The following is a 110,178-nucleotide window of genomic DNA, read 5'->3' on the forward strand; positions in this document are numbered from 1 at the left end:
TATGTCATAATTACGTAAAATTCTGGCAAATTAGTTCGCAACGAGCCAGGCGGCCCAAACTGTTGCATATACCCTGACTCTGCTTGCAATAAACGCAAGAGAAGTGACACAATTTCACCTGGTTAATATTGCCTGCTAACCTGGATTTCTTTTAGCTAAATATGCAGGTTTAAAAATATATACTTCTGTGTATTGATTTTAAGAAAGGCATTGATGTTTATGGTTAGGTACAGTCGTGCAACGATTGTGCTTTTTTCGCAAATGCGCTTTTGTTAAATCATCCCCCGTTTGGTGAAGTTGGCTGTCTTTGTTAGGAAGAAATAGTCTTCACACAGTTCGCAACGAGCCAGGCGGCCCAAACTGCTGCATATACCCTGACTCTGTTGCACAGAACGCTAGAGAAGTGACACAATTTCCCTAATTAAAAGAAATTCATGTTAGCAGGCAATATTAACTAAATATGCAGGTTTAAAAATATATACTTGTGTATTGATTTTAAGAAAGGCATTGATGTTTATGGTTAGGTACACGTTGGAGCAACGACAGTCCATTTTCGCGAATGCACACCGCATCGATTATATGCAACGCAGGACACACTAGATAAACTAGTAATATCATCAACCATGTGTAGTTAAGTAGTGATTATGATTGATTGATTGATTGTTTTTTATAAGATAAGCTTAATGCTAACTAGCAACTTACCTTGGCTTCTTACTGCATTCGCGTAACAGGCAGGCTCCTCGTGGAGTGCAATGTAAGGCAGGTGGTTAGAGCGTTGGTTTAGTTAACCGTAAGGTTGCAAGATTGAATCCCCAAGCTGACAAGGTAAAAATCTGTCGTTCTGCCCCTGAACAAGGCAGTTAACCCACCGTTCCTAGGCCGTCATTGAAAATAACAATGTGTTCTTAACTGACTTGCCTAGTTAAATAAAGGTGTAACATTTTGTTTTTTAATTGAACAAAAAACGGCCATATCGGTGTCCAAAAATACCGATTTCCAATTGTTATGAAAACTTGAAATCAGCCCTAATTAATCGGCCATTCCGATTAATCGGTCAACCTCTACTTGGGAAGTCCCTACCCCCCACATTGAAGTTGAAATGTAAGGTTAGGGTTTAGAGGTAGGGACATCCCAAGGGCCCCAGATAGTGTAAATCAAATTAAATCAAAGTTTATTTGTCACGTGCGCTAAATACAACAGGTGTAGTAGACCTTACAGTGAAATGCTTACTTACAGGCTCTAACCAATAGTGCATAAAAGGTATTAGGTGAACAATAGGTAGGTAAAGAAATAAAACAACAGTAAAAAGACAGGCTATATACAGTAGCGAGGCTATAAAAGTAGGGAGGCTACATACAGACACCGGTTAGGCTGATTGAGGTAGTATGTACATGTAGATATGGTTAAAGTGACTATGCATATATGATGAACAGAGAGTAGCAGTAGCGTAAAAGAGGGGTTGGCGGGTGGTGGGTGGGACACAATGCAGATAGCCAATGTGCAGGAGCACTGGTTGGTTGGTCCAATTGAGGTAGTATGTATATGAATGTATAGTTAAAGTGACTATGCATATATGATAAACAGAGAGTAGCAGCAGTGTAAAAAGAGGGGTTGGGGGGGCACACAATGCAAATGACACCGCCTGGTGTAGAGGTCCTGGATGGTAGACAGTTTAGCCCCAGTGATGTACTGGGCCGTACGCACTACCCTCTGTAGTGCCTTGCGGCCAGAGGCCGAGCAATTGCCGTACCAGGCAGTGATGCAACCAGTCAGGATGCTCTCGATGTTGCAGCTGTAGAACCTTTTGAGGATCTCAGGACCCATGCCAAATCTTTTTAGTTTCCTGAGGGGGAATAGGCTTTGTCGTGCCCTCTTCACGACTGTCTTAGTGTGTTTGGACCATTCTAGTTTGTTGTTGATGTGGACACCAAGGAACTTGAAACTCTCAACCTGCTCCACTACAGCCCTGTCGATGAGAATGGGGGCGTGCTCGGTCCACCTTTTCCTGTAGTCCACAATAATCTCCTTAGTCTTGGTTACGTTGAGGGATAGGTTGTTATTCTGGCACTACCCGGCCAGGTCTCTGACTTCCTCCCTATAGGCTGTCTCGTCGTTGTCGGTGATCAGACACTGTTGTGTCGTCTGCAAACTTAATGATGGTGTTGGAGTCATGCCTGGCCATGCAGTCATGGGTGAACAGGGAGTACAGGAGGGGACTGAGTACGCACCCCTGGGGAGCTCCAGTGTTGAGGATCAGCGTGGCAGATGTGTTGCTACCTACCCTCACCACCTGGGGGCGGCCCGTCAGGAAGTCCAGGATCCAGTTGCAGAGGGAGGTGTTCAGTCCCAGGATCCAAAAATACAGGGAAATACATTGACATTACACTGACACATATAGTTTACATAAAAGTAGACTGTGTATTTTTTTCTGAGGTAAGATACAGTACAGTACACAAGATGCATAGCAAGTCGTTTGATGAGGATGTAAATAGACCATTCATTCATCATAGAGCGCTCATTGAGTGTATATCAGGGGAGGTCTTGTGTAACTGACCTCCCTTCCCCCACACATTCTGTCTTTACTACTAAGCAGGGGCGGAAATCCCGGGGGGGGGGATATATCACATATCATATATCACTGAAACATAACTATGTAATTTAAATAATATCAATAATACGCAATGAAAGCAATTGTGCTGATTATAGACACTTAATAGCACGTTTTTAAGTTTCAAAAGATTGCGACCCCCCCACCCTTTGCCTCACAATGGTTTGATCCACTGCCAGTTCCTTATTTGGCAAGGTAACAGAGGGGTGGTATCCACTGTCTGAAAGGCACTCAATGAACGTAACTGACGTGAGGTTAATCCAGTCAATCGCGCACACACACTAGCTGAATATGCAGAGCTAGCGGGCAAATATTAACTATTAAGCTAGCTAGTACCTATTCCATTTATGTGGCCTCGTCAAAGATGGAATCTTTGCTATCGTCAATTTATTCCAAGATCAGCACGCAGATGATGTAAGTTAGTGCTTCAAAGTCCCTTTGATAAGGTTAGCGATAAACTGAAGTCCAAACTGAACAGAACTACACTCTCTTCTACCATTGTCTTAAATATATTTAATGGTCTCGTTGCAAAAACTAAATTGTCGCAAGGGAACTTTTATTTATTTATTTTATTTCACCTTTATTTAACCCGGGTAGCAAAGATTATAGCAAACACCACTGAAACGGAATTGGTGCTCGCTAGCTTTGCAAATTCAGCTATTGTTGGAAGCCAGCCAATAAGAAACAAACTATTAAAATTACAAAAGGTTGCAGCATATGTTGTGTAAATGGTGAACTCATACAGCTGTGTGTAGCCAGCCAGCCAGGTAGAAAAATGGCAGAAAAATAAAAGACGGACAGAGTATTTTTCAGTACACCAAAACGCAAAGTAAGAACCCTAGTAGCCTAATATCTCAAAGACTAGTTGATAAAATGTTCATAAGAAAGAAATGAAATTCTAATGGAAATGTTTCACAATGATGTCATTAGGCAGAGCAGGCAACAGATGGCACACAGACAGCAGTGGGGACAGATATGCAGGGACAGACTGGCAGAGACAGGGAGTCTCAGGTAAGTTTGTTGAGTCTTTGGCAACATTATGAAAGGTTCTCAATTTTTTTTACTTGTAAAATAGGAACATAATTGAAAAATGCCATGGATACCCCCACTCTCAACTTAAACTGGTGACTGAACTAAGATTTGTTAAAGGCAATGGTATTGCTGTTGTGATTAGTTGTGTAGTTTTGGGTACCGGTAGTTAGGAGTATGGCAAACACCTTATTTCTTTGGTTCCTCAATATACATTTACCATATTACAATGTAATTTCATGTAATTGTCCCCTCCAAAGTTGATATCAGATTTTCGCCCATGCTACTAAGTCTCACTCCCACCGAGTTCTATAGAGTTCTATACTGAACAAAAATATAAATGCAACATGCAACAATTTCAAAGATTTTACTGCTACAGTTCATATAAGGAAATCAGTCCATTTAAATTCATTAGGCCCTAATCTATGGCTTTCACATGACTGGGAATACAGATCTGCATCTGTTAGTCACAGATACCTTTAAAAAAAAAAAGTAGGGCTGTCCGTGTATCAGAAAACCACTCAGTATCTGGTGTGACCACCATTTGCCTCATGCAGTGCGACACATTTCCTTCGCATAGAGTTGATCAGGCTATTGATTGTGGCCTCTTTTTCAATGGCTGTGCGAAGTTCCTGGATGTTGGCAGGAACTGGAACAGACTGTCTTACTCGTCGATCCAGAGCATCCCAAACATGCTCAATGGGTGACATGCCTGGTGAGTATGCAGGCCATGGAAGAACTGGGAAATGATCAGCTTCTAGGAATTGTGTACAGATCCTTGTGACATGGGGTAGTGCGTTATCATACTGAAACATGAGTTGATGGTGGCGGATGAATGGCATGACAATGGGCCTCAGGATCTCGTCACGGGATGTGCATTCAAATTTCCATTGATAAAATGCAATTGTTTTCATTGTCCGTAGCTTATAACTGCCCATACCATAACCCCACCACCACCATGGGGCACTCTGTTCACAAAATTGACATTAGCAAACCACTCGCCCACACGATGCCATCTGCCCGGTACAGTTGAAACCGGGATTCATCTATGAAGAGCACACATCTCCAGCTTGCCAGTGGCCATCGATGGTGAGCATTTGCCCACTGAAGTCGGTTACGCGGCGGACTGCAGTACACGTGGTGTGCGGTTGTGAGGCCGGTTGGACATACTGTCAAATTCTCTAAAACAACGTTGGAGGCAGCTTATGATAGAGAAATGAACATTCAATTCTCTGGCAACAGCTCTGGTGGACATTCCTGCAGTCATTCAATTGCACGCTCCCTCAAAACCTGAGACAACTGTGGCATTGTGTTGTGTGACACCTGTGCAATGATCATGCTGTTTAATCAGCTTCTTGATATGCCACACTTGTCAGGTGGATGGATTCTCTTGGCAAAGGAGAAATGCTCACTAACAGGGATTTTGTACGTCAAATTTTAGCGAAATCTGCTTTTTGTTCGTATGGAACATTTCTGGGATCTTTGGTTTCAGCTCATGAAACATGGGACCAACACTTTACATGTTGCGTTTTTGTTCAGTATATATGTAATTCTATGCTCACCCTCCTTCTCTCCCTATAACAATATTTCATGAGGACAAGAAACCGATTGGGAGTGCTTCTTGATTTTACAATCTAAAGTCTGAATCCTCCACAGGCTTTGCTGGCTGAGAGCGATAGCAAATAAATGAACTGTGGTCTATCTACAGTAAGTGATGATTAATTATGCTATTTGGTAGTCAAATAAAATGTGCCATTGGGTATTACAAATCACAGGGCATTTACAGGGATAGGGCCTGTTTCATAGAACATGATTAATCTGGATTGTACACAATAAAAATATATGTATATTTAATTTTAAAATAATTGTCTCTCATATCATATAAAAATAAAATGAAGTAGTGAGCTAATAACGGCTTTATATTGCTGTCTAATTTGTCAGGGCAAGCCCTGTCCATGACCACTGCACTGTGTGAGGTTACCAGCACTTTTCCATTGAAAAACGACAGCTGATCCCTCTATGGACATTTTATCCCCCCCAACGGACAATTACCCTGCCCACACCCAATGAACATTTATATTTATCATTGTCATGTTGTAAACATGTATACATAATAATAATAATTGTTATTGTATTTTTTTATTGTTTCATTCACACCTGCACTGCTGGAGCTCGGAGCTTAAGAATTTCACTGTACACTGCAACTACATCTGTGCATGTGACAAAAAAAGAGAAAAAAAATGTCATATTAAACATCCACCTCATGCAGCAACAAGTGTCTACTGACCGACCTTCAAGCCCTTTCAACTGGGGTGAACATTCCTGCTTCTCCTATGACAGTCCGTCTCTGTCTGTCCCTTCAGGGCATTTCTCACAGAATTACAATAAGTTCGAATTAGTTCAAAACTGGTGTTTCTTTCCATTCCGTCCCGCTGCCCCGGCCAAGCAGTAGGGCACTATGCCCACAGTGGCCAGGGGCACAGTGGCACTCTTACAGAAGGACAGCAGGTAGAACAGAGCCCTGGTGTGGGCTGGTGGCCTGAATGAGTCCAGTAGGTGGAGCAGCAGCAGTGTGGCGCCCACGCATGCCAGCCTATATGTGGCGCCACCGCCTACTCTTCGGGCCTCGGTGTAGAGGGGCGAGTGCAAGCCCAAGCCCAGGCCTAACAGAGTGCCGGTGTTGCGCAAGAGGCTGGCGAAGGGTGTAGTGTCTATGTGGACCCATTGGGGCCGCTGGCACCAGCGCTGGGCCTTGTCCAGGGTCCAGAGCAGGTCCACCCCCAGGCCCCTGAGGACCAGGTAAAGGCCCACAGCGAAGGAGAGCAGGGAGAGGGTGGTGTAGATGTAGCGCCTCAGGCTAGCCCTGTAGATCCACTGGAACCGGTCAAAGGTCTCCGCCACTAGGATGCCTAGGAAAACGGACAGGCTTGTCAAAGAGAAGTTATTTCCCAGCTTTCACTTGCATGTTCTCAATTGGGAAAACACCTAACAAAGGCGCCAGGCACCTACTACCATAACTTGTTCAATGACACCTAAATCTTTTGTCTTGCCCATTCACCCTCTGAATGGCACACATACACAATCCATGTCTCAATTGTATCAAGGCTTAAAAATCCTTATTTAACCTGTCTCCTCCCCTTCATCTACACTGATTGAAGTGGATTTAACAAGTGACATCAATAAGGGATCATAGCTTTCACCTGGATTCACCTGGTCAGTCTAAGTCATGGAAAGAGCAGGTGTTCTTAATGTTTTGTACACTCAGTGTATATCTGAAAAGTTTGCATTTGTAGATGCTCTTCCTGGGGTCCAGTAAAATTAAGGCAGTTATACAATTTGTAAAACATCACAATACATTTCACAACACATTGAGTGTGTGCCCTCAGGCCACTACTCTACTAGCACATATCTACAACACTAAATCTATGTGTACGTGTGTGTACAGTGTGTATGTTATCATGTGTGTGTACAGTGCGTATGTTATCATGTGTGTGTACAGTGCGTATGTTATCATGTGTGTGTATAGTGCGTATGTTATCATGTGTGAGTATAATGCGTATGTTATCATGTGTGTATACGGTGCGTATGTTATCATGTGTGTATACAGTGCGTATGTTATCATGTGTGTATACAGTGCGTATGTTATCATGTGTGTGTACAGTGCGTATGTTATCATGTGTGTGTATAGTGCGTATGTTATGTGTGTGTACAGTGCGTATGTTATCATGTGTGTGTACAGTGCGTATGTTATCATGTGTGTGTATAGTGCGTATGTTATCATGTGTGTATGCATAAACAACATCTATGGCATAAACTACATTTATGGCAGAAGTTACACCAAGTCAATCAGTGTGCAAAGCAGGGCTATTACCATATTGCTTATCCAGAACTGAAAGAAGGGCCTACAGGGTAGGGTGTAGGGTTTGATTTAGAATTCAGTATAAGACTTGGGGCTCTCCACTGACCTGTGACGACCCCAGCGACAACCTGGTGAGGGAAGTGGGCAGCGATGAAAACCCTGGAGAGGCAGACACACACCTGCACACACCAGAAGACAGCCCACAGGGTCCCTCGGACACACCTGACACACACACACACACACACACACCCACACACACACACACACACACACACACACACACACACACACACACACACACACACACACACACACACACACACACACACACAAAAGGACACAGTCACCTACTTAGCAGAGTTTGATCATTCAATCTAGATAACTATCTAGCGGATAAACTCTGATAAACAACATAGAATTTGTCCTCTTACCAGTTCTTGATGTGACCCCCATGTTCCTTGAGGAGGATGGCGAGGAGTGATGAGATCATAGCGTAGTAAACCCCTGCAGCACTCATGGCATGACCCGACGGACTTCCTGTGGGAGGAGAACTGCCGTCAAGTACAGTTTTGCTTGAAAGAAAATGTGCGAACTGAATGGAATCGAACTGCATCCTATACTCTTCTGTAAACTGGACATCTCTGTATACCTGTCGCAAGACCCACTGGTTGATGCTTATTTATTAAACCCTCTTAGGCCTCACTCCCCCCTACCTGAGATATCTACTGCAGCCCTCATCCTCCACATACAACACCCGTTCTGTCAGTCACATTCTGTTAAATTTCCCTAAAGCACAGACATCCCTGGATCGCTCCTCTTTTCAGTTCGCTGCAGCTAGCGACTGGAACGAGCTGCAACAAACACTCAAACTGGACAGTTTTATCGCAATCTCTTAACTCAAAGACTCAATCATGGACGCTCTTACTGACAGTTGTCATGTGTTGCTTCCATGTTATGTTGTTGTCTTAGGTCTCTCTTTATGTAGTGTTGTGTTGTCTCTCTTGTCGTGATGTGTGTTTTGTCCTATATTTTTATTTGTAATCCCAGCCCCCGTCCCAGCAGGTGGTCTTTTGCCTTTTGGTAGGCCATCATTGTAAATAAGAATTTGTTCTTAACTGACTTGCATAGTTAAATAAAGGTTAAATAAATAAAAAATAAAATAAAATAATGGAATTGAATTCATTTGAGTTGATAATACTGCATGGATTCTCCAGAAAGGAAAGTGGTTTTGCCACCAGCAGCAGACAAACAGGCACTCACCTGGACTAGTCTCACAGGTCATAGGGAACTGCTCAATTTGTGGCGCTGATGAGTTGCCATAGTAAGGAGTCTCTTGAACCCACCAATAGGGACGCTCGCCAAACAGGATCCTGTGTAGACATGAGAGAGTAATATATCATGTATCACATATTGAATCCTCCTCTGTCTGGAAACATACGCACTGGAGGGATCATCTGTTGGATCGTTCTCATAGCATAGTTAAAACATTCGGAACCTACAGTATTTTCATCCTGTAAATATACATATTATATTGTTATTCTTTATCTTAGCATCTGAGCACTGTGATTAGTATTAGTAGTCACCTACCATTTGAAGATAAGGTTGAGCCAGTCTCCCACCACAGCCACCCAGACCAGCTTGACCCCTACTGATTCCCGCAGGTGGAAACACACAGGAAAGAAGACAAAGAAGGTGTTCCGCAGGTCGGCTGCCATGGAAACAAACAGGAACCAGCTCTGAGTGTCCCTGTAGTGAGTCTGGAGGTATCGTGTGGTGCTAACCCCATAGGCGTGGACAGTGTCCATGGCTGCTCTCTAGTTCACTGTATCTGACAGTCACACTAACGTTAAGAACAGTCTTCGACAACTAGTCTATAGCTGCTGCTGCTGTGTCTGATATCCTATGTCAGAAGAGCAGAGGTGTCTCCTGAGATGCCCGCTGGCAGTACCATAGTTCTGTGTGTATTGTCTGATAAAGTCAAGAGGTAGTGGTGTGAGATCTCTGTGCAGCCCTTGTAGTGTGTGCTGCTTGTCTGTCCAGTGCACTCCTGTCACCGCTGCTATCCCTTTTATACCCTGTGTGAACACCTGGTCACTCCACCACGCCTGATCTTTGAACTGGAGAGAGTGAGGAGGGAAAAGAACTGGACAAACATTACATCATGACCGACTGCACTGCAGCCAGCTGGTCAGTGCATCACCATGGGGACTACCTGTGGTGTGGTATTGCTGGAAGCCCCCCACCCCCACACACATGCACGCATGTACACACACACCAGTGGCAGCTGGTGGGAGGAGCTATAGGAGGACGGGTTCATTGTAATGGCTGGAACGGAATCAATGGAACTGTTAGGGGTGTGTACGGGAGGCGAAGTCAGGTGCAGCAGAGCAAAGTTTAGTTAACAGGCGCACTTTAATTCTGGTCCAAAAATGACAGCACATAAGAACAATAACGTGCCAAAAACACGGAAAATAGCAAAAGTATAGCGCCTGACAATATCCACATAACAACAAACAATTACAAACAAAGACATGGAGGGGAAGAGAGGACTAAATACATACAGTGATTATGGAATGAAAACCAGGTGTGTAATGGAACAAGACAAAACAAATGGATATATGAGAAATGGAGCGGCGATGGCTAGAAAGCCGGTAACATTGATTGCCGAACGCCGCCCGAACAAGGAGAGGAGCCGACTTCGGTGGAAGTCATGACAGTGCCCCCCCTTTAACGCGCGGCTCCAGCGGCGCGCCGACACTGGCCTCGGGGATGACCCGGAGGGCGAGGCGCAGGGCGATCCGGCCAGCGATGGTGAAACTCCCGCAGCAGTTCGGGGTCCAAAACATCCGCAAACGGAACCCAGCACCTCTCCTCCAGACCATACCACTCCCACTCCACGAGGTACTGAAGGCCCCCTGCCCGACGCCTCGAATTCAGGATGGAACAAACGGAGTACGCCGGGTCCCCTCGATGTCCAGAGGGGGCAGAGGGACCTCCCGCTCCTCAGATTCCTGGAGCAGACCAGCCACCACCGGCCTGAGGAGAGACACATGGAACGAGGGGTTAATATGGTAATCAGAGGGAAGCTGTAATCTGTAACACACCTCGTTCACCCTCCTCAGAACTTTGAATGGCCCCACAAACCGCGGACCCAGCTTCCGGCAGGGCAGGCGGAGGGGCAGGTTTCAAGTCGAGAGCCAGACCGGTCCCCCGGTGTTGGGGTGACGGTCCGCGCTGTTCTTTTGGCGAAGCGCGGCTCGCTGGAGGTGAACATGGGCAGCCTCCCATGTCTCCTCCGCGTGCCTGAACCAGTCGTCCACCGCAGGAGCCTCTGTCTGACCCTGATGTCACGGCGCCAGAACCGGCTGCTACCCCTATACGCACTGAAAGGGGGAGAAATTTGTCATATTCGTGTATGTAGGTGGCAGGGAAGTCAGGCGCAGGAGAAACAAATTGGTTCATCTGGAGTATTTAATTTAAAAAACTAACTCCAAAACCAAAATACAAAATAACATGGGTAACATATACCCGTCGCACACCGATACAAAACACACGTAACATAACATCACAAAAACAATCACTGACAAGGACATGAGGGGAAACAGAGGGTTAAATACACCACATGTAATTAATGGAATTGGAAACAGGTGTGTAGGAAGACAAGACCAATGGAAAATGAAAAACTGATCAATGATGGCTAGAAGACCGGTGACGTCGACCGCCGAACACCACCCGAGCAAGGAGGGGCATCGACTTCGGCAGAAGTCGTGACAAGGTTAGTGGAAGAGTGGCGAAGCGAGTTCTGTGCCATCTCGGCCCAGGGCACGAACGCCGCCCACTCCCCCGGCCGGTCCTGGCAATAGGACTGCAGAAACCTGCCCACATCCTGGTTTACTCTCTCGAGGTAAGGCTGATCGAGACCCCCAGACGTTCCATGAACGCCTTCCAGACTCTCGACGTGAATTGGGGACCCCGATCAGACACTATATCCTCAGGCACCCCGTAGTGCCGGAAGACGTGCGTTAAGAGGGCTTCCGCAGTCTGTAGGGCCGTAGGAAGACCCGGGCAGAGGGAGGAGATGACAGGACATAGAGAAACGATCCACAACGACCAGGATACTAGTGTTTCCCTGTGAAAGAGGTAGATCGGTTAAAAAATCCACAGACAGGTGTGACCATGGTTGTTGTGGAACGGGTAAGTGGTGTAGCTTACCTCTGGGCAGGTGTCTCGGAGCCTTACACTGGGCACACACCGAGCAGGAGGAAACATAAACCCTCACGTCCTTAGCCAAGGTGGGCCACCAGTACTTCCCAGTCAGACAGCGCACCGTCTGACCGATCCCCGGATGACCAGAGGAGGGTGACGTGTGGGCCCAATAGATCATGACAGCAGACGGAACGTACATACGCCTGACAAGACACTGGAGGGGAGCAGGCTCTGTACGCAACGCCTGCTCAATGTCCGCGTCCAGCTCCCACACGACCGGCGCTACCAGGCAAGAGGCCGTGAGTATGGGAGTCTAGCCCCCTCAATCAATGTCTCCATGCCTTCAATGCTTTAACCACAGCCAACAGCTCCCAGTCCCCCACATCATAGTTACGCTCCACTGGGCTGAGCTTCTTCGAGAAGGAAGCACAGGGGCAGAGTTTTGGTGGCGTACCAGAGCGCTGTGAGAGCACGGCTCCTATCCCAGCCTCGGGACGTGTCCACCACCACTATGAACACCAAAGAGGAATCCGGATGGGCCAGCACGGGAGCCAAAGTAAACAGAGCTCTTAGCTGCCCAAAAGCCCTGTCCGCCTCAGCCGACCACTGCAACCGTACAGGACCCCCCTTCAGCAGTGAGGTAATGGGGGCAGCCACCTGGCCAAAACCCCGGATAAATCTTCGGTAGTAATTGGCAAACCCTAAAAATCGCTGCACCTCCTTTACCGTGGTGGGAGTCAGCCAATTACGCACGGCTGCAATGCGGTCACTCTCCATCTCCACCCCGATGTGGAAATGCGATACCCTAGGAAGGAGACAACCTGCTGAAAGAACAGCCATTTCTCGGCCTTGACGTACAGGTCATGCTCCAACAGTTGTCCAAGCACCCTGCGTACCAAGGACACATGCTCGGCGCGTGTAGCGGAGTATATCACAATGTCATCGATATACACCACTACACCCTGCCCATGCAGGTCCCTGAAAATCTTGTCTACAAAGGATTGGAAAACAGCATTCATCAACCCGTACGGCATGACTAAGTACTCATAATGCCCTGAGGTGGTACTAAACGCTGTCTTCCACTCGTCTCCCTCCCGGATATGCACCAGGTTATACACACTCCTAAGATCCAGTTTCGTGAAGAAGCGCGCCCCATGCATTGACTCAAATGCCGTGGCGATAAGAGGTAGCGGGTAACTGTCCCTCACTGTGATTTGATTGAGACCTCTATAGTCAATGCACGGGTGTAGACCTCCATCCTTCTTCTTCACAAAAAAAAAGAAACTCGAGGAGGCGGGTGAAGTGGAGGACAAAATGTACCCCTGACGCAGGGATTCAGAGACATATGTCTCCATAGCCACCGTCTCTGCTTGCGACAGGGGATACACGTGACTCCTGGGAAGCACAGCGTCTACCAGGAGATTTATCGCACAGTCCCCCCGTCGATGAGGTGGTAATTGAGTCGCCTTCTTTTTACAGAAGGCGAGAGCCAAATCTGCATATTCTGGGGGGATGTGCACGGTGGAGACCTGGTCTGGACTTTCCACCGTGGTAGCACCAACGGAAACCCCTACACACCTCCCCGAGCACTTTCGCGACCACCCCGTGAGAGCCCTCTGTTGCCAGGAGATAGTGGGGTTATGCTGAGCTAACCAGAAAAGGCCTAGTACCACGGAAAACACTGGAGAGTCAATGAGGAAGAGACTGATTCTCTCCTCGTGACCCCCCTGCGTCACCATGCCCAAGGAGATGGTGGCTTCCCTGATTAGCCCGGACCCTAATGGTTGACTATCCAGATCGTGAACCGGGAAAGGTGTAACTACAGGAATAATGGGGATCCCTAAACTAAGGGCTAACGCTCTGTCAATAAAATTCCCAGCTGCGCCTGAATCGACGAGCGCTTTATGCTGGGAATGCGGGGGAAAATCAGGGAAACAAACAGGTACAAACAGGTGGTCAACAGAGGACTCTGGATGAGTGTGGTGCAGACTCACCTGGGGTGACGCCAGAGTGCCCTGCCTGTTGCCTCTACTCCCAAAGAAACTGACACGGCACCGACCAGCAGTGTGCCCTCTGCGGCCACAGATGGTGCACGTGATGGCTCCTCCTCCAGTCTCCCTACGCACAGCCCCTCCCAACTCCATGGGCACCGGAGCAGGAGTGCTGGAAGATGGCACCGACAGAGCCCCCTCTGACGTCCGCGGGTGACCAGCAGGTTATCCAACCAGATGGACAAATCCACCAGTTGGTCGAAGGAGATGGTGGCATCCCTGCAGGCAAGCTCACGTCGGACGCCCTCGCGCAGGCTGCACCTATAGTGGTCGATGAGGGCCCTGTCTTTCCAGCCTGCTCTGGCGGACCAAGGTCCGGAATTCCAGGGCGAATTCCATGGCGCTCCTCGTCCCCTGCCTCAAATGAAAGAGCCGTTCCCCCGCCGCTCTACCTTCTGGCAGATGGTCAAAGACGGCCCGGAAGCGACGGGTGAACTCCCCGAAGTGGTTCAACGCCGCGTCTCCTTCTCCCCACACAGCGTTTGCCCACTCCAGAGCTCTCCCTGAGAGGCATGAGACGAGGGCAGACAATCTCTCCCTCTCCGAGGGAGCTGGGTGCACAGTGGCCAGGTAGAGGTCCAGTTGTAACAGGAATCCCTGGCACTGTGCTGCCGTCCCATCATACTCCCTGGGAAGGGAGAGACGCATCCCACTGGGACTGGTTCCGGATGGCACGGGTAGAGGTAACCCTGGTTGCGCTGGTCGAGGCACTGGGGAGACTTCCTGTCTCTCCCAGCGGTCCATAGTCTGGACAACGTGATCCATCATGGCACCAAGATGATGTAACATAGCAGAATGTTCCTGGATGCGCTCCTCGACTCCTCTAACCAGGGTCCCTGCTCCTGCTGACTCCATGGTTCGGTGTGTAATTCTGTTAGGGGTGTGTACGAGAGGCGAAGTCAGGTGCAGGAGAGCAGAGTGTAGTAAACAGGCGCACTTTAATTCCGGTCCAAAAATGACAGCACATAAGAACAATAACGTGCCAAAAATACGGAACATAGCAAAAGTATAGCGCCTGACAATATCCACTTAACAAACAAGTACACACGAAGACATGGAGGGGAATAGAGGACTAAATACATGCAGTGATTATGGAATGAAAACCAGGTGTGTAATGGAACAAGACAAAACAAATGGATATATGAGAAACTTCGGTGGAAGTCGTGACAGGAACGGTGTCAAACGCATCAAACATACGGAAACCACATGCTTGACTCCATTCCATTAATTCCATTCCAGTCATTACAATGAGCCTGTCCTGCTCTTGCTCCTCCCACCAGCCTCCACTGAAAGACATATGCATGCACACATACTCATCACCATCATCACGTCATGCATGTGCAGGGGCTGCTCCTCCAGTTATCGCTCTCTGCCCTGTTGAGAGCTCAGAGTGAGTAGATACCAGATGAAGAAAATGTGAAGTGTTCTTTTTCCCCCGCCGCCTGATTGCCCTCTCATGGGGCTAGTGGAGTTGAACAATAACAAGAGTATGGGTTCAATATAAGCGCCAATGAATCGCTGACAAATTTATCCTTTCAAGAGTTCAAAATGCCCTCAATGTCTCATTGATCCATTTACATTTACATTTAAGTCATTTAGCAGACGCTCTTATCCAGAGCGACTTACAAATTGGTGCATTCACCTTATAATATCCAGTGGAACAACCACTTTACAATAGTGCATCTAAATCTTTTAAGGGGGGGGTTAGAAGGATTACTTTATCCTATCCCAGGTATTCCTTGAAGAGGTGGGGTTTCAGGTGTCTCCGGAAGGTGGTGATTGGTGATCCGTCATTCTTATTTCATTCAAAGACTGCTTTAAACTACATGTACTCTCTAAAGGTTCCAAAAGGGTTCTTTGGCTGTCCCCATAGGAGAACCCGTTTTGGTTCCATGTAGAACACTTTTGGGTTCCATGTAGAACCCTCTGTGGAAAGGGTCCTACTTGGAACCCAAAAGGGTTGTACCTGGAACCAAAACGGTTCTACCTGGAACCAAAAGGGTTCTCCTATGGGGACAGCCAAAGTACCCTTTTAGGTTCTAGATAGCTCTTTTTTTTCTAAGAGCGTATGGTTAACCATGTTAAGAAAGATGACTTTTTCCGGACATACTACTAAGCATGTGTTGCTGAAGGCCAAAGGAGGAGAGAAAAAAAGAGGACAATATGGAAAAACCCACGCTGGACAGGCACGTCGAGCTAGTGATGGAAAAGAGTGTAGCCTCGTTTAGTGAGGGTAGGCATGGAGGGGAGTGAAGGAGGGAAGAGGAGGGAAGGAGGAGAGGGTCTGTGTTTACTTCTAGCTGAGTGTTCCCAACCAGCACAAGTTTCCAAGGTGATATGTTATCTGGCCGTGGCCGGCTGACAGACATTAGGCCTGCTCCTTGCCTGCTGCTGCTATTGTTTGCTCCACAAACCATAATCTTCCCCAGGGAGCTAAAAATAACACTAGCATGGTCCCACTGTGCAGCCCACCACACGTACACACACATCCTACAATTCACATTTCATGTCCGTCCCCCACCCCTCCAACTGCACTAATGGAGCGGATGGCTTTCCCTTGAGAAACACGTTCAGGGAGGGGGGAGACAAGTGAACGTGTGTGGGGGGTGGGGAGGGAAACCAGGTGAGAGATGCATGATCTAAGTGTGTTTTGTTGAAATCTTCCCTGATGGTATAATAGGATAGGATATATAAATCCATTACAAACCTATTGATATTTTCTAGCCAGCTAAGGGACTTGCTACTGGTGTGAGAGGGGAGAAAGTTGTTATTTCCAACTCAAGAAGGCCATTAACTGTGGTTGATCTCTGCTATGCAACATATCACTGTGAAGATGTTTACTCAGTCAAGAGCCTCTTGTTTATGTCTACACATATACGTCTGTGAATAACAAGGCAATTGTCTTAATTGCGCCATGTTGATTACCAGAGTGCTATAACCAGGTTTAATAAACAGAGTTAAAACAGAGGTTAAACCGGGCACTCCATCACCAATAATACCCTTGCCATAGACCACATCACCAACATCACTGCCCTGCACACCAAGGTAGCATCTGTCCCAGTGGACTGTGCTGAAAAACACACAGTTGTCCAAATATTGAATGTTCAGCTGATGGTTGTCTGCTTTGTATGGAGATCAGGCTTCTGAGCTGTGGCTGTTTGGGACTGTGAGTTATGACCAAACTAGGTCTATTAGTTAATGATTACAGACATCCCCAACACATTCATCACAAGTGTGAGGATGCATGATGCATTAGAGAGGAAACCTGTGCAGGGCACCATGCGTTCATTACATTGTCTAGTGTTGCTGTTGTTCACCACGTTATAAAAGGAGGATAATGGTCTACTGGAGACTTTTAGCACCAGGGAATCACAAGGCTCAGACTTTTGCGGAAATAATGCATTCATGTCAATGGGAGATTTTTGTGAAAGTTATCCTTGCAGATCACATGGTAGGATTCCACCCTGAGTTTCTGGACTCTGTCAGTATCCTCTTTCGTCAGCTGGAGAGGCTTACCTTTGAGGAAGTTCCAAAGGGTAGTCAAATACTGGGGTCTCACACCATACATAGGCCTAGATTTAATTTATGGTTTATTTTAATAGGGATGGGTACAAGCACAATATTGAATAAACAATCATCGGATGTGTTGCATTAGCTAGATTAGCATATTAAAATAGCATCACTGTGTTTACACAGTACAATTTAGCCATAAAGTTGAGGTCTTGTTTATAAGGTCATCTGGTCTGTTCAGCATTTATACATCTGTTATAGAAGTTGTTGTTGAAAGAGAAACTAGACTAATTAAGAACTACAGGCTCAAAGGAAGTGTTGTACTATACTATCATGAACCTCAACTTATTGGCGACTTTCCATCTATTGCCCTTGAGAATAGACAGATGTGACACCCATGTTGCTATCGATGTCTCGCCAGGCAGTCTGCCAAGAGAATCCAAATTATAAACAGTCTTGTTATGACAGTAAGGTTCTTTATAGAAACTTCCAACAAACTTTCCCAAGTCAGTTCAGACTCCTCACAGTATGCACTGAACCAAGAGACCCTGACCTTAAGTATTTTATGCTAGATTTTCTTGTTGCCATAAAGAAAAACATTTCCCATGGTTGAAGTTACCTAATAGTTGTGCATGGGTCTTTTATTATGAAATGAAAATCAAACTCAAGTGAACTCAGGTAAATAGCTAAAGATGTGTGATTTTATCTGGCCAGCATTTGATCTAATATGTTATTTTTCTATGTAGGCTATAGGCTATCCTGTGTATATTCCTCTATTCAAATCTTCTTACTGCTTAGTCTAAGTCTAGTAATCTTGGTGTAGACTTTTCAACTCCAAGGGAGTGACTCTCAGAATGAAGGTGCCTCTGGAGAGACTGACAACCAGTCTTTGGTCTACCTCTGAGATCAGTGTGTGGGGGTTCTTACCAGTAACTGGAGCAGTCTACTGGTCATGACTCATGACCGTTATATGGTTAGTGGAGCAGGAAGGTCACAGGGCGAGGACGTTGGGGGGACCAGCACTAGGCAGCTGAGAGTTTGAATCCAGTGGAAAATGTCCCTGACATTAACACAGATGAAGTTATCTCCTCTTTATTTAGGGGGGGATGTGGTTGCTGTGTCAGGAGTCAAGATAGGAATTTGACAAATGAAGTTCCTTTGCTTTCTCCTGAGTGTTTTTTTTGTGCTAATCTTTCTTGTTTTAACCAAGCTAGCCTGCAGGCATTAATTAGAATGGAGGACAAACCAACATTTCCTTAGTGTCTGACTGAAATCATGCGAACCCAGATGTGGTCATCTCTATAGGAACGTTTTCTCTGACACCACTAACTCCAGTGTTGATTCAATGTATCCATTCCCCTCACAGTTCTAACACTTTAACATCTGGTCTGTAACTGAATGTCTACACAGTCTGAGTGGAATTTATTGAAAGTGGAAGGCCAAATTTAAACAGACGTTTTGCAACACAAGTGGGAGTAGACATATGTATGTATGTATGTGTGCGTGTGTGTGTGTGATGATTCGCCTACACAGGTCTAAGAGGCACTTAGCAGCGGAGCAGAAATCCATCTTTCCAAAATGTGGACAAAGTTTTGCGTAAGAGGCCTCTTAGCTGCATGGACCTTCCTTCAAATATTAACGATGGCCAGGGAGAGGAGGTCATTTTCAGGTCACCTTTAGTAGGGATTGGAGGCTGCGCCAAGATATGTTACAAAATCTGTGGGTTGTCCAAGGGGGAAATTACAGACTCGCAACGGCCTTAAAAATGCCAAAATCTTGTGCAACAAACCTGTACTGTGAAAATAAATTCTAAGTTATTTCTTATCCAGGCTGTATCACAGCCGGCCGTGATTGTCCCATAGGGCGGCGCACAGTTGGCCCAGCGTCGTCCGGGTTTGGCCGGTGTAGGCCGTAATTGTAAATAAGAATTTGTTCTTAACTGACCTGCCTAGTTAAATAAAGGTTTTAAAAAAATGTTTTAAACATATTAAAAGATATTACAACAAGAACTTCCGTTCCCATGAAGTGAGGAGGGGTGGGGAGTTCATTCACCCACTGATCTGGTCTCTACAGACACCATGGGGAGTAGAAAGACTGTAAAAAACAGGAAACAGCTGAGGTCCAGCCTATTTTAAACAAATATTTTTATTGGGAGAGACAACTAGACAGATTCTTTCTTATGTGTAAGGTAAAAACATAAACAAAACAATCAACGGAGAGTTCCAGCTTCCTCCTCATACAGAGAGTGGTCAGACGAAAGTGAATTGAAAAGCCTCAGTGCAGTGATAAAGTATGCAAATTAGCAGATATAAACCTATACTGTATTGAGATAAATATATACAGTGTGTACCATTTAGAGGGTGAATGGGCAAGACAACATATTGAAGTGCCTTTGAACAGGGTAAGGTAGTAGGTGCCAGGCACACAGGCTTTGAGTGTGTCAAGAACGGCAACGCCGCTGGGTTTTTCCACTCTCAACAGTTTCCCGTGTGTATCAAGAATGGTCCACCACCCAAAAGACATCACGCCAACTTGACACAACTGTGGGAAGCATTGGAGTCAATTTGGGCCAGCATCCCTGTGGAATGCTTTTGACAAACTTGTAGAGTCCATGCCAAGTTAGTAATCCAATATTGTTTCTTAATTATTTCAAATGTTGTCTTGGGCAAGATTCACATTTTCATAAGTGTTTTAGTGTTTAGCGCAGAGCACACTCAGGATTGGGACTGGAGACTTTTTTTTCACTCTTCAAACTTCATGGTCCCTTCAAACCCATTGTAGGTGAAGGGTTCAACGACTGGGCTGCATGCGTCTTCCGTAAAGCAGGCCATCTTGTTATTTTCACAGTTTCCCTCTGACCCTGGGCTGATGTACACCCCGTCTGGAGAGTGAATAGACGGGTCCTCATCAAAGTAGTTATGTGGTCTCAGGATCACTCCGCCTCCATTTCCAACGGTAACTGTGTTGGGGATGTCCTCAGCATGAGGAATGTGGAGGAAGCCGGTGGTTACCCATGCAACCAGGTCCTAGACAAAAAAAACACTAATTTGGTGACTTCCAAACCTTATTTATCAATGACCTGAAAATGTGCAAATCTCAAGAGAGAGTGGTAAAATATATGTAAGGACAACGGAACATAAGATCAAAAACACACCTGGTTCTCAATGCTCTCGTCATCCTCAATGTACTTGCTGAAGTCCACGGCTGGTGTCCACATGTTGTTCTGACTGTACAGGCTACTGCTGGTCTGTTCTGAGTCTTTGTGCTTAGTGATGGCCACTTTATACCTGTCAAATAAAATAACAAAAGTTGGTCAAACTGCTTTGCCTTTGGTCTACCTGTAACCTGTGTTTTAGGAATTAGGACCTTCCTTAGGCGGAGAGAGGAGGGAGCCTCACCTAGCCCAAGACATGGACTTCTCCTCTGGCTCCGTCTCTGGAAGGCTGTCACCGGTGAAGCTGACCACCTGGAGGCGGTAGGAGCGTTGGTGGCCCCAGCGGTTGGTGCGGTTGCTGGCGATGTGAAGGTAGCGTGGCGTTTTAGTGTCGTAGCGGAGAGCAGCCTCCTTCTCAGTCTTTAGCTGGGCCTCCACCAGCTGAGGAACCATGGCATAGCGCTCCGGCATCCAGGGTAAAGAAACATTAATAAACTTCATGTCCTTGGTCTGGAATACATTCTCAACCCCTGGAATAAAACCACAATTCAAAATTCTAATTATTGGATCATGTTATAATCCTATCATTGAAATGAAAGAAAACTCACAGAGACACGTCCAGCACCAATGTAACCAACTGGGGTTAAAACCAGGTCTTCAGTGGCTACTATGCTTGACCTTTCATCGGTTCATACTAGGCCAAATGCATTGTTCACACTTACCCAACACGTCCAGGTCAACTTTGAAGTTGATGAAATGAGTGTGGATGTTCCCAATAGTATTTTCTGCCACCTGGTGTCCGTATTTGAGATTGCCATCAACATTGAAAGATGACGATATGTATCCAGTGGCATGCACTTTGGTCTCAACAGAGCCGCTCTGGTAAAAAATGAAGTCCCACAAGTAGTCATAGTTACCTATGGCCGTAATTGTCCTAAAAACTAAGGCACTGTTAACCATGCCTCCATAACTATTGCTGAAAAAGTCCGAGAAGTGTCTTCTGAGAGGACGGCCTGTATTGTGCTCAAAAAGGCAAATTGAATTCCTGAATCTATGAGGTGCACTGACGTCAATGTATCGGAATGTGTCGATGTAGGTTGCCGCGTACGGACAATCCACGCCTCGAACAAGCTCGTGCGCAAAGCGACCTATTCCGATACTAGAGTCCAAAAACTTAGTCAGAATCATGCCCGGTGTGATGGAACCATAAACTGACATTGCCTCTTGAACACTAAGCTCATAAGCTATCCTCTCCCCCTTAAAACGAATGTCAAAAACTCTCATACCGGTGAGGGAACTCAGACCAAACGCAAAACTCCATTCGAGATACATGACATGATTATTCTTGACACTGAAGCGTTTACCTTGCGCGTAAAACTGCTGAGGGCTTAAACCGGTGGGTTTACTTTTAGGTTTGAGTGATGCATAGTTCTGGACAGGTTTATACACAATTTTAGTCACTGTCCCGGCATCATATTGTTTTATAAGAGCCTCAACACTGTCGAAGTACTGTCCGTTATAAAGTAATCTCTTCACACTCCAAAGAGACGCGTTGGTGCTTTCGTGGTTGATTAAAACTTCCAAACCTACAGGGTGGATATACATCCCACTCAAATCACGAAAGAAAGATATCCATGTCTGTCTCTCTCCCGATTTGACACCCCGAGGCATGCCTTCGAAACCATTCAGGGTTTTTTCTTTACTGACACCAAAACTTTCTTTCACAATTTTACCAAGTTTTGTAAATACCTCTTCATTAATAAACTTGAAAATAAGTGCATATTCACCAATGGTGACCGTACGCGCATTGATGGGCAACTCTTCTTTATACCTCTCAACGGTGACATCGCGGTGGTAAGTCGGGTTGGGGAGAGGTCCCACCACATATTCCTTAATGTGCCCCAGGGTGCCATAGAAAACCACCGCAGTAGCCTCTCTCACCGGCTTGGGTTTATTGTTATCTAGGTAGCCAAGTGCATCCGCTTTCCTTGGCAGCAAAAGATCAATTAAGAAGAGAAAATTCCCTGAAGGCTTTGTAAGCGCATTGACAGAAATATCCAAGTCTTTCTGATTACTCATATAGTCGCGGACTTGGAGATATTCCTCGGCGGACAGGTCAGCAAACACCGCGCTGCGTTCATTGTGTTTGCCCTTGAAAACATGATGCGGCTTCGAGGAGCATTTGGGCAGCCTACCTGAGTAAAGACAGACGATGACAATATTCACTATTACTGAGATCAGGCCAAAGAGTATCAATATCCATTTAACTAATGAAGTCATTCTCCAAACCACAATCTAAACACCATGGGGTGTTCTGGATAGTGGAGGCGATTGCGAGGAGCATAAAAATAAGATTAGGCGCGCAACTGAATTTGGGATGAGCCACACCCGTCCGTCCCTCGTCCCACCCCGGTGCAGCACCCTCAAGACATTCAAAGTTCTCGTATACTTTGAGTAAAGTTATGCAATTGCCGGGATTTAATCCAATAGTCTTCGGATAAAGGCCAACATTCCTCCTGCGTAACGTGTATTTTACGCACATATTATATGCTCCCTGTGGAAAGGGTTGTGCGTTCCTGTCAATAAATACCTGTTCAATGGACTTGGTTATGTTGATATATTTTTTACAGATATTTAATTTGTACATGTAGGCCTAGATTGAAAATTAAATGTGTAACTATTTTTACACAAAATGTGGTGTGCAAGAGCATCGTCTTCTTGAAGTTGCAATACACTATAATGGTTCTTTTGTTGAAATACACTATAATGTTTATTTTAGTTGAAATACACTATAATGGTTCTTTTAGTTGAAATACACTATAATGGTTCTTTTAGTTGAAATACACTATAATGGTTCTTTTAGTTGAAATACACTATAATGGTTCTTTTAGTTGAAATACACTATAATGGTTATTTTAGTTGGGAAGCCTCTATAAACCAGGCATCATGCGCAGACAAAACAACTGATGGTGTTGCTTTTGTTGTTTTTCACTAGCCTGGGTCTCACTGCACTGTCGAAGTGAAAAAACACCTGAATCTTGATTTGTCTGTTGTCGCCCGCCGTGTTTCCTGGACCCTGGTGGGAATAGTTTTCCGTTTCGGAACGCAGCCAACATTTGATGTAAGTGGAAAGCCACAAGTCTTGGCAGCCTTTCTGAAAGTCCTCAGTCTGAAGTAGGTTTATAGTGTATAGCGCTCCTCAATTTTTCTTTCTGAGGCAAGCCTTCTAACCAACAAACACAGCTATAACTCTTAGTTGCTACATCCAATTTTGGATATAGTCATTAAAAGAATGATATAGCCTATACCCATTGATTCTTGAGTAATAGGTTAAGTTATAAATGCCTCATGAGCTAGTTCAACTGTCGTAGACCTACCTCATCAGAACCCAAAATATAAGCTTGTTTTACACCAATGTTTGTAAACAATGTAGGCCTAAATGTAAACGAACAATGTATACTCTCAAAACATGGCTAGCAGAGACATCTTTGTATTAGCAACTGATAATTATGAGCTTATATGGTATTAAAGTTAAGGGACATCATCCTGGGCGGGGTGAACCATAGTAGGGGATAAAAAGGGAAAACACCATCTTTTGTGCTGAGTGTGTTACTTGCAAATGACTGTAAGTGTATACTCCGGGTTGCAATCCTTATTAAACAAACTAACCTCTGATCATAGTAGTTTCCTGTGGTCTCTTGTATGAACATAGGGTAGAAATCCCTTACAACTGTTTGCATCTGAGTGATTGAAGCAGGGAGAACAGGGCATGGCTGGGGTCCCTGATGATCATCTTGGCCTTCCTGCGACACCTGGTGTGGTAGGTTCCTGTAGGGCAGGCAGTATGCACCCAATGGTGAATTCGACTGCACGTATCACCCTCTGAAGCGCCTTACAGTCCGTAGCGGTGGAGTTGCCGTAACAGGCTGTGATGCAGCCCGACAGTATGCTCTTGATGATGTACCTGTAGAACATTGTGAGGGCCCTTTGGGACAGGCCGAATTTCTTCAGCATCCTGAGGTTGAAAGGTCACTGTCGTGCCTTCTTCATCTGTCCGTGTGGTTAGACCATTTCAGCTTCTCCGAGATGTGTACACCAAGGAATTAAGTTATTGACTGTCTCCACGGCGGCCCCGTTGATGAGAATAGGGGCATGTCCAGCCTTGTTCGTCCTGAAGTCCACAATCAGCTCCTTTGTTTTGCTAACGTTGAGGGAGAGGTTGTTTACCTTGCACCACGCCGCCAGAGTGCCTTCCTCCTAGCTGTAAACTCTCGTGTTGTTGTTGGTAATCAGGCCTACTACTGTCGTGTTGTCAGCAAACTTGATGGAGTTGGAACTGTGTGAGGACACGCAGTCGTGTGTATACAGGGAATACAGAAGGGGACTGAGGACACACCCTGTGTTGAGAATCAGTGTCGACGAGGTAATGTTGCCTACCTTCACCACCTGGGGGTGTCCCGTCAGGAGGCCAAGGACCCAGTTGCAAAGGGAGGAGTTCAGACCCAGGGCCGTGAGCTTTGTAATGAGCTTATAGGGCACTATGGTATTGAAGGCCGAGCTGTAGTCAATGAACAGTATCCTCACATATGCATTCCTTTTGTCCAGGTGGCTAAGGGCATTGGGCAGTGCAATGGCGATTGCGTCGTCCGTGGATCTGTCAGGGCGGTAGGCGAATTGGAGAGAGTCGAGTGTGTCAGGGAGGGAGGTGATATGGTCTTTGACTAGCCTCTTTAAGTACTTCATGATAACGGAAGTGAGTGCTACTGGTTGGTAGTCATTCAGTTCAGTTACTTTCCCTTTCTTGGGCACGGGGATGATAGTGGACATCTTGAAGCAGGTGGGTATAGCGGCCTGACCTAGGGAGAGAAAATGTCAGAGAAGACAACAGCCAGCTGGTCTGCACATGCTCTGAGGGCAGGGCTAGCAATGCCATTACATTTACATTTACGTCATTTAGCAGACGCTCTTATCCAGAGCGACTTACAAATTACTGCCATCTGAGCCGGCAGCCTTGTGAGGGTTAACACATTTGAATGAGTTACATATGTCCTCAGTGGAGACTGAGTGTGTAGCCCACGTTGTCATCGGGGCTCTCCTTGGCAGCTTAGGGTCATTGTGCTCGAATCATGAGAAAAAGGTGTTTAGCTCGTCCGGTAGTGGGGCGTTGGTGACCACGATATGGATGGCTTTTTTTATGCTTCAATTAAGGAATCTATCTTTAATTTCAGGATTAACTGGTATATTTGGATACATTTTATCCCCCATATTCTATTGATCCAATACAACAACACAATTCATAATTATTTTAAAAAATGTTTTGCTTCGGGCCCCCAAAACGCTAGGCTGTATGTGTGGGTATTGAGACCTGCATCGCGGCCCCTCTGCGGCCCCTCGTGATGATTTCAGATTTTATTTCTGGCTCCCACCCCCATCAAAGTTGCCCATCCCTGACCTATACATTTTCCAGCCTTTGACCTTCCTGCCATTCGACTTAGATACGTTTCTATAATTCACAAATGTATTCCTGGCCAGTGCACGAGCTGCGTCGCCCACTCATTTTCCTTCTCCTATGAGTCCTCTCTCCCTTGTGACAACTTTCAGATGTTGAATTCCAGGGAAACACAACAATTTGCATCTCAGGAGGAACTCCAATAAGTTGTAGCAAATTCAATGTCTGTTTATACAAGAAAACCAAGAATTGTAGATCACTTTGAGTATACCGGCCTATCTGCAGAACTATGAGAATATTTGATTTGTTAAATACACATTTATATATATATCTAGCTATATTATCTATATTATAATATGCTAAGCATTCTAAGCTGCAGGAGGATCCCCTTCTACAATTTCGTGCCAATTTTCTTAATTTCAAGCTCAAAAGAAGCACGTCCTCCTGTTGGTCTGGCTGGCCACTTCATATTCCTCTGTATTTTTTACCCATAATGCTCATTGACTTGACATTCCATATTACTATTAAGTAAAGCCAAGTGTTTATTTCTACCAGGGTTCATTGGGTTGGCCAAAGAAACAGAACACTATTTTAATTAGCAAAATAAAAAATATTGTCATCCTGCCAATACTATGATGACACTGAAGACAGTAGTTTTCAATGGATGTGTTCGTAAATTCACTCTAGAGTGCCAGAGTGTGCTCATTCTGTGCTCTGGGCATTTGTAAATTCATAGCTTTGTCAGATTGTCAGTTCATAAATTCAGAGTGCTCTCTAGCCAAGGACCAGGGTTGATCTGAACATTCTGACCTCACAACGGCACTCAAGCACCCAAGCTAACTGGCTAATGTTGGCTAGTTTGCTAGCTACTTCCAGACACAAATGAGAGAACATCTCTCTGACCATTTTACTCACCCTAGCAGAGCTGGTTAGACTGTTTTCATGTTATCTAGAGCGTTGGCGACTGTAACTGTGCTGCTGGCAACAAATATATATATATAAACGTTGGCAATTTTTATATATATATATATATATATATATATATATATATATATATATATATATAAAATTGCCAACGTTTACTGACAAAGGTCATATTCAACGGGCATTGCGTGTTCGTAAATTCATCAGTTGTTTTGCGCTCTGGCACACAGATGAGAGGGCATTGAAATCGGAGTAGATGGCCAGAGTGAATTTACGAATGCACCCAAAATTTGAACTATCATAAAAATGTATCCCTCCAGCCCTATAAAATGGACTCAGAGACTATACACTGGCTCTTGCCAGCCCTGTGCAGTGTTTTCCTCTTCTGAGTCAGATGATGTTGAGTTTGAGCTTGTTCCCGGCTGAAAACTTTTATCCAATAGGTCTACATGCTCTGTAGTACTAAAGCTGGTGTCAACGTCATCAACAACAGGAGCAGGATTAGTCTGCTGAACATACACTAGTCAGTGTTAGCCAACATTTTACTACTTTGTCCCAATCAAACATGTTACTCCAGCAGCATGTGCTTGCTTGTAGTTTGCAGTCGTTGTCGACATAAAAATAAAATTCAATCGTTATTCACAAGCTAATGTTTTATGAATGAGTGGCTGGTCCAGTGAATAATGTTAGCTACATGCCTATTGACACCCATTCTCAACTGGATCCACCTTCGACAGGTGCGGTACTATATGCAAGACCAGCTGCCATTGCCCAAGACAAGACAAGGTTCACCAGCTGAAGAACATTAAGGACCATGCCTGGAACACTCCACCAACACAACATCCATATTCAGTTAGAGTGATGTAGTAGTATAATATACCACAACTGCATTGTGGTATAAATATGGCTAGTTCTTGTACATAAACTCAGCAAAAAAAGAAACGTTCCCTTTTCAGGGCCGTCTTTCAAAGTTATTTGGATTTTTATGAATTAACTTCATAGATTTTCATTGTAAAGGGTTTAAACACTGTTTCCCATGCTTGTTCAATGAACCATAAACAACATGCACCTGTAGAACACTAACAGCTTACAGACGGTTGGCAATTAAGGTCACAGTTATGAAAACTTAGGACAGTAAAGAGGCCTTTCTACTGACTCTGAAAAACACCAAAAGAAAGATGCCCAGGGTCCCTGCTCATCTGCGTGAATGTGCCTTAGGCATGCTGCAAGGAGGCATTAGGACTGCAGATGTGGCCAGGGCAATAAATGGCAATGTCGGTACTGTGAGACGCCTAAGACAGCGCTACAGGGAGACAGGACGGACAGCTGATCATCCTCGCAGTGGCAGACCAGGTGTAACAACACCTGCACAGGATCGGTACATCCGAACATCACACCTGCGGGACAGGTACAGGATGGCAACAACAACTGCCCGAGTTACACTAGGATGCTCGATCCCTCCATCAGTGCTCAGACTGTTCGCAATAGGCTGAGAGAAGCTGGACTGATGGCTTGTAGGCCTGTTGTAAGGCAGGTCCTCACAAGACATCACCAGTAACAACGTTGCCTATGGGCACAAACCCACCATCGCTGGACCAGACAGGACTGGCAAAAAGTGCTCTTCACTGATGAGTCGCGGTTTTGTCTCACCAGGGGGGATGGTCGACTTCGTGTTCATCGTAGAAGGAATGAGCGTTAGGCCTGTACTCTGGAGCGGGATCGATTTGGAGGTGGAGGGTCAATCATGGTCTGGGGCGGTGTGTCACAGCATCATCGGACTGAGCTTGTTGTCATTGCAGGCAATCTCAACGCTGTGCGTTACAGGGAAGGCATCCTCCTCCCTCATGTGGTACCCTTCCTGCAGGCTCATCCTGACATGACCCTCCAGCATGACAATGCCACCAGCCATACTGCTCGTTCTGTGCGTCAGTGTTCTGCCATGGCCAGCGAAGAGCTTGGCTCTCAATCCCATTGAGCACGTCTGGGACCTGTTGGATCGGAGGGTGAGGGCTAGGGCCATTCCCCTCAGAAATGTCCGGAAATTTGCAGGTGCCTTGGTGGAAGAGTGGGGTAACATCTCACAGTAAGAACTGGCAAATCTGGAGCAGTCAATGAGGAGGAGATGCAGTGCAGTGCATAATGCAGCTGGTGGCCACACCAGACACTGACTGACACACCACACATTATTCAATTTCTGCTGGTCACATGTCTGTGGAACTTGTTCAGTTTATGTCTCAGTTGTTGAATCTTGTTATGTTCATACAAATATTTACACATGTTAAGTTTGCTGAAAATAAACACAGTTGACAGTGAGAGGACATTTCTTTTTTTGCTGAGGTTATGTATATATGTGAGTTTCATTAAATAAATTCATATAATATTTTTTACAAATGTACTGACAAGTGTCTAAATGATTCCAGCTGCATCAGAAACCAATAAAGTGTTGACTTAAACATCTGGATCAATTAATTGTGATATTCATGGAATGTATTTGGAAGTAACTAGCTACAATCTTACTGCTAAAACAAATGATGCAGGGAGTTGGTGCATCATTTCATTTGTTGGCAAGTTAAACATGTTTCAGGTAGCATAGTGGTTAAGAGTATTGGACCAGTAACCAAAATGTTGCTGGTTCGAATCCCTGTGTCGACTAGGTGAAAAATCTGTCGATGTGCTCCTGAGCAAGGCACTAAAACCCTAATTGCTCTGGATAAGAGTCTCTGCTAAATGCCTAAAATGTAAAAAACACTAGATCATCTACTTATTCACTACATGAACAGACTAAACTGTATTTGCTCTAGAGACCAAGGTGAGTTTACACAGCAGTATGCTGGAACAGTTATGGGAATGTATGACACAGTGCCTTCAAAAAGTATTCTGACCCTTTGACTTTTTCCACATTTTGTTACATTACAGACTTATTCTAAAATGTATTAAAATAGTTTTTTACCCCTCATCAATACACACACACACACACACACACACACACACACACACACACCACACACACACACAATACCCCAGAATGACAAAGAAAAAACAGGTTTAAAAAGAAACCCTGAAATATCACATTTACGTAAGTATTCAGACCCTTTACTCAGTACTTTGTTGAAGCACCTTTGGTAGCGATTACAGCATTGAGTCTTCTTGGGTATGACGCTACAAGCTTGGCACACCTGTATTTGGGGAGCTTCTCCCATTCTTCTCTGCAGATCCTCTCAAGCTCTGTCAGGTTGGATGGGGAGCGTTGCTGCACAGTTATTTTCAGGTCTCTCCAGAGATGTTCAATCAGGTTCAAGTCTGGGCTCTGGTTGGGCCACTCAAGGACATTCAGAGACTTGTCCCGAAGCTACTCCTGCATCGTCTTGGCTGTGTGTTTAGGGTCGTTGTCCTGTTGGAAGGTGATCCTTCGCCCCAGTCTGAGGTCCTGAGTGCTCTGGAGCAGGTTTTCATCAATCTCTCTGTACTTTGCTCCATTCATCTTTGCTTCGATCCCGACTAGTCTCCTAGTCCCTGCCGCTGAAAAACGTCCCCACAGCATGATGTTGCCACCATCGGCATTACCTTAGGGATGGTGCCAGGTTTCCGCCAGACGTGACGCTTGGCATTCAGGCCAAAGAGCTCAATCTTGGTTACATCAGACCTGAGAATCTTGTTTCTCATGTTCTGAGAGTCTTTAGGTGCCTTTTGGCAAACTCCAAGCGGGCTGTCATGTGCCTTTTACTGAGTAGTGGCTTCCTACTGGCCACTCTACCTTAACGGTGTGATTGGTGGAGTGCTGCAGAGATGGTTGTCCTTCTGGAAGGTTCTCCCATCTCCACAGAGGACCTCTAGAGCTCTGTCAGAGTAATCATTGGGTTCTTGGTCACCTCCCTGATCAAGGCCCTTCTCCCCCTGATTGCTCAGTTTGGCCGGGTGGCCAGCTCTAGGAAGAGTCTTGGTGGTTGCAAACTTCTTCCATTTAAGAGTGATGGAGGCCACTGTTCTTGGGGACCTTCAATGTTGCAGAAATGTTTTGGTACCCTTCCCCCGATCTGTGCCTTGATACAACTCTGTATCAGAGCTCTACGGACAATTCCTCCAACCTCATGGCTTGGTTTTTGCTCTAACATACACTGTCAACTATGGGACCTTATATAGACAGGTGTGCCTTTCCAACTCATGTCCAATCAATTGAATTTACCACAGGTGGACTCCAATCAAGTTGTAGAAACATCTCAAAGATTATCAATGGAAACAGGATGCACCTGAGCTCAATTTCGAGTCTCATAGCAAAGGGTCTGAATACTTATGTAAATAAGGTATTTTTATAAATTTACAACAACAAAAAAATTTACTTTGTCATTATGGGGTATTGTGTGTAGACTGCTGAGAATTTGTTTTTAAATCTATTTTAGAATAAAGCTTTAATAACAAAATTTGGAAATTCCGAAGGCACTGTATATGGAGTAGAAGAAAAATTTACTAATGTCAGGATTCACCTAGCGGTCATGATTTGGGGCTGTACAGATGTTTGATGTATTAGAATAATTGATTATGCTTATGTTATATTAATAGAAGGGGAGGGGTTATAAGACCCTCCTTACATTTATAGGGTCCTAGACTATAAATTAACAATATATATATATATTCATTTTATAGTTTTAGAATTGTTCCACAGTTGTTCTCTGTCTCTCTGTCTGACTGAGACAGAACTCTGCAGGGGAGTGTGGGAGATAAGAGACTAGTTAGACATTCCACAATAAATCAACTTTGGGGAGGGGGAATTTATTGCCTAGCTTTTAGATAAACACTGAAACTCTATGTTTGTATAGCTATGGATGCAGGGTTTTGGTCTCAGGAGTAGAAAGGTAATGACGTAGTCAGTGACATCACTAAGGTGGGACTTCGGTTTAATAAAACAACTTGAGACCTTTTGTTTGATGCAGAACTTACTCGGAAACATGCGTGCTATGTTCCTGATTGTCAACTTCTGTCTGCAATTGCATTAATAAAGGTTTTTGAATGATTTAATTAAATATGTCATAATGCTAATTTCACCAATGAGCCAATGTTGATTGACGAGGAAAGGAACGAACCATAACACTATAATAAATATTATACTTCTGCCAAGGGAATACTTGCATATGGTGGGTGCATTGAGGTGTTGGGAGTTACTTTGATAAAAGGGATAGATTGTTGTTATGGACTTTTCACATCTCCTTGAGTCATCAACTTATTTGTATCCAACATGCTATACTGTCCATCTTGTGAGGGATAAATTGCTTGAATGGCCCCAACACATGCAGGGAATGGGATTCGGTGTCCTGTGCCTAGATTCTCCCGACATAGAACAAACTACAAAAATAATCTGTAGACCATCAAGTGGTATTGTCTGTATGAGAATGACCAAAACACTAGACTTTCATGGGCAATTGTTGTGTACTGTCTGTATTCCTAATGTAGCAACACAATGCAGAATATCTCATAGACAAACGTTAGCTAGCTAGCTACAACCCACAGGTAGTTATTAAAAGACTAATATGAGTGATAAAGCCAAAGTCATTCCTTTACCCTTCATCATCATCATCAAAACCTTTATCCAGTTTTGCTTCTAATAAGACGCACTGAGGCGAGCTAGCTAGCATTAGCTTGCTATAACATTAGGCTACAGTACATTTTGGGTATAGCAAACAGCTAGCTAGCTCAATTTGGCTAGTAGTTGGACTCACAGAATTATACTACATTGAACAACTCTACCACTTGTGAAGAGAGCTTATATTACTAGCTGGCTACGTCTCTATATTAATATGTAAAGAAAAACAAAACAGTTTCATCGTCTAGCGCTTTTTGGAAAGTGTTACCATCAATCTACCAATGATGTTATTGCTTGAACTCTCCTGGCACGAAAAATTCAAAAGTACTGTTATGGTGCATAATTGTGTCTGAAACACCTCTCATCCCTCATAATTATGTAGTGAGACTGGGAAAACAAACCAAATAGTGTCGCGGTGAAGTTTCCCTTTAACTTCTTAGGGCTAGGCCCCTTTTTTCTCAATTTCCGCCTGAATGACGTGCCCAAAGTAAAGTAAACTGCCTGTTGCTCAGGCCCTGAAGCCAGGATATGCATATAATTGGTACCATTGGAAAGAAAACACTTTGAAGTTTGTAAAAATGTTAAAATAATGTAGGAGAATATAACACAATAGATATGGTAGGAGAAAATCCAAAGAAAAACCAACCAGAATGTTTTTGAGAGAGAGACCATCCTCTTAGAATGGCAAGTATAAGATCATATTGAAAATTAGCTCCCTGGATGCAATCCAATGGCTTCCACAGGGTGTCAGCAGTCTATGTTCAAGGTTTCAGGCTTGTAACTTCAAAAACGAATAAGAAACATCCGTTTTAGTACAGGGACACAGTCTTGGAAATTCATGTTTGCGGGTATCTGAGGAGTAAATAGAAACGTATTTTGACTTGACAAAGTTTAGGGGTAGATTTTCGGATTCCTTTCTCTGCATGACCGCTGTGTTTTATATTTTAGTTTATTTTCCAGTTTTTGGGGAATGGCACAGTAGATCCAGCTGTCATAATGCAAATTATGTAACCATTTGTAGGCCAATTTTTAATCTGTAGAATGACTAGCAATGCTAATTGACTGGACATTCCAAATCACCATGGCAATTATGCTTCACAGTAGTAGATAGACAGAACAAAAATATAAAAGCCACATAGACAATTTCAAAGATTTTACTGAGTTACAGTTCACATAATGAATTTATTTCAATTGATTGATTTCCTTAGGCGCCAATCTATGGATTTCACATGAGTGGGAATACAGATATGCATCCGTTAGTCACAGATCTCTTAAAAGAAATGGGCCTCGCAATGGGTCTCAGGTTCTCGTCACAGCATTTCTGTGCATTCAAATGACCATCGATAAAATACAATTGTGTTCGTTGTCCATAGCTTATGCCTGCCCATACCATAACCACACCGTCACCGTGGGGCACTCTGTTCACAACGTTGACATCAGTAATTGTGCACACAAATGATTATTTCAACTCATAAAACATGGGACCAACACTTTACATGTTGCGTTTATATTTTTGTTCAGTGTATATTTCTATGGTAAAGGAGCTTAAGGTGTAGGCCACGGTGTCATGTAAAAATATTCCCAAAATGAGATAGTTCCCAATTGTTCTGATTGTGATGTCATGTTGTAAAATTTCTAACAGCGTGAAAACGTTCCCAGTTCAAAATGTTTCCAATTAGATAATTGGCCTATACACATAGATTTGTATCCCTTTAACCATATTACCAACCGGCTGGTAGAGCATGTACTAACAGTCGATTTAGAAATGGATATGAAAAAAAATCTTCACTTGAACCTGATTGGTCAACTCCCCTAGCCCTCCTGCATCAGTAGTGGCACTAACTTTGACCACTCAGACGGCTGTAAGAAAACTAAAATCAGTCACCAAAGATATGGGATAAAAGGCAGACACTCAGTTGGTGAGGCATAAATATTGCACCATTCCTGTTAGTAGAGACCATGAAGAGCAGGGATATGAAAATAAATAGTTAAAATGTAAAAAGGCTAAAAAGCACAAATTTGATAAAAATGTGCTCCACTAGGCGGTTTGATACACTATATATAAGTATGTGGACAATAAGTGCATTTGGCTATTTCAGCCACACCCGTTGCTGACAGGTGTAATTGAGCACACAGCCATGCAATTGCGTTAGACAAACATTGACAGTAGAATGGCCTTACTGAGCTCAGTGACTTTCAACGTGCCACCATCATAGGATGCCACCTTTCCAACAAGTCAGTTTGTCAGATTTCTGCCCTGCTAAAGCTTCCCCGGTCAACTGTAAGTGCCGTTATTGTGAAGTGGAAACGTCTAGGAGCAACAACAGCTCAGGTGCAAAGTGGTAGGCTACACAAGTTCACAGAACAGGACTGCCGAGTGCTGAAGTGCATAGCACATAAACGTTTTCTGTCCTCGGTTGCAACACTCACTACCGAGTTCCAAACTGCCTCTGGAAGCAACGTCAGCACAATAACTGTTCGTCGGGAGCTTCATGAAATGGGTTTCCATGGTCGTGCAGCTGCACCAAGATTATGATCACCATGCGCAATGCCAAGCCTCGGCTGGAGTGGCGTAAAGCTTGCCACCATTGGACTCTGGAGCAGTGGAAACGCGATCTCTGGAGTGATGAATCATGCTTCACCGTCTGACGGATGAATCTGGGTTTGACGGATGCCAGGAGAAAGCTACGTGCCCGAATGCATAGTGCCGACTGTAAAGTTTGGTGGAGGAATAATGGTCTGAGACTGTTTTTCATGGTTCGTGCTAGTTCCCTTAGTTCCAGTCAAGGGAAATCTAAACGCGACAGCATACAATGACATTCTAGACGATTCTGTGCTTCCAACTTTGTGGCAACAGTTTGGGGAAGGCCTTTTTCTGTTTCAGCATGACAATGCCCCTGTGCACAAAGCGAAGTCCATATAAAAATGGTTTGTTGAGATCAGTGTGGAAGAACTTGACTTGTCTGCACAGAGCCCTGACATCAACCCCATCGAACACCTTTGGGATGAATTGGAATGCCAACTGCGAGCCAGTCCTAATCACCCAACATCTGTGCCCGACCTCACTAATGCTCTGAATGGAAGAAAATCCCTGCAGCAATGTTCCAACATCTAGTGGAAAGCCTTTCCAGAAGAGTGGAGGCTGTTATAGCAGCAAAGGGGGACCAACTCCATATTAATACCCATGATTTTGGAATGAGATGTTCCACGAGCAGGTGTCCACATACTTTGTCATGTAGTGTATATGACATTATTAGTTTTGACACTGAGGCGTTTACCTTGAACATAATATAGTTGGGAGCCTGTCCCAGCATCATATTGTTGTTTAAGATCTAGCACACTATTGAAGTACCGGCCATTATGAAGCAACTTCATCACACGCCATTGAAACGGATTTGTGCTCTCTGATTGAGTTGAAATTCAAATCCTATAGGGTGAACATACAACCCCTCATAATTACGACAGAACCCTTTGCCCTGACTTGACTCCACGAGGCATAATATCGAAAGAGGCAAGGGGCTCAACACCAAAATTCTAATTTAGCAATTTACCAAACAGTAAAAATAACTAAATAAACAATTGAGAGTGAAAGTGTGTACTCCCCAGTGTAAATTGGCGGGCGGTAAGGTGTAACTCGGTTTTATACCTCTCAAACATGACATCTCGATGGTAAGTAGGGTTGAGAAGAGCTCCCACCAAATATTATTTAATCAGTGGTGTAAAGTACTTCAGTAAAAATACGTTAAAGTACCACTTAAGTCGTTTTTTTGGTGGGTATTTGACAACTTTTACTTCACTATATTCCTAAAGAAAATCATGTACTTTTTACTCTATACATTTTCCCTGACATCGAAAAATACTCGTTACATTTTGAATGCTAAGCAGAATAGGAAAGTGGTCCAATTCACGCACTTCTCAAGAGAACATCCCGGGCAGACTCTAAACACAAACGCTCCAGGGCTGTGTGCCCCTGGCTATCCGTAAATTAAAAAAACAAAACAAAATGGTGCAGTCTGGTTTGCTTAATATAAGGAATGTGAAATGATTTATACCTGTACTTTTGATACTTACGTATATTTTAGCAATTACATGTACTTTCGATACTTAATTATATTTAAAACCAAATACTTTTAGACTTTGACTCAAGTAGTATTTTACTGGGGACTCACTTTTCCTTGAGTAATTTTCCATTAAGGTACAGTATCTATACCTTTACTCAAGTATGACAATTGGGTACTTTGCCACCACTGTCTTTAATGTATCCAATGGTGCCATGGAAAACCTCCCTCCTCGGCTCTCTCACCAGCTTGGGTCCATTGTCATCCAGGTAGAGCAGCGTATCCACTTTCTTTGGCAGAGAAAAGTCGATTAACGTAAATCATCAAAAGGCATAGTTTGTGGATCGTACGAAATGTTTATGCCTGGAATTGTGCCCATGTAGTCGTACTTAACGCGTACTTAACGATATTCCTCAGCAGATAGGTCAGAAAAAACAACGCTGCGCTCGTTGTGTTCACCCATTATAGGATGGAGAGGTTGAGCAGGGAATTGTTGCACTGCTGTCACATCTCTCGTATTAAGCCATACTAGAACAATGTTCCCCATCACTGAGGCAATGCCAAGGACTATCAATATCCATTTGACTAACGAATACATTCCTTGAGCGACCACTTTGCAGGGAAGGTCTGAAGAAAGTGGTATAGGAACGATTGTAAGTTGTATATATTGTGAGCGGTGCACATTTTATCTGCGATGACCAGCCACACCAACCATTCCCTTTAAGAGTTCATTAACAACATTCACATCAAATGATTGCATTTACAGCTGTATTGGATGTATTGGACCAGTGTTTAGGTCAGGATCAGATGTAACCCCGACACCACACTGACAAGGCTTACCTTTAAGAACCAACTGTATCAAATATAAGAGCACAATAAATCTCAGCAGGCACAAATGCTACTCTACACAACCACTGTTCTGTATACAGTAATGTCATGTGCCGATGACTCAATGTCTCTCTAAACTCTCACTATATACAAAAAAAAAACTAATCAGTTATTTTACAAGCAAAAATATTGTAAATAGGTTAGATACTTTTAAAAAATGAGATTATTACTTAAAATCTAATTTTATTGGTCACATACACGTGTTTAACAGATGTTATTGCTGGTGTAAAGAAATGCTTGTGCTTCTAGCTCTGACAGTGCAGTAATATCTAACAAGTAATATCTAACAGTTTCACAACATATTCCCAAAATACACGTACATCTAAGTAAGGAATGTATTAAGAATATATATACATATATGTCAGAGCAGCATTGGACTAAAATACTGTGGCATAGTATAGAGTACAGTATATACATATGAGATGGGTGATGCAATATTTAAACAATTAAAGTGACTAAGATACTGTAGAATAGTATAGAGTACAGTTTACACATATGAGATGAGTAATGCAAGATATGGAGACATTATTAAAGTGGCCAGTGATTCCTAATCTGTCTATAGGCAGCAGCCTCTGGTGTGCTGGAGATGGCTGTTTAACAGTCAGTGGTGTAATATACAATACAATATATACATATGAAATGGGTGATTCAATATGTAAACAATTTAAAAGTGACTAAGATACCATAGAATATTGTGGAGTGCAGTTTATGCATATGAGATGAGTAATGCTAGATACGGAACATTGTTAAAGTGGCCAGTGATTCCTAATCTATGTCTATAGGCAGCCACCTCTGATGTGCTAGTGATGGCTGTTTAGTAGTCTGATGGCCTTGAGATAGAAGCTGTTTTTCAGTCTCTCAGGCCCAGCTTTGATGCACCTGTACCGACCTCGCCTTCTGGATGATAGCGGGGTGAACAGGCAGTGGCTCGGGTAGTTGGTGTCCTTGATGATCTTTTTGACCTTCCTATGGCATCGAGTGCTGTAGGTGTCCAGGAGTGCGGGAAGTTTCCCCCGGTAATGCGTTTAGCAGACCGCACCACCCTCTGGAGAGCTTTGCGGTTGTGGGCGGTGATACAGCCCGACAGGATGCTCTCAATTGTGCATCTATAAAAGTTTGTGAGGGTTTTATGTGTTAAGGCAAATTTCTTTAGCCTACTGAGGTTGAAGAGGCGCTGTCACGTCTTCTTCACCACACTGTCTGTGTGGGTGGACCATTTCAGTTTGTCAGTGATGTGTACACCGATGCTCCAGTTTAAATTTGTTCCACCTGAGTGTGTCTAACCACAAGTCAGAGACCACAATGATGACACACCAAATGTGTTTGATGTGTCCTTTTCGTCTTCTAATGCCTCAAGGGGAAAGTAATCCAAAAGAAACTGAAATGAATCATACGTTACTGAGGTTGGGCAATCCCAAAATTACATTACTTAACAGATTATATTTAGAAAGTAACCTACACAACCCTGCCCTTGACCAACCAGCAGCCAATTCTAAATTATTTCCCATTATTTAGCCTGTTATACATTATCTCTTGGGTGCACTTCCCTATCTCTATACCACCACTACTTGAGTGCATAGTGTAGTGCCCTCAAACTCAACCCTGGACCTCGAAGCCAATACCAATGCTTTTTCCCCCCTTTTCTTCCATTGTTCCCCTCTAATCAGGGACCGGTTTAGACCTGGGACACCAGGTGGGTGCAATTAATGATCAAGTATAACAGAAAACCAGCAGGCTCCAGACCTCTTAGGGTAAGAGTTGAATACCGCTGTAGTAGATTAAAGTTACCCTATAACCATGTATCCAACAACAGTTTTTATGTGAGTAAAGGCCTGCCGTATAAAAATACATCACAAGTGTGATCGAAACAGGATGTGTCCTTACAATTTTGTAAATGTTAACAATTTCTTTGTACAACATGGTGGGATCTTTGTGTCGGTAAAATGTATTGTGCGACAAATTGCGGTGGAAATGATTTCTTACACAATTTGATAGAATAATCATCATGTTGAGGTAAATTTGCAGTCACACGTTGCTATGATGTGTGGTCCTCCCACTGCAACTTAATAAAGCATGCAGTTGTCTACACTACAGGGTGCTGAAAATGCAGTGATTAACTTGATGCACCTTTCCAATAAAATCAAGGGTCTTAATTTGTATGCTAGTGACATGATTGGTGCTTAGCTGCCAATTAACAAATTATCTTGCTCTTATCATATAACCTAACCTATCCAGTGTACACTATCAGCAAACTTGTCGAGAGCATGCGAACCAGATTGGGCAAATTTGTCATTTATCGCAACACTGCGTGACAAAACTATCGGTAGAGCGGAAAATGCCACGGAAACACATTGACCTTTATTCAGTACATGAAACCATCACGCAGCCTTTTATCCACAAAAAAAAAAGTGTCTGATGGAAACACCTCTAGTGGGGAAATGCATTTTTTCTTAAATGCAGATTTGATCACATTTGTATGAATATCTGTGGTATATTAGATAGAAACCTAGCTATTAATAAGTATTTTGCCACCTCATCCTGAGGTTAATCATTTTGAATTCAACTACACAAGCTCTTTGAGACACACCAACAGTTTCAGCATATACAATAGGTGAGAAACCATGTCATTCTCTCAAGAATTTGTATTAAGTAAAAATATTTATTCATAAAACAAAATGACAATTAAGGGAGAGATGCAGTAAAGACACTTCTCATCACATAGCATCTGGGATATGAGGACATTACAGATCTGGCTTTTAACACAATTGAAACTCTTAAGATCAGAGTGGGAGTAGATGGCCATTACATATTGTGCTGGAAACAGACTATAGTCCTTCACAATGTATTTGTGAGTAGTCCTTTAAGTAAAAATAAATAAATAACTGACAGGACTGCAAGCTACACTACAGCTAAAATGCAGACTGAGCATTCCCACACACTCACCGTGACAATTTTAATTTAATTTCAGTCATTTAGCAGACGCTCTTATCCAGAGTGACAATCTCACATACAGCTAATTATAGTTACAACCAAGCACTTCAGAATCCTAAAAATAATTCCTTAAAAACAAAACTAAAGATAAAACAGACAAAGTATACCTGTGAAACTCCCATGACGGTTTCCAGACAAGACATACAAACTACAAGCACACAGACATGGACAACAAGGACACAAAAAGTTTCATCTGACCTACCAACCTTGGAGGCCGGCCATGTTTGAGTTCAGTTCAAGCCCGCTTGATTGGTCGACATGGAGAAAAATCCATAATCAAGGTACAACCTTCTCACAAGTCCTGGAAACATGGATGTTTCAGAACATTTCTAAGGAGGTTCTTTCGAAGTCCACCTTGAGGGAATTGATGATAATAGTCCAGAACAAAGCCTGTTACAGTCAATGGCTGCATTCACACAGGCAACCCAATTTGGAGCTTTTTACCACTAATTAATTGGTCTTTTGACCAATCACATCAGATCTTTTCAGAGCTTATCTGATTGGTCAAAAGAATAAATAGTGAGAAAAAAAATATCAGAATTGGGCTGCCTATCTAAATGCTGCCAATGTGGCTGTTACTAGGAGTTGGTGAGAAGAGGATAAGGAGAAGTGGAGTGTTCAGTAGAGGGCTTCATTGTTGCTGCTTCGTGGCCTCTTGATCTTCTCTATGTTTTTCAGGATCATGTCATGTAATGTCACCTGCAAGCGGATGGGGTTTGGTTATTACGGTAAACAAATATCTGCACCAGAACATGACAGGCTAACAACATAACGTTGATACAACATGGTTGAACAGAGCCAGAACTGTGTGCATGTATTGCTCACATATTGATTCCTCAGCTCTGACACAATGATCTTGAGGCTGATGTATTCCTTCTCGTCTATTTCAGTCACTGTGCGCTGGTAGTCCTCCTGCAGACAGACAGATGGTCAGCAACAAGAGGACTCAGGGCAGCAGATTGGATGTGGATGTAAACAGTATGCAGTTAACACTTACCACATGAGGGTACTTTGTAATTTTTGAGACTAGCTTCGCTCTGGTGATGTAATACCTGTTAAACAAATGTTTGAGACAGTCCAAGGAACCGTTTTAGATTCATAAGGGATTTTTGTGAAGTAAATAAAAACACACAAGGTAGTGTATACTGTGGCATACCTGGAAATTTGGTCCAGGTAAGAGGCTGCCTCTCCTTCCACAGTCCTGAGCTCAGCAACAGTTTCCTCCTGTAAACAGAAACAAGGCCAGCATCATCTGACAGAAAGGCAAAAGAGCTCAAGTACTGCCCCCTAGTGTTGGAGATTTGTTCATGTTCGGGAAAGTAGACCAGAAGCTAGACATGTGAATGTGCATGTCTCTGCACTCATATTGATGGGAAAGTATAATACCTGGATGGATACACCAAAGTTGTTACCATCCTCTATTCTGGGGATTAAGAGCTGGACCCACATTTTGACCTGAGAGTGAGAGACATACAGATGAGAGAGTCATTTCTTATTAACAGTAGATCTCCACTCCAAGCAATTCAGAGTGGGAGAGCACTCAAAAAGCAATCAAATAAATCCCTCAAAGAAAAATGGCTGTGTTTGTGTGTACATACTGTGTTGCATTTCTCTATGAGGGTTCTTATTTCTGGCTTGACTCTTTCGATCAGGTCCACCAGCTGGCCGTTGCTTTTTATCATCCCCCCTGGCATGGCAAACACCTTGGGGCCATCTAGAGAGGTGGGATTGAGAGGTCAAACATCCAAGCAGCTTCTAGCTAATATAGAATACTGCAAATCAGTCAAGTGTAGTCTACTATTCTCTTCTATCAAGAAATGTATTGAAGATGAATGGTTCTGGTATAAGTCGGCATTGACAGACATTAAGATATCAACAAGCATATTTTACAGTACAGCAATGCCATCAGACTTATTATGCAAGTATTAAATGGCATGACAACAGGCAGTAGGGTTTACCTTGACAGTTATCATCCTCTAGTCCATCTTCCATTTTCCGTTTTCTGGAATTTTGCTATAAACATTAACCTCGGGTTAACATAGGCATTACTTCTGTTTCAGGTCTCCCTTGATCAAAGTGGTTCCACATTGTTCTACCTCGAACAGTAATGGTCAAGTGCTTTGAGCACAGTGACCTGCTGAGAGTCAATGAGCCATTCTGTTTATGTCTCATTAACATTCCTTCACAGTGTTATGTTAAAATGAGTGAGAGACTACTGGTGTTGGCTCTCCTCCACTTTGTTCAGGGTAGTCTCTTTTCAGATGTGGAACATAACCTGATGATCAGACTAATGAAGTTGTTAGGCAGCGCCAATATAAACAAATGCTAGCTAACTGTGGTTGCAGGTCTTTGTTCCAGCCAAGCAGTAACACTCCTGATTCTACTTTTCGTAGTCTTCAATCAAGATCTGATTTGCTAAATCAGGTGTGTTACCTGTAACCATGGGGAAGGCAGGTAGCCTAGTGGTTAGAGCATTGGGCCAGTAACCGAAAGGTTGCTAGATTGAATCCCTGAGCTGAATCCCTGAGCTGACAAGGTAAAAATCTATTATTATGCCCCTGAACAAGGCAGTTAACCCACTAGGCCGCCATTGTAAGAACAAAAAATCTTATTTAACCGACTTGCCTAGTTAAATAAAAATAAAAAAACATGTAATTGACAAAATCATGTTTGGTATTGAATGTATAGACTTTCATGATACTGATTTGATGCGAATGAGAATCCATGAACTTACCACATCTACTCCATCATGGCTATTGTTGAGAATGATTGGGTCTGGTACTTTGACGTTTATCTCTGAGTGGATCTCTTTCAGGTCTGCGACATTCAAAATGGGCTCCTGGAAAGGATGAAGAAATCAAATCAAAGTGTATTTGTCACATGCTTCGTAAACAACAGGTGTAGACTAACAGTGAAATGCTTACGGGCCCTTCCCAAAAATTTTGAGAGAAATTGAAAAATAATACAGCGTGGAATAATTACACAATGAGTAACGATAACTTGGCTACACTGACTCGATGTGCAGGGTTACGGGGTAATTGAGGTAGATATGTACATATACGTAGGGGTAAAGTGACTAGGCAACAAGATAGATAAACAGTAGCAGCAGTGTATGTGATGAGTCAAAAGAGAGTGCAAAAGGTTCAATGCATATAGTCCAGGTTAACTATTTAACAATCTTATGGCTTGGTGGTAGAATCTGTTCAGGTCCTATTGGTTCCAGACTTGGTGCATCGGTACCGCTTGCCGTGTGGTAGCTGAGAGAACAGTCTGACTTGGGTGGCTGGAGCACTTGACAATTTTTAGGGCCTTCCGCTGACACCGCCTGGTATCGAGGCCCTGAAAGGTAGTGCGTACGACCCAGTGCTTGGGTCGGATGCCTAGCCATTGCCATACCAAGCAGTGAGGCAGCCAGCCAAGATGCTCTCAATAGTGCAGCTGTAGAACTTTGAGTATCCGAGGGTCCATGCCAAATATTTTCAGCCTCCTAAATGAGGAAGAGGCGTTGTCATGCCTTCCTCACGAATGTGTTGGTGTGTGTGGAGTAGAGCTGGGTGATATGGACAAAAATCCATAGTACAATAAATTGCCTGAATTGATGCAATAACGATAAGTTATAACAATGTGCACTACAGTTTATTATCTACTACTGGTTTGATGGTTGTAGCCATCAACTGTCCCATTAACAATCCCCCATATTAGCAAATGCATTTAACTTCAAATTTCTCTATTATAGGCTACTTATCGTAATGATTGACATCAGCAAAATTCTTGTGATTGGTGTTGATCATTTTCGGTTTATTGTCCCAGCTCAAGTGTGAACCATGTTAATTAGTGATATGGACACAGGAACTTCAGGCTCCCAACCCGCTCCACTACAGCCACGTCGATGGAAGCGTGCTCGGCCCTCCTTTCATGTAGTCCATGATCAGCTCCTTTGCCTTGCTGATGAGGGAATAGTTGTTGTCCTGGCATCACACTGCCAGGACAACAAGGGTGGTGCCAGGACAACAAGGGTGGTGCCAGGACAACAAGGGCAACGCATCACAGCTGACAACACATCATGTCAGCTGTGACAGAGTACTTAAGGGGCTCTGGGTTAACCTATGTTCTATTTTGACAATGAAATGTACAACAATAGAATCCCTGTTATTAGAATATGAATTACCTTCAGAAAGCTGTCAAGTTCCAGCAACTTTTTGGGGAAAAAGTCTGCTACCAGGTTTTCAGCCTAGTAAAGAACAAAGTTATTTTTTATCAATGATCACGTGTGAACCAGCATCAGTATATACATGATGCCTCCAAACAGTTATTTGTGGTTTTTGATTTATAGTTATTTGTGGTTGTTGGTCAAATTTGTTAAATAGAAGACTAGGACCATCAAAAGTCTAAAATAAGAACATGTTGACATAATATTGATACTCACCTCACCCGTGATCCGCTCTCTGAAGGCGTCCACCTATGAGAAAATAATAATAATAATAATAACCCTTTTCGAACACATCTTGTGACATGTGAAAGAAAAACCATGCTGAATAACAGTACAATCACACCACGTGTCATTTGATGGAAGCAGCTGTCCTTAACACAATACTTTTTTCCCGTCGTGTCTTTATCTGTAGCTAGCAGGCGACCTATCTAGTTAAATTTGTACATATGCTAATTTTATCGCTCTCCCCAAGAACTGGTAGTGTTACGGTGGATGAAGTGGGAAATATTTAGTTACTAACGTACTAGTTAACGTTGCTGTTTCTGCAGAAAAAGACAGCCCTCGTGCATAAATGTGTGATGCGGGATACTGTAGACAAACAAACCGGTACTGTCCAGTCTCAACAGGATAGGTAAACACCACTTGACTGAGCTCAGATTTTCTAATACAACATTCATAGATGATGTTGTGCTAATAACGTAGCTAGCTACTATAAGCAATGAGCAAAATGTAGCTAACCTCCCTAGTTAGGCCTGGCAAGGATTCTCAATTATTCAACTTCTGCGTCAAAGTAATTGTGAAAAAATTACCTTCGTTTTGAGGTCATTGTCTACCTTAATGCCTTTTGAAGACATAATTTGAAATAAATCAAATTAACTGATATAAACAAACAAAAAAGGTTTTAAGTGGCTCGTTGTTGTTTTTGCCGCACACTGCTTCGAAATCAAGTTATGACGTGGACAAGATGCGACTCGTAAAACAACCACGTGGACCAAAAAAAAAAGTATCACTAGCTATTTTTCTCGTGGATTATTTTTAAAATACAAGATTATATACTGATCCAAAAAAAAAGTTACGTCCGTGTATTACATTAACGGTGTGTCCGTGTTTATTTTTGCGCAGCATTGATTCAAATATGCGTTTCTGTCACGTGATCATATGGGTGTGTTTACATAGCTGATGATGTAAACAGAAAAGACGCCTCATCCGGATAAGTCACATACCATAAAGGCACACAATCTGTATTTATCTCGGCAATAGTGATTCATTTTTGTTTTCCTTGATATGTTTTAATTCATAGAAACAAGGAGCAATGGACTTCTACATCAATTTGAAGGTGAATTTCAGGGGGAATGCGAAGAATTTTCTCCTGTCAGGTTCGGAGACGAAGAGTTGGGAGTCAATGGAGGCCATGGTAAGCAAGGATAACGACGCTGGTGTTTTCATAGCAGCATTCATCTTGGCATACGTTTACGGTAGGCTGTTACTGAAACTAAAGCTATCAACCATCGATCGCCGGTCGCTTATTTGCTAAATGTTGTATACCTTGTATAAATGATTGATACCCTGTAGTTGAGAACATTGTTCTAGCTATGACAATCCAGTATTGAACAATTAGGGCCTAATGTTAGCTAGTAGTTACAGTAGCTAGCGATCTAAACGAACAGAATATCAGTACTACAACAACATCCCAGTCGCAACAACATAATATCGAGCAATGCTAAAATAAGAGGCGCTGCTATTTATAAAAGTGTATATATTACAATAGGCCTATATTTTGCTGAAGATACATTAGACATGAATGTATTGCCTGCCCTGAAAGAGGGCATCCACGTAGATGAGTATACATTTTTACTTCACCTCTATTTAACCAGGTAGGCTAGTTGAGAACAAGTTCTCATTTACAACTGCGACCTGGCCAAGATAAAGCAAAGCAGTTCGACACATACAACAACACAGAGTTACACATGAAATAAACAGACATACAATCAATAATACAGTAGAAAAATCTATATACAGTATGTGCAAATGAGGTAGGATGAGAGAGGTAAGGCAATAAATAGGCCATGGTGGCCAAGTAATTCCAATATAGCAATTAAACACTGGAATGGTAGAATATGCAGAAGATGAATGTGAACGTAGAGATACTGGGGTGCAAAGGAGCAAGATAAATAAATACAGTATGGGGATGAGGTTGATTGGATGGGCTATTTACAGATGAGCTATGTACAGGTGCAGTGATCTGTGAGCTGCTCTGACAGCTGGTGCAGCTAGTGAGGGAGGTAAGAGTCTCCAGCTTTAGTGATTTTTTTTTTGTTGCAGTTTGTTCCATATGACATGTCAATGGTAACAACAACAGTAAGGACGACCAGTGACATTCTTGAAATGAGCGCTTGAAGCCGTGGCTGTCGAAATAGGTTCTGCTTATAGTCTATCTACTCATGGACAATCTTACTGGCGTTTGTGGCTGCTTTGCGTGATGTTTGTTGTCTCTACCTTCTTGCCCTGTTGTCTGTGCCCAATAATGTTTGTACCCTGTTTTGTGCTGCTACCATGTTGTTGTCATGTTGTGTTGCTACCATGCTATGTTGTTGTCTTAGGTCTCTCTTTATGTAGTGTTGTGATGTGTGTTTTGTCCTATATTAAAACAATTAAATAATCCCAGCCCCATCCTCACAGGAGGCCTTTTGGTAGGCCATCATTGTAAATAATCATTTGTTCTTAACTGACTTTCCTAGTTAAATAAAGGTAAAACATGCCCCATTATCATCTATTATTCAGTTGCATCATTTTGGGATTAATTCATATTTAACCCAGTGACACTTTATTGACAAAAGTCAGCCTATTGAGATGGAGGGCTACACTGCATGCTACAGTTAATGTTGCTGGTTCTCTGCGGTTCTCATTTCCTTTTCATAAATACAATAACAGAACATATTACTCGCCTATGATAGCTTGGTTCATGTTAGTACTATTCTCTTTTTGACGTCAGTATGTGGAGGGTATTGATTCGAGGGCGAGTCTCTCTTATGACACTTGAGGCTTCCGTCTCTCAATCCAGGGTTTAACAGCCCTGCCATATGATGTCAAAATAAACATTTGAGCCAAGCCACCTCATCTGACAACGTCCCCTTATGCCAAGATGTGTCACTTTCCAAAGCAAGCCAATAAAATATCTTGCAATGGGCTGAATTCTCTCTCTTCCCACAGTAAAATGGGAAATCTTAATTTCACTGAGTGCAAGGTGAATGGTGGATGCCAGTTGGTGTTTTTCCTATAAGGAGAGCTTATGAGACTGTTTTCCTCTGAATCTCCTGGCAGCAGCAAGCTCAGACTCCATTGTCACTCCGCTGTCCAGTCACCAGTCACGGAGTTCATCCTCATTGAAATTGCCATTGTGTCTCCATGTTGCCATGGCATTGCCTTCAAGGAGCCAATTTTCCTTTCAGGCATCATATGCCACATCATAGCCCTGATTGTTCATTCAATTAGCAAATATGGGATACTACGGCATAGCATAAATATAACCGTGATAACATGATTGATTTTTGGCTCCTTAAAATGATCACTTTTATGTCATTTGGAGGCGCCTGTCCTTTGTCTGAGAAACAACTTGCTAAATCATGTAATACACTGGTTGGTTTTTAGATTGTGTCTTTTGTCTACAGGTGAAACGGTCCTTTGGCCTGTGTAATCTACAAGTTACTTATTTTGATGAGGAGAATGAAGAGGTGAGTGAGAGCAAAGAGTTAATTTGTTGGGAATGGCAATATCATGCTATTACAATGTTGTTGCAATACATTTCCGTTTTGTGTTTCAGGTGTCCATAAACAGCCAAAGTAAGTAGTAAAGCACCAAACATAATATTGTGTTATGTTTTGTACCAAACATAATATTAGTTAGTTGTTCAATGTAACATGTTCAATAATTATATTTTTCCTCTTCTAGTGGAGTATGAGGAGGCATTAAAGGTAGGTGGTAACTTCAATCGGACTCCTGTCCTGCTTAGGCCTTATGCTGACTGTTACCTGAGGCAGGATCCAAAATACGCCTTCAAGTAACAAAGCAATACATTAACCATCATTCCTCTATGTTGATTTCATCAGAGTGCATCCAGGCAAGGGAACCGGCTGCACATGAATGTGTATGAGACCAGGGGTCAGCCCACGCGTGTGCCGGCCAAGGCCACTGGAGGGGAGCCCAAGAGAGGGTTCCGTCCCCCACAGCACTGCCCAACCCTGGCTCAGGTGGTGAGCCGGAAGGTCCAGGCTGCTGTCCCCGAACAGAGCATGGTAAGGACAGAGCTATAGATATACACACTACTGTATACTTCCTACTTAATAGTGCTGAGCGATTAACCAACATTTTGGTTATGTTTCGGTTTTTAAACAACTAATTAACCGATGTTGGTTAAATTATAGGGACCGAGTGGTGCAGAGGTCCAAGGCACTGCCTCGCAGTGCTAGAGGCGTCACTACAGACCCAGGTTCGATCCCGGGCTGTATCACAACTGGCCGTGTTCGTGAGTCCCATAGGGCGGTGCACAATTGGCCCAGTGTCGTCCGGGTTAGGGGAGGGTTTGGCCGGGGTAGGCCATCATTGTAATATAATAATTTGTTCTTAACTGACTTGCCTAGTTAAATAAAGGTACAAAAAAATATATATGTTTTGTACCTTATATTTATTTAGTTATTTATTTGAAATCCCTTTCGCTCAGTGTGCACATCTCAGTTTCTCTAGAGATAAATTAGATCCAGCCTGAACTGTGTGATGTAGTAGGCAGTTGTACATTCCAACAGGCCAATGTTCTACATAGTTTAGCGCATAAAATGTGGTAATTAACTACAATGACCATAATCGATTGCGTGAGGTGATATAGAGAGCAACTGTTGCTTCGTGAGGTATCTCTACCAGAAAATACACAAAGTGAGTGGTAGTTGCTATTCAGAAGTCATAAAAGTATGCCTTATTTACTTTGAAGAACTACAGTTTTAGATTTTGTCAGACTGCATAGGCAGCAGCTATATAGAGAAGAGATGACTTGAAATGAAATAAAAGTAATCAAATAAAACACATGTAATATACACAACAACTGCAATATTTTATTAAAGTTCGGTGAATAAGTGATGGTTGATAAGCAGTAATGGACAGTCACTACCTTCATGGGATTTTTATTAATTGCTTTATTCTGTGTTACAGCATTCAACCCACATAATGCATAGTGTATTTCATGTTGTTGTTTTTATAATCGAACCAAAACCAAATCGAATCGACCTCGAATTACTAATCGCTCAGCACGATTACTTTATATAGCTAATTCTTTCAAATTGAATAAGCCTTTGTGTCATTAGGTATTCGTTTAATACAAGTAAAGACCAAACTAAGTCATTGCGTGTCCTAAAATAAATATGGCTTATTTGTCTGATTTCTCACCGATGTGTTTCTACTTTGGTTTCCAAGGTGATCATGAAAGAACTAAAGGGGACCAAAGAGGAAGATAAGACACCTCCAGCATGGTTTACATCTTACATGGAGAAGGTGAGGACATGATTTGGAAATTACTGTGGTTTTATCTTCAATGAATGTACTATTTAGAATCATACCACTTAACCTTGAAATTTATGGTTGTATGTGTATATTTTATAGATGAAATTAAGCTAACTAGCTAATCAGTAACCCAAACTCTTGTCATCCAGTTCAAAGACCAAGTAGTGAGGGAGGCAGTGGAGAAAATCTGTCGGGAGTTCTCGGGCCAGTGCTGCATCCACAAGCCCATTGGGGCTGAGGCCCAGATCCCTGAGGTGACCTCCTCCACCCTGCCTGGGGGTCCTAGTTCCACCCCTGCCTGCAGCAGCTGCCGGGGCCAGACCGCTGGGGGAGGATACCAGTGCAGGTGAGAAGGGGAGGAGGAGGAGAAGAGAGGTGGCTCAGAGAGAGACTAGGGAGGACATTGACAAATGTGAATTAGTTAAAATGTGCGTCAAGGTAAATAAACACCAATGTAATCAGATATTTCTTACATGTTTTTGTAAATAGCCTACTCCCACATGCTTTTAATTTAGTGCCTCCAACATGCATTGTGTTGCTCCAAAACAAACGAATTCCTTCGATCAGTTGTCGTTTCCATTTCTTCAGTATGCGACACCTAAGATCAGTTTAAAATAATCAGAGGGCCCTTTGTTTGGTGTGCCGCTCCCTGAATGTCTGCTTTTCTTTTTCCCAGTGTGTGTACGTCCTGCACACTGTGTGAGCCCTGCAGCTTCTCCCATGACCCCAGCCACAACCTGGTGAGAGCCAGAACACCCCTCTCCATCCCTGAGCACGGCTCACCAGCCCCAGACCACAGCAGGTAAGACCAGGGTTGGAAAATATTACATATTGTAACAGTTACATATACACTTTTTGGAACCTCCTTTAATGCTTATGGGGTGTCAATGTTAATTAATTCTTGTTTATGGGGCTGCTATGGTTTGATATGACAAATTACTCTCCATTTTGCGGGTTGTTTTGTGTTTGTAATTTTCAATCCTACAATGATCACTGTCATCAGAAAGTTGTCAGAACTGTCCTATGATGGCCAATCAGAAACCCTTGCATTCTCCCCTTCCCTACCTCGTCCCCAGGTTCTACCGGCGAGGGGACCGGAGCTTCCGTAAGGCAGAGAAGCAGCGTCTGAAGGCTGAGAAGCGTCAGCTGAAGGCGGAGGTAAAGGAGATCAGGAAGCAGCTGAAGATGGAAAGGAGGGGCCTGCAGTGGAGTGCCGCCGGCGACGGGAGCTCCTCCCCTGTCCTACTCCAACCTAGGGCCACCCAGGCCAACAGCCCGGAGTACGTCTTAAAGGGACAGTTCACCAAAATTAGATGAAAGTAGATACTGCTTGCAAGGCTTGTTATTCAGTGTATCTTGAGGTCAAATCAGCGAGAGGCACAGGTCTTGTCTCTGTAGTTCGACTGCTGTCAAAAGGAGGGACAGAGAGAGTTGTGCTTTGGAGAAAGATGTTCTGTGGTTTAATAGTGTATTTTGGCGCTTTGTTCCCCAGGCGTCCCAAGCGGCCCTGCCCTCTGGTGGTGCCAGCCATGACGGCCCTGTTCCTGGACGAGAACCTGCCTGATGGGACTCGTCTTCGCCCGGGCACCAAGTTCATCAAGTACTGGAAGATGAGAAACACTGGCAGCGTGAGCTGGAGCTCTGAGACCAAGGTACTATTATGGGATGAGGATGCACCTGGGATATGCACATTATCTGAGGTTACCATTGACAGCCACAGTAATCTTAGCAGAAAGAGAGGACACGACGATGAGAGTTAGACTGTCAATGTTATGCCTTTCTCTCCCTCCCCTCTCTCTCTCTCTCTACCCCCATCTCCTTCTCAGCTGAAGTTCATGTGGGGGAATCTGGCTGTGGCGTCGGGCGACCGCTGGCGTGAGGTGGCTGTGCCTTTCCTGCAGCCAGGTCAGGTGGGCGTGGTAAGCGTGGCACTATGCGCCCCGGCCCTGGAAGGCTCATACACCTCCCACTGGCGTCTGGCACACGGTGGGGAGCAGTTTGGCCCTCGCGTCTGGTGCAGCATTGTGGTGGACCCCCTGGCCCCTGCAGCCGTGATGGCAGATGGCGTGCTGGTGTCGCCCTGCGTCACCCCTCAGGCAAGTCCACCCACCCTCTTGACTTTGGTTCTCAGTGGCCAATCCCAAACTGCTATACAATGCTGTAGTTCTCTGGAAAATATGGTAGTAATCTCAGTTAAGTATGTATTCTGTCTGGGTAACATTTATTTTGATCTGCTGGTGCTCTACAGGGGAAGAACCCCCTCTCCACAGATAAGGGTGGGAAGTCTTGTGCTGCAGCCTCTAGGGACCAAGCACTCATGTCAGTGGACCAAGACGAACGAGAATACTACATTCCCTCTGTGGACCTGCTCACAGCCCAGGACTTACTCTCCTTTGAGCTGCTGGACATCAACATTGTTCAGGAACTAGAGAGCGTGCCCAACAACACCCCGGCAGGTAAGCCTTCCATTGCTATTCACATGCTAAATCTGCAGGGTGTTCCTAATCAGTTGACTGCACTTAGGGTCTCTCCGTCTCTTTTCTGAATTTCTCTCTCATTTTCTCTCTCTTCCACACAGATATGACCCCGTGCATATCCCCACTGCCTCATGACGGTCCCCTGCAGGAGAAGCCCACCCTGGGGTTGATCCAGGAGGAAGCAGAGGCCCATCAGGGCCTGGGGCCAGGGGCGGAGGGGGGCCGGGTTCCAGCCCAGGAGGAGGGAGAGGAGGATATCAGCGGGACTCAGTTTGTGTGTGAGACGGTGATGCGCTCGCTCACACTGGAGGAGGCCCCAGACCACACACCCCTGCGTGGGAACTGCCCCTACAAAGGTGAGTTTTTATTAATTAGTTCCATATTAAGCCTATGTTAATACCAGATTAAGGGCCATAACATTGTGTAACCAAAATTCCTTTCCCTGATCTTCACAGTGGTCCGCCCAGCAGCCCAAGGTGGCGCCGCCTCCTCTTCTCTTAAAGGGAAAGGTGTTGAGAAGCGTTTGGAGGTGAGGTCGGAGAAAGCCCGGGACATATCCCCCGTGGCCCCAGCCCTAGCACCACCCCAGCTGGCTATACCAGAGCTGATGATGCCAGGTGATTGGCCCAACTTATCCTCCTGTTTTCAATTAGTTGATTGGTTGATTAAAAACTACTTGAGCTCAAATCTGGGCCCTGTTGTCAGGTAAAAAACAACAATTAAATAGTTTGACCGTTTGCAGATGAGGGACTGGAGTCAGACATCGAGAGCATCTGCGTGGACGCCAGAGGGGACGAAGACAAGGGCGAAGATAAAGGAGAGTTGACAGAGGGGAACAGGGGCGTCCGCAGCCGTTCCTCCTCAGCCTCATCCGAGGATTACATCATCATCCTCCCTGACTGCTTTGACACCAGCCGCCCGCTGGGTGAGTCCATGTACAGCTCCGCCCTCTCCCAGCCTGGCGACGCCCCCGACACGCCCACAGACCCCGACCACCAGGGCCGTACCACTCCCGAGGGGGAGCAAGATGAAGCAGAAGAGACAGTTTCAGGCTCCAGCAGCGCCAACGATATGCTGTGCACCTCCCAGACGTTGGACGCTGTGCCCCTAACCCCTGTGGTGGTGGCACCCCCTCGGCTCAACTCAGCTTTTACACCCAGGTGAGAAACCATGGGCCAGCTGTGCTTGGGAATAGGTTTACAGTGCTATTACACATTTTGACAGTGCCAAATTGCTGAGATGTTCCAAAATGTAGACATATATTGTTGGTGTTGTCTTCAGCCTAGACCGCAATGATCAGACCGAGGCAGCAGCAGAGTCCCTGGACAGGACTGAGGTCTACCAGCAGGGGGAGTCAGAGGATGGTAAGGAACACACACGGTCACATACTGAACAGTAGTTCTAGCAACTAAAGGAAACAAAGTGTTTTTGCTCGTCACATAAAGGCAGTTGGGCCTAACTGACGACAATGCCCTAACAGTAATAATGTTTTCTGCTTGCTGCAGTGCCTTTTTGCTGTCTGATCATTCAGCGATAATATCAAAAGTACAATGTCTGCTTGGTTCTAACAAACACAAGTGCTAAGCACTAGATCAGTGGCTATGGAGTAGAGGTCTGCTTGTAGTCATTCTTGTCAAAGAGCACCTTCTATACACTCCCCTCTAGAGCTCTACAACTTATCCATATGAGCATACCGGTATATCCTTTTCCCAGAACATAACCAACCAGTCATCTCTGTGGTTGTGTCTGAAAGGTTCCAAGCAGCCAGACAGCCAACCAGACAGTCCATCTGCTTCTGGTGACTCAGAAGACAACTCCGAAGACCCTAGGTGGGACCCTGATGTGCAACTCAGTCAGTTCAGATGCTAATATTTTCCGAGATCTCTCTTGTTAAAGAGATTGTTAAAGTGGAATGTCAATTTTAAGGATATTAGTGTTGGCTGACCAGAACCAAAATGGTGTCCGTAAGACTCACTCCCTGCCCCTCTCTGTCGGTCTTGTTCCTTCTAGCCACCCAGGCATCACTGGAGGCCTGGTGAAAGGAGCCCTGTCTGTCGCAGCATCCGCCTACAAGGCTCTGTTCACTGGGCAGCCTGGCCCAGTGCAGGTCAGTCCTCCATTCACTTCCTACAGTGCTGTTAATGATAGTATTCAAGGTCATCCTTTTTGCAATCTCAGAAGATTGCTATATCATGGTGGTTGAGACATCGAACTGGAATGCCACCATTGTAAGGCTACTTTAGCATGTCATTACTGACAAGTTAGTATCTAGGAGGTGTATTTTAAACAGTATGCTGTCCTTCCTGCAGCCCCCAGTGGATGGAGCCACCCAGGACACCATGATGGGGGTGCTGGTGGAGATGGGCTTTGGTGACCGGCCGCTCAACCAGCGGCTGCTGAAGAAACACAACTACAACCTGCTGGACGTGGTCAATGAACTGGTTCAGATGACCGACAATGACTGGTACTCCACCCGCTACTGAGGAGAGGGAGGAGGAGGAGCTGGGGTGGCGTCATGGGTGTAACCTCTGCCGCTTTGACCTCTTTTGTCTCTTCTTCCTCTCTTTTAGATTTGGTCCAAGTTGACAGGAGGTATCCTGATTATGACCTAAAGAGACATTCCCACGGACTTTGGGATATTTAGACTATCAAATAGCTACTGTATGTATGTATGTATGTAGATTCATTTAACATGGCCGTTTCTGGCTGTTAGCTTTTGCATAGTAAAGGGGGAGGCTGAAGGGGGGTGGATGTGGTGGTGGGCTACTCTTTCCAGGAGAACACCTTCATTGCTGTGGTAACAAATGGCAAACATATCACAAGTTGCTATCGCCGAGCCATTCCTGTTAAACAGTATACTCAAGTCATAGATTGGAATACAGGCTGAATATGCAGCCATAGACCAGGTATATTCAAGAGTTACAGTATGTGTAAGTTTAGCTGAAGGGGTGTTGGGTGTAATATTTATCACAGAGAGCCAGAACCATATAGGTCTTACGATATGATAAGCTGTGGCAATAGTCAACATTGTATGACGTTAATCAACTTCATAGAGTGTTTGAATAGTGGATACGTCAGGTCCTCGTTCCAAGTGTGAATGACTGTCAGTGTTGGAGAATGCTATGCTTCTTTCAGATCACAGCAATTAAACACACACACACACGCCCACATGCTTAAACCTTTCTCAGCTTAACTGTTCAAAGTATCGGCGTACTGTAGACATATGTGTGTCTTATTGATTGAAGATAATCATTCCCCTACTTTCTGTGATGTCGTGCCATGGCTGACAACATGCTATGTATATTTGTGCGTAATGGTGTACACATGAAGTATTTTTGAAATGAGGACCATTACATTGATGCACTCCATTTAATTCCATTTTGATAGGGTATATTAATCACCATTCTTAACTAGGAGTATATTTGGGTTTAAAAAGAAAAATCATGTAAATATATACAAATGTTTTTTTTGTTGTTGCACATGGAAGACATAAATATTGATGCAAACCCAAAATACTAGCTGCTTAAGAAGTGAAGGACGTTATAATTTTTAAGATCCTGTTGAAGGGATTTTATCAAGAAATGAATTAGCCTCTTTTACAAAATGTCTTCAATCTGCACTATATTGTCCTCAGAGGGACCATACAGAACCATACAGGGGGCCTGGTGATCATGAAATATCAAAAGCATTGACTCGTTCCACTTGGTATCATTCTTTAAACTTGGCATAATTTTTTTCACTTGGTATCATTCTTTAAAAAAAATGTACGTCAAGTTCTTTCAAAACTAAAAACTGAAATCAAGCAGTATGTAACAAGTTTGAAATGCTTTTATTATTTTCCAATATGGAGATGCTAATGTGTTTCAGGTAATCCTAGGAGGTAATCTTTGTTGTTAAAAGATTTTTTGTTTTAGACTTGAATGCTTGAGGGCTGTTTTTGGAAATGTAAAGGAAGATTTGCCTCTGTTCTTCTGGTTGAAGCTTGCTCACGTCATTGTGCTTGAATTTCCACTGTTCTAATATGTTTATATTTGAAGAAAAGATACTGGAAAGGTTTGCTTATGTCTTGTACACTAAGGGGAACTTGACAGGGTTGTGAGCATTGTGAAAAAGAATTAACACTTAGTGGTCAGTCATATAATGTAGCAAATGGATATTGGTAAAAATCATTAATACAAAAAAAAAAACTTTGAATCAACCCTATTTTGGTATAGTTTAGTCTTAATGGTTCTTAGGGTTTGTCTTACCAAAGGATAAGTGTCTGCTAAATGACTAAAATGTACAGTCCTACCAGGTGATGGTATCTGATTTATTGCCACTTATGAGTCAGCTTTTAGGGTGTCAAGGAGAAACTGAATTCAAGGACAATAAGGATTGTGGTCTTTTGAATTAAAGTAAGCTTTTCCCACAGTGGAAAACTACATGTCAGAAATGATGGCAGGTTAATGGAGTTCAGAAACAGTGTGATTCATACATTTCTACATACATGTACTTGAAACATTCATACCTTCATATATGGGCAGGATATTTTCATAGAGGGTGAAGAATGAGAACTCCAAAAAGTTTTTGGGGAGGGATAATGTGCAGTTTGTCTGAACTCTTTCTGTGTTGCACTTAAAAAAACTTGCCAGGAACCTTAACGTTGAATTGCATTGAATTCTAGGTCGGGCAGAATTTAGCATTTGAATCAGGAAAAGTTCATACGACCTCTACAAGACAGAATGTTGAAAGAAATTATATTTTATTGTACTTTACCGGCAAGCACACATGATAAAAATACATGCATTACTTGCCGAGCTCGTCCACGTGTTTACATGGTTTTGCGCACGCTTCAGGTGATAGAAATCAATGTAATTATACTTTCCTGTGGATATTGTCTCACATTCCTTACACCAAAAGGACCAACCACACAGACAACCGGTAAAGTACGTAAAAACATAATTTTATTCAACATTCTGGCTTGTAGAGATAGTGAAAGCAAACTTTCCTGATTCAAACGCTCATTTCTGCCTACCTAGAATTCAATGCAAGTCAATGTTGGTTTTCCAGGCAATTAAAATACATAGGCTACCTGTGATGTACAAATATCTGTATCTAATAAAAGTCACTACACTTAGATATCACTTTTTTGAGTAAGGCTAAATAAAAATATTTAAAATGCTCACATACACAAAAACATAACCAGGAATCAATGTATTTATTTGACTTTGTTTAAAAAACATTGAGTAGGCAACCTATTAAAGATGCACTATGCACAAATTGTTTCGCCATTTTCTGGTTGCTAACATCTGCCTAATTTCAGTTTGTGACTAAACGAGCAAGTGCAGTGTAAAATAATAATTGTACCATCTAAACCACTGAAATATTTTCCATAACCAAAAATAGTGTATTTTCAGCTGTTTGAAGCTGGTGTACAAAACAAAGTAAAAGACTCACAAATAAATCGTAATCACGGGAAGCATAAAAATAGAACACATCTACCGCTTCTTAGATTTTTTTTCAATGAAAATTACAGATTCTAGAACTCACCTTTCTATGTGAATTTGGTCTGCTTCCGCAAAAAGTTATATATAGCCGCTTTAATTATTTCTTTCCTGTGGGTGGCAGCAGAATTACGCTGCGTCACCCTCATCTGGATAGGAAATTGCGCCACTGCTCAGTGAAGTGGGAACGTGACCAACATAAGAAGAATATTAGACAATTCTCACGACTGCTGTGAGGCATATGGTGTGGAGTTAGATTACAGATAATCTTGATGACGGCACCGTCTTTATAAATCGTAACACCCCATAAACAAGGCAAGTAAACACAGTGCAACAAGTTTTCTTCAGGGGTGGCAGGGAAACGAAACTCATCACAAGACTTGTATGCTGAGTGTTGTAAATGCGTAGTCAAATTTCTGTTTAGATTAAAACTAACGTTCGCCATCGGTTATTTGCTAAATTGTAGTCTTAATTCACATAAAATGTCTGATGTCTGGACAAAGCCTACTTCGATCTAATTGGTTCGGTGTCTGCGAATTGAATGAAACATCGTATAATTGTATGCATTTAAGATCATCTCCATTGTGAAATCCATCAAGACAGCAAAGCACATACATACACAGAATATAATCCTTTGTCGTCAGAAATATCAAATAGTAAAGTATCATTATATTGATGTGAAGCAACTAACGTTACAGGTAACTTCCAAAATAAAGGAAACACTTGAGTAAAAGAGATACAAAGTATATTGAAAACAGATGCTTCCACACAGGTGTGATTCCTGAGTTAATTGAGCAATTAACATCCCATCATACTTAGGGTCATATAAAAGGTCCCCAGTTGCCTATTATTTTGGCTAGAAGAAGAGAGCTCAGTGACTTTGAAATTGGGGTCTCAAAGGAGTGCACGCTTAACTATACATGTTGGAACCAGAAGTCCCCACAAGAATTGTAAACAAACAAAAATTTGACCAACTGTGGACTATTTGCAGGTCACCACAAATAAAAAGGCTATTTCTAGGGGGGTTGAGGTTAAGGAAAATTGGATTTTGAATGGGAGTCAAATGTGTCCCCACAGGTGTGTCAGTAACCAAATCTCAACACAATTGAACACTTATGGGAGATTCTGGAACAGTGCCTGATCAGTGTTTTCCAACAACAGAACACCAAATTATGACAGTTCTTGTGGAAGAATGGTGTTGCATCCCTCCAATAGAGTTCCAGACACTTGTAGAATCTATGCCGAGGAGCATTGAAGCTGTTCTGATGATTCGTAGTGGCCCAACGCCCTATTAAGACACCTGATATTGGCGTTTCCATTATTTTGGCAGTTACCTGTATATATGACTGTCTCTTTAGCAGGCATGGGAGCTGGTTCCAGTCAACTCAGGGAGAATGATGAGCAGGCCATCGTACCCCAGCAAGACAGGAGGAAGACCTCTAACAGGAGACACTCTGAGGAAACACTGGACTGCCCAACCTGCCAGGGCACGGGCCGCATCCCACGAGGTCAGGAGAGCAAATTGGTGGCAGTGATACCTTGCTCCGATCAGAGGCTGAAACCACAACACACGTAAGACCATGTTGAGATTTACAGCAACAATTGTTTTATTTCCCACATGCATCATTTAGAAGGTCCTTTAAGTCTATGGTGTGTAGAGATGTTCAGTGTGTGTGCAAAGTATTATTGCGTTCCGTGAGTGGGCATCTGTATCTAGGTGTGTTTGTGTATACTGCATGAAAACGCTTGTGGTATGTTAATGAGGTATGTTAAAATGGCCAATGCAATGCAGCCATTTTTTCCCAAATAATTTCTGGGTAACAATGAATTAACTTACTGTAAAGAGTTCCATTAACAAGCTTTTTAGCTAACTTTCTCTAGCAACGTGGTCGTATGCCACGTTCACATGCTAGTCAGAACTCCCGACTTGCTGATTCCTTGAACGCAGCACGTGTATCACAACCAGTTAGCAAGTTGTACATTTCAGAGTTTTCTAATTCCGACTAGCAGTTGAATGCAGCATGACTGGAGAGAGGAAAACTAGCTGTTATTTGCAGAGGTTTGGAGCTTTTTGTTATTGGTCTACTAACCACATGGTGATGTCACCATGGAAATCTAAAACTCCTGCCCATGCAAACCTGCTGATTAGAAGATCCTGTGTAGATTGCATTTTCAACCAGCAAAAAAAAAAGCACACTTTTACAGTGCTAATTTCATCAGCTGTTGTACAATATGATATTAAACACAGAAAAAAAAACATTGACTGCACTGGGCCTTCAATCAATACTCAACTTGTACATATCATGTCCCCTTACAGGAAGTTGTATGTCACTGTGTCGGTGACGCTGTGCCTGCTGGTCAGCTCGCTGGTCCTCTTCTTCTTGTTTCCTCGCAGTGTCATCCTCTCACCTGTGGCTGTCGAGTCCGTCTATGTTTACTTCACCCCGACCACTGTCCAAATGAACATCACGGTGAGACCTCATTGGACTTATTCATTCATATACCACACAGCCCAGATAGAAACCGACTATGCCATAAAATTATTGGCCTCTTGTCTCTTCCTCTGCATCACTGGAGTGTTTTTGGAGATGAATGTAATAATCGCATTGGTCTCTCTCCCATCACAGAACATCCTGAATATTACCAATGACAACTTTTTTACAGTTCAGGCCTACAACTTGACAGTGCAGGCTCTTTTTGATAAAACGGTTGTGGGCAAGGCTGATATGAAAAATGTCACCACTGTCAAACCACTCACAGACAAAACGGTGAGCACCTCCCCTCATTACCAACTGCTATACTGCATAGATGTTAGCTTCTGTAAGCCTCTAAATATTGTTACTTGACTCACTAATGCTCTTCCTTATTTCCCCTGACAGTTTGCCTTTGAGATTCCTGTCACGCTAGTGGAGGAGGGTCTGAAGTAAGTACAAGTATAACCTTGGTTAAATTATGTCTGGTGCTGAATCTTTCATCGAGTCAGTAGTGAGACATAAAGCTGCTTTTGTGGCTGTTTGGTTATTCAAAGTGCCATGGCAACACACTTACAATATAGTGAAGCAGTCCTTATATTTTAGTTATGCTGTAAAGCTAAGCTTATTTTGATTGTGGCATGTTGTCATGTGAAAGTAATGTAACTCATTTGCTGTAAATGTGAGAATTTATTTTGTGTGCTCTACAGACAGTTATTCCCTGCCATTTTCTTGGCTAGTTGTTTTGAATAATGTATAAAGACAAAGCAAAACTGTAAATGTGTTTTTTTTTTTGTATTTAGAGCAAGTCTGAGGCATGACTGTCAAATGTTTGAACAGATTGATAAAGTATTTGTCTTACAAAAGTACATAAGCATACATAAACTAGCATAACCTGCTTAGCTGGGAGCACTGGCATGCACAATCCATCTCCATTTCCTCCATGTGTTGCAGGCTAATTGTCACTAGCAGTAGCAATTCCTATTCACAAAATGAAAGGGCCTCTGGACTGAAAGAAGTCAAAAGAATTCCCACTGGGCACACCATGTCATTTCAATGTGGATACTTGGTTAAAATTTGGTTAACATGTTGATCAATGAGATTACAACCTATATTCACCCACTCAAAAAGACAGCCAAAAGTTAGATGAATTTCCAATGTGTTATCACTATGCTTTCAACCATCTTAAAGCACAACCAAATTCCAATGGAAAAACAATCATATTTTTGGTCTGGCGTCGTCACCCCAAATGTCTATCACTGTGCTTTCAACCATTTTAAAAGCCCAGCAAAGTTCAAGTGGGAATGAAATGTCATATTTTGTTTATTTATTAAACAGATTGTTTTCACTGCACTTCTTTTAAAGGCAGAACCAAATGGCCTAGATTGCAGTTGAGATTACATTAAAAGTATATGGTGCAATTGATATTCTGCACAGATTACAGAAATTGTGAAGATCTCCACAGACCTGTGAGGACCTATGCATGCTTTTTGAACATGCAGACTTTATATGGTTACATAAGAAATGTATAGTTACAGTATCCTCAATGTGGCCTTGGATATGTTACTCATTTTAGGGTTGAATGTTACATTCGCTTGTAAGATAGCCTTAACTTTAAGCAATTTACTGTATTACAAAAGTAATATTGAATTGTTTGGTTGACAACGCAACCAAATATCAACATTTTAAAGGAGAGGTATGGGTAACTGCCAAAATAAATGAAACGCCAACCTAAAGTGTCTTAATAGGGTGTTGGGCCAGAACAGCTTCAATGCACCTTGGCATAGATTCTACAAGTGTCTGAAACTCTATGGGAATGCGACACCATTCTTCCATGAGAAATTCCATAATTTGGTGTGTTGTTGATGATGGAAAACGCAGTCTCAGGCGCGCTCCAGAATTTCCCGTAAGTGTTTTAATTGGGCTGAGATCTGCTTACTGATACGGCCATGGCATATGGTTCACCTCGTTTTCATGCTCATCAAACAATTCAGTGACCACTCGTGCCCTGTGGATGGGGGACTTGTCATCCTATTGGGCATAGATAGCCATGGTAGTCAAAATAGTGGCCTGCCAAGCACCTGCTTTCAATATACTTTTTATCCCTCGTTTACGCAAGTGTTTCCATTATTTTGTCAGATACCTGGATCTACTGCTTGGCTAGTTCCATCTGAGCCACTGGCTTAGTCCCATAGAGTACCACAGTATGAGTCATAATACCCAGAAAACCTAGCAGTCAAGCAAGGAAATGGTTCCAATTGTTTTCCACCATTCATTTTCCCCATAGGGGATTTTAGAAGCACTTAAAATAAGGGCTGTGTTTCGTGTAGGCTTACCCTGGCATGATCTTTTTGATAACCGTGTAGGCTCTAGGACTAGGTGACATATCAATATATTCGCCTGTATTTACCCCTAAAAAATGAAATGCTAATGTGGCTATCATACAGAACTACAAATGCCATGATGATCTGGATGAGACTGCCAAATCGAGGCAAAGGTTAATCCAGAGATTCTTACCATCTAAATGTAGTAATTAATATATTGGCTACATTTTTTTAAACCTGAATTCTTTGAACTTTCTTGTGCAAGTTTGAAATTGACACTACCTGTTAGCAAAGGTGTCAGCTAGAGATGTTTACTTGATGCTAATTAGCGTTTTCGAATCGGCGTAAATAGAGGCGACTATATTGATTAGTCACCTGTCCAAGAGATTTACATGGTTACAAAATGTCACGCCAGGGTAAGCCTACACAAGAAACAGCCCTTATTTTAAGTGTTCATTTTTCCCATTAATAGGTTTTATGGGTATTATGACACAGTTTGTCTACAAATTAGCAATTTTATATGTTGTATTCATGAAGCCATCTCAACCAAAAATCTAAATGAAAGAATGCGATAAAATTAAATTCAACTTTAAATGCACTTTAAATAAAGAATAGGACTAAATAAAATCAAACTTGAACTTTTTGGATAAGATGGAGATGTGAATCCAACACAAATTATACATTTGGAATTAAAGCCAGACTAAGTCATTGGCACAGATGGAACTATCAAGCAGAAGGTGCATCTCCTCATTTCAATTTGAAGTCAACCAGAGCTTGAAACGCTAGGCCTATTGTGTTGTCTATTTTTAGATTAATTCTGGGTTGAATTTAAACAGCTGTTGATGACTTTGCAAATGCTATATAGGCCTAAATAGCATCATTCAAGATAAGTGATAAAGTATGATCACATTTTAATTTACTTTGTTAAACCTACCTTTTGGAATGACTTAGATGGCAACCGGGAATTTATTTAGTTTTAAAATGCAGATATCTAAATAATAATTGTGACGATAGCACATTGGTAATAGTCAATGACAAATCTCATAGCTGGGCTGGGCCGGGCCGGGCTGTGCTTGGTTAAAACCCTGGATGGGAGACTCAAGGGTAGCTGTAGATGGATGAATTCTTCAGTAGGAGGTGCTGCCCAGCCTATTGTTTTTTTTCTGATAGTGGATATAACGTTGAAGTTCTGACGTTGTTTTAAAGGTACAAATTCAACATTTTTATACAATGTTTCAAATGTGGTTACCATGATGACATACATAATCCTGTGGTTGAAATTTCATCCTCAAAACAACAGTTGGTTACTTTTTTTCAAATCAATGTATTTTCCACAGATTCCACGTCACAATACGTTGTCAAATTACGTTGAAACAGCGCTAATTCAACGAGTTTGTGCCCAGTGGGTTGTTTTTGAAATCATATCTTTCATAAGGAAATCCTGTAGGTATTAATTATTTTCTCCTATTTATTCTTCCCAGCAATTACTGCAAGAAATCTACGATCAAGATCCACACGTTATTTGTCCATCTTCAGTGAGTATGTGCCCAGTCAGTCGGTATGGGTAAAACGCCCCCCAAATGTAGCTTTGCTCCCACAGATTAGCCATTTTAGATTATAATACATATATTCAACAATGAACCAGAATCATGTTGAATCTGTGTTCAGTGAAAAAAATGTAATACCATAATTCATGATTAAATGTTTTGATGATAAACTGACACAACTTCACCCACCTAGTAAACCAATGGGGTCAGAGACTAACCTATTTATTTCTTATCAGTGGTTAAAATCTGAGGGCTGTATTGCTTGTTAACTTGGCCCAGTTTTTACAGTGATGGCTCAAGGGAGAGTTTATTTCATGGCTATGGTTAGGAAACCTTGATAGCTGGCTGACCTAAATCTGGTACAATTACATAAATAATAGATTACATTTGATAAATAATAGATTACATTTGATAAATAATAGATGAAAAATTTTATAATCTGTAACCACCTCCTCCCTCAGGATGTCAATGACTGTTTACTACCTGGCCCACTTTGAGCAGCTTTCCCTGGACACGTTTGAATACATCGACTGTGGGTCTAACACCACAACACCCCACCTCATCAACCCTACACCCTGAGACCAAGGGCTCCATGAGGGGCAGGATGACTGAGGAGTAGGCCATGAGGTGAACTGTGGAGAACTGTGTGGTCAAAAGCCATAGTTGTTTTTTCTTGAAAAATGCAAATGTCCCTCAAGTTATGGGGAAGAAAGAAACCACCAAAATGTGGGGCTTGAAATTAAAGTTAAAGCTCTGAAATGTTCTGTTTGTCTTTTTTATGCACCTCTGTAGCACTTGCGCTGTGAAATTACTTTTTTGACACTACATCCTACTTAAAGCTACTCTGTTTTGTCTTCAAAGAAACTGAAAGACTTGAGTGGACTACACATTTTTCAAAATAGCACAATGCAGGTGGCCATGCCAAAGAACTGTACGTGACCCATGTCAACGGGCTGGCAACTACTTCTAGTCCTTTCTCACCCATGACAGGCACTCACTGGGGGTTGCATCCAGTAAGAATTAAACAGGGGAAAGTATTTTTGAGACAGAATATTATTACCACTACCTGTACTTGTAACCAAGCGGTTTCTACTGAACACAACCCAAGACTTGGCTGCCTGCCACAAACCTCAGGTTTCCAATCCCCATAACTCCTCATCTGTGATATTTGAGCAACTACACAGTAGGAGTGCAGAGCATGGCCCCATATATTATTTAACAGACCCCATTCTAATGAGAGGATGGTAGAACGTGACACCCTCTGCTACTTTGGAGACTTGGTTTGGCCAGACTAGAGCCATTAAAATGACCAAACTGTATAGACACTTGGTTCTATTTTCATCACGTGGGATCCCACGTGACCGCACATTTTTGTTCAGTACCAGCAGTAACACACCTGATTCAAGTATTGATGTTTAGATCATAAATGTCTGTTGTGCTTGTTCTGTGGTCCTGTGTTTTCCCCAGGACTGGAGTTGGGAAACGTGACTAGTGTAGACCACTCCGATCTGAGCATTCCTCCTAAATGGGAGGTTTTTCTGTTTGTGGTGAGGATGTGTGTTCATGTCACCTTTGGGGGATAGGCTGTTGACTCAGTTAATGGAAACATTGATGTGCCTGCAAGCGAGACGCTACCAGATTACAGAGATATTCATGAGCCAATAGAAGGCTTTGGAGCGTAAATTGTAATTCCATTGTTCTCAAAGTGTTGGAGTCAACTGGGGATTAATGGCTCTGGTATTGTGGGCTACTTGCTGGACGACACAGCAAAGTCATGTTGGAACATGAGCCCACAGATATAACTCCTTAAACAGAATCCTCTGGGCATGGAATTGTTTGCTTGTGAGATTTGATTACCTTCTTTGCCTGAATTACAGTCAGAAGATGGTTGGGGCTGCAGGGTCAGAGATTTACAAATAAGTATGCAAAAGGCCCTTTTCTGAAAGGCCTAGACATAACATGAGCATGTCTGGCTTATAATGAATATGGTTTTGTTAGTAGTTTGTCACCCTTTTAGGCACAACAAAAATGGTGCAAATTAAACATTTAGATATTACCTGGCTGCTGAGCTGGTACGTTAGACTCTGCCAGAGGCTTTGAGCTTGGCTCGGAAGGGTCCTTTGTCATCTGCACAAACAAAAGAGGTACTTGTAAATGCTGTTTACTTGAGGCACCCTGACATGCAGCAGAAACACCAAATGCACCTGAGATATTTTGCGTATAACTAGGGGTGTTGTACATTACTTCACAGTTTTGTAAACAGTTGCACACCTCAGACAGGGAGGGGTTCACCCCAAGTCAGTTTTACACCATCCATTTAGACAGGTGTTAATGGCCTTCAAGTTCTGAATACCTGCCAATGTTGAACATCCAAAATGTGGTGGAGTTGAGATCCTATACAATGATCCCTGTTCTCAATACCAAATTACCACCAGGAATTTGCAAACTTATTTGTAAGTGATAATGGACTGCGTTGCAGCAGTTGACTTTGAATAAGAACACAGTAGCACCTTGCTCTGCTGTTTCCAGAGGTGCTTGAATATGTATTTGCCAGTAAGCCAATGACATTTAATGCCACCTTATGATGGGAGTGAGGGATTCTGATGTTTTCCTGAATTTCAAGGCTATTCATTGGCTCTCGGTCAGTGCTGGCACACATGAAACATTCAGCCGAGGCGTAAGGTATGTCCAGAGGGACACAACCTTCAAAATGAATAATAGGAAATTAGGTTGACCTCTCACATGGGTGTCGCATGTTCGACTTTGGTTTCCACCTCCGGTGTTAATCAATTATGGAACGACTCTACTGATGGTAGGCTGCCTGCTGCTTAGCCCTGGACATCCTGCGGTCCACCATGGTCTGCTGGCACCGGGCTTCCCAGTGCATAGCAGACATCCTACACAGGCATCTGTGGGAGAGTGGAGCTAACTATCATTAAACCACAGTGCCAGTGCTGTAACCTGATAGACAGACAAGCCCCTGTATCACTGTTTCACCAATTCTGATTAATGACAGCACAACACAATGTCTTGTCTTTGTCTTAATATAAACAGGGGCCACTGATGTTATTCCCTCTCTGTCTCCATACTGCTGCATTAGGAGTTTCAATGAATGTGTATAAAAAAAAGGCAATAGCTATCCCTGGATAGTATAAATCTAACCTAGAGTAACCACACTAACAGCCACTAATTAAAGAAAATCATGTAAGACATTAAAATGAACCCCTTGATGTACTGGATCTGCTATGTTGATTTTTAATCAAGGTTAACCAATTGAAATAAGATATACAATGAGGAATGTAGCAAAATAAAATGATTTGCAAGTGCAGCTACTTTAAAATATTAAGTTGATAATGAAAAACATATCTACCCTGTTAAATTCGCAGGGCAGCAGGGTAGCCTAGTGGTTAGAGTGTTGGCTTTGCGACTGAAAGGTTGCAAGATCAAATCCCTGAGCTGACAAGGTAAAAATCTGTCGTTCTGATCAAGGCATGTAACCCACTATTCCTAGGCTGTCCTGTCATTGAAAATAAGAATTTGTTCTTTACTGACTTGCCTAGTTAAATAAAGCAAAAATGACAAAGAATTATTGGATCTTTTACTTACAACAATCCCTGGAGAAAAAAATCTGTTTTGCCCTCAGAGGCAAAGTGTACTTCAGCAGCTTAAAGCAGTTAGCTAATGATGACGTTGAGTACCTCAATTTTCCAGCTTCAAGTATTTCCCACCTACTGTTGTAATGAACACTTATGAGAATGGTGGGCTGAATTTTCTGGACTTTACTACCTTAAATAATACTTTTAAGATCAATTGGATAAAACAATTCCTAAGAAGACCCACTTCTATCTGGAATTTTATTCCTCATCATGTTTTCTCCTCTTTTGGTGGCCTTAACTTCACGTTGTTTTGCAATTATAATATTGACAAAGTTCCGGTGAAACTTTCTGCTTTTCATCGGCAGGTTTTCTTGTCATGGTCCTTAATCTATAAACATAATTTTTCTCCACACAGATATTATATATGGAATAATTGGGATATATTATATAAAAATACTTCTTTGTTTTTAGAATATTGGTTCCGAAGTAATATCCTATTGGTGAGCCAACTGGTAAATAATATCCTATTGGTGAGCCAACTGGTAAGTAATATCCTATTGGTGAGCCAACTGGTAAATAATATCCTATTGGTGAGCCAACTGGTAAATAATATCCTATTGGTGAGCCAACTGGTAAATGCAGAGGGTCTTTTACTCAGTTATAAGGAATTCTTATCACTTTACAAGATCCCTGTAACACCTAAAGATTTTGCAATTGTTTTAGATGCCACTCCCTCAGGTGTTGCTTTATTATTCAGGAACGTGTCAAGACCTGACCCTCAGAGCCTACCTTCCATTAACCCTGTTGACTCATCAGTAGGAAAGATTTGTTTCTCTTTAGGTCCATTCAACAACAGAGCGATACGAACCTTGTTTCAGCAGGATGTTGTATCTATACCTTATGTCATGCCTTATTGGAATGGATTTATTGATAATATCTGTTGGGAAAAAGTTTGGATGTTGCCACACACATGCCTACTTGTTAACAAAATTAAGGAAGTTTCCTTTAAAATTATTCATAAATATTATCCTGCCAACCACTATATGAAGAAGTTTAAGGAAAACATCAACTAAAATTGCTCATTTTGTAATGACCACCCAGAAACAGTGTTACATCTTTTTTGGCATTGTATTCATGTAAGAAAACAATGGCAAGACATCAGTAGATTTATAATTGAACACATTTATGAAGATCGTACACTATTGTGGAGAGATGTACTGCTTGGATTCTTTACCTACGATAGAAATAAGCTGAAACATTTTTATGTAATTCATTTCATTATTCTTTTGGCCAAATTTCGTATTCACAAATGTAAATTTACAAACAAAAAAACACATTTTCTTACCCTACAAAAATAAATTGAACTGTATTTTAAGACAATTAAATACTCTACTAACAAAAAAGCTGTTAGAATGATGTGTATGTATGTCCCTTAAGGTCCTTGTGTAATGTGATATTGTACCCCCTAGCTCAATTGTCCATTGTATATTATCCATATATACTTGTGTTCTCTCATGTACTTCCTGTATTGATTTGTTGTTAATAAAAATAAAAATAAGTATTTCCCACCTGCCTCGAAAGTTACCTAGCAACTGAACGCTTCCTTGAGTTGGTGGCGTCAGAGATAAAGGTAAATAATTACATCCCAGTAGTTCACCCTCTGGAGATACCATTCTCAGCTGAGGAGTCTGGAAATCTCCAACCCATTTGATCATGTTATATGTGCAATGCACGTTTGGTAACTTACCAAATGCATTGTCGTTCTGCAATAGTTTTGCACCTGTGAATTTTTCAGGTGTAAGCTTCACAATATATGGATGTATTTCCCATATTATTCGGTAGAGGACGCTACTGTCATGTTTAGTAAAACCTACCCCTTTTGTTGATTTAACTTCGCAAGTCAGTTAAGAACAAATTCTTATTTACGACAGCCTTGAACAGGGGCAGAACGACAGATTTTTACCTTGTCAGCTCAGGGATTCGATCTAGCAATCTTTCGGTTACTGGCCCAACGCTCTAACCACTAGGCTATCTGCTCCTTTGGCTTAATACAGTCTGGAGGCATTTTTTCTTGCATTCAGATTCCAATTAATCAATGCTTTAAAAAACATAGGCCTATTTGTTTTTCTAGCCTTTTTTTTCATACAAAGCAAACACAGTATTTGCCAATGAGAATACATAAGTAGATGCATAGACAGTCTACTTAGAAACATATATTCTGCATGATATATTCAGTCCTAAAAGTTAATTGGTACCCAATTATTCATTTTCCAATTGTTTGTTAAGATAGCAACTGCTCTATACATGTAGCGCCAATGAATAATTGTCCATTGTATATTGAGGTTGTTCCCTTGTGATAATGACAGTAAAATGTCTGTGTTGTGCGTGCGAAGGTCGAGTGAATTTAAGATGAGAGAAGAAGCACAGTATAACACGCCATTTCTCTATATTATTTGATTTGCTTCACTGGAAAGCTAATTTGTCAGTGATTTGAACGTTGACTGTGTGTAATTACTGAGTTCTGCTCCAAGGCAGACCCCTCGGCATTGAATTCTGCTCGGCAGGAAAGGCAATTATTGTTGCTCATGCTGACACAATTTCTCAATCTCAATTCCCCTGTGAGTTTTCATTTAACTCCCATGTGTGATATCTGCCCTCCATTTGCTGCACTGTGGGTACATCTGATAACCACTCTATTTTCAAATCTGCACACAGTTTTGCATCCTCCCCTCATGACAAGCTACAACCAGCAAGTGTTGTGCTGAGAGTAGTAACTGGATTCCTCCCAGATATGCTGATATGATCTGTCTGGTTTCATAACACATGCCCTATGAATACAGGGCACTCCAACTCCAGCGGGTCATTTGCTGACTACAAAGGCATTAGCATTCAAATTGCCACAGTCGACCCATTGTCCTCTTGCTGCCCCCAACTTTGTTCAGAGCAGAAAGACCTCAAGCAGCAACCCCAACTACTTTATACACATATTTCTATGATTTTTGCTGGTATACATTTCTCATAGGCTACTGAACATGATGTCTCATGTCAAAATATGAAATAGGTTACTGTTTAGTGGTTTACGATTATGTACTGATTAAATAAAAAGGCAAAACAGCCAACCAAGCTAAGCATACCCACATAATCAATATCCTACTTTGTTTATTCCTTTAGTTTGACAATTCCATAGCAATAGACTGATAACTGTCGATAAGAGCTCAAAAGTCAGAGGTCACTTCACTTTCCATTTAAAACTCATTGCATTAGGGGGGAGGCGGGGACTGGGAGTGTTTTCGTTACGTCACTCGTGGTGGTTGTGTTCTTCAGTCGCGCTCACCACTGGTTCCATTCCTTGCCTGGAGATTCAAGTAGAGGGACTCTAGTGGTTGTAGCACAGTTTCTTTAGGAATTATTCTTCTTCAGTGTGGATTTGTGCATATCTGTGTTGGAATTATGTTGTCTGACTCAATACAGAAACGCTATAGAGGTAAGATTATGTGTAATGTTCTAACTAACGAACATCGTTTGTTTGGTGCAACTAATAAACGTTAACGCTAAGTGTCCCTACTCGGTTAGATATTGTTTCTCGCACGGACAGAGCCAGCATTGCAAGTACAACACAGTAACTAGCCAATGTGTGTTCACCTCACTGGCCACTGAAATTACGTTCAACTAAATAATTGTTACCCAACTATCTACCTAGACGGCCAACACTTAACTAAAGTGTTCTACTATTTGTAATTTGTTTCGCGTTAACTAGCTAGCTAACGTTAGCGACACCAGTGTTACTATGCAGCCGCATATACAACGAACCAACAGGACAGAAGTTTGCTGAAGTAACGTTACATACATGGGACCAGAATATTCTGTGCCTTGTTGACAAAACATTTCAATGTGGTCATTGACAATGCGTACTGTACACTCCTATTCGTATTGCCATGTAAAAAAGTACAGGATTTTAGCCAGTGTTGTCAAACAGTAATGGCAATTCAACTGCAGTTCCATATAATTACATATTGGAACTGTTTTTTTTTTTGTTTGTTTCTGCTATGGAACGATAGGCAGGGTTGTTTTGAGAGAAAAAAATTGGCTAACTGAAATGGCCTTTTTTCCTTGTTTTCTTCGAAGCATAGTCAGTAGACTAAACGTATAAATGATTGTCATCCGTGGTGTCATCTATAAAACATAACTAATCTTGCCTGTTTCCTTCATTTTACAAGGTCCTCGGTGAGTTTAATCGTCTGCCTTCTGGTCTGCAACCGCTGCCTTTGAAGTAGGTGTGAACGCTTCATCTCTCTGGCGACACCCACCACCTCCCCTACTAGAGTCTGCCACCTCACTATCAGGGCCAGACAACCAGCCAAAATGGGTAACCAGCTAACAGAGATAGCCCCCAACACTCCTTTCCTCCCCAACTTCCAGTCTCTGCATGTGGTTGTCATCGGCCTGGACTCTGCAGGAAAGACCTCCCTGCTGTACAGACTAAAGCTCCGGGAATTTGTGGAGACTATCCCTACAAAGGGCTTCAACACTGAACGGATTAAAGTAGCAGTTGGAAGCTCGCGGGCCACCACCACCTTCCAGGTGTGGGATGTGGGTGGTCAGGAGAAGCTGCGGCCCCTGTGGAAGTCATATACGCGTTGCACCGATGGCCTGGTGTTTGTTGTGGATGCTGCAGAGACTGAGCGCATGGAGGAGGCCAAGGTGGAGCTCCACCGCATCAGTCGCTCGGCAGAAAACCAGGGAGTACCAATTCTGGTGCTTGCCAACAAGCAGGACTTGGACTCTGCAGTCTCTGCTGTGGAGGTGGAGAAGGCCTTGGCCCTCCACGAGCTTAGCAACTCCACACTGCACCACACCCAGGGATGCAGCGCGCTGAACGGCCAGGGGCTCCAACCCGGCCTGGAGAAACTATATGAAATGATCCTAAAGAGGAAGAAGCTGCTCAGACACAGTAAGAAGAAGAGATGAGCTGTGCGTCTGAGCTTCCGAAAGGCGCTTCACCCGCAGAATGGACCTTGTTGGTGTTCCTTGGAATTTTATGGGAATTTTGTGCCCCGGAGGATCTGCTTCTGGTTTCCCAGTGAGGGTCAGTCCAGAGGACAGAGAAATGGACCTGTTATACTATACGTTGGACACAGCACGGACTACGTTCAGCCATTTACAGTGGCTCTTTTTTTCGATAAACATTCCCGTATTTTTTATCAAGTTGTCGTGCCGACACGGTCTAGTCCAAACGTCCAGTGACGTATGGTAGTTCTAATTGTTTACCTTGTAGTTCACTTTGTTTCATGGAGGTGGTTCACCGTTGGAAAAGACTACGCTTTTGTAGATCAAAAGAGGGACTGTATTTCATCCCACTGTTCGGATGGCATTGGAACTGAAATGCCTGCTGGCAGGAGGCCTGAGGCTGCTAGCCATGATGCAACTTTTCACCACTGTTTTCTTTTCATGGTAGACTTAAATATGTGAAGTTGTTACAACCAATATGTTTTTACGTTCTGTACATATTTTTTTTGTAATACTTAGAAATGAATAAATTATTGAAGACACTATCTGGAAGTCCCCTTCTTTCCTTCTGTTTATTTGACCATACTGACCAAGTGTTATCGTTTGCCCTTGTTATATCAAAAGGATCGCGCAGTTTATGGTATTCTCAACAGAACTCCAAGGGTCCCTATAACTTATAGGTCCAAAGTCCTCGGTCCAGTTTCCCATTTTTCTTTTTTGATGTTTTTTTTCCCTTAAGAACCTCATTGAAAAAGTGTCCTTTCGAGTCAGAATCATAAGCTGTTGTCTCCTATTTCAATTACTAATCTTTCCTTTAACATCTGCCTGCTTGATCCCATCCTGGCAGAGATCATTTAAAGAACAAACAATCTCTTTGGCTTCTCATTATAGCTTTTGCATCAATCACAAGAGGAACTGCTTACCTGTATTCTTCAATGACATTTAATTAGCGATTTACACATCAAGTCACCTAGAGGACATTCATTGTCAGTTTTCCAGTCATTTTATATCTATGGTAGCTCCATTAATTGATCAGTTAATTTATTAGTCAGACAAATGGTATAATTAGCTCACAAAGATAATTGGGAATAGTTGTGAGGAATGTGTTTTCTTGAAGGGCATCTCACCTTCCAGCGAGAGAAAGGGCAGTGTTATAGTAGGCCAAAAACAACAGGCAATTCTAAACCTGAGACTGTTAAGTTTCTCTTTCTGACACAGTGCGCCACTTGGCAATAGTACCACAATGAAAATAACCTAGTTCTTGCCAGGTGCTAATATGTAACTGGTTTCTCAGATATATTGTATTTCATCAGAGAAAATCTACAGGTTTGAACAAGTGACCCATATTACTTGTATAGTGGATTTAGTAGAAGTTATTTGATTTTGTATGTGTTCACAGAATACTAAGAAACAGGATCAAGGATCTACAGAGTTTGGCCTGTATAAATATTTGAAAGCCATATGAAAGGAAAGCTGTGGGCAGGACCAACTTCAAACGTACTGCATAATTCAAATCAATAATGGAGGCTAGGAGCCTACACCAGCACACGAAAACCTTCACTTTAGTCTCTTTTTGGCCATTCTATTTATCAGGTAATGGGATTAATGCAATGTCACGGTGTCTTTGAATTGTCTCTTACACTTCACACATTTTTGGGGCTATGTATATTGCTACTTTTTTTTTAGGTTTTGTGTCCATGCTGTTATATTCCAATAGCATCACCTATGTTTTAGAGGCAATTTAACCCATAAGCTTACTGTATACTTCCCAGTCAAAACAGCTTGCGCAAATATGACTTTTTGTTCGTTTTGGTGTTCGGCAGTTTTTTTTGTCGGGCTGTTCGAATACACTATTTTTTTATAGAGGCTAGTCGACGTTTACGCCCCTGCGTCTGTGATTGGTCAAAAGTAAGGATTCTTCAATTAAGTGTTTGTCATTCATTGAGACCAATTTTAATGCACATTTTTTCACTTGAGAAATACTGCACCAAGCATCTTAGATGTAAAATTACGTGACAAACTCCTACTCGGCAAAAACGTCAAAATTGATTACAGATTTCTTGATTTTTCTTTAGTTTAATTCAGACTATTTTGAGGTTGTGTATTTTGTCTATTTGTTGCTACGGCGTCTCAAGAGGGACAAAGTAATATTGGCATATTTTTTTCTAGTTCTTCAACCAATGGTCTTTTAAGGGTGTATGTGAGACACAGATGTTCACTTCGCCTAGCTGAGTTCTGCTAAGAGCAAACCGAACCTGGTGTGCGGACGCCTTTATTCACTTTACTTGCCTGCACAAGACCAAAACCATGTAAAGCAGGTCTACATTAATTGAAGTTAAGGAAACATCTTTCACTAGAAGTTAGGCTTTATAGAGCTTTGACCACACCATTTGGTTTTGCCAATAACAGTCATCCAGCTTTGCTGCTAACATTGTCGGCATGATGCCTGATGTCTAAATATGCCCTGCACACTACATTTCACCCCCCTGACCAGTGCTTTAATTTAGGGTGTTTCTGATGTATATTTCCACATTCTATGGGAGGCTCCAGCTTTATGGGTCATTTAAGTTGGCTCACAGATAGTGCTTCCAGAATAGAACATTACCTCTCACTCCCCAAGCAGCTTTGAGCACTGACCAGGTAATAAGGCAGGGAAATTTGTCAATGCTAAGGGAATTTTTTACCCTTGAGAAAAAGTACTTGAACTGAAGTGTGGGTCTAGTAGTTTACTTTGACATACTTCACAGGGAACGCTTTGTAAGGGTGGGTACAAGTCAAGCAGAAAGAGCAGAAGAATTTGACAGGTTCTCCCTCTGCATTGTTGCTCCCATAGTATAGCTTGCAGCTAGTGCGTCAGAGCAGTGAAGGGTGTGCAGAGGCAAGCTACCAAGCTTGCGTAAAGCTCTATTATATCAAACCAACCCTGTGATCCACACCCACTCTCTAAAGAATAGCTGAGCAGTGACACAGGCATGGCAATGCTCTGTCCCCCAGGCACTACAGGAGATACCCAGTCTGACAGCCAATGAGCTGAAAGTACTACTTCATTTGTTTTTTTGGGTGTCTGTACTTTACTCACTACATATTCGTCGCCAGACCCACTGGCTCCAGGTCATCTATAAGTCTTTGCTAGGTAAAACTCAGCCTTATCTCAGCTCACTGGTCACCATAACAACACTCACCCGTAGCACGCGCTCCAGCAGGTATATCTCACTGGTCATCCCCAAAGCCAACACCTCCTTTGGCCGCCTTTCCTTCCAGTTCTCTGCTGCCAATGACTGGAACGAATTGCAAAAATCGCTGAAGTTGGAGACTTATATCTCCCTCACTAACTTTAAGCATCAGCTAGCTGAGCAGTTTACTGATCTCTGCAGCTGTACATAGCCCATCTGTAAATAGCCCATCCAACTACCTACCTCATCCCCATATTGTTTTTATTAACTTTTTTGTTCTTTTGCACACCAGTATTTCTACTTGCACATCATCATCTGCACATCTATCACTCCAGTGTTAATTTGCTAAATTGTAATTATTTGCTACTATGGCCTATTAATTGCCTTACCTCCTTACTCCATTTGCACACACTGTACATAGACTTTTTCTATTGTGTTATTGACTGTACGTTTGTTTATTCCATGTGTAACTCTGTGTTGTTGTTTTTTGTCGCACTGCTTTGCTTTATCTTGGCCAGGTCGCAGTTGTAAATGATAACTTGTTCTCAACTGGCCTACCTGGTTAAATAAAGGTCAGAAAACAAATGTAAAAAAAGAAACTTTACTATTTATTTTTTTGACAACTTTTACTTCACTACATTCCTAAAGAAAATAATGTACTTTTTACTCCATCCATTTTCCCTGACTCCCAAAAGTACTCGTTACATGTTGAATGCTTAGAAGGACAGGAAAATGGCACTTATCAAGAGAACACGTGGTCAACCCCAAGCTTGATGTCAACGGCAGTGATTTTTAAGCCAGCCCAACAGTAGTGATACCAACTACACCCCATATGGAAAATAATCATGAAAATCAAATACGAATCTTGTATGGCAGTGGTGTATATGTGTTCATGTATATGCCTTATATGACATACACAATTGAGTACATGATGTGGTGCATTTCCTACAAAGATATGGTAGTATTTGAGACAAAATATATGAATTATATGAGTCATCTACGAATATTATAAGGAATGTGTATGTGCTGAGAATGTAACAAAATAAATGCTTTCCTTATAAGTTTCACATTGTTTTTTTTTAAGTCGACATATAAAAAAAGATCACAATTATTATTAGAAAAATATAATACTTTTATAAACATTTTCTGGTATGAGTTTCTATGGTTAAGGCTGGGCAGCACCTCTTGCTAGACAGTTGATGTATCTACAGCTATGCCTTTGGTCTCCCATCCAGGGTTCTAACCAAACCCAGCTTAGCTATGCTATTTGTCACATTACTAATGTGCTGTCATGAGAATGGTTGTTGGAGATCTCCACTTAATAACTAAATGGATTAACTGCTGCTATTAAAGTCATTCATCAATTTCCTCCTCTCCTCCTCTCTTCCTCCTCCTCTTCACCCTCTCCTCCTCCTTCCACTCATCCTCGCAGCGAACTTTGCTTATTTTTTCCAATAAGTGTCACATTGCGCGCATCAGTGACATCAGACAGTGGTATGCAAGTGCTTTGAAATGAGTATGTCCCATGTATGAGACCTTAGAAGGCTTAGCTTACATGTCTCTTGTATGGTCTATATAATACATGCAACATATAAGTCAGATATTACAAGAATCTTCTATGAATCTTGTAAGTATATTTGCTGCCATATGTATTGCTTACAAATTCAAGAATCGTGTAAAATTCTTCTATCTTTTCCACATGAGGTAGTCCCTGCTTTTGCATGAATACAGCTGGTTGACAGATGGGCCATCAGTTGAGTGCTCTCTTAGTGTGTTTCTGTTTCTCTCCAATGACCTGAGGTTGTGCTTGTGTGCACAAAGGGAGATTTAGCGCCACTTGCAAGTTCAGCTTCACGTGTGATCTCAAATAAAGCCATCTGTTATGTTTTTGATATTAATCTTTGAAGATGTGATGATGTACGATAAATGTAGCTTCTCTATTAAACCGTAGTCCATTTTTGATGAAAGTAACAGAAGACAGCATCTGAAATCTTCAATTTTATGAAAGCAAATCTAACTGAAACCATAGTGAAAGAAAAATCACTACCTCTCATTCTGCCTGTACGAACCACTCTTTGCATACATAACATCCTATCTTCCCTCTGTACCTTAATGGGTTATTGGGGTTAATAGGAAGATCCAGGGGTCTCTGCATTGGACATCCTAATACTGTATTTGACACTGAGGGCCAGGAGGTAAATTATGTCTTCTGTTCTGGCCCATCCATAGAGGTCAACCTGGCTCCATTACTATCTCTGACCTTAGCCAGGCTGGCGGAACACAGATAATACTTTCAATAACACCCACCACCACTGAGCAATAGATAAGTGCCAATTCCAATGAATGACTCTATAACGATGTGACCTGAAATGGGTTACTGTGCAGTCAGCTCCTGCTCTGGTGTCTGGAAGGTGATCTGCCTCCTGCTATTGGGAATAATGAATGGTGAATGTGAATATTCATACATGGATTGGCCTTGGTCACATATCTGTGTGTCTTGCAGTCCTGGGTTTAGTATTTGTCATTTAAATACTTATATTCTGTATTTTTGAGTATTTTCAAATAATGTGGTGCGGACTCAACTATTTATATTTGAAGTATTTGAAAGCATGTTTTGAAATAGCTTCCTATAAATAGCCTACTGCTTGAAAATATTTTAAAATACTTGTTTCCAAATACGATATTTCAAATAGCCCTAGGACCAAACAGACCCGAGTTCAAATGCATGGGAGTTTTAAATAATAGCATTTTTGTGTTTGAAAATACATGCCAATACTTTCCAAGTGTATTTTCCAAATACATTCAAAAATTCAACTATTTGTTTTTTTAAAATAAAAAAATATCTGAATATTTACTTTGATATGTATGTGAATATAATTTAAATAATTTTGTAATTTGAACCCAGGTGTGGTGTCTTGCAAGGAGATGTGATACGTTGAAAGGCTAACATCACATTATTATTAGAAGTCAGGTTAACTGTTAAATACTGTGTGACAGTGAGGACAACTGATGAATCATGAGTGGAAACATGGTGTTTGTGTTTATTGCACCCTTGTGTCTTCAACCAGTTACTCCATGTTTGAACGTGAACAGAGCAAACCCAACTAAGACCTGTCAACAAACATGGTCGCTAGGGAAACAAGCACAGTGCCTTGTGAGACATTGTTCTCTCAGGCGTTAAGGAGGCAATTAAACAGATTTCTTTCTGCCTCACATGGTCATCACTCAGATGCTGTTAATTTAGCACTGTGCTGCGATCTTCAGGTAGAAGTTTTCCCATAGACACAGATCTAGGATCAGCTTACCCTCCCCTACTTCTGGTGTTAGGCATCAAAGGGAATTGTAAAAACTAGCTCTCATCAGCATCTATGTGTAACTTCATCTAGATTCTGTGTGGCTTCTCTGCTACAAACGTAGTCATTTAGCACCAGGCCTCAGGGCTTGCTCTGAATCAGCATGAGTCTTGTTGTAACCCACAACCCCAGGGTACAATGAAATGATTTGGACAGTAAAGCACAAATCTACTTTGTTTCTCAGGTAAGTATGTATTTTTCTGTACCAAAGTTTTCCGTTAAAAACAAGAGGTCAAACAAATGTTTTTAAATTATTAGACCACTCTGCCATTGGTTTGTAAGTGCAACTATAAGACCTATCTTATGTTATTGTTTCTCTTCCTCTGTGATATCTTGTTTGGCCCATAAAGTTCCTCTCTCAATGTGAAGACACTCCATGCTGACAGTTAGTTCTGGGTAGATGTCCTTGCTTGCTTATCACTCATATTGCAAAATGTTCCTATCTGCCTCCGAACAATGTTATTTTCGATGTAGGTAGTAGAGACCTAAAACTGTCAGAAATCCATAGGTTAGTGTACAGTGGAGGACAAGTGTGTGGTCTGTTAGTCAATGTGTGTGGGGGAGACAGTGACTTGGTGTTTACCACAGTGGCCTCTCTCTCTCTCTCTCTCTCTACCTCTCTCTCTACCTCTCTCTCTACCTCTCTCTCTACCTCTCTCTCTCTCTCTCTCTCTCTCTCTCTCTACCTCTATACCTCTCTCTACCTCTCTCTACCTCTCTCTCTCTCTCTCTCTCTCTCTCTCTCTCTCTCTCTCTCTCTCTCTCTCTCTCGCTCTCTCTCTCTCTACCAGTGAAACATCTCTCTCTAGCCTCAGCCCAAGCTGTGAGCTCCCAGGATACATCATCCACTATTACACTCAGGAATGTTCTCATGAAACGCTTTGGGAACTCCGTCCAGATCATTCTACAATTTTGCCATGCCAGTGGCTAATTGAATTAATTGCCGTCTTTTGGTGGTGGTGTGATACAAGCGGGAAGTACAGTTTTGGAACTATTTGGAGAGTTTAACTAAATGGAAATGTGCTTTTTGTGAAAAGCCCATAGAAAATGAAGAATTACATGTGGGGCGGTTACATCACTTGTAGTACTGTTATGAAGTATTTCTTTATGTGTATCCAATTTGTAATTACTGATAAAGTCTGTATTGTTTCTCTTTATCACTGACCATGTACCTCATGACAGACAAGTGACATGATGTAAGTTAACAGAGCCCACAGTGTCACTGTGATTGTAACTGTTTACAGTTGTTAGTCACAGTATTTCTGCTTTTTCTCCCCGTCGCTCCTCACAGCCCCGGCAGTCAGCTGATCACAGTTTGTTTTCACTATAAAGTACTGGCCCAGGGGAGTAAGGATTATCTAACAGCCAAGATGGGTGTCGGGATAGGGGAGAACAAGGGAGAAGAGGATGGTATTAGGACACAAAACTGGTTGTTTTACTCTCTGGGGCTTGGATGTCTGCCTGAACAGTCCAGCAAAGCTGTAATTGGAATCTGCTCTGCTTGGCTCTCCTTGGCCTTTAGCTTTACTGCTCTCAGGAAACAGACTGTCAGAGCACCACACAGGGACACAGCACTGCAGGGCAAACAGTTACAGTCTGGATCTCAGCTGGGCCATAGCAGCTGTTAAACCCTCCAGTTGATGACTTCACCTGAGAAACAGCCGTTGTTGTTTTGAAATGATTCAGGGATTTTATATGATGGGTCATAGTGTGGTGTAGCCTGTCAGGTAGACTGATGATTAGTTTACCACTACGGGCCCTGGGCACTCTACCTCTCGATTTGCGCCATTATGGAGTCTACGGCACACTATCATGCCAGGGAAAGTTTGAGTCATTTCTGAATGAGAGAGGACATGTGAAAATGAGTATTGGTTTTCCACATCTTTGCGTGAGCTGTGCCCTTTGACCTGTGAAACATACAGAGAAGAGTAATCACTACATACAGACTTTCATGTCAAAGTAATCACAAATTCTAGTCAATATTTGGTTTTAGTATGTTCCACTTCATAGCCTCAGCTGTAAAACTCAGTTTTCAAGCCTCACCACCAGTCCTGCATGTAGAGGTTGACTCCTGTTTGATAACTCAGCAAGGTGCCATTCTATGCCAGACATTCAAAGAATGTATCATCAGTTTGTCACCATTTGTTGGCTAAATACAGTATATCAGTCAAAATGTTTAGTTCCCCCATCTGAACAAAACATTCTGTTACAGCAGGTGTCGTACCCTTCATTACCACAGTTAATCTAAAACAATGGCTGACGTGCAGTATCAAAGGTACTTACTGTCAACCATGCAAACTAACACCTGCTATAATACCATCAGTCAGGCTTTAAAAGAACAATATGGGTGTGATAAACGCTCCATGTGAAGATAATCAAGTCTGTCTGAGACTGTTGTTGATTATAAAGGACCCAATAACCCTTAAAGCTTCAAATCCTTCTTCTCTTTCCATTTTACCTCTGTTCTGTTCAGTTCAGATATTCATACATTTTACAGGCATGATGCACACAATGAAGCAATCCAAGTTAAGTGCCCTGCTCAAGGGCACTGCAGAAATATGCACCGCTTGGGATTTTAACATGCAACCATCTGGTAAACCCTCTTCCTCTACATACAAATTCATACAGCCTATTTAAAATTCCCCTTTAAAGGCTCCTTCAAAGTTTTTGGTTTTGTAATATTATCGCTGAAGCATTACAGATTGCGCGATAGACATTTAAAGGTAATGTCCGATTAACCCAACATATGCAGCGGTTACCGTGAATGCAGTCTCCACTAATGCGGTAATGTTGCCTTTAAATTTAAATTATGCCGTAATGCTGAACTTCCGCGATATGGATTGAATAGAGCACGATGAAAGCTACAGAACACTATTCTACTATATGAATGCCTAAAACATTTTGTTGGCTTATTTCTCCTAAATTGAAGTTTCCGTCCTCATTGGGTATTCTCTAACATATACACTGAGTGTACAAAACATTGACTGACCAAGTGAATCCAGGTGAAAGCTATGATCCCTTATTGATGTCACTTGTTAAATCCACTTCAATCAGTGTAGATTAAGGGGAGGAAACAGGTTAAAGAAAGATTTTTAAGCGTTGAGACAGTTGAGACATGGATTGTGTATGTGTGCCTTTCAGAGGATGAATGGGCAAGACAAAAGATTTAAAGATTTAAGTGCCATTGAACGGGGTATGGTAGTAGCTGCCAGGCACTCTGGTTTGAGTGTGTCAAGAACTGCGACGCTGCAATTTTTTTCACGCTCAACAGTTTCCCGTGTGTATCAAGCAGTGGAGGTTCCTCAGAGGAGGAATAGTGAAACATTAAAAAAAGTTATCCTTTTTAGATAAAACTATACTAAATATATTCACGTCATCAAATAATTAATTAAAACACACTGTTTTGCAATGGTCTACAGTAGCCTCAACAGCACTCTGTAGGATAGCACCATGGTGTAGCCAGAGGACAGCTAGTTTCTGTCCTCCTCTGGTTACATTGACTTCACTACAAAACCTAGGAAGCTCAGAGTTCTCACTACCTTCCACAGAATGACACAGTAATTATGACAACTTTCGGAGGACGTCCTCCAACCTATCAGAGCTCTTGCAACATGAACTGACATGCTGTCCACCTAATCAAAGGATCAGAGAATGAATCTAGTACTGAAAGCATAAGCTACAACTAGCACTGCAGTGCATATATTGTGGTGAGCAGTTGACTCAAGAGAGAGAGAAAGACAACAGTTGAACAGTTTTGAACAAATTCATTGTTTAAAAAATGCAAGAGAGATAGAGAGAGAGCTAGCTATATTTTGTTGTATTTTTTTCTTCCACTTAGCTAGCAAATGCAGCTAGCTAGTTTAGCCTACTCAAACACCCGGCACAAAACAGAGGGGGATGTTATGTTAGCTAGCTGACTATGGCTGTCCAACACTGGAACTATTCCAAGTCAAGGTAAGCTTTTGATTTTATTAATTTATTGCCACTGGGTCCGCCGGTGTAATTGCTTAACTGCTGGCTGGCTGTGCACTGTACTGCACGATTGTAGCGGGTTTACTAACGCGTTAGTTTTAGTAACTATGTTGACTATGAAGTTAGCTAATAATGGTGACACGGTAGTAGGCTGTGTGTAGCGGTTAGCGGTTATGATATGAAGGTTTGGCTTGGAAAGGGTTCTTCACCTGTTCACAAAGAGCTGTTGTGTTGTGCAATGAAGTCCACAAGCGAAGGGAAATGGTGAGAGGGGGAGAGCGCATAGATGCAAGAAGGAATTATATAACGAGTGAAGTGATCATGCTGTTTGTATGTGGCTGCTATGAAAGTGAACTGTGTTTGCGGTTGATCAGGTGTGTATTCATTTCGCCAATTCTGTTGAAGCAAACGGAACTAAACAGGGATAAAAATACATTAATTTGCAACTAATAATTACACCCTAGATCAGCTAGACGCAAGCAAGAGTGTGTAAGGCGGTATTGAATGTGTCACTGTCACCTTGATTACTCAAATTTTCTCTCGACCTGTGCACCTACGTTGTAAACTTTCATTCGTAGGCCAGGTTGTAGCAACCTCATGATCGGTATAGGGAAAATGTGAGTATCATGTAGTAGCCTAAACCTATCGACGTTACATTGAGCTGGGTGAATGGAATATGAGTGACATTCATCCAATATGCTGTAATAGAAATAAGGCCATGGTCATAATTATTTTTTTTATCTTGCTCCCTCATTCTAAACAGCACCGACCGCCACTGGTATCAAGACTGGTCCACCACCCAAAGGACATCCAGCCAACTTGACACAATTGTGGGGAAGCATTGGAGTCAACATTGGCCAGCATCCCTGTGGAATGCTTTCGACACCTTGTAGAGTCCATGCCCCGACCAATTGAAGCTGTTCTGAGGGCAAAAGGGGGCGCTACACAATATTAGGAAGGTATTCCTAATGTTTTGTACACTCAGTGTAAACTTAACCTCCCAACAGGCTTACATGCTTAATTACTAACATCATGAGTAATTGCAGCTGCTTTGGTCGCCGCTTGTCTCCTCTATTTTGGTCTTTAATCATTAGTACCTTTTTAGGAATGTGAAATGGAAATAGACATTTAAATAAACACCCAAGACATGCCTTCATTGCTTTATAAGGGGGTGTTGAAAACCTGTGGAGAAATGTAAAGGACAAAGATAGCCAACACATTGAACTGACACAGACAGATGCAGCCAGAGAGGATAGAACAAATCAAATCAAATCAAATTTATTTATATAGCCCTTCTTACATCAGCTGATATCTCAAAGTGCTGTACAGTAACCCAGCCTAAAACCCCAAACAGCAAGCAATGCAGGTGTAGAAGCACGGTGGCTAGGAAAAACTCCCTAGAAAGGCCAAAACCTAGGAAGAAACCCAGAGAGGAACCAGGCTATGAGGGGTGGCCAGTCCTCTTCTGGCTGTGCCGGGTGGAGATTATAACAGAACATGGCCAAGATGTTCAAATGTTCATAAATGACCAGCATGGTCAAATAATAATAATCACAGTTGTCGAGGGTGTAACAAGTCAGCACCTCAAGAGTAAATGTCAGTTGGCTTTTCATAGCCGATCATTGAGAGTATCTCTACCGCTCCTGCTGTCTCTAGAGAGTTGAAAACAGCAGGTCTGGGACAGGTAGCACGTCCGGTGAACAGGTCAGGGTTCCATAGCCGCAGGCAGAACAGTTGAAACTGGAGCAGCAACACGGCCAGGTGGACTGGGGACAGCAAGGAGTCATCATGTCAGGTAGTCCTGAGGTATGGTCCTAGGGCTCAGGTCCTCTGAGAGAGAGAAAGAAAGAAAGAGAGAGAGAGAGAATTAGAGAGAGCATACTTAAATTCACAATGGATGCAATGGATGCATTGGAGTTTCTCTCTGGATGACAACGCACACAAATGCTGACCATCCTCCCTTTCGGTAGCCACAGAAACCACTGGCAGGTTACCATGAGTGACCCTCTGGAAGCATCAGACATTTACTGCTTTTGTGAGGCAGGGCTGTATACCATCAGAGGTCATGACCTTTAATGTGGGGGCTGGGTTCATTGGTGGGATTTTGTCATGTTCAGCATTGTACTCACGCTCTGCACTGTTTGACTAACCAATATGATAACACAATAGATTATTGGTAGTAGCTCCTGGTTACGAAAAGATTTTGTTCAAAATAAGTGATTAAGGGTAGACCTAGGTCATTAGCTCATAATAATGTTTGTCCTCGCTTGGATTAAACTGTTGCTACTTTTTAGAGTGTCCAATAAAAAATGCATATTTTGACCAATGGGTAAAATAAGATGTTAATTGTGATGATGATCCTCTAAGAAAACCAACGGTCCAAACCTCGTCTCTATCATAATCCGCTCAAAACTTAATGAAGTTTTTACCCTGGTAGGGTGGTCGAAATTAGGAAAATAGCATGGCGTTAGATAGGTCAGATGCTTTGCGAGAATTAAGGGCTACCACTGAACTTGTCATCTTTCTCCTCAAATCTGGAGGACATAAAACAGTATAAAGGTAAGATAGATATCGATTTTGAGACATGACATTTATTCATATTTTAGTATACGCTGTTCATATTATTGCGAAGTTCCTGTTCTTTTTCAAAAACTTCTCACAAAAACAAGTGTATCAATAGTTAGGTTTCCATCCAATTGGCGACAGATTTTCATGCAACAATTCCTAAAACAATATGCACATTTTCCTACCAGAGATGTTTCCATCAAATTGACTTGTTGCGGATAAAAGGCTGTGCGTGATGACATAGTGCACATAAAAATACTTTTTGCAGTTAAATTCCCATGTGTTCTATCACATTTTTAACTCTACTGATGGGTTTCTCACCCAAAAAATGTGCGATATAGCAAGTGTGTCCACTCTGGTATTGGCATGTGCGCGTGCTGTTGGCTAGAGAGCACGCATAGCCGACATGATAAGACTATGGACAAAAAAAGCATGATTATTTTTATTTGTCAAACAGCAGACAAGCATCGATGATCATGTCACCAGAATAAGACCCTCGATAGTTATTGGAAAGGAGCATCTAACGTATTTTGTTTTGTCAACATTTGGAAAGTTTTCCAAAACAAATTCTGTTTCCATCGGGCCTGTCATGAGATTCTTTTATCCGACACGCACTTTACTCGCATAAAAAGGTTGGATGGACCTTGGTTTCTGTGAAATGTCAACGGAGTACGTAGGATACCCCAAGCTTTTTATTTTCAAATCCTTTTACATTTAATTCAGCTTGTGTCATTCTAATTTTGCTATTTGCAACCTGCGGAAACAACTTGGAAGACTATGTCAACTAAATTTGATTTATTTCACCTTTATTTAACCAGGTAGGAAGTTGAGAACATGTTCTCATTTACAATTGCGACCTGGCCAAGATAAAGCAAAGCAGTTCGACAACATACAACAACACAGAGTTACACATGGAGTAAAAACAAACATACAGTCAATAATACAGTAGAAAAATAAGTCTATATACAATGTGAGCAAATGAGGTGAGATAAGGGAGGTAAAGGCAAAAAGGTCATGGTGGCAAAGTAAATACAATATAGCAAGTAAAACACTGGAATGGTAGATTTATAGTAGAAATATAAATAATGGGGTGCAAAGGAGCAAAATAAATAAATACAGTAGGGGAAGAGGTAGTTGTTTGGGCTAAATTGTAGATGGGCTATGTACAGGTGCAGTGATCTGTGAGCTGCTCTGACAGCATAAATGTAAAATCTTCAAAAGTTTTACATTTACATTTACGTCATTTAGCAGACGCCCTTATCCAGAGCGACTTACAAATTGGTGCATTCACCTTATGATATCCAGTGGAACAACCACTTTACAATAGTACATCTATATCTTTTTTTTGGGGGGGGGGGGATTAGAAGGATTACTTAATCCTATCCCAGGTATTCCTTAAAGAGGTGGGGTTTCAGGTGTCTCCGGAAGGTGGTGATTTTTCCACCATTGGGGTGCCAGAGCAGCAAACAGTTTTGACTGGGCTGAGCGGGAACTGTGCTTCCGCAGAGGTAGGGAGGTGAGCAGGCCAGAGGTGGATGAATGCAGTGCCCTTCTTTGGGTGTAGGGACTGATCAGAGCCTGAAGGTACGGAGGTGCCGTTCCCCTCACAGCTCCGTAGGCAAGCACCATGGTCTTGTAGCAGATGCGAGCTTCAACAGGAAGCCAGTGGAGTGTGCGGAGGAGCGGGGTGATGTGAGAGAACTTGGGAAGGTTGAACACCAGACGGGCTGCGGCGTTCTGGGTGGGTTGTAGGGGTTTGATGGCACAGGCAGGGAGCCCCGCCAACAGCGAGTTGCAGTAATCCAGACGGGAGATGACAAGTGCCTGGATTAGGACCTGCGCCGCTTCCTGTGTGAGGCAGGGTCGTACTCTGCGAATGTTGTAGAGCATGAACCTACAGGATCGGGTCACCGCCTTGATGTTAGCGGAAAACGACAGGGTGTTGTCCAGGGTCACGCCAAGGCTCTTAGCACTCTGGGAGGAGGACACAATGGAGTTGTCAACCGTGATGGCGAGATCATGGAACGGGCAGTCCTTCCTCGGGAGGAAGAGCAGCTCCGTCTTGCCGAGGTTCAGCTTGAGGTGGTGATCCGTCATCCATACTGATATGTCTGCCAGACATGCAGAGATGCGATTCGCCACCTGGTTATCAGAAGGGGGAAAGGAGAAGATTAATTGTGTGTCGTCTGCGTAGCAATGATAGGAGAGACCATGTGAGGATATGACAGAGCCAAGTGACTTGGTGTATAGCGAGAATAGGAGAGGGCCTAGAACTGAGCCCTGGGGGACACCAGTGGTGAGAGCACGTGGTGCGGAGACGGATTCTCGCCATGCCACCTGGTAGGAGTGACCTGTCAGGTAGGACGCAATCCAAGAGTGAGCCGCGCCGGAGATGCCCAACTCGGAGAGGTTGGAGAGGAGGATCTGATGTTCACAGTATCAAAGGCAGCAGATAGGTCTAGAAGGATGAGAGCAGAGGAGAGAGAGTTAGCTTTAGCAGTGCGGAGAGCCTCCGTGACACAGAGAAGAGCAGTCTCAGTGGAATGACCAGTCTTGAAACCTGGCGATAAAGCTGCACAGCTCTGTCAACAGAGCTCGGTGCTTATTATCGGATGTAAACTCAGCAAAAAAAGAAACGTCCTCTCACTGTCAACTGTGTTAATTTTCAGCAAACTTAGCATGTGTAAATATTTGTATGAACATAACAAGATTCAACAACTGAGACATAAACTGAACAAGTTTCAAAGACATGTGACTAACAGAAATGGAATAATGTGTCCCTGAACAGAGGGGGGGTCAAAATCAAAAGTAACAGTCAGTATCTGGTGTGGCCACCAGCTGCATTAAGCACTGCAGTGCATCTTCTCCTCATGGACTGCACCAGATTTGCCAGTTCTCGCTGTGAGATGTTACCCCACTCTTCCACCAAGGCACCTGCAAGTTCCCGGACATATCTGGGGGGAATGGCCCTAGCCCTCACCATCCGATCCAACAGGTCCCAGACGTGCTCAATGGGATTGAGATCCGGGCCCTCGCTGGCCATGGCAGAACACTGACATTCCTGTCTTGCAGGAAATCATGCACAGAACAAGCAGTATGGCTGGTGACATTGTCATGCTGGAGGGTCATGTCAGGATGAGCCTGCAGGAAGGGTATCACATGAGGGAGGAGGATATCTTCCCTGTAACGCACAGCGTTGAGATTGCCTGCAATGACAACAAGCTCAGTCCGATGATGCTGTGACACACTGCCCCAGACCATGACGGACCCTCCACCTCCAAATCGATCCCGCTCCAGAGTACAGACCTCGGTGTAACGAATCCGACCATCACCCCTGGTGAGACAAAACCGCGATTCGTCAGTGAAGAGCACTTTTTGCCGGTCCTGTCTGGTCGAGTAACGGTGGGTTTGTGCCCATAGGCGACGTTGTTGCAGGTGATGTCTTGTGAGGACGTGCCTTACAACAGGCCTACAAGCCCTCAGTCCAGCCTCTCTCAGCCGATTGCGGACAGTCTGAGCACTGATGGAGGGATTGTGCATTTCTGGTGTAACTCCGGCAGTTGTTGTTGCCATCCTGTACCTGTCCTGCAGGTGTGATGTTCAGATGTACCGATCCTGTGCAGGTGTTGTTACACCTGGTCTGCCACTGCGAGTATGATCAACTGTCCGTCCTGTCTCCCTGTAACGCTGTCTTAGGCAGCTCACAGTACGGACATTGCAATTTATTGCCCTGGCCACATCTGCAGTCCTCATGCCTCCTTGCAGCATACCTAAGGCACGTTCATGCAAATGAGCAGGGACCCTGGGCATCTTTCTTTTGGTGTTTTTCAGAGTCAGTAGAAAGGCCTTTTTAGTGTCCTAAGTTTTCATAACTGTGACCTTAATTGCCTACCGTATGTAAGCTGTTAGTGTCCGAATGACCGTTCTACAGGTGCATGTTGTTTATGGTTCATTGAACAAGCATGGGAATTATCTTTGAAAGACAAGGTCCTGAAAAAGGGACGTTTATTTTTTTGCTGAGTTTGTTAGGTTACGAAATCTGACTTTTTGTCTATATAAGGTCCCACAAACTGAGCAATCGGGGAGAAGGCCCTTGGTCAGAGAAGTGACCAAGAACCTGATGGTCACTCTGACAAAGCTCCGGAGTTCCTCTGTGGAGATAGGAGAAACTTCCAGAAGGACAACCATCTCTGCAGCACTCCACCAGTCAGGCCTTTATGGTAGAGTGGCCAGACGGAATCCAGTAAAAGGCACATGACAGCCCGCTTGGATTTTGTCAAAAGACACCAAAAGACTCTCAGACAATGAGAAACAAGATTTTATGGTCTGATGAAACCAAGATTGAACTCTTTAGCCTGAATGTCAAGCGTCACATCTGGAGGAAACCTGGCTACGGTGAAGCATGGTGGTGGCAGCATCATGCTGTGGGAATGTTTTCAGCTGCAGGGACTGGAAGACTAGTCAGCATCGAGGGAAAGATGAACGGAGCAAAGTATAGAGAGATCCTTGATGAAAACCTGCTCCAGAGCTCTCGGGACCTCAGACTGTGGTGAAGGTTTACTTTCCAACAGGACAACAGCCTAAAGCACACAGCCAAGACAACGCAGGAGTGGCTTTTGGATGTCCTTGATTGGCCCAGCCAGAGCCCGGACTTGAACCCAATCGAACATCTCTGGAGAGACCTGAAAATAGCTGTGCAGCAACGCTCCCCATCCAACCTGACAGAGCTTGAGAGGATCTGCAGAGAAGAATGGGGAAAAACTCCCCAAATACAGACCCAAGAAAACTCGAGGCTGTAATCGCTGCCAAAGGTGCTTCAACAAAGTACTGAGTAAAGGGTCTGAACACTTATGTAAATGTGATATTTCAATTTTTTATTTGTAATACATTTTTGTTTTGTCATTGTGGGGTATTGTGTGTAGAAAGATTGAATCATTTTAAGAATAAGGCTGTCACATAGGAAAATGTGGAAAATGTCAAGGGTCTGAAAACTTTCTGAGTGCACTTGCTCTTTAATAAACGTGTCTGCCCATGTAATATCAAAGGTTTGACTTTGACCTGACATGACTTCCTTCAGATCTAAGATAACTCTGAGACTAAACAAAAAAAACAGTGCTGGCTTCCTGAGTGGCACAGTGGTCTAAGACACTGCATCGCAGTGCTAGCTTAGCCACTAGAGATCCTGGTTTGAATCCAGGCTCTGTCGCAGCCGGCCATGACTGGGAGACCCATGGGGCGGTGGTGAACAATTGGCCCAGCGTCGTCCAGCTTAGGGGAGTGTTTGGCCGGCAGGGATGTCCTTGTCCCATCGTGCTCTAGCGACTCCTGTGGTGGGCTGGGTGCATGCACACTGACACTGTCGCCAGGTGTACGGTGTTTCCTCTGACACATAGGTGTGGCTGGCTTCCGGGGTTAAGCAGGCATTGTGTCAAGAAGCAGTGCGGCTTGGTTGGGTTGTGTTTCGGAGGACGCACGGCTCTTGACCTTAGCCTCTCCCAAGTCCATACGGGAGTTGCAGAGATAGATACCACAAAATTGGGGAGAGAAAGGGGTAAAACCAAAAAACTTGAATGAAAATAAAAACAACAGTGCTGAATATTTTATCACATTGATTCACAACAACAGAAGGTTCTGTCTGCTGAACGTTTAGTCTGCACACAACACACAGATTTCCTCCTGTGAAAAATACATCAACTTTACTGGTTTCATACAGGGTGTGCTTGTTAGTGTTTGCAGACTTGTGAGGGTCAGTGTTAGTGTCAGGGTTGATATTGAAAAGGTTCCCCCTTGATGTTGCTGTATGTCTGAGTTGGGTTGTCTGGGAGTCTGGAGGTTTTCACTGTGTGTTTGTGTCTGGAGATGCTGCGTAGACAGATTGTATGAACAGAACTGTTTGAAGATATCCGTCTCTTTCAGAGTGAGGTGGTAGACCCACGCTTTAAATCAACGTGTGGGGGAGCCTCAGCCTGAACAAAAGCCGGACATAACAGGGATGAGAAGGGTGACAACAGGCTAAACATCCACAGACGTCTTCGATGTTGGTGATTAGTCCACCAACCCCCGCAGAGGGGGCGACACCCACAACACTCCCACCCAACCTGTACCTCATCCTCACCCTGGCCGCCACTGAGCTCCTAAATCCTGGTCGTAAAGCGAGGGACCCTGCTGCATAGGGAGGTCACAAAATGTTACTGCCAATCAAGCAATGGCAACCCCCTATTCTCCACTTTATGTCCTGCCTTTGTCCAAGTGCCTGTACTACTTTAATGAGATTTGGTGACAAACACTTCCCTTGGGGTCTCTTTGTACAAGGACACAGAGAAGTGGATATCCCACAGAGGTTGTTCTTGGTCCATTGAATCTCAAACGTTGCTTTATTGCACGAAGTCACACTTCATGGACAAAATGTATTTCTTTACAGTCTTACGGCTTTTTTTTAAAATGGTGGGGATCATAATCCTTACATTGCAACACTTGAAGTAGAACAATACCTGGAGAGTGGATAGCCTCTCACAAAATCCGATATTTCTTCAGATGTGAGTGCCATGTAGCACAGTTTACACTTGGACCGGTCCCCCTCCATATTTAATCCACCACAGCTATTACAGCCCCAGCAGGAGAGACTGAACCATGTGTGGCACAGGAGGAGGGGGGAGGAGCATGTGGAGGAAGAGGAGGAGGGGGAGATGGATCAGTTGGCCCCTGTAGAGAGGAGATCTCACCTCAGATCTGCTTATCTTGCAAAGGGAAAATGAAGGTCTCAGACTGTTTAGCAGCAATGCCACTGAAATGCCCTGCTGGTTTTCCAACCTATTGGTTTGATTACCATTGATACGTTCAATGAGTGCTTGGATTATTATTTGACTGTCTCACTTTGAAACAACTGAGGTCAGCCAGATGTGCTGGGGAACCAGACAAAACAACCGTCATAGCCTTGACATGGTAACACAACATGGCAGAATAGAGTAGAGACTACACAAGAAATAGTCACATAATAACACCATGTGAAGATTTGTTCTTCTGCACATTGGTTTAGCTTGGCATAGAACTGTAAATAAAGGGCAATTGTTGTAAGCCAATCAATGTAAGCCAATCACTGTCGGGTTGTCTGCGTAATTATGACTGTCATACACACACAAAAAAAGAACCTTGGTAAATTATATTAGCAAAAGCATTCTTTTATCCAGGATAAAAAGACACATTTTATGACAACCATGTTAATCCAATGAACACAGGAGCTTTTTCAGACGAAGAAAACACTGTATAAAGTCAATATTACTGCCCACATATTTCTGTGGAACATTATACGTTAGACTGAAACGGAACCAGCACTGATGTGTGTAAAGACGGGCCTCCACATATAGGATGACATACGTACAGTATGCACACACACACGTTTTCTTCCTTATATGTGTCAATAGGGTGGCATGAAAGTTCCTTCTAATGTAGATTCACCTTGGTGAAGACATAAGGAGACACATAAGCTTGGTGAAGACAAGGAGACACATTTGTTTTCCCTTTTTTGGATATTAAAAGGTTGGGTTGTTGGATCAGGTAAGACTTGCCCATAAGCATTTAGGCTCATGGCCAGGTTTTTCCCATAAACCTGTAAATGTTACAGTTTTGAATGGAGTAGATGAACCAGATCTGGGACCAAAATAGCGGTGCAGGGTGTCTTGGGTAAAACCCTAGGAAGTATCTATGGGATTGGGTTTCAAAACAAACAATGCAATGCCACATAATCCCAACGCTGCCACCATCTGTAAATATATACGTGTGAGAAATTCACTCTTTGCCTTTATTTTTGGGATCGTGCTGCTACTGATATACAGTAGATACGATTAATTAATTGAATTAGTTCCCCCCTCGAGAGATTTGTTAGCGCTTGCCTAAGATTACCCAGCACCCCATCTGGCCCTAGTCAGAACACATGGCCAGAGTCACACCACAGATTTGAGGGGGAAAAACAGGACTCCAGAAACCATGGCTCTTATCCCACACACTGGTCGTCAGGGGATAGATGTTAAGTACTTTGCCCCCTCTTTTTATGACAATCTGCAAATAACATTTTCTCCGAGACAGACAGACAAACTCAGGAGAGAGTACCTTGTTGACTTCCTTACCAAAGCTAGTTTGCATATGGTTGTTAGCCTATCAAGTGTGAATCTGTTTTTCCCATTTCAGAGATCATCCAGACGGTTTGGACTTTGGTTTTTCCACTCTGTGGATCAGTGGTGCAGACAGGAAAAAGTGGAACAGAGTAATAAAATAGGAATTCCACACATTTCATTTAGACATTTATTTAATCCTCTTTAGAATTCATATTTCTCCCCCTGTCCATTCTAGAACCAGGCAGTATCTTCTGAGAACATCCTCTCCCATCCACCACTTACGTTATCCTTCTCCACATATACTATTCATTAGCAAACTTCCTGCTCTACTTTATAGTATACATAAAAGTATGTGTATATATTTATGTGCGGCTGCACATGACAGTGTGTGTGCCTATGGAGGATATGTAGTATAAAAGTGTACATGCATAGCGTTCAACACCATAGTGCCTTCAAAGCTCATCACTAGGCTAAGGACCCTGGGACTAAACACCTCCCTCTGCAACTGGATCCTAGACTTCCTGACGGGCCGCCCCCAGGTGGTAAGGGTAGGTAATAACACATCTGCCACGCTGATCCTCAACACAGAGGCCCCTCAGGGGTGTGTGCTCAGTCACCTCCTGTACTCCCTGTTCCCTCATGACTGCACGGCCAGGCACAACTCCAACACCATCATTAAGTTTGCTGATGACACAACAGTGGTAGGCCTGATCACCGACAACGATGAGACAGCCTATAGGGAGGTCAGAGACATGACCGTGTGGTGCAAGGACAACAACCTCTCCCTCAATGTGATCAAGACAAAGGAGATGATTGTGGACTACAGGAAAAGGAGGACCGAGTACGCCCCCATTCTTATCGACGGGGCTGTAGTGGAGCAGGTTGAGAGCTTCAAGTTCCTTCGCGTCCACATCCCCAACAAACGAACATAATCCAAGCACATCAAGATAGTTGTGAAGAGGGCACGACAAAACCTATTCCCCCTCAGGAGACTGAAAATATTTGCCATGTGTCCTCAGATCCTCAAAAGGTTTTTATTGCTGCACCATCGAGAGCATCCTGACGGGTTGCATAACTGCCTGCCTGGTATGGCAATTGCTCGGCCTCCGACTGCAAGGCATTACAGAGGGTAGTGCGTATGGCCCAGTACATCACCGAGGCCAAGCTTCCGGCCATCCAGGACCTCTATACCAGGCGGTGTCAGAGGAAGGCCCTAAAAATTGTCAAAGACTCCAGCCAGCCTAGTCATAGACTGTTCTCTCTGCTACCGCACGTCAAGCGGTACCAGAGCGCCAAGTCTAGGTCCAAGAGGCTTCTAAACAGCTTCTACCCCCAAGCCATAAGACTCCTGAACAGCTAATCAAATGGCTACCCAGACTATTTGCACCCCCCCCCCCCCCCCCACACACACTGCTGCTACTCTTTGTTACTATCTATGCATAGCCACTTTAATCAACAATGCAGTTTTAAGAAAATACCTAAAAAAGTAAGAGATAAGAAAAACAAATAATTAAGGAGCAGCAGTAAATAACAATAGTGGGGCTATACACAGGGGGTACCGGTACAGAGTCAATGTGTTGAGGTAATTGAGGTAATTATGTACATGCAGGTAGGGTTATTAAGGGCTTGTAAGTAAGCATTTCACTGTAAGGTCTACACCTGTTGTATTCGGAGCATGTGACAAATAACATTTGTTTTGATTTGATTTGAGTCTACTTTTGTCTAGGGTGTCAGTAGCGGTACAGTAGGTGTCCACTCGATAATGGAGGCATAGATGGAGAGATATCTGTTTCTCAGAAAGATGGATAAGTATAACATTTGCAATTTTGTGTGTATAAGGGAAAGGGGGATACCTAGTCAGTCGTACAACTGAATGGCTTCAACTGAAATGAGTCTTCTGCTTTTAACCCAACCCCTCTGAATCAGAGAGGTGCGTGGGGCTGCCTTAATCAACATCGTCGGTGCCCAGGTACCATAACGGGCAGAACGACAGATTTTTACCCTGTCAGCTTGGGGATTCAATCAAGCAACCTTATGGTTACTGGCCCAACATTCTAACCACTGGGCTACCTGCCGCCCCTTAAAGGCCTGTGTGTACCTCTGCTCCCTCCATAATAGCTATGTGGAGGAGAGCGTTGCTCGTGTGAGCTGCAGTCCCCGTGACTGCACTACCTCTCGGTGCCCCCTCAGCAGCCATTACGGAGGGAGTACTCTCCGCGCGTGCATGCGTGCATGCGTGCGTGCGTGCGTGTGTGTGTGTGTGTGTGTGCGTGTGTGTGTGTGTGTGTGTGTGTGTGTGTGTGTGTGTGTGTGTGTGTGTGTGTGTGTGTGTGTGTGTGTGGCAGGGGTGTTACATAGTAAAGGAGTAGTAAGGTAGGTGCATCAGTATGCATATGTCAACAATTGGTGGATAATTGTCTGTATGTGCGGGTACTAAGACACATGGACCTCAAACTGTCTCTCCTTTTACTTCAAAACCATCTCAACTCTACCAACACATATTCATCTAACCTCAGAGAGACCCTGGCATCTGACATCTCATCTCTATAGTGAGTGGGTGAAGAGTCTAGACACAGTGTCCATTTAAATCTTACACTTTTACACAAAATCCTTGAAACATTTTACTTGCATGCAGTATTCTAACATCTTTATAGGTATTTTGGGGTTATGTATCCAGTAGCACTTGGTTTGTCAGAAAAGACAGTGGTAAGTAAGATAGCTAAGTAGTGATTACACTGTGGTTATAAACAGACACTTGAGACAGATGGTATATGTGCAGTTGGTTGCTGTGTATCACTGTATCACATGATTGTCTTGACTCATCTGAGAAAAACAATTATTATAGTATGGACTTACAGTATGGACCTATAAGCCAACAGCTGACGTCTTTGTACTGTCTGGACCAGTGCATAGATGTCCCCTTACCTGTGGTAAATACAACCACAGCCTGAGTCAACAGTAACTCCTCTCTCTCACTGTGTACTTGTCAGATGTGGCCTTCTATGTGTTATCCCTGTCAATGTGTCATATAAGCAAAGTTTTGTTGAACAATAAATAAATAAATAAAAATGAGAATGCATTTTGTACACATTCCATAAGTACAAGGGATAAATGATTTATCAAAGAAATGGTAAACATCATCAATATTGACAATGACAAAGCTTTGCATTTTTGACAGTGTTTGTCCTCGGTCCTATGCATTTGGCTGACGATTGTCCCCTGCTGCCTAGTATTTGTCTGCTAGTGGATTCTCTCTCTGACTTCTCTCCCATATGCCCCTATCCCTCATCTTCTTATTTATCTCTCCAAATCTTTGAAAAGATCTTTTCCCATCTCTGTCTCAACCATTCTCTCCTATTTTTATCTTTCACTGCCTAGCTGTGTCTCTCTATCTCTGAGCCTGCACTACATTGCTCTGTTCCTCTCCTCCTTTTCTATCTCGTTCTTCCTTCTCTCCCTCTACCTCTTCTATCTTATCTCTCAATCACTTCTGCTTCCCTCCTCTTCCCCCATGTCCCTCTCTCCCCCTCAATTTCTATCTCCTTCTCTGTCTCTACTTCTCCCTTCTCTCACTCCCTCACTCCCTTTTCTCACTCTGTCTTTCTCTCTCTCTCCTCCATGTAATTGCAGCCTTCTGCAGAGCTCTTGTACTCCTTCACAAGAGCCCCTTTGTGTGTCACACCTGGGGGGGGGGGGATCCACAGGTCTGTCATCCACCCGCCTGCCTGTCTCCTTCTCTCCATCCCACATGGCCACACACTATCCTCATTGTCTTCCACTCTTCCACTGTAGCATCCCAGGCTCGCAAGGCCCAATTATCACAGTCTTTCGTATACGCACCCGAGCAACCCAAATTAACAGCCCTGTAATTATGTTGTTAGTGTAGTGTTCTCGGTGTCGAGGTGTTCTTTGCGTTTGTGGTTTGCATCACACATTGGAATGTGATGAGGAAGAAAACAGCTCTTTTGATGGATCTCAGTCTCAGACCTGTATATTTAGAATGAAAAGGACCCAAATTGGAGCTGTGTGTGTGTGTGTGTGTGTGTGTGTGTGTGTGTGTGTGTGTGTGTGTGTGTGTGTGTGTGTGTGTGTGTGTGTGTGTGTAAGAGAAAGAGAGCCAGAGCAATAGGAACACAGGCAAACTTGTTTTGTATTGCTGTCCATCTGAGTCACCTTGCCTCTCGGGACTCATCATCTCCTTTCCTCTCTCACAGGCATTGGCCCTATTCCCCACTGGGAGAATATTATTGTGCTTATGCTAGCTAGCACCCTCTCCCACTGTGAGTGTTTGCTTAATTCTGGACAGACTTCAACTCCATAATGACAGAATTTCTTGGAAAATACTCAAAATATACAGCAAACATTCCAATTAGCCTGTTCAACAGCAAGAATATACATCTAAAGGCAGTATGCCAACATTTCACTTATCAAGGACACCATGTGAGCACCAATGCTACGTGCAGGCAGGTTGACCTGAGCTTTATTTAGAGCACGTCTGTCTGCAGCCAAGCTGGGCTCCTTTTCTTCTGACATACTGAGCTTCTGACGTCACAGAGCTAAACCCTACACACCACCACAGGTCACCTGGGTCCCCACCTGAAGCCTGGCACCTGATAGGAGGAAAACACAGAGCCGGGAGAACAAGGACAGGAAGGGCTCAAGGAATACACGTCATAGGGACACTGTGTAGGAGTCAATTAAGAATGTACGTCATGGAAGGAAAAACATGACTGGAGGCTGGGGAGTTGGGGCTGAGCCTTATATAGAGCCCATCGAAATTTGATGCACAATACACCATGGGTCAAGACGTTTTTCCAATATGTCATCTTTTTGGCAAATACAGCTCGTAATGTTTCCTTAATTTTTTATTGATTTATTTATATTATTATTAGGGGTGCCCCCACCCTCCAATTGACCCCTCCACTCCAGCTCTTGACCCCTTCTTGACCCCTTCTAACAAGTCTCTGCAGACAGAGTCACTCAACACTTTCTGCACAACTCATTCCAGTTCCAAGCCTCTGGCATGACAAGATCTGAATAAAGGTTCTGAGTTCTGACTCGTCTCAGCCATGACAGAGCTCAAAGGATCACGCCACAGTCAGGCCACATACCCCACTCCACAATTAGCTGGGAGAGAGAGAGAGAGAGAGAGAGAGAGAGAGAGAGAGAGAGAGAGAGAGAGAGAGAGAGAGAGAGAGAGAGAGAGAGAGAGAGAGAGAGAGAGAGAGAGAGAGAGAGAGAGAGAGAGAGAGAGAGAGAGAGAAAGTGCTGGGGGGACAGCCAGGGCTAAATATAGCTAATACTGCAATTAGGGACCAACCGCCAAGAGAATGAGGGACGGAATGTCTTTTTTTGGATGGTGGCGATGGGTGCCCAAGAGAGTTGAGCTGATTTGACCCTATGGAGTACGAGGAAGATAAAGTTTGTGGTGTATGCTCACAGTCACAGTTGAACCATTGCTAATCCTTTTGATTTAGTTTAAACTCACCACAAGTTAATATCCAACATTTAAAACTAATTGTTACAATGCACATTTTTTGGCTCCTGCTTATCAACTGCCATATCTGTGCCAATGTTCATGGTATACAGCACCTCATTATCATTTTGAACTATTATGTTATTCATGTGCAGTGCTCCAGTTAATCTAGAATGTTTTTCCCTTTTATGGAAATCTGAATTTAAGTTACACATCAATAACAGAAGCTTGTTAGAAGTTCCAGTGGAGAGAGAAAAACATTTACGTAATTTCTATCTTTGATATCATCATGGTCCATTTAAAAGTCATCTGATTTGCATGTCTCCTGCCTGTCTGTCTCAGTAATAGACTGTCCTCTTCCTCTGTGCCACCACAAACCACAGTCCCTGGTCTGCCTGAACACCCAAGCAAACACATAATTGTATGTTGATGATATGACTTCCTGATGAAGATGGTACACTAAACGCAACATACAACATGGTAAATTCCATGTTTTCCAACTGATCCGTGACAAACAACTAGGCCTACGTAATAAAAAATGTTTTTACTTTCATTTAACTAGGCAAGTCAGTTAAGAACAAATTATTATTTACAATGACAGCTTACACTGGGCCAATTGTGCCCCCACCCTATGGGACTCCCAATCACAGCCAGATGTGTTACATTCTGGATTTGAACCAGAGACTGTAGTGACACATCTTGCACTGTGATGCTGTGCCTTAGACCACTGTGCCACACGGGAGCCTTAAGGCTATGCATTTCTTCGCATTGGATATTCAACCTCATAACCTTTTAAACTCATATTTGACACACACAATGTATACCGCCCTCACAAAAATGTCTACTTTTCTTCCAAGTCCTATTTTCAGTAACGGGTTTTCCCATGTCAGGCCTGGTTGCCACAGCAACAGTTTGGTTTCCCTTGGTGATTACAACATCTATTATCTCCCTGGAGAGGTTGCTCTCCCAGTCTAAATAGCTGGAAATTAGGTTTATTTTTTGCGGCTCTGTCAGGGTCGAGGGTTAAGTGACACAAATTTGGTGTACTCCTTTCCCTCAGTAAATGGAAGCTTTTGAAGACTGCCACCAAAAATGTTAGTAGACACTACTGTATAGAGAAACAACCAAGAACAGGTTGAGGGTATAGTTTTTCAATATTGTTTATGGTTTTTGGGAGACAAGCCGTAAGCAGTTGACCAGTTGACTAACCAGCTTATGAATCACGCAAGCCCTTTTAACTTGAAATTGTTTTCTCCAGGGTCGTCTTCTAAGGACATTTTGATCTTGAAAGGCGTGATATGAAATGGAGACCACATGAGACGTAATGAGGACCACTTATGGGCCATTGTCATTGGCAGAGACAGGGTCAGGGTTAGGGTGACTCCCGCTTCCCCCCCTGCGGGCGAGCGTGTGCCATTTCTAAGCTCAAGGTCGAGGCTTGTCTTTGTGTCTCTTTGTTGTGGGTTTCCATCATCCCCATGACTGACCCCCTCCCCTCCCTGACCCCCTCCCCTCCCTGACCCCCTCCCCCTCTCCATAACCCCCAAACCTTCTGTTCTCCACTCTCATCAGATATGCAGGAGGCTCAGCTCCCTATACCCTCCAACCCCATCCCTTCAACTACCACGATGGCACCCACCTCCCAATGCCTTCTGGGATTTCCAGTCCCATATGCCCGCAATATCAGCTGTGTTTGAACCTCTCAGCAGACCAGCCTTATATCTCTGTGTGAAGGGCAGTCAAGCATATTAAAGGCCCAATGCAGCCGTTTTTATCTCAATATCAAATAATTTATAGGAAACAACTAATACCTTACTGTAATAGTTTTCCATTAAAATGGTCAGAAAGAAACAAAAATGGCTTCAGATCCGCTTTATCTAACATCCGTAAAGCAGTTGTTTTGATGGTATCGGAGGTGGAACTGCATTATATCTGTCAAATCCACAAGTGGCTCCTGGCATTACACCTAAAGTGGACTTTGCCATTGGCTGCACAGAGTCGCATTAACAGAAATCCTATGCAGCCTTTTTTACAGGTTGAAACACTGGAATGTGAGATGTGATCTACACCTCGACTAGGATGATAGAAATCTTTATTATTTAGTTGATAGATTTTTCAATTTGAGCGTAATTATTTCTATATCGCCTACACTTTCTTGTTCTGAATGGGTGGGTGTGGCTTCATGACAATGATCGCAAGTGCAGCTGCTCACAGATTTAATGGCTTCAATCCAGTTCTACCTTCGTTTCACCTCGGACACCGCCGATCCGTCCCCTCAAATCAAATCAAATTTTATTGGTCACATACACATGGTTAGCACATGTTAATGCGAGTGTAGTGAAATGCTTGTGCTTCTTGTTTCCGACCGTGCAGTAATATCTAACAAGTAATCTAACAATTTCACAACAACTACCTTATACACACAAGTGTAAAGGAATGAATAAGAATATGTACATATAAATATATGAATGAGCGATGGCCGAACAGCATAGGCAAGATGCAGTAGATGGTATAGAGTACAGTATATACATATGAGATGAGTAATGTAGGGTATGTAAACATTATATAAAAAGGCATTGTTTAAAGTGGCTAGTGATACATTTATTACATCCAATTTTTTATTATTAAAGTGGCTAGAGATTGAGTCAGTATGTTGGCAGCAGCCACTCAATGTTAGTGATGGCTGTTTAAACCTTTTAGGGCTAGGGGGCAGTATTTTCACTTTTGGATGAAAAGCGTGCCCAGAGTAAACGGCCTAATACTCGAACCCAGAGTCAGATATTTGCAAATTATTAGTAGATTTGGATAGAAAACACTCTAAAGTTTCCAAACCTGTTTGAATGATGTCTGTGAGTATAACAGAACTCATATGGCAGGCAAAAACCTGAGAGAAATCCAACCAGGAAATGAACATCTGGTACCTGTAGTTTTCTCAAGTCCTTGCCTTTCTGACTCACAGTGAGTTAGGACTCAATTAGCACTTCCTAAGGCTTCTACTAGATGTCAACAGTCTTATAAAGTTGTTTGAGCCTTTTGCGGTAAACACAGACCAAAGGAGAACGCTGGTAAGCAGGTGACCAGAAAATCACTTGAGTTCATAGGGCGTGTTCATGTTAGAAGGTACCTGTGTTCCAAAACGTTTTTCAAGACAATGCATGTGTCCGGTTGGAATATTATTGAATTTTGAACTTAAAATGGCCCTAAAGATTGATGCTATACAACGTTTGACATGTTTGAACGAACGTAAATAGTACCTTTTTTTACTTTCCGTCGTGAAGGTTTCCTCGACGGAAACCTAGTAGCCTACTGAACGCGCAAACAACATGGAGTTATTTGGACATAAATTATGAACTTTATCGAACAAAACAACATTTATTGTGGACCTGGGATTCCTGGAAGTGCCTTCTGATGAAGATTATTAAAGGTAAGTGAATATTTCTTATGCTATTTATGCGTTTAGATGACTCCAAGATGGCCGGTGCCTATAATTGCCTGCTGTTTTTTTTCTGAGCACAGTACTCAGATTATTGCAAAGTGTGCTCTCCCAGTAAAGTTATGTTGAAATCTGTCAACGCGTTTGCATTCAGGAGATGTTAATCTATAATTCTTTGAATAACAGTTTAATATTTTATCAACGTTTATAATGAGTAATTTTGTAATTTGTTGTGCTGATTCACCGGCAGTTTTGGAGGCAAAATATTTTCTGAACATCACGCGCCAATGTAAAATGCTGTTTTTGGATATAAATATGAACTTGATAGAACAAAAAATGCATGCATTGTCTAACATAATGTCCTAGAAGTGTCATCTGATGAAGATTGTCAAAGGTTAGTGCATAATTTTAGCTGGTTTTCTGCTTTTGGTGACGCCTGTTCTTGCATTGAAAATGGCTCTGTGTAATGTTTTGTCTATGTACTGTCCTAACATAATCTAAATTTATGCTTTCGCCGTGAAGCCTTTTTGAAATCGGACAACGTGGTTGGATTAACCTGTTATGGCTAGGGGGCAGTATTTTCACGGCCGGATAAAAAAACGTACCCGATTTAATCTGATTATTATTCCTGCCCAGAAACTAGAATATGCATATAATTATTAGCTTTGGATAGAAAACACTCCAAAGTTTCTAAAACTGTTTGAATGGTGTCTGTGAGTATAACAGAACTCATTTGGCAGGCCAAAACCTGAGAAGATTCCATGCAGAAAGTGCCCTGTCTGACAATTTCTTGCCCTTCTTGATTAACTCTATCCAATACAGGGGATCTCTGCTGTTACGTGACACTTCCTACGGCTCCCATGGGCTCTCAGAAGGCGGCAAAAAGCTGAATCGTGGCTTTGCAGGCTCTGGCTGAAAAAAAGTAGCGCGTTTGGATAGTGGCTGGTCACAGTACTGTGAGACTCAGGCTCGTGCCCGAGTCGACCCCATGCTTTATTTTCTTTCATCTTTTTACCTAAACGCTGATTCCCGGTCGGAATATTATCGCTTTTTTACGAGAAAAATGGCATAAAAATTGATTTTAAACAGCGGTTGACATGTTTTGAAGTACGGTAATGGAATATTTAGAAATCTTTTGTCACGAAATGCGCCATGCTCGTGACCCTTATTTACACTACGGATAGTGTCTTGAACGCACGAACAAAACGCCGCTATTTGGATATAACAATGGATTATTTTGAACCAAACCAACATTTGTTATTGAAGTAGCAGTCCTGGGAGTGCATTCTGACGAAGAACACCAAAGGTAATCAAACTTTTCTAATAGTAAATCGGAGTTTGGTCAGGGCTAAACTTGGTGGGTGTCTAAATAGCTAGCCGTGATGGCTGGGCTATCTACTCAGAATATTGCAAAATGTGCTTTCACCGAAAAGCTATTTTAAAATCGGACACCTCAATTCTACAAAGGAGTTCTGTATCTATAATTCTTAAAATAATTGTTATGTTTTTTGTGAACGTTTATCGTAAGTAATTTAGTAAATTCACCGGAGGTTTGCGGGGGGTATGCTAGTTCTGAACGTCACATGCTAATGTATAAAGCTGGTTTTTGATATAAATATGAACTTGATTGAACAAAACATGCATGTATTGTATAACATAATGTCCTAGGTGTGTCATCTGATGAAGATCATCAAAGGTTAGTGCTGCATTTAGCTGTGGTTTTGTTTTTTGTGACATTATATGCTAGCTTGAAAAATGGGTGTCTGATTATTTCTGGCTGGGTACTCTGCTGACATAATCTAATGTTTTGCTTTCGCTGTAAAGCCTTTTTGAAATCGGACAGTGTGGTTAGATAAAGGAGAGTCTTGTCTTTAAAATGCTGTAAAATAGTCATATGTTTGAAAAATGGAAGTTTTGTATTTTTTAGGAATTTGTAATTCGCGCCACGCCTATCATTGGATATTGGAGCAGGTGTTCCGCTAGCGGAACGTCTAGATGTAAGAGGTTAATGAGATGTTTATCTATAAAATGGTGTAAAATAGTTGTATGTTTGAGAAATTTGAATGATGACATTTTGTTGTTTTCGAATTTGGCGCTCTGATTTTTCACTGGCTGTTGAATGGTGTGTCCCGTGGGTGGGACGCTAGTTAACAGTCTGATGGCCTTGAGATAGAAGCTGTTTTTCAGTCTCTCGGTCCCAGCTTTGATGCACCTGTACTGACCTCGCCTTCTGGATGATAGCGGGGTGAACAGGCAGTGGCTCGGGTGGTTGTTGTCCTTGTGATCTTGTTAGCCTTCCTGTGACATCGGGTGGTGTAGGTGTCCTGGAGGGCAGGTAGTTTTCCCCCGGTGATGCGTTGTGCAGACCTCACTACCCTCTGGAGAGCCTTACGGCTGTGGGTGGAGCAGTTTCCGTACCAGGCGGTGATACAGCCCGACAGGATGCTCTCGATTGTGCAGCTCTAAAAGTTTGTGAGTGTTTTTGGTGACAAGCCAAATTTCTTCAGCCTACTGAGGTTGAAGAGGCGCTGTTGCGCCTTCTTCACCACGCTGTCTGTGTGGGTGGACCATTTCAGTTTGTCCGTGATGTGTAAGCCAAGGAACTTAAAACTTTCCACCTTCTCCACTACTGTCCCATCGATCTGGATAGGGGGTGCTCCCTCTGCTGTTTCCTGAAGTCCACAATCATCTCCTTTGTTTTGTTGACGTTGAGTGTGAGGTTATTTTCCTGACACCACACTCCGAGGGCCCTCACCTCCTCCCTGCAGGCCGTCTCATCGTTGTTGGTAATCAAGCCTACCACTGTAGTGTCATCTGCAAAGTTGATGATTGAGTTGGAGGCGTGCATGGCCACGCAGTCATGGGTGAACAGGGAGTACAGGAGAGGGCTGAGAACGCACCCTTGTGGGGCCCCAGTGTTGAGGATCAGCGGGGTGGAGATGTTGTTTCCTACCCTCACCACCTGGGGCCGCCCATCAGAAAGTCCAGGACCCAGTTGCAAAGGGAGGGTTCGAGACCCAGGGTCTCAAGCTTAATGATGAGTTTGGAGGGTACTATGGTGTTAAATGCTGAGCTGTAATCGATGAACAGCATTCTTACATAGGTATTCCCCTTGTCCAGATGGGTTAGGGCAGCGTGCAGAGTGATTGCGATTGCGTCGTCTGTGGACCTATTGGGGCAGTAAGAAAATTGGAGTGGGTCTAGGGTGTCATGATCCTTGACTAGCCTCTCAAAGCACTTCATGATGACGGAAGTGAGTGCTACGGGGCGATAGTCGTTTAGCTCAGTTACCTTAGCTTTCTTGGGAACAGGAACAATGGTGGCCCTCTTGAAGCATGTGGGGACAGCAGACTGGGATAGGGATTGATTGAATGTGTCCGTAAACACACTAGCCAGCTGGTCTACGCATGCTCTAAGGACGCGGCTAGGGATGCCGTCTGGGCCGGTAGCCTTGAGGGGGTTAACACGTTTAAATGTTTTACTAACGTTGGCTGCGGTGAAGGCGAGCCCGCAGGATTTGGTAGCGGGCCGTGTCAGTGACACTGTATTGTCCTCAAAGTGAGCAAAGAAGTTGTTAAGTTTGTCTGGGAGCAAGACATCAGTGTCCGCGACGGGGCTGGTTTTCTTTTTGTACTCCATGATTAACCTCTCTGGGCTAGGCGGGACGAATTCGTCCCACCTACTCAACAGCCAGTTGAATCCTGTGGCGCGTTATTCAAATACCTTAGAAATGCTATTACTTCAATTTCTCAAACATATGACTATTTTACAACATTTTAAAGACAAGACTCTCGTTAATCTAACCACACTGTCCGATTTCAAAAAGGCTTTACAACGAAAGCAAAACATTAGATTATGTCAGCAGAGTACCCAGCCAGAAATAATCAGACACCCATTTTTCAAGCTAGCATATAATGTCACATAAACCCAGAAGACAGCTAAATGCAGCACTAACCTTTGATGATATACTTCCGGTTTGGAGTGAGCAGTCGCACTACGCTTCGCTCCACAGGTAATATTACACTTCACTACATTACAACGGCTTGATTTGTTTGATCTGAGCAATTCTTCTTAGCTAGCTACATAGCTGTCTTTGTATCAAAGATAATTGTGTAGTTTAGAGTAATTAGAGTAAATATCGAGGCTAGCTATCTTCGTCATCCTAACGTAGTCAACACTGCTAGCTGCTAGCTAGCTAGTCATCACTGCTAACTAGCCAACTTCTACCGACTAGCAGCACTGCAGAAACTATTACATTACAACGTAACGACTTGATTAGTGTGGTGTTAGTGTTAGTTAGCCAGCTACATAGTTGTCTTTGCTGTCTCTGTATCTAAGATAATTGTGTAGTTTGAGTAATTATCGAGGTGAGCTAGCCAGCCGCGACGCGGCGCCAGACTTAGTCAACACACCTAGTCATCATTAACCCACTGCTAGCTAGCCAACCGTTACCGACTAGCAGCGCTGTAGATACTAATACTTTACAACGGAACGATTTGACTAGTGCAGTGTTAGCTAGCTAGCTACTTAGTTGTCTTTGTCATAGCTTGATAATTGTGTAGTCTAGTAATTACCGAGGTTAGCTAGCCAGCCATTGAGGTCAGCTAGCCAGCTATTTCCGTCCCCTGCGACGCCATTTTTCCTAACCCAGCCAACTATTACCGACGAGCAGCATTGTAGAAACTAAATACATTACAAGGAACGTCTTGATTAGTGTTATGTTAGCTAGCTAGCTACAAAGTTGCTTTGTATCATGACAAGGGGTAGTACTGAAACTATCGAGGTTACCTAGCCAGCTACACGTTCAAAGTCAACAACGCAGCCACTGCTAGCTAGCCTACTCCACCAGCCAGCAGTACTGTATAATTTTCGTCATTTTAGTCAATAAGATTTTTGCAACGTAAGCTTAACTTTCTGAACATTCGAGACGTGTAGTCCACTTGTCATTCCAATCTCCTTTGCATTAGCGTAGCCTCTTCTGTAGCTTGTCTACTATGTGTCTGTCTATCCCTGTTCTCTCCCCTCTGCACAGGCCATACAAACGCTCCACACCGCGTGGCCGCTGCCACTCTAACCTGGTAGTCCCAGCGCGCACGACCCACGTGGAGTTCCAGGTCTCCTGCAGCCTCTGGAACTGCCAGTCTGCGGCCAACAAGGCTGAGTTCATCTCAGCCTATGCTACCCTCCAGTCCCTAGACTTCCTGGCGCTGACGGAAACATGGATTACCACAAAGAACACTGCTACTCCTACTGCTCTCTCCTCGTCTGCCTACGTGTTCTCGCATACCCCTAGAGCATCGAGCCAGCGGGGTGGTGGCACTGGAATCCTCATCTCTCCCAAGTGGACATTCTCTCTTTCTCCCCTGACCCATCTGTCTATCTCCTCATTTGAATTCCATGCTGTCACAGTTACCAGCCCTTTCAAGCTTAACATCCTTATCATTTATCGCCCTCCAGGTTCCCTTGGAGAGTTCATCAATGAGCTTGACGCCTTGATAAGTTCCTTTCCTGAGGATGGCTCACCTCTCACAGTTCTGGGTGACTTTAACCTCCCCACGTCTACCTTTGACTCATTCCTCTCTGCCTCCTTCTTTCCACTCCTCTCCTCTTTTGACCTCACCCTCTCACCTCCCCCCCCTACTCACAAGGCAGGCAATACGCTTGACCTCATCTTTACTAGATGCTGTTCTTCCACTAATCTCATTGCAACTCCCCTCCAAGTCTCTGACCACTACCTTGTATCCTTTTCCCTCTCGCTCTCATCCAACACTTCTCACTCTGCCCCTACTCGGATGGTATTGCGCCGTCCCAACCTTCGCTCTCTCTCTCCCGCTACTCTCTCCTCTTCCATCCTATCATCTCTTCCCTCTGCTCAAACCTTCTCCAACCTATCTCCTGATTCTGCCTCCTCAACCCTCCTCTCCTCCCTCTCTGCATCCTTTGATTTCCTCTGTCCCCTATCCTCCAGGCCGGCTCGGTCCTCCCCTCCTGCTCCGTGGCTCGACGACTCACTGCGAGCTCACAGAACAGGGCTCCGGGCAGCCGAGCGGAAATGGAGGAAAACTTGCCTCCCTGCGGACCTGGCATCCTTTCTACCACTCTAAACTCCAAGCATCTGCCTCTAACCCTAGGAAGCTCTTTGCTACCTTCTCCTCCCTCCTGAATCCTCCTCCCCCTCCCCCCCCCCTCCTCCCTCTCTGCGGATGACTTCGTCAACCATTTTGAAAAGAAGGTTGACGACATCCGATCCTCGTTTGCTAAGTCAAACGACACCGCTGGTCCTGCTCACACTGCCCTACCCTGTGCTTTGACCTCTTTCTCCCCTCTCTCTCCAGATGAAATCTCGCGTCTTGTGACGGCCGGCCGCCCAACAACCTGCCCACTTGACCCTATCCCCTCCTCTCTTCTCCAGACCATTTCCGGAGACCTTCTCCCCTACCTCACCTCGCTCGTCAACTCATCCTTGACCGCTGGCTACGTCCCTTCCGTCTTCAAGAGAGCGAGAGTTGCACCCCTTCTGAAAAAACCTACACTCGATCCCTCCGATGTCAACAACTACAGACCAGAATCGCTTCTTTCCTTTCTCTCCAAAACTCTTGAACGTGCCGTCCTTGGCCAGCTCTCTTGCTATCTCTCTCAGAATTACCTTCTTGATCCTAATCAGTCAGGTTTCAAGACTGGGCATTCAACTGAGACTGCTCTTCTCTGTGTCACGGAGGCTCTCCGCACTGCTAAAGCTAACTCTCTCTCCTCTGCTCTCATCCTCCTAGACCTATCTGCTGCCTTTGATACTGTGAACCATCAGATCCTCCTCTCCACCCTCTCCGACCTGGGCATCTCCGGCGCGGCCCACGCTTGGATTGCTCCTACCTGACAGGTCGCTCCTACCAGGTGGCGTGGCGAGAAGCTGTCTCCGCACCACGTGCTCTCACCACTGGTGTCCCCCAGGGCTCTGTTCTAGGCCCTCTCCTATTCTCGCTATACACCAAGTCACTTGGCTCGGTCATATCCTCACATGGTCTCTCATATCATTGCTATGCAGATGACACACAATTAATCTTCTCCTTTCCCCCTTCTGACAACCAGGTGGCGAATCGCATCTCTGCATGTCTGGCAGACATATCAGTGTGG

General features: G+C 43.2%; 6 protein-coding genes across 14 annotated transcripts; 3 read left to right on the forward strand and 3 right to left on the reverse strand.

Annotated features, from left to right (window-relative positions):
• Positions 1-5,754: 5,754 nt before the first annotated feature.
• On the reverse strand, positions 5,755-9,680 carry LOC106601296 (glucose-6-phosphatase catalytic subunit 1-like). Its single transcript, XM_014193403.3, has 5 exons — positions 9,084-9,680; positions 8,757-8,866; positions 7,928-8,033; positions 7,603-7,718; positions 5,755-6,546 (listed from the first exon to the last, which is right to left on the reverse strand). The coding sequence occupies exons 1-5, from the start codon at positions 9,299-9,301 to the stop codon at positions 6,038-6,040; spliced, it is 1,059 nt and encodes a 352-aa protein (XP_014048878.1). The 5' UTR covers positions 9,302-9,680; the 3' UTR covers positions 5,755-6,037.
• A 9,709-nt stretch (positions 9,681-19,389) lies between these two features.
• On the reverse strand, positions 19,390-40,597 carry LOC106601268 (amine oxidase [copper-containing] 3). Of its 2 annotated transcripts, none has more exons than XM_014193349.2 (4): positions 40,509-40,597; positions 20,662-20,947; positions 20,418-20,550; positions 19,390-20,289 (listed from the first exon to the last, which is right to left on the reverse strand). In XM_014193349.2, the coding sequence occupies exons 1-4, from the start codon at positions 40,522-40,524 to the stop codon at positions 20,005-20,007; spliced, it is 720 nt and encodes a 239-aa protein (XP_014048824.1). In that variant the 5' UTR covers positions 40,525-40,597; the 3' UTR covers positions 19,390-20,004. The 2 variants fall into 2 exon arrangements, with proteins under 2 accessions (XP_014048824.1, XP_014048823.1); XM_014193348.3 differs by lacking the exon at positions 40,509-40,597 and adding an exon at positions 21,140-22,770.
• Positions 39,951-45,504, reverse strand: LOC106601269 (proteasome activator complex subunit 3). The gene is made up of 11 exons (XM_014193350.3): positions 45,322-45,504; positions 44,729-44,761; positions 44,471-44,533; positions 43,037-43,141; positions 42,261-42,315; positions 41,901-42,016; positions 41,689-41,757; positions 41,459-41,526; positions 41,300-41,354; positions 41,128-41,214; positions 39,951-41,001 (listed from the first exon to the last, which is right to left on the reverse strand). The coding sequence occupies exons 1-11, from the start codon at positions 45,364-45,366 to the stop codon at positions 40,921-40,923; spliced, it is 777 nt and encodes a 258-aa protein (XP_014048825.1). The 5' UTR covers positions 45,367-45,504; the 3' UTR covers positions 39,951-40,920.
• A 49-nt stretch (positions 45,505-45,553) lies between these two features.
• On the forward strand, positions 45,554-57,652 carry LOC106601267 (next to BRCA1 gene 1 protein). Of its 5 annotated transcripts, none has more exons than XR_006769195.2 (20): positions 45,554-45,926; positions 48,181-48,243; positions 48,333-48,351; positions 48,461-48,483; positions 48,619-48,804; positions 49,973-50,050; positions 50,209-50,405; positions 50,736-50,861; positions 51,136-51,339; positions 51,552-51,711; positions 51,886-52,155; positions 52,308-52,515; positions 52,638-52,892; positions 52,992-53,153; positions 53,279-53,696; positions 53,818-53,900; positions 54,290-54,388; positions 54,547-54,643; positions 54,846-55,000; positions 55,107-57,652. XR_006769195.2 is itself a non-coding variant. In XM_014193347.3 (20 exons), coding segments are annotated over exons 1-20 (2,883 nt in total). In that variant the 5' UTR covers positions 45,554-45,824; the 3' UTR covers positions 55,108-57,652. The 5 variants fall into 5 exon arrangements, 3 of the variants coding, with proteins under 3 accessions (XP_014048822.3, XP_045571082.2, XP_014048821.3); XM_014193347.3 differs by having other exon boundaries at positions 54,290-54,365; XR_001327990.3 differs by having other exon boundaries at positions 54,846-57,652.
• On the forward strand, positions 57,340-65,120 carry LOC106601270 (transmembrane protein 106B). 4 transcript variants are annotated; one of them, XM_014193353.3, is made up of 7 exons: positions 57,340-57,461; positions 59,378-59,591; positions 60,337-60,490; positions 60,647-60,787; positions 60,899-60,942; positions 64,296-64,349; positions 64,823-65,120. In XM_014193353.3, exons 2-7 carry the CDS (start codon positions 59,383-59,385, stop codon positions 64,938-64,940), a joined length of 720 nt encoding a protein of 239 aa, XP_014048828.1. In that variant the 5' UTR covers positions 57,340-57,461; positions 59,378-59,382; the 3' UTR covers positions 64,941-65,120. The 4 variants fall into 4 exon arrangements, with proteins under 4 accessions (XP_014048828.1, XP_014048829.1, XP_014048826.1 ...); XM_014193354.2 differs by having other exon boundaries at positions 57,375-57,461; positions 59,381-59,591; XM_014193351.2 differs by lacking the exon at positions 57,340-57,461 and adding an exon at positions 58,122-58,334 and having other exon boundaries at positions 59,381-59,591.
• A 6,155-nt stretch (positions 65,121-71,275) lies between these two features.
• LOC106601266 (ADP-ribosylation factor-like protein 4D) lies at positions 71,276-73,509 on the forward strand. The gene is made up of 2 exons (XM_014193345.3): positions 71,276-71,441; positions 72,175-73,509. The coding sequence occupies exon 2, from the start codon at positions 72,320-72,322 to the stop codon at positions 72,923-72,925; it is 606 nt and encodes a 201-aa protein (XP_014048820.1). The 5' UTR covers positions 71,276-71,441; positions 72,175-72,319; the 3' UTR covers positions 72,926-73,509.
• The last annotated feature ends 36,669 nt before the right edge of the window (positions 73,510-110,178 follow it).

The sequence above is a fragment of the Salmo salar genome, chromosome 03 (assembly GCF_965601325.2).
Source record: "Salmo salar chromosome 03, fSalSal1, whole genome shotgun sequence".
Taxonomy (NCBI): Eukaryota; Metazoa; Chordata; class Actinopteri; order Salmoniformes; family Salmonidae; genus Salmo; species Salmo salar.

What these genes read in the sequence shown, in the direction of transcription:
- LOC106601296 (XM_014193403.3), bottom strand. Translation starts at nt 9,301, where the DNA reads ATGGACACTGTCCACGCCTATGGGGTTAGCACCACACGATACCTCCAG. An exon ending in CTCAACCTTATCTTCAAATG is followed by an intron (nt 8,867 to 9,083) that starts GTAGGTGACTAC and finishes ATGTCTACACAG; the next exon opens with GATCCTGTTTGGCGAGCGTC. An exon ending in GGGGGTCACATCAAGAACTG is followed by an intron (nt 7,719 to 7,927) that starts GTAAGAGGACAA and finishes TGTGTGTGTCAG; the next exon opens with GTGTGTCCGAGGGACCCTGT.
- LOC106601268 (XM_014193348.3), bottom strand. Translation starts at nt 22,697, where the DNA reads ATGACTTCATTAGTTAAATGGATATTGATACTCTTTGGCCTGATCTCA. An exon ending in AGTTGACCTGGACGTGTTGG is followed by an intron (nt 20,948 to 21,139) that starts GTAAGTGTGAAC and finishes GTTTTATTCCAG; the next exon opens with GGGTTGAGAATGTATTCCAG. An exon ending in ACGAGAGCATTGAGAACCAG is followed by an intron (nt 20,290 to 20,417) that starts GTGTGTTTTTGA and finishes TTTTTTGTCTAG; the next exon opens with GACCTGGTTGCATGGGTAAC.
- LOC106601269 (XM_014193350.3), bottom strand. Translation starts at nt 45,366, where the DNA reads ATGTCTTCAAAAGGCATTAAGGTAGACAATGACCTCAAAACGAAG. An exon ending in TACCTGGACCAAATTTCCAG is followed by an intron (nt 41,355 to 41,458) that starts GTATGCCACAGT and finishes TTTGTTTAACAG; the next exon opens with GTATTACATCACCAGAGCGA. An exon ending in CAGAGCTGAGGAATCAATAT is followed by an intron (nt 41,002 to 41,127) that starts GTGAGCAATACA and finishes ATCCGCTTGCAG; the next exon opens with GTGACATTACATGACATGAT.
- LOC106601267 (XM_014193346.3), top strand. Translation starts at nt 45,825, where the DNA reads ATGGACTTCTACATCAATTTGAAGGTGAATTTCAGGGGGAATGCGAAG. An exon ending in GGGGGAGGATACCAGTGCAG is followed by an intron (nt 50,406 to 50,735) that starts GTGAGAAGGGGA and finishes TCTTTTTCCCAG; the next exon opens with TGTGTGTACGTCCTGCACAC. An exon ending in ACCAGAGCTGATGATGCCAG is followed by an intron (nt 53,154 to 53,278) that starts GTGATTGGCCCA and finishes GACCGTTTGCAG; the next exon opens with ATGAGGGACTGGAGTCAGAC.
- LOC106601270 (XM_014193353.3), top strand. Translation starts at nt 59,383, where the DNA reads ATGGGAGCTGGTTCCAGTCAACTCAGGGAGAATGATGAGCAGGCCATC. An exon ending in CTGTCCAAATGAACATCACG is followed by an intron (nt 60,491 to 60,646) that starts GTGAGACCTCAT and finishes CTCCCATCACAG; the next exon opens with AACATCCTGAATATTACCAA. An exon ending in AACCACTCACAGACAAAACG is followed by an intron (nt 60,788 to 60,898) that starts GTGAGCACCTCC and finishes TTCCCCTGACAG; the next exon opens with TTTGCCTTTGAGATTCCTGT.
- LOC106601266 (XM_014193345.3), top strand. Translation starts at nt 72,320, where the DNA reads ATGGGTAACCAGCTAACAGAGATAGCCCCCAACACTCCTTTCCTCCCC.